We start from the raw sequence: 144,179 nt of genomic DNA, 5'->3' as shown, positions 1-144,179 counted from the left end.
TGTTCTTTACTTTTAAGTAGATGTAGACACAATCACTAAAATCTAACATAAACTCTAACATGTGGTTGTAAACCTCAGTCATGGAATCTGAGCAAAGCACATATATCTGTAGTGTTTACTTGTCCAAAGCTCTAAGTGTAGTTTCTCTCCGGTGCTTCATTCCTCTGTCATCAGCATGAGATAAATTTGTGTCCGGGAGGGATCTCAGCACGGAGCTTGTCTATTCAGAATAAAGTTCTTTTGCTATGTGAAGGGGGGGGGTGTGCCTTTCCTCCAATCAGCTCTCACACACTGTAACTGCAGCCTTTCCACCCCTTCCTCTGTGCTGATGACAGATGAAGAAACATTTTAACACTTTTCTGCCCTTTTGAAGAGGTGTACAGAAGAGAAGACTGCAGATGAACAAGTAAAACCTATGTAGGAGGATTTGTTTCATCTCTGTGTATCATTGGAGGCTATTCACTTATCTGGGTTTACAATCACTTTTATATAGTATTTTTTTTTTTTTTTAATGATATTTTTCTTACATAGAAGAAAAAAAACATAATATAGTCCTTTTAATAGTCATCTTCAATAATATAAGTCCGCAGTTTTCATTTAAATATATATATGGCCACTGTGTTGTCACCCTGTCTAATGGAATTCTAATGGAGACTACAAATGACAAATTACACAGGTATGTCAAAACTGTTTTTATATGTCATCGATCCACAAGTAAGCCTAACTCAAAAGTAATTTTTTATCATGTATTATAAACATAAGATCTGGGAACACAGTCACAAATATAAAATACATTTTAAAATATTAGCATAAAGCCATAAACATACACATTAAATACTCTGGGGGCCCAGTAATATATTAGAACATTTAGAAATCAATAATAGCAATATACAATATAAAAAAAAAGTATTTTGTTATACTCCTTTTTTAGCATTAAATTACACATAGGACATATGGTAGTCTGTCATAATATAGACAATATAGTTTTTATCATTCAAAATAGTCCATAATCAAATAAATCCCAATAAAGGGTCCCCATTACCCCACACTCTGCCCCCCCCCGCATCCCCCATTAATACATTCTGAACCCCTATTACTTAACACTCTGTACTTTCTGTATCCCCTATTACTCAACATTTTGTACCCCCTGTAGTCCCTGCATCCTCTGCTACTCCACATTCTATTCCCCCTATTACTCCATATTCTGAAACACAGGTACCCCCAATGTTCTTCACTCTGCATCCCCTTCCCCTACCACGCATTACTTCACATTCTGCACCCCTTCATCCCTAATATTCTGCATTACTGCATTTATTAATACACCTAACTTTCTCCCCCACTGCATCTCCCTGACACACCATGCTCCCTGCCTCTCATATCTGACCTCTTTCCATCTCCAGGAATTGGAGTGAAGCTTCACCTGGAGAGGGGGCACCCACTGGCCCCAGGCCTCTTTTATAACAGCTGTCATGGCGGGCACCCTCTGCATGGTTCACAGCTAATCCCTACACAGTAAATTCTGCTTGGCTACACCCACTTCCTACTGGGCAAAGGGTATCATGGAAGTTGTAGTCAGGGATAAGAAGGAGAAGTCCTTTTAAAAGAAAGTAATATTTAAAAAAAGAGACACGTTATACTTACTGGTATTGCGTTACGCATTATAATGTTATACTTATAGTATTGCACAGAGCGGCCTTGAGCCTCCTCTTCTGGGATCACCCACTGGTGCTCTTGGCTCCTTATCTCTATGCACCACTATGGGAAGCTGCCTCCTATGGGGGCACACAGTCATGCTCACTCCCAAACTGGGCTGTGTGCGTCTATAGACACGCACAGCATGGCTAGGCCCTGCCCCCAGCTCTCAGCTAACTGGATTTAAGAACATGAGACAATGGCCCCCATTAATGCAGAGAAAGAGCTGCTAGAGATGGGCACAGCGCTGGATTGTGGGAGGACTGAGATAAGTATTTAGGGTGGGGGTGGCCATACAAATACTGGGACATTTTTCATCTTAATGCAGGGAAAAATATCATGTGTTTGAACCACTTTAAAGAAAGAAAGAAAGGTTAGAAGAGCTTCTACCTTCAACTTGTTCAGTTAAGCTTTCAAAATGAAAGCGAGAAGCTGAGTGGTTTCTATGCACATCTGCTCCAGATTCTGGCTGTTCCAGTTTTGATAAATTCCCCCTTAATGTATTTGTCATACAGCTTTTGGATTTTCTTTTATATCACAACTTTTTTTTTTTTTTTTAATAGGGACACCTACCTCAAGATACATGGAGCAGTAATGGGCACATGTGCTTAATTACACTTGAACCTAGGTGGAAAGGAATTGGACCTCTTTGGAAGATCCTCTCTATGTACCTGTGCCACATTCTCATAGAACATGTCCTTGTTTTCTCGACAGCCTCTGCAGACTTGTTTGAATAGCTTGTTTGCTACTTGAACCATAACTCTCTTTGTTTAAAATGTACATTAATATACAGTCCCACAGACTGCCTTTCCTTGACTATTTCTATGCAAAGATAGTAAAAAAAAGGAATATTTACTACATTATTCAGAATAGGAATTACAGGTAACATCATTTTAGAAGCAGCAAGTTGTCACTAAGCCCCTTTGGGTATATAGAAATTGGAAAGGAGTTTCAAATTTTGTGAATAAAGCAAAAAAATTGAGAATAATTTTTTGGGGAGAGCATATAAGTTTGTGAAGGCAAGTGATAAAGTATATAAAACATCCAAAGACAAACAGCATGAAAAAAAGAATAAAGAAACAATGTTATTTTAAAAATTTTTTCAACAACGTTCCCAAGTACATAATATTAGAAAAAAATAAATGGTGGCAACTTTTAAATAATGAAAGTAAACTTACTAAATCTATTCTAAATAAACCACCCATCATTTTTAGAAAAGCACCTTAACTGGGAGTGTCATGTGACTCATTAGTGTTACAAGGTCTCAGGTGTGAATGGGGAGCAGGTGTGTTAAATTTGGTGTTATCGCTCTCACTCTCTCATACTGGTCACTGGAAGTTCAACATGGCACCTCATTGCAAAGAACTCTCTGAGGAGAGGATCTGAAAAAAATAATTGTTGCTCCACATAAAGATGGCCTAGGCTATAAGAAGATTGCCAAGACCCTGAAACTGAGCTGCAGCATGGTGGCCAAGACCATACAGCGGTTTAATAGGACAGGTTCCACTCAGAACAGGCCTCACCATGGTCGACCAAAGAAGTTGAGTGCACATGCTTAGCGTCATATCCAGAGGTTGTTTTGGGGAAATAGACGTATGGGTACTGCCAGCATTGCTGCAGAGGTTGAAGGGGCGGGGGGGTCAGCCTGTGAGTGCTCAGACCATACGCCGCACACTGCATTAAATTGGTCTGCATGGCTGTCGCCTCTTCTAAAGATGATGCACAAGAAAGTCAGCAAACAGTTTGCTGAAGATAAGCAGACTAAGAACATGGATTACTTGAGCCATGTCCTGTGGTCTGATGAGACCAAGATAAACTTGTTTGATTCAGATGGTGTCAAGCGTGTGTGGCGGCAACCAGGTGAGGAGTACAAAGACAAGTGTTTCTTGCCTACAGTCAAGCATGGTAGTGGGAGTGTCAAGGTCTGGGGCTGCATGAGTGCTGCCGGCACTGGAGAGCTACAGTTCATTGAGGGAACCATGAATGCCAACATGTACTGTGACATACTGAAGCAGAGCATGAGCCCCTACCTTCGGAGACTGGGCTGCAGGGCAATATTCCAACATGATAACGACCCCAAACACACCTCCAAGATGACCACTGCCTTGCTAAAGAAACTGAGGGTAAAGGTGATGGACTGGCCAAGCATGTCTCCAGACCTAAACCCTATTGAGCATTTGTGGGGCATCCTTAAATGGAAGGTGGAGGAGCGCAAGGTCTCTAACATTCACCAGCTCTGTGATTTTGTCATGGAGGAGTGGGAGAGGACTCCAGTGGCAACCTGTGAATCTCTGGTGAACTCCATGCCCAAGAGGGTTAAAGCAGTGCTGGAAAATAATGGTTGCCACACAAAATATTGACACTTTGGGCCCAATTTGGACATTTTCACTTAGGGATATACTCACTTTTGTTGCCAGTGGTTTAGACATTAATGGCTGTGTGTTGAGTTATTTTGAGGGGACAGCAAATTTACACTGTTATACAAGCTGTACACTCACTACTTTACATTGTAGCAAAGTGTCATTTCTTCAGTGTTGTCACATGAAAAGATAGAATAAAATATTTACAAAAATGTGAGGGGTGTACTCATTTTGGGAGATACTGTATACATGGACATGTTATCTCTTCAAAGTAAGCTGTTGGCTTTCTAGTAGGAGTTATTCAGGAGATTGTAAAGCCACCCTATCACTTATACATGTTGCTGAAGGTGCCACAAACACTTTAAAAGGTCTGTGATACAAGTTTATTTCTTCATACAGAATAAAACCTATATAGATGCTGATGAGCTTTTGCCAATCCTAGCCTTTGTCATAGCAAAGTATGGATGGATCCCCCTATCCATGTATACCCACCTACCCCAACAAGGTAAGCAAGGTATGCATTATGGTAATCATTAAACCAGATTACCCACAGGGTCCAAAAATCATGCATACCTAAATACAACAGGTATAAAAATGCTTACCAGACACAATATACTGACAAGGTTGCCCATCAACAAAGGGTAAAGAAAAACAGCTTGAGAAAATAGCAACATTAAATGTGGAGGTCGATGTCTCACATAGCGTTAACACTTGGGGCATTCTGATTTTATGCTAAAAAAAAAAGATCTACCCCATGTATAGAATCATCAACACACTAAATAGCACAAAAGGAAAAATGATTATTATAAGTATGATGTGCATAGTTACACATTATGGCAATATGCCCCTATGAGTCCAAAATGTTTAATTTTTTTTTGACAGTTTATCTCCACTTTAACTATGCAAAAGGGCGAAGCAAGTTTATGCAGGAGATCAAACTTTGTTTTACCATCATTTTTTGAACTGTTGTATCTTATTGTGGAAAGTATTCAAGTGTCAGAGATTTATGTGCATTCAGCCTGGTGGATTTACTGATTTGCCATGAACTATATTTAACCTTGGGATTTACGTGCAAGCACAGAATCATTGCACATGCGCTTGATTTTTGCAACCTGTGAGTGATTTACCTAGGTCCTAGGAGATGAAAGTGTGAAGCGTAATTGACAATATGGAAAATTGTGTATTTTACATTGTGCATTCAAGCTGCTGATTTTGAGACCTACTTGTTATGTTAATATTGATATTCCATGCTTGTCAAGTATACCAGAAAACACCACAACTGAAACATATTTGCCAGCATTTTGGATTCATAATTGGTCCTGTGTTGAGGTTCTCTTGAGGAGCCTACATTGTGAATTTTTTCATTAAAAAGTGTGGCTCTGATTTATGGACTAGGTTTGAATGTGAAGGCTTTATTGTCTAAAATATGGTAGATTCTGTCTCATATGTCCTTGTGGAATTTATTATTAAAGTGGTTGTAAAGTCAATTTTTTTTTAATTTATACCCACAGTTAGGCCTAGACTAAGACTTAACTGTAGGTACAGTAAATATCTCCTAAACGTGCACCATTTAGGAGATATTTACTTTAATAGTAGCCGGCCATGTAATGGGTGCATAGGCACTGCGCTCCCAATGGACAGCATGTTGTCCACTGAGAGAGCTTTGCCCCAGCCGTGATTCCTGCATGCTCGGCCACTCGAATAGCTGGAGCCCACAATCCAGAATGAAGACAAGATCAAGATGGAAGCCCTGTCAGCAGTGACAGTGCACTGCTTCAGGACTTTGTTTTCAGGGAAGTCTTTTATAATTTGTACATTATGTCCTTATCTTGCAGGGGGAGGAATTTTTTTGTGGTTTACTACTGCTTAAAAAAGTAATGTGACGAGGATTTGTTTTTGAGAATTTGTTGGTATTGATTTCTAATATATTGGCCCAAGAGTATTTTTTGTATGCTTTTGCTATATGATAATCTGTTATAAAATATACATTTTATTAATGTACTGTATAATATTTGTGACTGTTTTCGAGATGTCATGTTTACAATGCCTAATATTTATACAGATGTAGTCTTCTGTAGTCACCGTCACATGTGCATGACGAAAAATTTTAGAATCGTTAATCTAGTTATTCAGTTTTGTTAAATTCAGTTGATTCATTCAATTCGTATTTGGGATTCATATTCTGAATTTCTTTTATGTCTTTTTCTAATTTTCTTAGAATTTAACGTTTTTTTTTCTATTCGAAATGTTAGAATTAATAGATTTTGAAACAGTCGCATCGACAACTTTAGATTTTTTATTTTTTTTTTCAAATCGATTGTTGCAAAGTGAACAAATAAAAGAAAAATCTTCATCAGATGATTCCACTGACTCTTTTAATCATCTTTGGCTTAACAAAAACAGCAATATTTCAAAATTATGCTTTGATTTCCAAAATATGTTTACAGTTCGAATTCAACTGTAATTCGATGTAAAATTCTATTAAAATTTCAATTAGAATTTCCAAAATTCTGACAAATTTAGTTTCACTATTCTGTGAATTCAGTAAACTTTGTTTATACTGCAATTCGGGTATTCGGATATATCTGAATCTTCGAATAATGAAAAATTTGTCTAAATATTTATTCGGTAAGAAATTAATTGCACATGTCTACACAACAGCTACCCTGAGAAATGCTATGGAAGTTTATGCCTCGACACTACAGGAGATCAGTAGCACTGAGATGCAAGAAAGGATAAAATAATGTAAAAATGAGTGTCCCTGTATACGTATTGTTCTTTTGTGTTGCAACACTGTCACATGCCTCTGCTTTATATAGACTGCAGATGACCTTTCCAACACTTGTTACACAGGCATGGTCCACTACTGTCATCATCAGGAAATCTACCCTGAGAATGTCAGGCAGCCAAAATTGGAGTGCATTTAGAGAGGAATTGGTTCCTGTTAACTGCTGTGGGATTTTGGAACATAACATGGTTGAACTGCAAATTTCCATCTCTTATGCAAATTTACTGTCAGGGCCTGAAATAAAACCTGGGACCTCTGCTGTGTCTGGCAATGACTGTTTTTGCTGAGCCACCTGGAATGCTGAACAGTTCCCCACACAATTCTTTGATTGATCCTGCCTTGAACCTTTGAACTCTTTGCTCCTCCTATGTACTTCCTGATTTAAGCCATGTGTCTACATTTCCTGTTTGCCAAAATATTGTGCTCTTTCCAACCAATATCTCCCTTTTGTCTCTCCTGCTACCATCTGTATCTTCACTACCATTTGTTACTGACCTTTGGCTTGTTCCTCGACATTGCTTCTGCTTAATTCCAACCTGCAACCATTTGTTATTGACTTTTGGCTTATTTACTGACTACGCGGAACAAGACAAAAGAAAAAAAGAGAGTGCACAGTAAGGTGAGAGAGATTTAATGATGAAAACCAATAAAATATTACACTTACAAACAAATAGGTGGGGGGGGGGGTGCAGGCTGGGGAGAAGCGATGGCTGCTGCTGGAGATACTGATGCTGCAGAAGGAGATGACAGGAGCCCCTGGGGTTCAGGAACCATCCAAGAAAACCACCTGCGGTGCATCGCAATGCTCCCCTGGTAACAGAAATGCATTTCAAAGCAATTCAGCTTCTTTATCAAGCTTGAGGTTACTCCATTTTGAGATGTGCGCTTTTTCTTTTGTCTTGTGCACATAGATTGCAGCGTTTCCCCACGCAGCCCTACAGCAGCAGCACTCCCAGTGTTCAGTTTCCATAGGACTGCTTTTGAACAAGCTGACAGCAGGCTTCAGAACTTCTTGAAGCTTGTTGAAAGCCAGCTAGCAGCTTACTGAAAGTGGCAATCAACACTCTCATTAGGATCTGTGTTCAGCATTTACAGACTGAAGCTCATTGGTCCTCTAAAAACTTCAACAAAGTTTGCTGAAAGTTCTGAAAAATGCTTTGTCAAAGCTTGCTGTTCACATTGCTCTTATACAAGCTGAAGCACATGTGAGACAGGCCCAAGACTTTATATTGTAAGTCTCAAATTGTTCCATTGGTTATTAAACACTTCCTTACCACTGGACATCCTATGACGTCCAGGGCTTTGAGTGGGGATATCTGAATGATGCCTGTAGCTGCAGCCATCATTAACATATAATTTTTTTCAGCCGGTGATTCCCTGCACCATAAGAACAATCATAGCGGCTGTTCAGCTGCTTGATCGCTCTTACAGACGGCGGGAGGAGACATTCCCCCCCCCCCCCCGCCTGCGGCCCTCCGGTGCTTCTACTGGCCCGCCCGTGCGATCGGCAAGCCGGAGAAGGAATCCGCCGCTGGCGGAAATGTCACCATAGAGACTGCATGGACCGGATGGTCTCTATGACTCTCGGAGATGCGGGCGTGACGTGATGAAGTCACACCCGGCCTGGCAGTTTTTAATACTGCACTGATCTCTCTGATTTTTTTTTTTTATATCAGGCTTTCTAGCCCGTAGGAGAGATCTGAGGTCTTATTGAGCCGATCTCCCCAACAGTATCTCGGACCTGCCTGGTGTGTTCCTTGTTCTTCATGATGCTCTCTGCGCTTTAAACGGACCTCTGAGACTATCACAGTGCAGGTGCATTTATACGGAGACTTGATTACACACAGGTTGATTCTATTTATCATCATTAGTCATTTAGGTCAACATTGGATCATTCAGAGATCCTCACTGAACTTCTGGAGAAAGTTTGCTGCACTGAAAGTAAAGGGGCTGAATAATTTTACACGCCCAATTTTTCAGTTTTTTATTTGTTAAAAAAGTTTGAAATATCCAATAAATTTCGTTCCACTTCATGATTGTGTCCCACTTGTTGTTGATTCTTCACAAAAAATTACAGTTTTATATCTTTATGTTTGAAGCCTGAAATGTGGCAAAAGGTCGAAAAGTTCGAAAAAAAAAAAAAAATCATATCTGAGAACTGGTAAGCTGCAATATAATAAATGTTTGCCTTTGGGTTTAATAGCACTTTAATCACTTGCTACCCGCCCGCCGACAAATGATGGGGGAGTGGTGTAGCTATTGTTCTGGGAGGCCATCATATGACGGTGCACCAGAACAGCCTCTCTCGGCGATCGTGACTGGGCCGTGTTGCTAGGATATGACTCTTTACCCATGTGATCGGCTGTGTCCAATCACAGTCTGTCACATGTAAATGAGGAAGTGCCGTTATTCGGCTCTCTTCGCCTCACACTGTCAGTGTGTGAGGCGAGGAGAGCTGATCAGCGGCTCCTCCTCATAGGGGAGACAAGTACAAGTAATTACACAAAATGTAAATAAAGTGCCAATTACTGCCCACCATCAGTGCCCACAGTGTCCGCCATCAGTGCCCATAGTGCTGCCAGTCAGTGCCCATCAGTACCTGCTCATCTAGGCACTGATGGGCACTGACTGGCAGCACTATGGGCACTGATGGTGCTGCCCATTAGTGCCGCCCATCAGTGCTCATCAGTGCCACCTGTCAATGCCCACCAGTGCCCCCCGTCAGGGTCCATCAGTGCCACCTGTCAGTGCTGCCTCTTAGTGCCCATCATTGCAACCTCTCAGTGCCCATCAGTGCCACCTCTCAGTGCCCATCAGTGCCGCCTATCAGTGCCCATCAGAGCGGCATATTAGTACCTCCTCATCAGTGCCACCTCATCAGTGCCCATAAGTGCCACCTCATCAGTGCCCATCAGTGCAGCCTATCAGTGCCCATCAGTGCCGCCTCATCAGCGCACATCAGTGAAGGAGAAAAATTATTTATTTTCAAAATTTACTCACAGAAAATAAAAACTTTTTTTTTTCAAAATTTTTTTTCTTTTTTTTTTTGTAAGAAATAAAAAACCCAGAGATGATTAAATACCACCAAAATAAAGCTCTATTTGTGTGAAAAAAAATGCTAAATATTTCATATGGGTACAGTGTAGCATGACCGCGCAATTGTCATTCAAAGTGTGAGAGTGCTGAAAGCTGAAAATTGGCCTGGGCAGGAAGGGGGTGAAAGTGCACTGTAGGCAAGTGGTTAAGAAACACAGACAAAATATATTTTGATTTTGTAAAGCTGATGGCTTTATTCTCTCCAAATAGCCATCCACTAGTTTAAGAATTTACATCGTCAGAAGTCTCAATTTGTTCAATTCGTTATTAAGACCATACTTTAATAAATAATTACCAATTTTTTAATGCATAAAATGCTTTTTTTTTTAAAAATGAAAAAATGGAGCATTTTAGAGCGTGCATTTTATTATCATAGTAGTATTTATTTTTATGTGACCTTGACACTTTTAACTGACTGGTCTGCCATATTTTTCTTACTACATTAAAACCTTCCCACCCGGACTATAGCAAAGTTCCTAATCACTGCCACACCCATTATATAACGCTCTACTACACCGATGACAGTATGTAAAAAAAAAAAAAAAAATTGTGAAAAAAATGTATTCTTAACCACTTGCCGACCGCTTACTATATATATATATATATATATATATATATATATATATATATATATATATATATATATATATATATACGGCGGCAGGGTGGTTTGTACAGGCAAAACAACGTATGGATACGTTGTTTGCTTGGTGGCAGCTAGGGCGGGGGCATGCGCGCGCTACCAGCGGCGTGCTCCCGTCCCCGATCATCAGCGGGGAAGCCAATGCGGGTGTCAGGCGGCTCTGATTGCAGCCTGACACCCGCGATCACTCCCCGCAGAGAGAGAAGGACGGTCGGCTGTTGTAAACCGTTCTTCTCCCTGGAATGGTCATAGACCCCATGTGATCCTTCTATATAGGATCACATGTCTCTATGGTCATTTTTACAAGCCACGACCCCCCCCCCCACAGTTAGTATCACTCCCCTACGCTCACATTTAACCCCTTGATCACCCACAGGGTTAACCCCTTCCATGCCAGTGTCATTATTACAGTCACAGTGCATATTTTTAGCACTGACTACTGTAGTAATGTCACTGGTACCCCCAAAAGTGTAAAAAATGTCAGTTAGGGGTCCGATCTGTCTGCCGCAATGTCGCAGTCCCGCAAAAAACTGCAGATTGCTGACATTTACTAGTAAAAAAGAAAAAAATGACATAAATCTTTCCCATAGCTAGTAGACGCCATAACTTTTGCGCAAACCAATCAAATTACACTTATTGCATTTTTTTTTACCAAAAATATGTAGCAGAAAAGAAATTGGCCTAAAAAAAAAATTTTGATTTTTACATTTTTTTTTGAGACTGTCATATGGCAGAATGTGAAAAATATTGTTTTTTTTTTTTTTTTTTTTTTCAAAATTGTTGCTATTTTTTTGTTTATAGTGCAAAAAATAAAAATCGCACAGGTGATCAAATATCACCAAAAGAAAGCTCTATTTGTGGGGAAAAAAGGACATCAATTTTATTTGAGTACTGCGTCGCATGACCACGTAATTGTCCGTTAAAATAACGCAGTGCCAAATCAGAAAATAGGGCCTTGTCATTTGGGGGGCAGATCCTTCGGTCTTAAAGTGGTTAATTACTCCATTTTCCGAAATATTGTCACAAAATATTACAAACTCGCCATGCTTCTTACTAAATATCTTGGCTTTCTTGGCCAAATTATTTTCCAAAAAGGGGTCATTTCGAAGTATTTGTACAGTCCTGGCATTTTGGGTTTCATGAAATGACATCATCAGTATATCAGAATTGATCTATTTTCAGATATATATATACCATAGTGTAGGGACTCTATAACTTTCCTACAAAATAAATAATAAACACTAATTTGGGGTATTTTTATCGAAGAAATGTAGCAGAATACATTTTGACTTAAATATATGAAGAAAGATCTTATTTTTTTTTTTTTGCAAAAATTTTAAACAGAAACGAAGAAAAACACTGGCATTTTTCGTTTAATTTAGCAAAAAAATAAAAAACCCAGTGCTGTTTAACCTCCCTGGCGGTATGATTCTTTTGGATTTTAGGTGCTGAAAGCGGTACCATTATTTTGCATGTAATTCTTGTGAATGAGCAGCCCAAACCAACTGTATACATTTATTATATATATATATATATATATATATATGTATGTATACATATATTATATATATATATATATATATATATATATATATATATATATATATATATATACGCATATATATATATATATATATACGCATATATATATATATATATATATACGCATATATATATATATATATATATATATATATATATATATATATATATATATATAATGTATACAGTTGGTTTGGGCTGCTCATTCACAAGAATTACGTATATATATATATATATATATATATACGTGTGTGTATATATATATATATATATATATATATATACATACATATATATATATATATATATATATGTGTGTATATATATATATATATATATATATATATATACACGTATATATATATATATATATATATATATACTGTATATATATATGTATATATATATATATATACACATATATTTACATAAAAAGTACAGTAAAACTGCAGGAAAGGGCACTGGGGGGCAATGTAATGTGATTTTATTTTATTTTGAACGGTATCAGTGTGTTTGGTGCATTTTACATTTGAATTTGCCGCCGGTTCCACCCCCCGGCGGACGTCACGTCGCCGGAGACGGAAGCCGGGGCTCGCAGACGATCGGGAGAGAGCTCCGCCGCCGCATACCGCTCGCAGTCTTCGCTGGATCCCGGAGAAAAGGTAAGTAAAACCTCCTCCAGCATCCAGCGATCTTCCTAGCGCTACCCCGAGTGTGACTCGGGGTTACCGCTTTTGGCACTAAAATCTTACCCCGAGTCACACTCGGGAATACCGCTAGGAAGGTTAAATACCACCAAAAGAAAGCTAAATTTTTGTGAAAAAGATGATAAAAATTTCTTATGGGTATGACCTCGCAATTGGCCTGGGCAGGAAGGAAGTAAAAGTGCCCTGTATTGAAGTGGTAAAATATAAAGATATGTAGTTTAGCTAATATAGGCTAAATATATCCTTGTACTTGACTTAGCTTTTTTGAACCTCTCTGCTTAAAGCAACACTGTCATTAAGAAAAAAAAAAAAAAGAAAGCAGGCATACCTGGAGAAGAAAAATGTAAATACTCGCTCTATCTAGAAGCTCTGTTCATGAGAAAAAAACCTTCACTGAAGTCTGTGGGAAAATCAAGATGTCTGGGATTGGCTATCCATGTGGTCCCCTGTAGAGCTCTGTTGTTCTTTCCACCAATCACCACATCACCACTATGTCCTGTAGAAACATGGAAATTAGATGGAGGAACCAGTGAGGGCTTTGAGGTTCCTGGAGTTCAGCTCTCCTGGAGGAGTAGGTCTCTCAACAAATTTCATTGGAAGTTTTCCAATGAGTGGAGTGATGTTATGGAGGTGAGAACATTATGAAACTAGGTATTTACTGTACATATGTCTTTTGCAGGCATGTTTTCAGTTTGTATTCTTAATGTAAGAGTTGCTTTAAAAAGGAGAAAATCTAGTGAATATTCACTTCTGAATCCTGTAACACGGTATTCCCAATCATGTGCAAGGGAAAAACCCAATCTTGTGCAAGGGAACTGTAAAAAACAGATAGAAAATATGTAATGCATGGGTGTCCAACCTTTTGGCTTCCCTGGGCCACACTGAATGTAGATAAATTTTCTCGGGCCGCATATAAAATATATACTATAGTTAAGGTATATAAGTAATAAAATGCAGCCCTCTCATGCTGCCGCCCCCCCCCCAGCACTAATTTAACACAACTAGTGGATGATCCCCTCCGAGGCAGCCTCTGTGGTAATGCCCCCGACCCGACTTCCTTCCTTCCCAGAAAAAAAAAAAAAAATTGTCAGGGGGCAGTGGGCCGCATTGCCTGTGGTTCCGGGCCGCATTCTGCCCCTGGGCCGCAGGTTGGACATGCCTGATGTAATGTACAAAAATAGAATCTTTGCTGCCATGCAAATGGAATGTTGAAACAAACACATCTTCGTCTTTTTTTCCATTAAGCTTTGCTAAGTAAACAGTCGTTATGTACTAAATCAACAACCTAGATATAGATTGTGGGAAAGAACAGTAAAGCACAATTATTGTGTTGCACTGCATAGGGGGAAGCAGTGCATGATTATTTAGAGGGCAAACAGGGCCTGCACTGTGTGTGTGTGTGTGTCTTGAAAAAGTATTCATACCCCTTGTAGTTTTCCACATTTTGTCACCTTACAACCAAAAATGTAAATGTATTTTATTTGGGTTTTATCTGATAGACCAACACAAAGTGGCACATAATTGTGAAGTGGAAGGAAAATGAAAAATGGTTTTAATTTTTTTTTTTTTTACAAAGACATATCATGTATTTGTATTCAGCCCCTCTGAGTCAATACTTTGTAGAACCGCCTTTCGCTGCAATTACAGCTGCAAGTCTTTTTGGGGATGTCTCTACCAACTTTGCACATCTAGAGAGTGACATTTTTGCCCATTCCTCTTGCTCAAGCTCTGTCAGATTGGATGGAGAACATCTGTGAACAGCAATTTTCAAGTGTTGCCACAGATTCTCAATTGGATCTAGGTCTGGACTTTGACTGGGCCATTCTAACACATGAATATGCTTTGATCTAAACCATTCCTATGTAGCTCTGGCTGTATGTTTGGGGTTGTTGTCCTGCTGAAAGGTGAACATCCGCCCCAGTCTCAAGTCTTTTGCAGACTCTTAACAGGTTTTCTTCTAAGATTGCCCTGTATTTGGCCCATCGATCTTCCCATCAACTCTGACGAGCTTCCCTGTCCCTGCTGAAGAAAAGCATCCCCAGAACATGATGTTGCCACCACCATGTTTAATGGTGGGGATGGTGTGTTCAGGGTGATGTGCGGTGTTTGTTTTCCATCACACATAGCGTTTTTCTTTTAGGACAAAAAGTTAAATTTTGGTCTCATCTGACCAGAGCACCATCTTCCACATGTTTGCTCTGTCCCCCACATGGCTTCTCGCAAACTGCAAACGGGACTTCTGATGGCTTTCTTTCAACAATGGCTTTCTTCTCGCCACTCTTCCATTAAGGCCAGATTTGTGGAGTGCACGACTAATAGTTGTCCTGTGGACAGATTCTCACACCTGAGTTGTGGATCTCTGCAGTTCCTCCAGAGTTACCATTGGCCTCTTCGCTGCTTCTCTGATTAATGCTCTCCTTGCCCAGCCTGTCAGTTTAGGTGGACGGCCATGTTTGGTAGGCTTGCAGTTGTGCCATACTCTTGCCATTTTGGATGATGGATTAAACAGTTTTCTGTGAGATGTTCAAAGCTTGGGATATTTTTTTTTATAACCTAACCCAGTTTTGTCTAGTGTATTACTTCGTCTTCATGATGCTGTTTGGTCACTTAGGCTGGCCATACATGTTCAAACGTCTTGTACAATTTTCCTTTAGATTTACCTTGAACTATGTAGTGGAAGGGCCTGCCTAATTGGATACAATTGAAAGCTGTTTAGTTTTGACCTCATATTATATGGTTTTTGGTAAACCTAAAAGAAAAACTATACAAGCAATTAAACATGTATGGCCAGCCTAAGGTTCTCTAACAAACCACTGAGGGCTTCACAAAACACCTGTATTTATACAGAGATTAAATTACACACAGGTGGATTCTATTTACTAATTAGGTGACTTCTGAAGGCAATTGGTTCCACTTGATTTTAGTTAGGGGTAGCAGAGTAAAGGGGCTAAATACAAATGCATGCCACACTTTTTAAATTTGTAAAAACTTTTGAAAACCATTTATCATTTTCCTTCTACTTCACAATTATGTACCACTTTGTGTTGGTCTATTACATAAAATGCATTTACGTTTTGGGTTGTAACATGAAAAATGTGGAAAATGTCAAGGGGTATGAATACTTTTTCAAGGGTGTGTGTGTGTGTGTGTGTGTGTATTAATACATACACACACACTATATTGTCAAAAGTATTAGGACACCTGCCTTTACAAGCACATGAACTTTAATGGTATCCCAGTCTTCGTTCGTGGGGTTAATATAGCCAATATTAAATTGGCCTACCCTTTGCACCTATACCAGCTTCAACTCTTCTGGGAAGGCTGTCGACAAGGTTTAGGAGTTTGTGCAGACCAGTCAAGTTCCTCCACCACAAACTTGCTCATCCATGTCTTTATGGACCTTGCTTTGTGCACTGATCCAAATCATATGGTGGAGGGGGGATTATGGTGTGGGGTTGTCTTTCAGGGGTTGGGTTTGGCCCTTAGTTCCAATGAAGGGAACTCTTAAGGCGTCAGCATACCAAGACATTTTAAAAAACTTCATGCTCCCAACTTTGTGGGAACAGTTTGGGGATGGCATCTTCCTGTTCCAACATGACTGCACACCAGTGCACAAAGCAAGGTCAAAAAGGCATACTGTAGAAGAGCAAGTTTGTGATGGAGGAACTTGACTGGCCTGCACAGAGTCCTGACCTCAACCTGATAGAACACCTTTGGGATGAATTAGAGACTGCGAATCTGGCCTTCTCGTTCAACATCAGTGCCTGACCTCACAAATGCACTTCGGGAAGAATGGTCAAACATTCCCATAGACACACTCCTAAACCTTGTGGACAGCCTTCCCAGAAGAGTTGAAGCTTTTATAGCTTCAAAGGGTGGCTAACTCAATATTGAACCCCATGGAGTAAGGCCTCATGCACAATGGACGTTTTAACAGCTGCTTCTAGTGGTGTCTGATGTTTTTTTTTCCCTGCCTCTAAATGCCCCTCCATGTTAGCCTATGTGTCCATGCTTTTAGCAGCATTTAGTGGCAGGAGTTTTTAGAGGCAGGAAAAACCCCACTGCCAGTGCGTTCAGGAGCAGCAGAGTTTGGGCAGAAGAAATGCTTGAAGTTGCTAACAGCTTCTAAAAGCTGCTACACTTTCGTGCTTGAACATTAATTTATTATGGCCAATGGAATTAATGCTGAAGAGCTTGATGCCTGTAAAAGCTCCTAAAAGCTTGTAAAAACTTAAAACACTTTTACATGCCCCAGGCTTTTTTTCTGCAAAAACGCTGCTGGCTTCTAGGAGAGTTAACCCCTTGGAGCCTAAGCCTTTTTCTGACATATGTTTCTTACAAGTTAAAAAAAAGTATTTTTTGCAGGAAAATTACTTAGAACCACCAAACATTACATATATTTTTTTTAGCAGAGACCCTAGAGAATAAAATGGCAACCATTGCAATATGTTATGTCACAAAGTATTTGTGCAGCAATCTTTCAAATGCAATTTTTTGGGAAGAAATACACTTTCATGAATTCCACAAAAAACAAAACAGTAAAGTTAGCCCAATTTTTTGGGCCAACTGTTTAGAGTTGCAGAGGAGGTCTTGTGCTAGAATTATTGCTCTCACTTAAACGATCGCGGCGATACCTCACATGTGTGGTTTGAATACCATTTACATATGCGGGTACGACTTGCGTATGCGTTTGCTTCTGCGCGCGAGCACGGAGGGACTGGACGCTTTACATTTTTTTTATTTCTTAATTATTTTATTTTTTTTTTTTCATTTTACACTGTCCATTTAAAAAAATTTTTTTTTTGATTACTTTTATTGCTGTCAGCACAGGAACTCTTTATGGAGGGATCTGGGGTCTAAAAGACCCCTAACCCCTCCACTGCACTTCAAAGCATTCAAAATGCCAAGTTTGGCTGTTTTAAATGCTGTCATTTTTTTTTTTAAATCTGGCGCCTTTAAGGCTCCAGTACGGGGAAGTGACTGAGAACATTCTGTAGAACAGAAGAAGTGCTGAATCCTCAACTTATAGTCCAGAAGATCCAAGACTGAGAACTGTAGAAGTCCTGACACTTGTACTATGAAAGTCACTGAATACTTTCCCCCCGCCTGGCACAGCTTGAGGTAGTATATAGAACTCTGTATAGCTGTCACTTTAACTGGCACGCTCTATGCCATTCAGGGCCCAAACTACAGGTGCCCCCTTTGACCTTGAACTCTTCAGGGTCCACTGATTATGTACCCCCTCTGTAGCTTCAGGGTCCTCAACCTAGGTACCCCTTTTACAGCTAGCTGACACTGGATCCCAGAACCTTCTCCGGAGTGGTCCCCTCTAACATCAGGCAGACCCCCAGGGGCAATCCTCAGTACTCACAACCTGTGTAGGCTTTCCTAGGACTGGAACCCTCTCTCTCTCCGCAAGCTCATGGCACACCGGATCCCCTCAGCTCAACTCAGCACTCTCTGGACACTCAGGTGACACCCTGAGACATTCGCCCTCTCCTTCCTGGGAATCTGCTCCCGCCAAAGACACCGTGCTACGCACTTCCCCCCAAACTTATACCCACTCCCAGAATCCTTTGCAGCATAATCTGCCTTCTGGGGTAGTTACAAGCCGGGATGTGTCCCTGATTGGGCTTCCCACACTGCCCTATGAGAAGCCTCTCACAGGAGCCAGTGGGGATACTTCTCCCCTCAGTAGGCACATCTGGAAGTCCTGGCACCCTATCTAAACAAATCACAGCCCTGCTGTTAGGCAGACAAGGCCAACTATACATTTACCTAGCACCTACCTGTAGGGTGCTACACCATTTAAGTTCATGTATGTGTAGAGGCAGGTGTCCCAATACTTTTGACTCTCTCTCTCGCTATATATATATATATATATATATATATATATATATATATACATACACACACACACACACACACACACACACACATGTACACAGTATTTACAATGCATATATATCAAAAGCAAAATGACAAAGACTATACTTCTGCTTTAAAATCTAACTCCAGCTAGAACATTTCCTAATCAAATATTTTATAAAATCATATCACAAAAGCCATCAATATAACATAACAGCTATCATAAATAAAGAATGCTTCCACGCAGGGAGTGGTACATTATCTAGTGCCATTACCATGTCAAAACAAATGACAACTGAACACAATAGGCCAATCGACTTGCAAACAAAGATAATCCATTAAATGATGGCTGTTAGCAACCTGATAGCTAGACTAGAGGTAGAAAGAGATAAAGAGCTAACGTTCAGATGGCCCACCCCAGCCATGGCTCGGGAAACTAGGACCAAGGAAAGTTGGCAAATTATCCAGCCCCAGCTATAACATTTATTGGACTTGAGAGGAGAAAGGTTAGACTTAAAACATCTGCCATTTTACTGCTGTTCATGACTTCACTGGGAATATTTTCCCTAACTCTCCAGGACAAGTATTTAGAGGGACAGGGCACCGCCTGTATTGAAAAGTACAGATCTAAAAAAAAATACGTTTCTAAATATATCTATAGCCAATTCCACTCCATTGCTCTGCACTCTTAAATGAGTAATAAAGACCAACGAGGGTTCATGCATCTCCCTCTGGTCTCAATGCAGCCCTATACGCATTTACGAATACAATCTGATCTGCCTGCAATGGATTTTAGGTAAGCTTAGTGCACTTTTTGATAAGCGCAGTTACAATTTATACTAGCATCATTTCAATGATTATTTTAAATGAAATCTCTTCTAATGTCCAATGAAAACAGTTAAGAAAAAGCCAGTTCCCCATAACGCACAGATGAAAATGATACTGTGGAGCAGGAAGTGGCAATGCTGAGAGGTACAGCAGATAACCCAAACGTGGTACATTTTATAGCTAGAATTATCAGTAGTTAGGGCTCTTTCACACGGGCGCTTCGTATGTCCGTATTTCATCCCATTTTTTGCGGATGAAAAACGGACATAATGCATGTCAATAGGGTTGCGGATGTCAGCGGATGACCAGCTGACATCCGATTTTCGTCCTTTCAGTTCTGTTCCATTTTTTGGAACGGAACAGAACCCTATTTTTCTTCCGTTTAACAAACGGAACGGATGCAAAATCGGATGTCAGCGGTGTCATCCGCTGACATCCATAATCCCCATAGACATACAGTGGGTACGGAAAGTATTCAGACCCCCTTAAATTTTTCACTCTTTGTTATATTGCAGCCATTTGCTAAAATCATTTAAGTTCATTCTTCTTCCTCATGAATGTACACATAGCACCCCATACTGACAGAAAAACATAGAATTGTTGACATTGTTGCAGATTTATTAAAAAAGAAAAACTGAAATATCACATGGTCCTAAGTATTCAGACCCTTTGCTCAGTATTTAGTAGAAGCCCCCTTTTGATCTAATACAGCCAGGAGTCTTTTTGGGAAAGATGCAACAAGTCTTTCACACCTGGATTTGGGGATCCTCTGCCATTCCTCCTTGCAGATCCTCTCCAGTTCTGTCAGGTTGGATGGTAAACGTTGGTGGACAGCCATTTTTAGGTCTCTCCAGAGATGCTCAATTGGGTTTAAGTCAGGGCTCTGGCTGGGCCATTCAAGAACAGTCACGGAGTTGTTGTGAAGCCACTCCTTCGTTATTTTAGCTGTGTGCTTAGGGTCATTGTCTTGTTGGAAGGTAAACCTTCGGCCCAGTCTGAGGTCCAGAGCACTCTGGAGAAGGTTTTTGTCCAGGATATCCCTGTACTTGACCGCATTCATCTTTCCCTCGATTGCAACCAGTCGTCCTGTCCCTGCAGCTGAAAAACACCCCCACAGCATGATGCTGCCACCACCATGCTTCACTGTTGGGACTGTATTGGACAGGTGATGAGCAGTGCCTGGTTTTCTCCACACATACTGCTTAGAATTAAGGCCAAAAAGATCTATTTTGGTCTCATCAGACCAGAGAATGTTATTTCTCACCATCTTGGAGTCCTTCAGGTGTTTTTTAGCAAACTCCATGCGGGCTTTCATGTGTCTTACACTGAGGAGAGGCTTCCGTCGGGTCACTCTGCCATAAAGCCCCGACTGGTGGAGGGCTGCAGTGATGGTTGACTTTCTACAACTTTCTCCCATCTCCTGACTGCATCTCTGGAGCTCAGCCACAGTGATCTTTGGGTTCTTCTTTACCTCTCTCACCAAGGCTCTTCTCCCCCGATAGCTCAGTTTGGCCGGTCGGCCAGCTCTAGGAAGGGTTCTGGTCGTCCCAAACGTCTTCCATTTGAGGATTATGGAGGCCACTGTGCTCTTAGGAACCTTAAGTGCAGCAGAAATCTTTTTGTAACCTTGGCCAGATCTGTGCCTTGCCACAATTCTGTCTCTGAGCTCTTCAGGCAGTTCCTTTTGACCTCATGATTCTCATTTGCTCTGACATGCATTGTGATCTGGAAGGTCTTTTATAGACAGGTGTGTGGCTTTCCTAATCAAGTCCAATCAGTATAATCAAACATAGCTGGACTCAAATGAAGGTGTAGAACCATCTCAAGGATGATCAGAAGAAATGGAAAGCACCTGAGTTAAATATATGAGTGTCACAGCAAAGGGTCTGAATACTTAGGACCATGTGATATTTCAGTTTTTCTTTTTTAATAAATCTGCAACAATGTCAACAATTCTGTGTTTTTCTGTCAGTATGGGGTGCTATGTGTACATTCATGAGGAAGAAGAATGAACCTAAATGATTTTAGCAAATGGCTGCAATATAACAAAGAGTGAAAAATTTAAGGGGGTCTGAATACTTTCCGTACCCACTGTACATTATGTCCGTATATCATACCGCAAACGGATGGGATGATATGCGGACATACGGAGCAGATGACACTTGTGTCACCCGTGTCCGTGAAAAAAAAAAGTCCCGCAGCGGAATAAAAAAATCGGAGCGGCCGTGTGAAAGAGCCCTAAGGTTGATCTGTTTTAGCTAGGACAAAGGTCTTCTTTCAGTGCTTTTTTAATTTTTTTTTTTTTTTTTTTACTGTTTAGTGCTGTGTTTAATGTATTAACTGTCTAAAAGCTAGGGCTGCGCATCTTCACTTACCTCACGATTCGATTTGATTATTAGGGCAACGATTTGATACGATTCGATTCCGCGATGCATCACGATTACATGGCGGTGTATGGGGGTCTCCTCAGGGATATCCGGGATGTGATATATACATGGCGGTGTATGGGGGTCTCCTCAGGGATATCCGGGATGTGATATATACATGGCGGTGTGTATGGGGGTCTCCTCAGGGATGTGATATATACATGGCGGTGTATGGGGGTCTCCTCAGGGATATCCAGGATGTGATATATACATGGCGGTGTGTATGGGGGGTCTCCTCAGGGATGTGATATGTACATGGCGGTGTATGGGGGTCTCCTCAGGGATGTGATATATACATGGCGGTGTGTATGGGGGTCTCCTCAGGGATGTGATGTATACATGGCGGTGTGTATGGGACCTGAGGAGACCCCCATACACACCGCCATGTATACATCACATCCCTGAGGAGACCCCCACACACCGCCATGTATATATCACATCCCGGATATCCCTGAGGAGACTTTGACGATTATATTCCGCAGGCCTAATATATATATATATATAAAATCACACAATAAACAGTCCAAATGTTGATCCCATGTGCAAATAAGAATAGCAGCCAATAGGTGTGACTTCAAGATGTGCATACAGTGATGGTGGCACCCTCCAAACACCGCAGTTGGTCTCACAGGATATAAAGAGGGAACTCCTCATTGTGTGGTAGGTTTCAAAAATCCAAATTCATTAAAGAGATTACAAATATTGCAAATACAAAAAACATTCAAGTGGACAGACCTGCTATGCTTCCTGTAATCAGCCGGGCTCCCCTGCGGTCAACTCAGGCTGTCTGCCGAGAACCACGCCGCTACCAGAAGTGTACCGAGCGGCGTGCATTGCCATGAACTCTTTTGGGCTCTCCAGCTGGGAAGGCCGCGACTTCGGGCGGCCGGCTGTTAGAGCAGGTGGTCGGGCAGCAGCGTGTTAAGTGGGCGTGTGTATCCCGGGGCCAGAGAGAGCACTGATAGCTCAGCTCTCCTCCTCTACTCTCCTGCGAGGAGGAGCTCCATGTTCCACAAGCCCGGCCGCCGCCATCAACTCATTAAGCCCCAGTACCACCATGACACTTCTTTCCCCGCCCCCAGAACTGACATCATTAGCTAATCGATTTTTCAGTTACCCCGAATCGAAGGGTCGCATCGCGATGCATCGATTCGGCAAATATATTCCGCAGGCCTACTAAAAGCAGTATTAAGCTTAAAAGAAAACTTGTATTGCATTACAGCTTACCAATTATTAGTTGTGATGGCTACATTAGTTTTATTTTTTAGGCTTTCATTCTTCTATTTTTATTTGATGATCCAGCCAGTAAGTCTGTTTTTTTTTTTTAAAAAAAAGAACAAGCTCTCTTCCAGGTGTATCAGTTTACAGGGATGAGACAAACCATTTAACATTGACGAGTGGTCACAATGATTAGCTTTTATTAAAAAAAAACCTTTATCACAAAAAAAAAAAAGTTGCTCTAACTGCTTATCATGTGTGAGCTGGAATTTGGCTTCAAATTGTTTGCATATTTAAATTTGCTAGTCCATCTAACGTTCCCACGAGATGGGCGATGCTACTGTCTGCTGTGCCCCTTCCTCCAGAGTGGCACTCTAATACAGGAGGTGTGTTACTGGCCAGATCACCGAGTGAAAACAGAGGGGGAAGAAAAGCCTAAAGAAAACAAATGCATCTAATGATTGGTAAGCTGCAGTTGATTACATTTTTGGTTTTGGGTTTAATACTGCTTGAACTTTCATTTTCCATTGTAAACCATCCCAATAAATACATCCAAGAAATAGCCAAAATTTTCTGTGTGCATGGGAAGGAAGGAAGATGAACCATATTTTATTACTTTTTTTGTTAACCACTTAAGCCCCGGAAGAATTTACCCCCTTCCTGACCAGGCCCTATTTTGCGATTCGGGACTGCGTGACTTTAACGGACAATTGCGCGGTTGTCCGACGCTGTACCCAAATGAAATTGACGTCCTTTTTTCCCCACAAATAGAGCTTTCTTTTGGGGTTATTTGATCACCTGTGCGATTTTTACTTTTTGCGCTATAAACAAAAAAAGAAAAAATAACAATATTTTTCACATTTTTTTATATGAAATTCTCCCCAAAAAATGTAAAAATTAAAATTTTTTAACATTTTTGGCCAATTTGTTTTCTGCTACATATGTTTGGTTAAAAAAAAAAAAAAAATCACAATAAGCGTATTTTGATTGGTTTGCGCAAAAGTTATTGCGTTTACTAAGGGAAAGATTTCTGTCATTTTTGGTGTTTTTTTTTTTAACGAGTAATGTCGGCGATCTGTAATTTTTTTTGCGGGACTGCGACATTGCAGCGGACAGATCGGACCCTTGACTGACATTTTTGACACTTTTGGGGTTACCAGTGACATTACTACAGTAATTACTGTAAAAATGACACTGGCAGGGAAGGGGTTAACTTTATTGGTGATCAAGGGGTTAAGTGTGTCACTAGGGGCGTGGCTAGTGGTGTAACAACAGAGACATACGATCCTACATAGCAAGACCGTATGATCATTGTTCTTTCACCAGGGAGAATGACAGGTGGCTGTGTTTACATTAGCCGCCTGCCTTTCTCCCTCTCCGCGGGGAGATCGCGAGTGACCGGCGGACATCGGGTCCGCCGGTCACTCGCGCGGACTGCTTAGGGAACGAGCGGGGCGGGAGCTCGCCCCCTAGAGCCTCACAGGCGAGCGACGTAGTACTATGTCATTTTGCCTGTGAGGGGCTGACCGCCAATATAAATAGTCGTGCGGCGGTCGGCAAGCGGTTATTGTACTGTACTTTTCTAAGATAATCTGAGGTATAAAGTATCACAGGAGAACGCTTAGGCCCCTTTCACACTTGTGCAACTTGACTAGGAACTGCAAAGTCGCACTTCATGATTTCCAATAAGTACAGTTCATATCTGTGCGCCTTCAAAGTGTTCACTGCACTACTTTGCTCTGACTTTGATGCATTTTGATGTCCATAGACCTCAAGATTAGGGATGATCGAACGGTTCGGGTCGACCATCGGTTCGGCCCGAACATTGGGTGTTCGAGGTTCGGCCGAATTTAGAACTTTTTGCCCAAAAAGTTTGGAATTCGGCAACCAGAACCGCCCAAAATGCAATGCTTCAGGAAATGGGCTTTAAAAGCCCGTGATTGGACCAGAACCATTAGCAAAAGCCAATTGAGGGGGCAGGAATGCTAGGAATGTGATTGGAGTGACTAGGGGGTCCCTAGACCAATCATTAGTGAATACGCCCCCCAGTATATAAGATCGCCCCCGCCATATTCCTAGCATTGTTATACTGGACATGGAAGAGGGTGGAATGCTGTTCTGTTAATTTTACTTTAAAAGTCTCATTTAGCTATTTTTAGTGTGAGGAAAGGGATATCTAGTGTAGTTAGAGTGCTCCTTAACACTTTCCCTACAGAAACTCAATTTTTCAAGCTAACTTAAGTGTAAAGTGTAAGGGGACCGTAGTGTAGTGTAGGGTTAACTGGCAGTGACTGCTATGGAAGGGTGACAAAACCCTTCCATAGCAGGGTGACCGCTATAGAGAAATGATCTTTTCTCTGAATAGCTTCGGCACACCCATATGGCTTCTCACCAGCCAAGCATTTTTTTATGCTGCAGGGGCTGCCACTGCCAGTGCTTTTTTGAGGACATGTTTGATGTCAGACATGACATCTGAACATGTGCATAGGGGGTATATATAGACATATATGTCTGAATATATACCCCTAGACATATATAGGTGTGATAGTAGCAGAAATAAATGCTTGCGCTAATGAAATCATTTACAGTAATATATTTCTGCTACTATCACACCTATATATGTCTAGGGGTATATATTCAGACATATATGTGTATATATACCCCCTATACACATGTTCAGATGTTTTGCCTGCCTCAAAAGAACCCAAAAAAATGGCCAAAAAATGCTAGCGTCAAAAAAAAAAAAAATGCCCAGGTGTGTTTTTGCTGGCATTTTTTGGGGGGTTTTGGAGGCAGGCAAAACATCTGAACTTGTGCACAGTACCACTATACACAAGTTCAGATGTTTTTCCTGACTGCAAAGAACTAAAAAAAATGCCTGCTTTGAAACCGGCAAGGTGTGGAGAGAAGCTAACCCCTGAGCTGAAAGTTTTCTAATACATACAATCCTTTTTTTTTTTCTGGTTCTGGACATGCTACAGAGCTGAAACTTCACAGGTACACCTTTTAGACCCCCCAGACACAAAATCACACAAAAAAGTTCTTAAAAATTGTCATTTTTGATAAAAAAAAGCCAATTATTGAAAAAAATAAAAAACAAAAAAGAGATTTTTTGATTTTTACTTTGGATTTCAGATCTGGAGGGTCTAAATAGTGTACATGTGAAGTTTCAGCTCTGTAGCATGTCCAGAACCATAAAAAAAAGATCATTTGTATTAGAAAACTTTCTGACAGGGGGTTGGCTTCGCTGCTGTAACACCTTGCCGGTTTAATAGAAGGCATTTTTTTGAGTTCTTTGCAGTCAGGAAAAACATCTGAACTTGTGTATAGTGGTACTGTGCACAAGTTCTGATGTTTTGCCTGCCTCCAAAACCCCCCAAAAAATGCCAGCAAAAACACACCTGGGCATTTTTTTTTGATGCTAGCGTTTTTTTGGGCATTTTTTGGGGTTCTTTTGAGGCAGGCAAAACATCTGAACTTGTGTATAGTGGTATATATACACACATACATATATTTATATACACACCTAGACATATATAGGTGTGATAGTAGCAGAAATATATTACTGTAAATGATTTCATTAGCGCAAGCATATATTTCTGCTACTATCACACCTATATATGTCTAGGTGTGTATATAAATATATGGATGTGTGTATATACACCACTATACACAAGTTCAGATGTTTTGCCTGCCTCAAAAGAACCCCAAAAAATGCCAAAAAAACCGCTAGCGTCAAAAGAAAAAAAATGCCAGGGTGTGTTTTTGCTGGCATTTTTTGGGGGTTTTTGGAGGCAGGCAAAACATCAGAACTTGTGCACAGTACCACTATACACAAGTTCAGATGTTTTTCCTGACTGCAAAGAACCCAAAAAAATGCCTTCTACTAAACCGGCAAGGTGTTACAGCAGCGGAGCCAACCTCCTGTGCTGAAAGTTTTCTAATACAAACAATCTTTTTTTTCATGGTTCTGGACATGCTACAGAGCTGAAACTTCACATGTTCACTTAGACCCCCCAGATACTAAATCCAAAGTAAAAATAAAAAAAATCTTTCTTTTTTTTTTAATTTTTCAATAATTGGCTTTTTTTATCAAAAATGACAATTTTTAAGAACTTTTTTTGTGTGATTTTGTGTCTGGGGGGTCTAAAAGGTGTACCTGTGAAGTTTCAGCTCGGTAGCATGTCCAGAACCAGAAAAAAAGATCATATAGGTGTTAAAGTTAAAAGGAGGGTCCCGACCCACATCCCTGTTCTACTGAAAACTTATCTTTTTTTTTTTTCATGGTTCTGGACATGCTACAGAGCTGAAACTTTTTTTTTTTTTTTTAATTTTTTCAATAATTGGCTTTTTTATCAAAAATTACAATTTTTAAGAACTTTTTTTGTGTGATTAATAGTTAATGGGGCATGACCCAGAACCCTAGGCACTTTTTAGGAGCATTTATTGGGTTTTAGGGCTTAAAAATGGTGTTTTTTGATTACCGAAGTTCGGGTCCCATTGATTTCAATGGGGTTCTGAAATCCGAACCGAACTTTTGGGAAATTCGGGTGTTCTGGTCGAACCGAACTTTTCAAAAGTTTGATCATCCTTACTCAAGATTACAGTCATTGCTTCAAATCCATTTCAAAATCGTGGCAAAATCACGTGACTTTTAGGTCGCACAAGTCTGAAAGGGGCCTTACACTGACTTTGCATGCTTTACAACATTATTACAAATGTAAAGTTTCTCCCCTACCCTATGGAGAAGAGAAACCTATTTCCACATTACAGTAGGCCATCTATAAAGTATATCATTTACATAAGCAAATTCTTTAGACTTTTACATTTCTGCTATTTCTAAAAGGAATAATAAAAAGCCTATGCAAATCGCAATGTTTTTTTCATTAGCAGTACTAAAATGCAGAAGAAATCATCAGCATCAGAAAGAATTTTCATGTGTACTTCACATGTAATTATATACAGTTGTGTTAAAAAATAATAGTAGTGCTATAAAAAAAGTAAGTAAAGCTCAAAATCCTTATAATAGCTTTTATTTCCATACATGCATATTAATTGGGAACACTGCCCAGTCTATTCCTAATCAAAACATGAAGAAAAATGTTTCAAATTTGTTATTACTTTACAGAAAGTAAAGAAAAAGGAATTACCGCCGGTTCACACTGGTGTGATGCGGGAACCCTCCGAATGGAATTCACACTGCCATATGCAAGCTGCTTGGGGTGTCAATACAAAGTTAATGACACCCCCAGATCAGTTTGCATATCGCAGTGCGAACTGTCAATTCAAACATGAATCGGATCGCATAGGTGTGAACACCCATGCAATCCGATTCTGGTGCAGACCAAAAGGGTCCTGTGCGACTTTGGTCCGAATGTGATGCAAATTCAGCCATACAATCTGTATGGCTAAATTCGCATTGCACAGACATCGCATTTGCGTTGCAGAGCAGTGCGGTGCAAATCACATGCGATGTCTGACAAGTGACATCGCTATAGTGTGAGCTGGCACTCAGGCTTTTCAAAAAAAAAAAAAACAAAAAAAAAAAACATAGCAGTGTCTGCATTTTTCTTTACAAATTCAAACATTTACTGTATAAACTGAAAAATGCTTGAAGATTTAGCTTTCCTATTTAGTTGCATAAGCACCGTTTCTGAAAACTGCTCCACATCCGTGTTGCATGGAGTCAACCAACTTCCAGCACCTCTGAACAGGTATTCCAGCCCAAGACGATTGCACATTCATCTGCATTTCTTGGTTTTACCTCACAAACAGCATTTTTGATGTCACTCCACAAGTTTAATATTAGGTCCGGGGATTGGGCTAGCCACTCCATTACGTTTATCTTACTGGTCTTCAACCAAGATGCTTCTTGCTTACTGGTGTATTTGGGGTTGTGGTCTTGTTGAAACACCCATTTCAAGGACATTTCCTTTTTGGAATAAGGTGACATGACCTCTTCAAGTATTTTGATGTATTCAAACTAATCCATGATCCCTCATTTGTGATTAATAGGCCCAACACTATAGTATGAGACAACCCCCCCCCCCCCCATCATGATGCTTGTGCAACCATGCTTCACTGTCTTCACAGTGTACCGTGGCTTGAACTTAGTGTTGTGCCATTTCTCTTTAGGCCAGTCAATGTACTCTTTGTCGAATTGTAACTTGTTCAGCACATGTTGTTTTTTCAACAATGGGACTTTGTATAAGTACAAATCGCTGTATGACCAGCTATGAAAAAACAGGTTGTTGCTCTTCAGGCTCCAGTGATAGAAATCCAACCCTCCTCCCCTTTCTACACATTGCACTACGCAAGGCATGTTAAAGGCTTCTTGCTACACGCAGCAGTAGTCAAAAAAAGCGATGGAATAGCAGAGTAACTGCAAAGAAAACAATTTAGCAGGTACGCAATTTGATTTTCCGCAGACTGAAACTATGCTATAATCAAGTAATACTAAATATTTAGTTTTACTGAACACTGTCCAAAAATAGGGTTTTTGTACTTACCGTAAAATCCATTTCTCTGAGTTCATCGAAAGACACAGCGCTCCATATTCTGAACCATAGGGTTATATTGCCCCCTATAGGAGTAGGATATTAGGCAGAAAGAAGATGACTTGGCTACGCCTATGGGCAGTCCTAGCTGGTATACATCCCCTCTTTGCTATAGGCCTTCAGTTTAGTAACAGGCAATGTCACAAGCATTAAAGCTGCATAGAGGGGTGGGTCTCCATAGAGCTATGTCCATCAATGAACTCAGAGAAATGAATTTTACATACATATTTTAAGTACAAAAATCCAATTTTCGTTTTCGTTCATTAAAGAACACAGCGCTCCATATTCAGAACCATAGGGCCATCCCCAAGCAGTGCCAAACATGAGGGGTGGGACAAAAAAAAAAAAATAGACCACAACACATGTCTATGCACCACTGCTGAAACAGATAGCCTAGAAATCAAAGGAGCTGCACCCAAAGAGGCAAACAGCAGCCCCTGGAGCCACTGGTCCGCCAACTCAGCAAAGGCAGGGGGAATCTGCTCACCCTCTAGATCATGGTGCAAAAGTTTAGCCCACTCAGTTAGTGTTTGCGACATCAGGCAATGGCCAGGACTGCCCTCAGCGCTGAACCAGCAATAGAGAACATATTGTGGGCCAGAGACTCTGCCTTTCAGTCAGCTGGATCCTTAAAAGCCTGAGATTCTTCTACCGAAATCAAGGTTGCCTTTTTCAACTTGGGAGACAGGAGGGTCCACCACTGGTGGGACAGTCCACTTCTTGAGAAGAGATTCTTCAAAGGGTTACCTCACCGCAAAGCGTTTAGGAACTACAAAGGGACGTTTTGGATGCTCCCAATCTTTATAGACAAAATAGGAGGGATAAGGGAACCCTTGGATGGCGTGTGGGTGGCAAAGGGGACGGCCACCTTAGCAGCAGCCTCAGCTGCATCCTCCATTTTGAAATTCTCCCAGATGGATGTAATTAGTGCATCAACCTTCTCGTACGCAGCTAATCATTCTCACTATCAGATAGCGTAGCTACAACCCCGCAGGGTGGGCCATGCCCACGGCGACAGAGCCATATTCAGGATCTGACCAGACAGATGAGGAAAGGGGAGGGTGGAGGACACTTTTTGCTAGTCCGCCGCCCAAAGGCCACCTCCACCCGAAAAACAAAGGACTTCAGGACCGCTGTCTGTGTATCAATGGAGGGCTAGGACCCCAAGGGACTCGCCGACCGCACCTGTATGTGGTACAGGGGAACCTGAAGCAGAGCACATCACAACCTGCAGCAGAGAGAGGGAACTCACCACCCCACCAGAGTAGCGTCAGTCTGCACCAGAGATAGCCAGTATCCACTTGCAGCATCCAGGGGAAAAGGAAACCCAGGAGTCAATACCAGGGAAAAAAAGAGGAGCCCCCACAGCTAAAATCGCTGCCCAGAGGCTCCACTGTCATGGCCGCCGCTACTTATGCACGCCGGACCAACCAAACATGGCCACTGGACTACACAAACATGTCTGCAGGCATAGAGAGTCACACAGACCCCAAAGTAATGGCGCTGACCACGGCAAAATTGCAGCCACACGCAACATTTTTTTGTTTAATATATTTTTGATTGAAAATATAACAATAAAAACAAAAAGGATTAGTACAAGGCGTACAAAAGATCAAATAACCTTATGAACGGTAGTGCTATGTAGTAGTGTACGAAAAAGCACATAAAACTGCAATAAGAGCATATGGATGTGTAGAGAGCAAAGGAAAGGAGAAAGAGAAGGGGGGGAGCAAGAAAAGAGAAGCCACACGCGACATCCACAGGGCTCCCAGGGAACTAGAGCCCAGGCTACAGCCAAAATGGAAGGGGGGCACAGGACCATCAAAGGTGGCCAGGGCCCACCCCTGCCGAGAAATCCATCTGCCCGCAGCATACCCACCCATCCGCCCCCCCCCCCCACCGTTACAGTGCACCATACAATCCCCCACCATCTGCCAACCCACCGCGCTACCACGGAGGGGGTTACCAAGATGGCCCACAGGGACCACCAAAAGGCGGGTCTGGGGGGGGGGGGGTGAGGAGCGAAACCTATAGGTCTGACCATCCAAGGGAGGAACCTGCGTCCACCCCAAACCACATCCAGGGGGAGCTGGGGAACAGCTAGTCACCATACCAGGAACCAGGCGGGCACCACTTCAGACTGAGCCTCCTCACCATCGAAATATTTGGCAGTCAGCCAGGAGGAATGATGCAACTAAGGCCAGCCCTCGTCCAGTGGAGCTATGTCACAGCCGACCTAGCGCGGAGCTCTGGTTTGCGCGTGCTTTCCAGACTGGGGGGACCACTGGATCTAGCTATCCAGCCCAGCAGTTGATTGTAGATCTCACAGGAAATTAACCTGAACAAAAGTGCAAGGACCAGAGATCCCGGCAGGGAACTAGGTCTTTACTCCTGAATAGGCATAAAAAAAGCTAGGGGTCTATAGCAGAGAGGGGGATTTATACCAGTTAGGACTGCCCATAGGCATAGCTAAGTATTTTTTCTGCCCAGTGTTCTACTCCTGTAGGGGGCGATATAACCCTATGGTTCTGAATATGGAGCGCTGTGTCCATCAATGAAAGTAAGTGAAATGTAATTTGGATGTGCGGAGATGTTTAAATAAAGCCCAAAACACAGTACTGCTGATAAGTTAATGCTTAATTATTTTGATCAAAATCCTAAAAGTGATTCTTCAGATATTGTAGGGGTGTGTAATCTATTATATTATAGTGTAATTGATGCTCTCTACAGGACAAAGGTCACATATCAAAGTTTTGTAGCTGCAGAGACAGTATCATTATTATACAGGATTTATATGGCGCCAACCGTTTGCACAGCACCTTACAATCTAAAGGAGAACAGTACAGTTACAATACAATACAAGAGTGTTAAGAGAGCCCTGCTCATAAGAGCTTACAATCTAATGGGGTGGGCAAGTGGTACAAAAGGTTATAAAACTTTGGGTGATGAACTGATGGAAGAGATAAAAGTTCAGTTAATTGGAGATGTGAGAGACTTCCCTGAAGAGATGAGTTTTCAGGAATTGCCTAAAGGCAGTGAGTGTAGGAGATAGCCAGACAGTCCTGGAGAGGAGTATGGGAGGAGGACACAAAAGACCTTGAGAGCAGGAGTTCTTGAAAGGAGTGGAAAGGATGGTTTGAGTGATATTTGGAGATAAGATTGGTGATGTAATTTGTCAGACTTGTGGATGGTACCAAGCATGGAATAAAATGAGATGGGGGAGGGGGAAGCAACATTTCTAGCTTCTAGCAATGACTTAAAATAATTTCCCAAAACTCAGTACACTGAACTCTACCACCCCATTTTTGTGTTGCCTGTGTTGAAGGGCCCCATATTCAGCTTGATCCACCACCAATTGCCTGGAAGGTCCACAAGAGCATTCCATCTTTTGGGTATGGTATGGTATGGTATCCCTCTCAACAACATTTTGCAGCTGTGGCAGCAGTTGTTATGACTGCTATGTGAAAGCTGCAAAATGTACGTAAAGGATCAGGGCTGGTTCCTTTAAGTGCCTACTGTGATACTGCTGAGCTGGTGCTTTAAAACCAAACATGCTACCTGCCACTGCTGGGAGGAATAGGTATTGGCCTCCAGAATGCTGCTGGTCCTTTATGCTAATACAACAGTCAATATACACACTTGAAAAAAAAAAAAAAAAACAATGGCAATACAAAAAATGGGATTTTTGACTTACCGTAAAATCCATTTCTCTGATGTTCATTGATGGACACAACTCCTGATCTTCTTAACCATTGGGTCATACTGCCCCCTACAGGAGTAGGACACTAGGCAGAAAGAAAGACTGAGTACACCTATGGGCAGTCCCAGGGGTATACTCCCCCTCTCTGCTATAGGTACTTAGTTTTGTTACAAGCAGTGTCAGGAGAATTAAAACTCCACAGAGGGGTGGGTGCTGTGTCTGTCAATGAACATCAGAGAAATTAATTGTACAGTAAGATAAAAATCCAATTTTCTTTTTCCTTCATTGATGGACCCAGCTCCTGATCTTAATAACCATTGGGGAGGTCCCAAAGCAGTGTTAAACATGAGGAGTGGGAACAGCAAACAAATTCCCAAGGCTAAAACAGTAGCCAACCAGGCAACAGGAGCTCAACCAATACAATTGAGAATAGAGAATCAGATCCTCTAAACAGCAGCCTGCAAAACCTTGAGGCCAAAAGAAGCATCCTGCAGATGCCAACACATCCACTTTCTAAAATTTTGTTAAAGTGTGCACTGACGACTGGGTGGCCGCCATGCAAACCTGCGTCACTGATGTCTGATCACAGAAGGCCTAGGAGGCACTGAGCGCCCAAGTAGAGTGCGCCTTGACAGGGAAAGGAGGAACTTGACCCTTGATTGAATAGGCCTGAGTCACAGTCTGATCCATCTGGAAATCGTCGCAGAGGAAGCAGACCGTCCTTTCCGAGGCCCTTCTGTGAGCACAAATAGGGAGTCTGACTTCCTAGAAGACTCTGTAGCTGCCAGGTACACCCAAATTGCCCAAACCACATCCAGGGCATACAAAGCAATTTCCTTAGGATGTTTCGGCCTGGGACACCGGGAAGGCAACACAATGTCTTCCTTTAAATGGAAATCAGAGACAACCTTTGAAAGGAACAACGGACAGGAGCGAAGCACCACCTTATCTCTGTGAACCACCAAGTAAGGTGAACGACAAGATAATGAATAAATATCAAATAGTACTGCGCCGGAAAAGACAGCAAAAAGTGCTAATAATTCAACAAAAATCGCATCAAATATTAATAAATAATGTGAAGAAATAGTCCATAAAGTGTAAAAAGTGCTAGCAATATCAATACTAATCAATAATGTAAAGAAATAGTCCATGAAGTGCAAAAAAGTGGAAGGTGTAAGCAATAAAGATATTAATAAATACCATGAAAAATATTACAATATTGTGCAAAAATAGTCCATGAAATCTCAGTGCGTGATACTCCAGTGCAAAAATCAATAAAGTGCAAAGTGCTCTGTGCTTCTCCACCACCCCTATGGATGAGCCTCTCACCTTACTATCTGACCCCTGTTTCACCAGCATGTCCGATAAAGCAGTTCCCAATGTGGGGATATATCCAATCAGGTGTAGATCTCTGATTAAAAACCTTCAGATCCCTCTCAAGGAAAATGATCCATATATAAGGCAGAAATGAAGAAATCTAGTGCTCTCTGTCATTTACAGTAGGAATCACCATGCAGGTTATTAAAAGCTATGTATACTCACAAAATAGTCACAAGCAGCTGTGCGGGCTTTACAGACATTCAATGGCTACCATGGCCACAGCTTGAAAGTAGACAAACAGGCTCCGCCCCCTATATGCGTTACGTCGGTATTGACTTCTACGCTGGACTGCGCTGGATGACTTGTGGGTGCTAAATGGAACTGGTGCCTCCGTTGCACCTTCAGATGCGTGCTCTATCTTTAAAGTCTTACGCAGAAACACAATCGGTGCATCCACCAGAGCCTTTTAATGCACAGCTACAGGCGTAGAGGAATCATCCTCACTACCTGAGAATTCAGGGTGCATGGTCGCAGACCCAGCAGGGTGAGCCACGTCTGCGGTGGCCGAATCAGATTCAGGCTCTGAGGAGACCGATGAGGCAGGGGAAGTTGGGGAGCACTTTTTGCTAGCCCGCTGCCCAAAAACCACCTCCACTAGGGACACAAAGGACTCCAGGACCGCCGTTAGTGCATCAATGGATGGTTGGGACCCGGAGGGCCCCGCAGCCTCTTAGAGGGGGGTCAGGTGAGGAAAGGTGCTCCAAAGACTCCATGAGTCACAATGGGGACCCCCACAAAAAAAGTTCAAACACTGCTAAGGGACACCCCCACTGCTCTGGCAGCACCACCCGGTTGCCAGTAACAGAGCACCAATCAATCCTGCATCAGAGCGGGAGAGGACCCCACCAGACTCACCACCCCACAGAACAAGCAACAGGGGCACCAGGATAATCTGCACTCCACGTGCGGCGTCTAGGGAATGAAAAGACCCAGGAGTCAGCACCAGGGGATGAGGAGAGGCTCCCACAGCTGAAATAGACGCCCAGAAATGCGCCACTGTCATGGCTGCCGTTATTTCCAATGCCGGAATACCGCAAAATAGCCACTGGACTACACAAATATGGCCGCAGTGCATTACAGCACACAGGCTACATAAAAATGGTGGCACCACAAGTCTCCCAGGGACTCAGGAGGGTTCCCTAGGCCTCAGAAACAGGCAAAAGCATAAAAGGGGTGGCCCTGGCAGGATCCTCCACCAGGTACAGCCCCCCACAGCAAATTCCCCGGTCGCTGGCGACGCACCTCCCCTGCCCCCATCACCAGTACAGTACTTAGCCCAGTAGGTAATCCAGACCACCCCACAACCCCAGCACAGGTGGGGGGGCAGATGGGGGGGCTAGATGGCCCACAGGGACCACCAGACACAGATGAGGGGGTTGGCTAAAGGGAAGGAGGGGAACCCGGGGGTCCGATTGTCCCATAGAGGGGCCCCTGTCCACCCTAAGACCCTCCAGGGGGAAAGGGGGACAACTACATACCATACCAGGAACCAGGCAGGTGCTCGACAGAACCTCCTCTCCATAGAAATGGGGGGCTGACAGGCAGGAGGAATGCTGCGACACAGGCCAAAACCCATTCGTATGCGATCTCGCAAGGCATTTACCTCACAGGCCAGCCCCTGTTTGGCTGACCTAGCACAGAGCTGAGGTCTGCATGTGCTCACTGCCCAGAATGGGGTGACCACTGGATCTAGATTATTCAGCCCGTCGCCCAGTCCGACAGTTGATTGTAGATCTCGTAGGGAAAAAATAGAAAAAAAATCTATCTAAAAAGGAAAAAATTGGCAACACCAAAGATCCCAGCAAGAAACTAGATCCTTACTCCTGACTAGGCAGAAAACACAAAGTACCTATAGCAAAAAGGGGGTGGGGTATACCTTCTGGGACTGCCCATAGGCATAGTCAGTCTTTTTTTCTGCCTAGTGTCCTACTCCTGTAGGGGGCAGTAGAACCCATTGGTTAAGAAGATCAGGACCTGTGTCTGTCGATGAACGAAAGAAAAAATATGATTTGTTGCTTCAATTATGTAAGCTGTTGTAAAGAAGTTTAGTTTTAATAAAAACATTATGTTTTCCTATTTTGTAGGTACAGTTAAAACCCGCTGATCTAGTTTTGATGTCTGGAACTCTCCATTTAGTGGACAAGGAAAACATATGACAAAAGGAAGTTTACATAGGTTAGATTGTTTTGTATGGTGCAGTAGTAGGAATGTTAACTGACATAACTCTTTAGTGGGGAAAATACATATTTATAACTTCTGTCATTTTCTAATCATGATTACATCATACTTTTTTCTATACTTGTTTTCTTTGGTTCACATTTTTTTTTTTTTTGCAAATATCTTTATTAATTGCCAGAGTGGGAAGAGCCAGAACACCACAATGACAGCATGTACACTTGCACTGAGTGTTTCAAACATAAAACCCATAATACATACGATATTAAACCACTTGCCGACCGCCGCACGACTATTTACTGCGGCAATCAGCCCCCTACAGGCAAAGCATCGTAGCCCTACGTCGCTCGCCCCCGCCGCTCTGGGGTGCGCTTCCACACGCCACTGGCCCCGCTGATTATCTGATAGGGTTCAGAACCGATCAGTCATCAGGTCCAGGCCAATGATTTATGGCCTGGACCTGTTGATCGGTCCTGCCCAATCAGATACTGTCTGTGCCTGTGTAATGTAAACACAGGCACAGAAAAGACCAGCTCTCTCCTCCCCAAATCCTTTATGGATTCATCGAGAGGAGAGAGCGGATCTGAACTGTGAGTACTGCACCAAACACCCACTTACACACCTAAGCTAGGCACATTTAACCCCCGATTACTCCCCAGTTAACCCCTACACCCCCTGTCACAACACACACTGTATACAGTATATAGCATTTTCCTGTATACCCGTATAAGTGTGACTTGGGACCAGGTTTAGTGCTTGCGGCCCTTCCTTTTATACTTAGGATACCACCACCCCAATAAAGATTTAACCCTCTGATCACCCCCAGTTAACCCCTTCCCCCCGGTCACATTGCACACTAATATACAGGTAATATAGTGTTTTACTGTATTTTGTATTAGTGGGATTGTGACTGGAGTTAGCGCTAGCGAGTTTGTCCGAAGGAGGTTTAGGGTCCCCGCCACCCCCCATAAAGATTTAACCCCCTGATCACCTCCAGTTAACCCTTACACCCCCTGTCACAATACACACTGCATACAGTATATAGCAGTTTCCTATATACCTGTATCAGTGTGACTTGTGACCAGGTTTAGCGATTGCGGCCATTCTTTTTAGGGTTAGGATACCCGCCACCCCCCAATAAAGATTTAACCCCCTGATCACCCCCAGTTAACCCCTTCCCCCCCTGTCACATTGCACACTATACACAGGTAATATAGTGTTTTTTGTATATCTGTGATAGTGTGATTGTGACTTCGGTTAGCGCTAGCGAGTAAATTTCTGTCCCAAGTAGGTTTAGGGTCCCCCCCCAAATAAAGATAAACCCCCTGATCACCCCCAGTTAACCCCTTCATTGCCCTGTCACAGTGTCAATTTTACAATGTACAGTTTTTTTTCTAGTCACGATTATTAGTGACACAGGTGACATTAGTCAGTGTTAGCATCAGTCTAAGATAGCGTAGATACCCGGCGCATAGTTAGAAATAACCCCACACTTCCATTCTAGTATAGTGTTTGAACAGATCAATATCTGATCTGATCAGAACTATACTAGCATCCCCATAGTTTAGGGTTTCCAAAACGCAGTGTTTGCACGATCAGCACTGATTCTTGCCAGCACCTGTGTTTAACCCCTCCGCCCAGTTCACCCCACCCCACCAAGGCAAGTGTAGTAATCAATAGAAAACTGCTGTGTTAGCAGAGTCAGGCCTGATCCCTGCTAGCATTAGCAGTTTTTTTTTGGTAGTGGTTGAAATAGTCCTTGACAAGCAGGTGCTTTTTTTACCTGTGAGTCACACTACTGTACCGGTAAATTTAGTTGCTAAAATGACCAAACGATGGTACAGTAGTGCAGAGGCTTACAGTATACTGACCATGTCAGATGAGACAATGGGGAAGCCTCACTGGCAGAATCAGTATACGAACCTGAAGAGAGCAGCGGCTCCCTGACAGATAGCCCTGACGACGGATGGGTCCAGGCGTACCCGACCCCATTCTGGAGTTGCTGAGGTGCAGAGATCCCAGCGTGCTTGTATGGAACAGAGTGTCGGTACTAGTACCGCTCAGCCTTCTGGTGACCTGGCAAGCACCAGCAGCCTAGTACACCCTGGACCCAGTACAACCAGCACTGCAGTAACAGTTGATGTGGCAAGTCCCATAAGTGCAGTTGAAGCTGGTGCGGTGGCTAGCACAAGTAGTGGCCCGCAGCCACCATGTATTCGAAGACAGGCCCGTAGAGCCCATAGTGCCCTCCCTGATGTGCTGGCATATCCTGATTGGCAACCCACTGATACTACAGCGCCCGTACTTCCCCCCATTCACTGGCCAACCTGGAATCCACGTGAAAACAGCCAATTTTACTACCCTGAATTTTTATGAGCTGTTTTTCACGGAAGATCTTTTCAGATCTATTGTGGACCAAACAAATTTATACGCTGGTCAACTCATCGCCGCCAACCCAAATTCGCCCCTTGCCAGACAGTTCGGCTGGAAACCTGCAACGGTTTCCGAGTTTAAGATGTTTCTGGGCCTTTCCCTCAACATGGGCATAACCAAAAAGAGTGAATTGCGGCTATATTGGTCCACTAGCCCAATTCACCATATGCGCGTGTACTCTGCCTCCATGTCCAGGGCGAGATACGAGCAAATTCTGCGTTTTATGCATTTCAATGACAATTAAATCTGTCGTCCTCGGAGAGACCCGGAATATGATCGGCTTCACACAATTCGGCCCCTCATAGACCACTTCAATCTGCAGTTTGCAGCCTTGTTTACCCCCCAACAAGTTGTCTGCGTTGACAGGTCCCTGATTAAGTTTACTGGCCGCCTTGCTATGAAACAGTATCTCCCCAGCAAGCGTGCCAGATACGGGGTCAAAAACTGTATAAGCTGTGTGACAGGGCCACAGGCTATACAGTTAGTTTCCGGGTCTATGAGGGAAAAGATAGCACTGTGGAGCCCTCCAACTGCCCAAACTACATAGGGAGCAGCGGCAAGATAGTTTGGGACTTGGTGTCACCCTTATCCGGAAAGGGGTACCAATTGCACGTGGACAATTTTTAAACAAGCGTGCCACTATTTAGTCACCTGCGCGAATTACAAATTGGCGCATGTGGCACCGTGTGACCTAATCGCCGGGGTCTCCCCCAACGGCTTGTACAGTAAATTCCTGTCTTAGTCGGGGGGAGAGAGCCTGCACGGAATGTTTTCGTTCTGTCCTCCCTTCACGCAGACACGACGGACCAGGTGTTCCTGGCCAACTTCCCCTTCCAAATGCAGTGAGCCGGCTGCATGAGAGGCATTTTTCACATGTCCTCCCGAGTACCCCTACCCAAAGACACCCCCAAAGAAGATGTTGTGTCTGTAGCAGGCGCGGATTTAGGCGTGACACCCCTTAATTATTGTCCCACCTGTCCTGACCAACCTGGCCTCTGCACCGGGGACTGTTTAGAGAACTACCACACACTAGTGGAGTATTAGTGTAGGGTACAGCACAAAATAGTGTAGGGCACATCAACACAGGGTCTCGAAGGATGTTCAATTGCTAGCGACATTTTGAGAGGCCCTAAGCTGGAAAGTTGCAGTTCAGAAAAAAAAAAAGTGTAAACCCCCCCCCCCCAAAAATATAAAATTTTACAAAAAAACCCTCAAAAATATATAAAATAAAAAAGCCAAAAAAACAGTTGTCGTCTCAGTTATTTTTATGTTCTTCTACTTTTCCTACTGTACTTTGTTTTTCATTCTTTTGTTAACCTGTTTGCCTTGCAGGTACTCATCGGCTGCCACACTGATTTTATATATTCTGACACAAACAGCGTTTGAGCTCAGCATATATGGATACCTCTGATGGCAGCGCTGTGGTAGATTGATTTCACCACTGCAGTTAAAATACCTTTAGGTATTCGTGGAATATTGTCATGTATACCCGCCATTAAGAAGTGGGTTTGGATGTTTGGGCGCGGTTAATGGTGTGTATACTACACAATTTTCCTGCGGAAATTTCTGTTAGGTTCTCTTTTTTTCGTTCAGCCCACAGGCTGCATGGAAAAAAAAAAAACCCTACACTATATGCCAAACAAGGACCAGCAATGTACTGGTACGTTGCTGGATACGAGTGGTTATACCAGGATGATGCCTGCAGATTTAGGCATCATCTTGGTATCATTTTTTACAGCCAGCGGTAGGCTTACATGTAAAAGCAATCCTAGCGGATAATTGGTTGCTAGACTGCTTTTACAAGCAGTGGGAGGGGACACCCCCCCCCCCTGCAATGGGTATATGTGGAAAAATGTCAGTTAAGGGTAGAATCTATCCACCGCAATGTCACAGTCCCGCTAAAAATTGCGGATCGCCGCCATTACTAGTAGGAAAAAATAAAAATGACATAAATCTTTCCCGTAGTTAGTAGACGCGATAACTTTTGTGCAAACCAATCAAAATACGCTTATTGCGATTTTTTTTTTTACCAAAAATATGTAGCAGAAAACAAATTGTTTTCTGCTACAAATAAATTATAGCAGAAAGTAAAAAATATTGTTTTTTTATTCAAAATTGTCTGTCTTTTTTATTTATAGCGCAAAAAAAAAAAAACACAGAGGTGATCAAATACCACCAAAAGAAAGCTCTATTTGTGGGGAAAAAGGATATCAGTTAAAGTAAAGTGCTGTATTGCATGGAGGTGTCTTGTACCGCATGGAGCTGTCTAGGTGGGATTAGAAAATAGTCAATTCTGGAGTAGACTTTGTGAGGGGGGGGGAAGTAAGTGTAGTCTCTCTGTCCCGAGTGCTGCAGCCGCCAAACGTCTACAAGCTGGGCCTTATAAGGTGTCTGTACTATCCGTTTGTTAGAGCCAGGAGAGACAGAGGACATCCCTGAGTAAGTGTCGGTCGAGGGAATCAGGGGGACATTAAAGTCTCCGCCCAGTATCAGATGACCTCCGCCATCTTGAGATCAGGGGAGGCCGTCCAAGAGCTTGGGAAAAAAAACTATGAATTTCCCCTGAATTTCCCCGTTTGGTTTGGACCCACGGGTCGTCCTTGCGGTGCTCTTTGCCTTCCTCCTCTTTGCTGAGATCATAACGTCAACAAGCGAGCAGAATAGGCTAGGTTAGTCAGGAAGCGGCCAGGAGCTCCGAGCAAGTGCGACAACTCAGCCATGCCCAAGCCACGCCCCCTTTGGTTCACATTTACCTATCCCTTTACATTGTGACTAAAGACCAGTAGTTTGAAGAATTGTTGGTTTTTACAGGTAACACCTATAATCACTACCAAAAACAGCCCCAACTCTTTGTCTAGAGTAGGATCCAGGTTTTGTTTTTGTTGTTTACTTTGATGAACAGAAAACCATCAGAATCATGTGTTCTCTGTGCCTATTGTAAATGAATATCATTGGAAGGCAGTAGGAGTCTTGCATGGTCCACTATTTACAGCCACAATAGGCTAAAGAGGAGGAGAAACTACACACATCTTCTAACAGTTTTAATTTTAACTTTCATGGGTTAACCAGTTCTTGACCAGAATGCTTTGCCCCCGCGTTACTTTAACGGAGCTTTTTATTTAATCACCTCTGGGATTTTTATTTTTTGTGCTATAAACAAAAAGCGACAATTCTGAAAAAAAATATATATTTTATATATTTTTCAGATTTGGTTATATAACATTTAAAAAATCAATTTTTTTTCTTCATTTTAGGCCAGTTTGTATTCTGCTACATATTTTTGGTAACCCCCCCCCCTCCCGAAATAAGCGTATTTTGATTGGTTTGTGCATATGTTATCGCGTCTACAAACTAGAGGAAAGATTTATGCAATTTTTATATTTTTTTTTTTTTACTAGTAATGGCAGCGATCTGCAATTTTTAGCGGGACTGCGACATTGCGGCGGACAGATCGGACCCCTAAATTACCTTTTTGACACTTTTGGGGGGACCAGTGAAATTACTACAGTAATCAGTGCTAAAAAAATATACACGGTTACTGTAATAATGGCATTGGCTGGGAAAGGGTTAACCTAGTGGATGATCAAGGGGTTAAATGTAAGCCTAGGGGAGTGTTTACTAACTGTGGGGGGATGGGCTTTTGAAATGACCATAGAGACCTGTGACTGTGATCCTATATAGAAGGATCACAGGCGCTCTGTGATCATTTCAGGGAGAAGAACGGTCAGCTGTGTTTACAACAGCTGCCTGTCCTCTCTCTGTGGGGAACATTTGCGGGTGGCCGGCGGCAATCGTGGCCACCGGCCCGTTACATCGGCATCCCCACTGCCTAGTGTAGTACTACCTCGGTTCGCGAAGCCGAGCCATCCTGCCACAGTAAAAATGCAGCGGGCGGTCAGCAAGTGGTTAATGAAGAAAAAATCCCAGCAGGAAAATTGTCCTTTTTATATGGCTCTGAGGCTAATCTAGAAAATACAATTGTTTTAGGTGGAACTTCACTCTTACAATCAACATTGATTATTTTTATTCCTCATTATTTTTTTACAGTTCTTCAGTTTCTTTCTGTTTTTTTGCCTGGGCATTTATGTCATACATCCCAGGAATCTAAAAGAGGGGAGGATGGGTATTCTCAGCTAAGCACACTATCTGGCATGCATGCTTGAGCCAACAGCAGATGGCTTCCTGGAAGGAAATGCTACATGAATCATTTGCCCTTACTCAAGATGGCCACAGCCACAAATGCTAGAGGATGTTTTTCAAAGTAATTTCTCAACAAACTAAAGCATGGAGACATTGGTTGGATGGATGAGGGAGTTTGCTTAAAACTATAAAATTAATTAAATAGTGTTTTTGGTTTGTGGTGTTCAGATGCAGTGAAGATACTCTTTGAGGCTCCATACAAACGAAGCAGCAGAAAAAAAATGCCAGAGCTACTGGCAGAAAAATAAAACCAGCATAATTTAGGAGCATTTGCGTTTAGAAGAGTTTTTCCCCAAAACACTAAAAAAAAAAAAAAGTACACTTGTACATGTAAAAATGTACTAAAATTCATGACGCGCCTAAACACCACATTTAGGAGCATCAAGCATAATTTTTTTCTGCCCATCAAAAATTTACTTGTGATGGGTTTTATTTTTTTTTAGCTTGTAAATGCCCCTTTACAAACATGCCTATAAATAGCCAAATGTGTACTGACACATAGGCTAACAGAGGTGCTTCTACAGGCTGATAGACAAAACGCCTGTATAAGCAGCATTTTTTTATATGTCCAGTGTGCATGAGGCCAAAAAGGTTCACCTTTTTGGAAAAAGATTGATTTTTGTAAGAAATTACCATAAAATCCTGGTCTCTGAAGTTCGACAGATGCAGCTCAATCTAGTCAGAGACTATAGAGTCATGCACCTCCTATCAGGAATAGGCACTAGGCAGGGAAAAAGCTTAACCCCACCAATGGGGGCTGTCCCTGTGGGCATACCCCCACATACCCTGCTATCATCAGTTTAGTTGCAAGCCGTATTTCGAATAGAAAAAAAACAATTCACTCAGAAGTAGAGGGGCGGGTGCTGCGTCTTGTCGATGAACTGAGAAAAAGATTTTAGTTCTTATAAAAATCCAGTTTTCTCTATCGTTTATCGACAGAGGCAGTACCATCTAGTCAGAGACTATAGGGATGTCCCAAAGCAGTATATTCATGAGGGGTGGGAAGACAATGCAAACTGAAACGTAACTGCCCAAAGGCTAAACTTAGCCAACCAGGTAACATAGAGCTCAACCAGGAACAACTGGATCTCACCCTGAAAACAATACACCCACAAAAAAAAAAAAAAAAAACTAGTTCTCTCTAAACAGTAGCCTGCAAAACCTTGCGGCCAAAGGAAGCATTGGAAGGTGCCAACACATCTACTTTGTAGAATTTTGTAAACATATGCACAGACGACCAAGTTGCCGCCTTGCAGCACAGACACCTGATGGCGAAAAGCGCTCTCGTAGAATGCGCCTTCACCGGGAAAGAAGGAACCTGACCCTTCAGTAAATAAGCCTGAACTACCGTCTGCCTAATCCATCTGGATATGGTCGCTGCAGATGCAGCGAGTTCCCTTACAAGATCATTCGGTAAGAATAAAAAGAGGGTCTAAATTTTCAAAAAGACTCAGTGGTCTCCAGATATACCCTGATCGCCCGAACCACATCCAAAGAGTGCAACGCAAATTCTTTGAGTGAAGGCAACACAATGTCTTCATTCAGATGAAAATAAGAAACAACCTTAGGAAGAAACGACTGATTAGGTCGAAGTACCATTTTATCGCTGTATATCACCAGATAAGGTGAGCGGCAGGACAACGCCGGCAGTTTAGATACTCTGCGAGCAGAAGTGATAGCCACCAAGAAGGCAATCTTCTGGGACAACGAGAGCAGAGAAATCTCCCGAATGTTCTCAAAAGAAGGCTTTTGAAAAACAGGTAATACCAGATTGAGGTCCTACGGAGGTAGCGGGGACCTTCTCGCAGGAGCAATATGGCGCATTCCCTGTATAAAAGTACGAATCAAAGCATGCGTAGCTAACGTGCATTGGAAATATATAGCCAGAGCCAACACTTGGCCTTTGATAGTGCCCAAAGCCAACTGCTAATCAACTCCTTTCTACAGAAAGACCAAGACCCTAGCTATCGAAAACAAGCGAGGGTGCACCTTCAGTAATTCACACCATGAAATATGAAATTTCCACGTACGATGAGGAAGACTCCAAGGAGCATCGGCGACCAACCTTACTAGGTCTGTGTACCAAGACTGGCGAGGCCAGTCCAGAGCCACCAGAATGACCGGAATCCCTTCCACCTCTATCCTGCGCAGAAGCTGCGGCAGGAGTTTCAAGGGAGGAAAGGCATAAACTAGCCGATACTGACCCCAAGAGTGTCTGTGGCATCGGCCAGAGGATCTCTGAACCTTCTTGTTGAGGCGAGAAGCAAACAGATCGACCTCGGGAGTCACCCACCGAACACACAGGAGATGAAACCCCTCCAGGTGCAGGGACCATTCGCCTTGATCCAACACCTGACGACTCAGGCAATCCGCTTGCCAGTTCTCCACACCTGGAATGTGTACAGCAGAGAGGGCTCTTGGTGCCCCCCTATTGATTGATGTAAGCCACAGGCGTGGCATTGTCTGATTGAATTTGAACCTGACAATCTTGCAGATGAGTCGTCCAATGGCTCAGACAAATGTTTTGGAGCTCAGAGCAATAAAGCTTTATCGGTAGTTTTGACTCTTCCACCGTCCAGGTACCTTGGGCACAGAGTTTCCCAAGCACCCCGCCACAGCCTGATATGCTGGCGTCCGTGGTCACCACCGTCCAAAACAACGGGAGGAAGGACTTGCCCTGGCATAGTGCTGGAGACTGAATCCACCACAACAGAGCAGACTTTGGACTCTTGATTCGGTTAAGCCACAACACAAGGACTTTGGATCCTTGTTCCATTTGACAAGAATCTCCCTTTGCAAAGGTCTGGTATGGAACTGAACAAACGGAACCGCCTCGAAGATTGATACCATCAGACCCAAGGCCTGCATGCAAACTCAAAGAGAGGACAGATTGTTCGCCAACAACAACCGTATCGCCTCCTGCAACTTTTGCAGTTGTCCGGGGAGATCGTCTAGGTACCCCAGTACCGCAATCCCCCGCTGGCACAGCAATGCTAATACCGGTGCTAAGAGCTTGGTAAACACTCTGGGAGCTGAGGAAAGACTAAAAAGGTAACCCCACAAATTGATAATGCTCCTCTACGACCGTAAAGCGAAAAAAACGCTGGTGTCCAGCGTAAATAGGGATGTGTAGATATGCGTCCTTGACATCTATGCAGGTTAACAAATATCCCTGGTGTAGTGACGCCACTACTGTGCGGATGAATTCCATCCAAAACTTTTGTACCCGCAAGAAGCGGTTCAGGGCCTTGAGATCCAGGATGGGACGCACCTTGCCTTCCTTCCTGAGCAAGGTGAAGAGGTTTGAATAAAACCCTTAAAAATGTTCCTGAAAAAAGGAACCGGTACAATCACTCCTTGCGACAGCAAATCGTGTACTGCCCCTCGCAAGTCCCTTAACCGGACTGAGGATAGTCGAAGATTGGACAGGAAGATCCTGTCTGACAGGCGAGACTGGAATTTGATCTTGTACTCAGATCGGATCAGTTTGTGAACCCATTTGTCCTGAACCAAGCAGGTCCAGGGTTCCAGAAGGAAACAAAGACATCCCACCACGTCATCAGGAGTAGCCTGATCCTGATGACGTCAAAGTGACGAAACGCGTAGAGCGTCACACACCATTTCCGCTTTTCGATTAACAAGCACTTCCGGTCGCTGGAACGCACCGCGTTCCGGAAGTGAGCCGCAATAGAGAACTGCGGCAGACTGCAGATTTAATACCTACGCTTGTTTTTTCTTACACACTGCGAGTACCTCTCTATTATTTAATAAAAGATATACGTTTACAATACTTCACTATGTGAGGCTTCTGTTTTCCTCTACACGGACCGGATCTCTCTACCACTGCCAATATTCCCCTATCTGATGCCTTTGTGAACGGGTACCTCTTATCGGAGAGTATTACCCCATACCCCAAAAGGTGGACCCGGCTAGGAATCCATTGATGGCCGCTAAGCCCTGATGTGATTTACCCCCTGAGCAATACGCCCATCACCCCTGCAGGGGTACTGTAATCTGGTGAGTGCAATCATTATTGGGAAGGTAGCACCAAGGCTATCTTACCGGCACCATCACCTGTGGACCAACTTGAGATTCTCCAGTTTTTTGGATCCTGAATTCACTTTATGGACTAAAATTATTTTTAATGAACTTGGTCACCTAAGCAATAGTCACCTTATTTGTTGAATAATATATTCTTTCCCAGCACTTACCACCATTCCCCTGACCCAGGAACATCTTCCTGGGGGGATTCACTTAGTTATTATTTCTATAATTCACCCATATTAATTTACTCTTAAACATATACTATTGGTCCCTTGCACTATTAGGTATTTCCTTGATCACCATTTCACCTTGGCACTATTACACCATTGGATACAGGGATTGAATATTTCCTTCTTTCACCGATATTATATATCCATATATCATAGTTCACGTCTGCCTTTACTTGGTCGTGATATTGCTCCTTTTTTGCATACACAGAAATTGTTCTGTTACAAATTAAAGCACATTTACATCACTTATTGCACTTTATTATTGCTGATTATTTCTTGCACTTTATATTTGATAATATATATCTGTTATATGTTAGGAGGTGTTTTTTCATCTAAAGACTATTGTATAGTTTTGATGTTATTTTATTCTGTGCATACCTTACTTTGAACCATATCGCTTGGAATACTATTTATCTGCTTATATTTGTATATTCATATGGTATAATTGGTGATCAATTCTTTGCCACTAATTTGGTCATTGATCCTTTTTCCATTACTGACTTGAGGTAGCACCATCATTTCTCATTCCCCCCCTACATTGATATACTCTTATAGTCATTGGAATTAATTTACGCACCTTTTTATTTGGTGGGATTTTTTCATATATCACCTGTGCAATATTATTTATTTAGCACATTGCACTTTAGTTGGTATATCACGTCCATTAGGCGATATCAAGACTACACACATTGCACGAGAGCACATACCACTTTATTTGGGATTACCCACTGTCCATTTTGCACACTAATTTAATTTTATTAAGATATTCTTACATTGTTTATATTCTACTAGATTTCTTACTGTGTAATATATTTGCATGTTTGATATTCCCTCATACAATGTGCACAATTATTCAGATCATAGGCTACTTCGGTAGCGATACTACCATACGCTTTCTTTATATTCAACTTAGACTCCATCACACCTTGTGTATATTGATTTAGACCACTTCTTTATCCAGGCAGCGCCAATACCTTCTCCCTTTCATATCATCATATCTACATATACCCAGTATAGGGTTATATTTAAGAGGTAGGCTGCAGCCTTTAATATCCTAAGCGCAGATTTCCCCCCCCGTTTTTTCACTCTTCCATCAGTACCAGAGTCGCTTTATTCAACCTGGACACCGGGGGATCCACTTTTGGTGGTACAGTCCACCTAGTGGACACTGTCTCCGCAAAGGAGTAACGGTGTGCAAAACGCTTAGGCACCACCAACACGTGCTTAATGTACCACCATTGTTCATCCAAAATAGTATGAAACAATTCAGGGCAAGGGAACACCTTGCCCGATTTACGGAGACAAAAGACACCTGCGTACCCGGCCCTGTGGGTTCATCAGCCAATTTTAAAGTTTCCTGCACTGAAACTTTCAGAGCTTCAACCAAAACACGTTTCCGCGCGTCTCTTTATGTCCGCCAAAAACGCAGTCCCACAGCTATAAGTGCGGGCTCACAATTCCTGGTTATTATAAAATAATAGCAGAGTGAATGAAGAAAACCCCACAGGGAACCCCAGGAAATCGTTACCAGACCACAGAGGAGACTTCCAGCACGGTCTGTGCAAAACAAACGGACATTGACTGTACAGGAAGAGGAAGAGAAAACTCAGCCTCTATATTTTAACAAACTATGCCGCCTGCCTGTCCAGCCTATGGACCTCAGGAAAATGGCCACTCATGCATTCTCAATGGGGAATTACAGAAAATGGCGGCCCTCCCACGGGGGGAACCATGCGATTTCCAGGACCCCCAAAAGGGGGCCCAGAACCATAGGCATCGGAAGGTCCCTGACCAGGGGCCCACACAGGACAAGTCAACCCCCTCAAATAAGCACCACAACGGCTGCATTATTACCGCCCCCCATTGTAAAAACCTGCTTGGGGTGGGGAATGCCGAGGGGTACACAGGACTAGTCCTCCGAGGTGTCAGGGGAACCGAGGGAGCCCCTACGGTCCAACTACTTTTTGGGGGGACAATTTACTCACTACACCACGGTACCAGGTGGGCGCTTTTCCGAAACAGATCACTTCCCACCCGGGATGGGGGTGCTGTCAGCCAAGGGGAAGCTGCGACTCGAGCATTCCAGATTGTGTGTGTCCCAGCAAGATGGTCCACTCGCAGGCTCGTCCCCATCCCTCAGGGCACTGTTGTGGCGAGGCCTAGTTCTGGACTATAACCTGCTCACGCTCGCTGGCCAGGCTGGGGGACCTTAAGGATCTCGATTATCCAGTGCAAAACCTCAGCTGGCTGTTGCTTGTAGTTCCTCTTGATCTTGGCCCTCAGGAACTAACTAGTGAAAAAAAAAAAAAAAAACAAATCACAAGCTAACAAAATTTCCCATAATAGCTAAGACCAAAGTCCCAGCAGGAAGCTAGGTCCCATTCCTTAAACTAGGCAGAAACAAACTGTTTTATGATCGCTAGGTGTGTGGGGTCATGCCTTCAGGGACAGCCCCCATAGGTGTGGTTAAGTTTTTTTCCTGCCCAGTGCCTAATCCTGATAGGAGGAGTATAACCCTATAGTTTCTGACTAGATGGAGCTGGGTCTGGTAATGAATGATAGAGAAAAAAATAAATGCACGACTATGCCAGAAAAAAAAAAAATGCATTTATTATTATTTTTATTTTATTTATTTTACAGGGGCCTTTAAAGCAATGTACCCTCAAATCAATGGATCATGGATGCAATGTCAGGTTCCTGCAGATTCTTCCTCTAGCTCTCTAAAATTATGTAGGGCGAGCGTGGGGCTGCTCCGGGAGCCGTTCACGGGAAGAGAGCGAGGAAGAGGAAAGCTGGTCGATAATGACAGAGCGCGGATCATCCCACTGCAACAGCTTTAATTGTAATTGCCGGGCGCTCGCCGACACACACAGTCCCGCCTCCTAGCCCAGCTTCTTTGATAGATAGAACACCTGGCCAACCAGGACGTGTGACGGGCCGCCCCGGGTGCCGCGCACTGGGGGGTGTCAAGCCGATACTTGCGCCGATCATCTCCTCCCTCGGTCTGTGCTTCGCTGCTCGCGGGGGCGGTAAGAAGGTGAGTGCCCAAGGATTGAGCAGCCTCCCTGTGTGACTGGATAGGAGGAGCAGCTGCATATAGAGGAAATGATCTTTCCATATTCCTCCTGCAGCCGCTGGATGCCTGATTCTCCTCTCTGCAGGCATTCAGTGGTTGCAGGAGGAATATGGAAAGATCAATTCCACTATATGCAGCCGCCCCATCCCCCTCCTATCCAACTTCTTTTTTTTCTTTTGCTGGCTCCCAGTGCTGTACAGCCCCCCCCCTCCAGCCCCTTAGTGCTCTTCAGCACCCCCCCTCCCAGTGCTCTTCAGCCCCCCCCCCTCCAGCCCCTCCCAGTGCTCTTCAGCCCCCCGTGCTCTTCAGCATCCCCCCTCCAGCCCCTTAGTGCTCTTCAGCCCCCCCCTCCAGACCCTTGATGGGCACTAAAAACGTTATTAATTTTTATTTTTGTAACTTCTGCATTAATGCAAAAACATTTAACAGTATAATTTTATGAGATAATTTATGAGGGCGTGTTTAGGGGCGGAATTAGGGGCGGGGCAGGGTAGGAGTTGGGTGGGGCAACTGGTGGCGAGTAACCCTTAAGGCTTGGCTAGTAGCTCAGGACTTTAAATTTTGAGCCCTGATAAAAGGTATCTCTAAATAAATAGGCGCAGAGCAGAAATACAAAAATTGTCCTACTCCATAAGGAGTGTAGAGATGCGAGAGCTTGAGGGAAGCCATAGATGTAACATGCGCAAATAGCAATACAATTAAATGTGTTGTGTGTTTTGAGAAGAAGTTAGTGTTGTGAAATCTGTCTGGAACCACACCTTGTACCCCCTCACCCCACATTGACTGTGTATTGATGAAAGTTGCATAAATGGTCAGATGTGGTTATCACCTAGTCTGGTACTACAGTATAGGACCAATTAAGCCTTTCTGCCTCAGAATATGTATTTTCTCATGGATACTTTAATAGCAGCAATAGGTCTACAACACAAAGAGCATTTAAACACACATTTTAATGCATCGAAGCAGCCCATTTATTTTCTTTTTAACGCAGCAGAATATAACAGCACACCTTTCTCAAGAACAGCAGCCTTATAGCAGCACAATTTAGTCTCAATTTCTTCTAGGTCTGGGTGTAAGTGGGTTAAGCAAGCGATACACACACCAAAATTGCAATTAAACTTTAAAATTACCTTAAATGAGCATTAAAATGTTTCGTTTAGTGCAGTTGTCATTGCAAACAAAGCAAGTAACGCCAGGTACTGAGCAGGATATGGATGTTTGATTTAATTAATGGAAATTAAATAAAGAAAAAAATAAAAAAAAGACCTTGTCTGCTAGTCTGAATCATCCCTACTAGCCCTTCGCAGAACAAAGCTGTAAACATAAAGACGTTAAAACAGGAAAAACACTTCCATAAATTTGTGGTCCCAAAACACAGATCAGACCAAGGTCAAAACGCAAATCTTTCTTAGTATGGCTGAAGTTTAGGACTGTAAGAAGCATACATTAAAGAGCAGTCAATAGTAGTCACTGTTTAACCAGCGCTCACATGACTACAAAATAAAACTGGATGTGTATGAACTCTAAGGTTTATCTATAGGCAACACATTTTTTTATCATTTTGGATAAAGTAGAAAGTTAAAATTGCTGTAATTTATTTATTTTTTTTCGCCATAAAGGCCCCTTTCACACATGCAGATCGTTCGTTGACAAATGAAAAACAGACATCGATACATTCCTATGAAAAAACATGTGTAAATGGATAATCATCCATTTAGATCCGTTTTCATCTGCTACCGTGAACATCCCTTTTTTTTTTTTAATGGATGAAAGCCCAAATTTTCATCAGTTAAAAAAAAAAATGGATCAGACGAAAAACGGATGTAAACAGACGAACGGTCCGTTTTTGCATGAAAAAAATGGCTCTGGGACACAAGTGGTTAAAAGGACTCTAGGCTGGCAGTTGTAAAAAAAAAAAAAAAAAAAAAAAAAAAAAAAAACCACACACACACACACACACACATATGAAAAACTGATGATCAGTTTTGTCTTTGGAAAAAAAAAAAAAGACTGAACTGATTAAACAAAACGGTCCCCATGTGTGTGAAAGGGACCTTAGGAAGATTTTCCTTCACTTTCCCTCGTGTCACAGGAACAAGCGTTCCCAGCATTAAACGATTCCACTCTCTGTTCTGTGGCAAATCCAAATTCTGTACCTACCCTTACTTAAGACATTGGAGATCCTGATAATATGAGAGAGCACCCCGCAACAGTTAAGGAGATAGCAATAAACAGTGGTTCCAACCCCACAACACTAAAAAAGGGGTTTTGCCTTTTGGTATACTTTAGGTATATATAAAAGGAGAATTTTACAAAAGATTTGCACATTAAAGTGATTTTAAAGGCGTTTTTTTTTTTTTTTTTCAAATTACAAACATGTCATACTTACCTGCTCTGTGCAACGGTTTGGCACAAAGCAGCCCCGATCCCCTTCTTCTCAGGTCCCACCGCCAGAACTCCTGGCTCCTCCTCCTTGACCAGTGCCCCCAATAGCAAGCCAATTGCTATGGGGGCACTGATGTGCATGCTCACTTCAGAGGCCTGCTCTATACGTCAATAAAACACAGAGCCATTGCTGAGGCCCCACACCCCGCCCTCTCCTCATTGGCTCACTGGCTGTGATTGATGGCAGTAGGAGACTGGGACAGCCTAGACTCACGTGCACATCAAAAGGGAGCTCAGGTGAGTATTAGGAGCAGCACACAGGTGTTTTTTACCTTTGTGCATAGAACGCATTATAGAAAAAAACCTTCAGTCTTTACAACCTCTAAGGATTTTAGTATGCAGTCTGGCATTGCCGACCTCCACGCTGATTGGCACACTTGCAAGTTAGCGATTTAACAGGCCATTGGAACAAAATGACAGCCAGGCAACTAGAATTTTTAAAAGAAAAAGCACACTCAATGCAGCCTTCACACTTTTCTCATCACAAAAGTTCAACTTGGAACTCTAGTTGCAGTCTTTCACCAAATAAGCCTGATACATTTTCTATCTTTTTTTCACATTACCACACATCAAAATGTTGGCTAGAGTTGCAATTTAATCAATAACAAAACAAATATTGGTTTTACAAATTGTGAACAAGTAATCAATTTAAAAAAATATCCACCATTTTTACTAAAGAAACCTCAATAGCCAAATCACTGTTATAAATATTTATTTTTATCTATTGAACAATAGGCAATCAACATGAAGTGCAAGCTGCATGTATTGCAAATTCTGCTGTCCTGCTAACTGGGAACCTTATTACCCTATCTGGCATAGTCCAACAGTCTGCAGTGTTACTGTGATGGAAGCCATAAAAATTCAGTGAAGATAAAATTAAGAAGAAAGACAAAAAGGTGCATGCAGTTTTCACAAACAATAACCTAGACAAAAAAAACAGACCGACACATGAAACCTCATGTAGATTCTAGTACTGCAAAAACAGCAAAGAGCTGTGCTTGGGAAGGAGGCCGCCAAGCAGATATGGAATAATTAGGTTATTTGGTCAGTGTGAATAAAGAACACATCACATGTGAATGCCACAATAGAAGGAATACCTAGAAAGTGTGTTTTAGCAAGGAGTGTTTCATTAAAAGGGCCAGTAAAGCTAAAATACAATCAGGGAAATTTCCCAAAACTGGAGCAGTTGTGCATGGCAACCAATCCGACTCTACATTTCATTTTCAAAACTTAAAATGAAAAAACTGAAGCTAGGAGCTGGTTGGTTACTATGTATAGCTGTTTCAGATTCTCTCTGCTCCAGTTTTAGTTAATTTCCCCCAGTGTGTTTAAAGGTATATAGAGATTAGCAACATGTATGGCTGTATGCAAAAATCATAATGTTCTAGAACTAAAGATAGATGACAAAAATAAAACTGAATGAATTTTTCGACATATCACTGGCAGACTTCCAGTGGTTCTATTAAATGAGATAATACAAGAAAACTCCCAAACCTAATAAAAGAACTCCCAAACCTCTCTATGACATCTATGGCCCCCATCAATGCTTACCATCCTCTAGCTTGAAATTATTTTTGGATGCTGGCTGCACTTAAACAGTAACTCACCATAGACACGAATGGGGACTTGTACTAGCATCTCTGGTGTATTGCCCCATTCAAGTTTAAAGAGGAAGTAAACCCTCCTCTGACACTTTTACCTATAGGTAAGCCTATGATAAGGCTTACCTATAGGTACTGTAAATATCTCCTAAACATGTACCGTTTAGGAGATATTTACCTTACATGCAGCCAGTGACGTCACTGGCGCATGAGCTCTGAAGGAACGGCCGCTCGTGCCGTTCCTTCAGAGCCCCGTGCCCGTCGGCTCCCGCAAGCATGCGCGGGAGTGACGTCACCGCGGCTCTGGCCAATCAGATGGCCGGATGCCGCGATCCCGGAAGACGGCAGACTGGACATGTCGCCCGTCATAGAGGTAAGCGAGCGGCACGGCGGGGGCTCGTTCTAAGGTATTTGATAATGAGCTAGTATGCGATGCATACTAGCTCATTAAGTCTCTCCCTTTCAGGATGGAAAGAAAAAAAAAAACATTTTCGGTTTACAACCTCTTTAAGAGAACCTACTGTGCAGGGTGGGCCTGAGAATGGAAACACTGGAGAAGGCTGCTGCTATCATGGAGAGGCAAGTAAGCACCTGGAAGGGAGGGTTCAGGGTTATATTAAAGGGCTAGCGAGATTGGGCTTTCAGTTTTCTAAAAGGAAACTCGTGAGCAAAATCGCTCACGAACAATTACATACGAGTGGTTGGGATAAGCTGCGAAGCCGGAAGCCTTCCATTGCATCAATGTGGCTTCCTCCTGTAGCCGATAGCCAGGAACCCCCACTGGGGATCTTGCATGTAAACAGTTACTGGCCCATTCGCATGTGTAAATGTGGCCTAAGCCTGAAGATATGGAAAAGGCTGCACTCATCTATACTACAAATGTAAATACAATTCAATAAATGTATTTTAGATTAACTGGCCTTTTAGCATTGGTATTGGTCCAAAAGTTAGGTAAACTAAGAAAAATAAACGTGAGAGGCTGTAAATCCACCAGTTCCACTCTTTGGTCATGGTAATCAAACATATAATTTGGTATAATGCACACCAAACACCTTTTACATAGAAGATGTGGTGTATGGAATGAATACAAAAAATAAGTTATAGCACTTTACAGCCTGAAGTACACAGTGAAATCACTGGAGTGGTTAGCGGTTTCATACACAGCCAAGACACATTATAGGTAAAATTTGTAATTGCAACATACTATACACCTGAGCCGCAGGCAGCCATGACATTTTAATATCAATATTGAGAACGGATATAAACATTCAAGAAAAGAAAAATACTAAAAATAAAGCATTTGAACATGGCTATTAAAGGAGGAGCAGTTTAGGTTACTGTGCTATAAAAAAGTGATATTTCTAGACTCTAGGGATTCATGCTGGGCTCTTTTTTGTAATAAAAATATATTTTTTCCTGAGCATTGCAGAGAACACTCTGTAGAAAATGGCATTTTATGACATTCATCAGCAAAATTTCTGCCTAAAGCATGTGCATACAGACAGAATATTTATACAGATGGAAGTTTTATGAAGGAAAGCTAGTCACTGCAGATTTCTACACGTTAACATTGTACAATTGATATAAAAGGACAAAAGAGGTTATGACCATGATGTTCAATTTGTTTAACTTTCATGGAAGTTGTTAGTGACGGCACCAAAAAAAGCTGCAGGAATCATCTAATTTCCAGCTTTGGGGCTGATTCACTGCAACGGAAGAAAACAAAAACATGAATGGCTGCAGCAACCAGTCAGGTTTTGACTTTCTGATCAAATGACTGAATGGTTACAAATGCAATTCCACCTTTTTTTCTCATTTTCTTCTCCAGTTGTAATGAATTAGACCACCATACCCCAAATGAAATGTGACCACATCCATATACTCCATATTTTAGGGCTGGTAATATTTTCGGTTTAATATTAAACGCATTTAATTAAAATAAAAAACTACGCCAATTTAATTACATACAGAAGGTATACATTAAAGATTATTTTCCTCTTTTGATGACTTACTAGATCATTAAAGATGTACAACCTTTACTAAAAAAAAAATGAATAATAATAAAGGAACAGGCTATTTATTAACAGTTTCCAGGAGAACCATTTAATAAATAAGTCATCTGAAAGTGGAAAACTCAAAATGTGAATCAACAATCCAAATTTTCCAAGGAATCCAATCCATTGATCCATTGTGGTCTATATATAAATGTTTTACCCAGATTCACACATTTTTTTATTGGAACCCAGTTCAAAAAACAAAAAGTGTGAATCTTTAGGTAAAAGTTTTGTGAATCCTGTATAAAACATATAAAGACCCCAATGTGTTCAAAGAGAATATTTTGCCAATTCAAATTAAAGTTTTGGATAGAGTGAGAAGGAATTAGAATAGGTCAGGTATTTAGAGCTATCCAGAACTCTTAAACTTTACCAGAAAGGAAGTCTGGAAGAAGAAGAAGAACTCTCCATCAGCAACACAAGCAGAAATAAAACCATTTTCTATAGTAAACCCTGAAAAAAAAGAAAAATTATGCCAAACGATTTTATTCCCTGTTGTAGATTTTTACTTGCTTCCTTTCTGGAAATGAGGGGAAACCTTCCTGGATATCAGTAAAAACCTGAGATTATTTATTTCTCTACTCTATCCAAAACTAAAACAGTTTTTCAAGCTTTAAAGTATTAGGCGAGTACAATTTTTTTTTTCTGGAAGTGCATATATAATTTAGCAGTGCATTTAAGTTCCTATCTACCTCTCTAGCCATTGAGAGATGAAAGCAAGGGCAACGAAACTCACTGTAGACAACTGTATTACGTGTATACTTACACTAGAAAAGGCTTCTGACGTATGCATTTTCCCCAGAGGGAAAGGTTTACATTTACTGTAAAATGCTGTGTCTACATATTCAGAGGTAACCGAAGATCATTTTACAGTTGTCTATCATTGAAATGAAAAAAAAAAAAAAAAAAAATTTCAATGCCTGCATACCCATGAATGAGCATGATTTGTAATGCATATAATTTGCAAACCCATTTGTTTCATTGCCTTTTCTTCTTCCAATACCATATTGATCAGCTGGAAATATTCTATACCAAAGGATATCTATTCCCTGCAGCCTTCTTAGTGCGTCATGGCCATAGAGCGAATACAACGAAAGGACCTGCAGCGATTTTAACATTTTTGACATTTTGTACTGGGTTATATATAATTCGTCATACTACAAATTAATGCACACAATGTCAGATTCTGATATTGATGCCATTCTGTAAAACTGCTCTGTAAACTTCAAACATCTGTTTTTTTTTTTACAAATTTAAGACATCCAAAATTTGGAAAACAAATTGTCACAGTCACAGTATCTGACTTGGCAAAACATTTATAGAAATCTTGACCCTCTTCGTAGCATTCTCTTTTAAACTGCTTGCTTGGAATTTTCAGGTAAAAGTCAAGATTATGAAAATGACCATAACTATTATTTTATGTATGTAGAAGCTTTTATAAGTCAACTTAGGTCATATTTCAAATCTAAAGATAAAGGGGGACACACCTGAGATGCAACTAAATGGGTCTTATTTTTGTGTATTATTTCTTAAACTTATTACAGAAAAGTCCAGATCTCTTTCAATTAAAGCAAAAGAACTTAGTTCCACCATCAGATATGAACAAGGAAGACTAGTTTTGAAATACAATGTAGAAGTGCACATTTATACATACACGTGTGCATGTATGGGTAGATAACACACCTGTGTTTTGTGCATGTACCCAAATATAATTACATTTAGAGGTTAGTTAAAAATAATGAAATATGGCTCTATATGAGGGCTTGGATTTATAGACAACAGGCCTTGAATTAAAAAAAAAAAAAAAAAAAACTCTGGTTTTCATTTCAAAAAAGGAAAATAATGAAGAAATGTACAAACTTAGAACATATTTCAGAACTGCTAAGTAAAACGGAGCTCATCACTCTCATTCAGGTAGCCAAGGTTTGGCAGAGCTGGTGCTTTAAGGTTCTAGGTCTGTGATAACAGGAATTCAAATACAGGCACAGTCCAGTTTGATGGAGCAAGTTACTCCATTAAGGCAAGGTCCCTCACAGAAGAACACATCGAAAGAAACTGCTCTTCTTCTGTTGTTCTGGGGTTATTTTCACTCCTTGATTACTGCCCTGGGAACTGTTTCCCTCCTGGAAAAAATATAAAATGTGTTAGACTTATCACAATCTTTCTGGTAGTCCCCCGATTTACAATCATGTGCTTTGTTAACCGCATGCTGACCGCCTCCTGTAACTTTACTGCTACAGGGCGGCTTAGATGGGCAGAATCATGTAATTGATTTGCCTGCCCAGGCAGTGCTGTCATTCACTACAGCATAAGCTAAACAGCGGGTTCCCGGCTAATGTTTTATGGCTGGAACCTGCTGATTGGTTGAACGAATGACAGGAGAGAGCCCTGTGTTGGTAAACAACACAGAGCTCTCTACAGACAGCAGACAATTGCCCCTAAATGTTACCCCTTCACAGCCAGTGTCATCAGTGCAGTGACAGTAAAAATTATTAGCACTGAGCACTGTATTAGTGTCAATGGTAATGTCAGAGTCAGTCTCCCCCCCCCACCCCCGCGTCAGTGTCAGATTGCCCACAATACTATCACAGTCCCATTAGAAGTCGTTGATCACTGCCATTACTAGTATAGAAAATGTATGTATGTATGTATGTATGTATGTATGTATGTATGTATGTATGTATGTATGCACACAATATTTGTAGATGCTAAAACTTTCACGCAAACCAAATAATATATACTTATTAGGATCTTTTTTAACCAAAGCTATGTAGCAGAATATGGTTTGGCCTAAATGTTTGAAGAAATTTGATTTTCAAAAAAAAAAAAAAAACATTTTATTGGATATATTTTATATTTGAAAAAGTAACAAAACAGGATTTTTCTAAGAACTTACCGTAAAATCCTTTTCTCTGAAGTTCGACAGACGCAGCTCTCCTTAATCATAGACTCATAGGGTTATGCTTCTCCTTCTACGGATAGACTCTAGGCCGAAAAAAAATAACTTGTCCACACCTCTGCTATTCTCAAACAGTTGTGTTGCAAACAGCGTCATAACTCAAAAGTAGAGGGGCTGGTGCTGAGTCTGTCGAACTTCAGAGAAAAGGATTTTACAGTAAGTTCTTACAAAAATCTATTTTCTCTATCGTTCATCGACAGACGCAGCTCTCCTTAATAGACTCATAGGGATGTCCCAAAGCAGTAAAAACATGAGGGGTGGGAACAAGACAAGAACAAAACCTGAATACTCCAATGGCCAAACTTAGCCAACCAGGAAAAAAAGAGCTCAACCAGGAACAACTGGAGCTCCCTCAAACAATGAACCCTCAAAAGAGAAACAAAAAAGAGTTCTCTCAAACTGCAACTTGCAAAACCTTGCGGCCAAAAGCATCCGTAAAATTCAACCAAACTCTTGCAGATTTCCGACAGTGACCTCCAGATTTTCCAACAGGACCGAATGAGAATCCACTCTCAATAGGAGATTGTCCAGGTAACCCAGTACTGCAATCCCCCTCCAGTGCAACAGTGCTAACACCGGAGCCAGAACACCTTGGTAAACACCCTGGGAGCAGAGGTGAGACCAAAGGGTAATGCCACAAATTGATCATGCTGCTCCGCTACCACAAATCGAAGAAACCACTGGTGTCCAGCATAGATAGGGATGTGTAGATATGCATCCTTGATATCTATGGAGGCCAAAAAATCTCCCTGATGTAGAGACGCCACTACCGTGTGGATGGACTCCATCCGAAACCTCTACCCGCACAAAGAGTTGCAGAGCCTTGGGATCTTGCTTTCTTTTCTGGGTACGGTGAACAGATTTGAATAAAATCCTTGAAAGCGTTCCCGAGCTGAAACTGGCACAATCAACCCTTGCAACAGCAAGTCGTGTACCTCCCCTCACAATTCCCTTAACCTGGCTGGGGACAAGTGAAGATTGGACGGGACGAACCTGTCCCGTGGATGAGACCGGAATTCAATTCGGGGCACTGTCGTCGCGAGGCCTAGTTCTGGACTATAACCTGCTCTCGCTCGCTGGCCATGCTAGGAGACCTTAAGGATCTAGATTATCCAGTGCGAATACCAGCCAGTTGTTGGTTGTAGTTCCTCTGGATCTTGGTTCTCAGGAACTAACTAAAAAATAAAAAAAATAAATCACAAACTTTCCCCGTTACAGCTAAGACCGAAGTCCCATCAGGGAGCTAGGTCCTATCCCTGACACTAGGCAGAACAAACTGTTTGAGAATTGCAGAGCCTGAGGGGTTATGCCTGCAGAGACAGCCCCCATAGGCGGGGACAAGTTTTTTTTCTGCCTAGTGTCCATCCCTAGAAGGAGGAGCATAACCCTATGAGTTTATGATTAAGGAGAGCTGCGTCTGTTGAACGATAGAGAAATATAGTTTTTTTTTTTCCTAAAATTTTCAGTCTTTTTTTGTTTATAGAATAAAAAAACCCAGTGGTGATCAAATACCACCAAAAGAAAAAAAATTTGTGGGAAAAAAATTATATAAATTGAAATTGGAGTACAGCACTGCAGGAGCATGCAATTACCAGTTAAGGTAGCGAAGTGCTGAACAGCAAATAAATTACATAGTCATGAAGGGGCTAAAACCTTCCAGTACTGAAGTGGTTAAGTGAACAACCTTTAGTAAATCAACCACAAAAGATAACATTGGGCATAAAATATGTTGCATCAGGTTACCTCCATTGAGGTGCAATAACCTCCTTATGTTGCGTAATAAATGTGGTGGTTGAGCGTATTTTGAATGCGGTCATCGGAGATTTAACAATTAAAGCAATGCTCTCCAGAAAAAGTGTCAGTAAGTCAAAAATCCTATTTTCTTCATACTTCAAAATACACAAGATGAGTATTCAGATACATAGAGACGACCAAAAGCAGTCCAAGGAGTGGGCAACACAGCAAGCAACAAGCTAAGAGGCCCATGATAACCAACAGATAACAGAGAGCTCAACATATTCTACAGAACATCCTGAAGAACCTTATGCCTAGAGCTGGCATCAGCTGAGGTTTGGATGTCTACCTGGTAAAAAACGTAAAGCGGTATTAAACCGGAAACAAAAAATGTATTCTTTTGCAGCTTAGCAATCATGAGATGTGGTGGCTGGATTAGTTTTCTTTTTTGGGCTTTTTTTACCTGGTGTTCTGGCTGGTAACACTCCTACTGTATTAGAGTGCCCCCAGTCTGGATGAAGGAGCAACAGGGACACCTTTGGACAGTAGTTTATCTGGGGTAGTGTTAGATGTACTAAACAGCAGCTTACAGTGCAGATGCACAAGCAGTTACCGCAAACGTTTTTTTCCTTTAGGGATAAAGGTTTTACGTAAATAAATGAAAGCTGGTCATTTTCAGCACACCAGTCAGTGGTAAATGGTTTATCTCAACACTAACTGCTACATTTGCAGGACAGCTTGTTCTGTTGGAAAACAGATTTACTGACCAGATCGCCAGGTTAAAATATAAGGCAAGAAATCCAAAGAAAACAAACGCAGCCATCATATTTAAGAACTGGTACGTTGCAATATAATGTTTGGTTTTGGGATTAATACCGCTTCAACGAACATGTAAATATGAGAAACAACTGTCTTATGTTGAAAAGAATAACTTCTTAGGCAACTGGCCAAGTGAAGTATGCTCTGCAACCAGAAGTGATGGCAAAATGTAGGCAACCTTGCAAGTAAGGGTGAACAGTCAAAGGTATATATGCGTGTGTGTTTGTATAGATACAACGGGTAGTTTTTGAATAAGCAGCAGAACCAAGCCAAGATCCCATGGAGTCACTGGGGAACTAATGTGTGCGACACCCTGCACAAGAGCCAAGGAGTACCCAAGGAGTACTTTAGAGGATGACATTTCCTGGGTTTGCACCAAGAGATATATACCTTTCAGGTACAAAAGGTAAACTTTGCAGGAAGTCCATTTCCTAGCTTTCAGAAGTGTAGGGGTAACCAAATCAGACAGACAGTCTCCTGTGCCTTAGAACCTGGGCTTCAGCAGCCAGGGCTTTAAAGTCATTGGCTGAAAAGCAGGGCAGCAATCAGTCCATAAAACAATCTCTAAGGCCCATTGAGAGTCTGCCAGAAGCCCGACAAGGTCCCATGTCCTCCTAGGCCAGGTAGGTGCAATGAGAATCACCAGAAAGCCTTCCATCTCAATCCTGCAGATTTAATGAGGAAGCAATTGTAGAGGAGGAAGGTGTAGATCAGGTTGGACGGATCCAACAGTCATCAGAGCATCCACTGTGAAGGCTAAAGGATCCCTGGACTTGGGAGATGAACGTGATCAGTTTGCTGCTGAACCTGGAAGCCAGGAGGTCTATACGAGTTCCCCCACCTATGAAAGGTCTTGAAACACCTTTGGGTGAAGAGACCACTCTTTTCTTTGGATTCCAAATGTTGACAACTAAGGAAGTCCGCCTAAAAACGTTCCATATCTGGAATATTCACTGCAGACAAGCCTGAACATGACGTTTCACCCAAGAGAGAATATGGTTGGCTTCTAAGAGCTGCAACACTCCTGGTTCCTCCTTCAGGTAGAATGTATACCACTGTCAGCATTGTCCAACTGAATTGAATTGCTCTAAGCTCCAGAATATTGATGGGGATACAAGTTTCCTCCGGCCACCAAGTTCCCTGTACAGGACTACAGGGTATCCAGGACTCGTCTACAGAGCAGGTTGGTATCCATTAGGAGAACCTTCCAGACCAAAAGGGAGAAGGATGTTCCCAACTCCAGCAGTAGACTTGTGACCCACCATGCCAAGCCTGGTTAGAAGATTCAGGCCTATATAACAGTCGAGGGACTGAACTCTACTGTCCCACACAGTCAGACTGTTGAGTTGCAAAGGTCTGCAGTAAAATTAGACATCCAGAACAGCCCTGAAGAAGGCTGCCATTAAGCCTAGAACCCCCATGCAAAAGCAAAAGGTTGGTTGCTCCTGGATGGACTGCAGGACCTAGGCAGAAGGTTTGGAGTTTATGCTGAGGAGCAAAAACTTTAGACAGGGCCTTATAAGTTTGGATGAGATGGTTCTATCTTGACTGTCCTCATAACATACTACAGAGATGTCCTGGGAGAAAAGCAAGAAAAGAACAGGGACTAGCACCATGGTAAAAATCTAAAGTGCAAAGGGCCAGCTTTATACAAGTACATAGGAGGGAGTAGGCAGAGACACTCAGCTGTCGTTCTTGTAATCCAGCTCCGGGAGGGGATGGTGTAAACGCACCAATTTCACTTTAGGCCCTATTCACACCTAGCTTAGTGGAAGTACACTTTTTTGGCTTGTTTTTCCTGTGAAACGCACAGGAAAGCCTATTAATTTTAATGGTCTGCCTTATGAGTGACAAAACGCAACCATGTAGTTAATGGAGCATTTTGGTATGTTCCACTTTGCACGTTTTATTATGCGCATTTTGTGTTTTTGTGTGTTTGGGTGCAGTGTTGCACCCTTTTCAAAGTGCCACAGCGCTGAAAGGTAAAAACTGGCCTGGACAGGAAGGGGATAAAAGAGCCCAGTAGGCAAGTGTTTAAATAGTAACTCCACTTTTGTTGAGAAAAAAAAAACATTACTCTCTGGGTGATCTATGTACACGGCAGATATTTTAAACTTTATTGCAGAGTCCTACTTTTTGTTATTTTTGAAGTAATAGCTGTTTGTATGTGTCCATGTGCTAAGTGAATCTGTATGGGAGTGGTTTTATAGTCCTCAGTCAGCTGCTGCACCTGCAGGGCTCTAATGAGGAAATTGTCAAGGTCTGCATCCCTTTAGATGCAATTTCCCTTTGAGAGTATCTCCAAAAATGACATTTTTGTTGCAGGGGATCCAAAATCTTAATTGTATCTTGGAACAGACTACAAAAGGCTCTGCTGTCCTGTAATTTTCTTGGAACAGATTACAGGAAGCCATGGAGGAGTTTTCTATTCAAGAAACTGGAGGCTGAGGTAAAGCCTGCTACAGAACATAGGGACAGCTTTATTATTGCGGCAATAGAGGAACATTACTGCTATATTGGTACAGCGTTGCATAAATGAATATTTGTAAAGCATCATAGCATTCAAACCGGAAAAATTACCTGGTAATGAAAGTGTACTACAGGGTATTACAGGCTAGTACTCGAGTGTTTAAAAGGGACTTGGAAAACAAAATTTTGCTTACCATTTTTTTGTCCATTTTTGCTTTGATGTCTCGCGCCAACGTAAAAAAAGCCTATGAAATAATCATCATTATTATTATTATTATTATTAGGTATTAAAGCATGTGTATGTCTCATGTGTCGTCTCAATAAAAAAAGAAAAGGAGAAAAAAAAAAAAAAAAAGCCTCAAATTTACAAAACTTACACTAAACCAAAAATAAAAATTATAAACACTGTAGACCAGGGATCCTCAAACTATGGCCCTCCGGCTGTTGCAGAACTACAAATCCCATGAGGCATTGTAAAACGCAGACATGACTAGGCATGATAGGAATTGTAGTTCCTGAACAACTGGAAGGACATAGTTTGAAGACCCCTGCTGTAGACAGATCAAAAAATCGAGCCTAGTGAGTAAATGTATAGTACTACCAACATATCAAATACATAACGTTTATCCAAGAATTGAACACAACATTTTGAATAAGCTTTTTTTCAGAAATTCCACCAAGTGTCCTCTTTCAAGGGGCCAAATCATCAAAAAGTAGAATGTATCATATATATATATATATATATATATATATATATATATATATATATACATATACACACACACACACACAATATATATATATATATATATATATATATATATATATATATATATATATATATATATATATATATATATATATATATATATATATATATATATATATATACATACACACACATACCATACATACACACATACACACATATACACACACACACACACACACACACACACACACACACACACACACACTTGAGAAAGTATTCATACCCCTTGAAATTTTCCACCTTTTGTCATGTTACAACCAAAAATGTAAACGTATTTATAAAGTGGCACAAAACTATACAGTGCAAGGAAAATGTTAAATATTTTTAAACATTTTTACAAAAAAAAAAATGTGAAAAGTGTGGCGTGCATTTGTATTCAGCCCCAGAGTCAATACTTTGTAGAACCACCTTTTCGCTGCAATTACAGCTGCAAGTCTTTTTGGGTATGGCTCTATACATCTACAGAGTGACATTTTTGCCCATTCTTCTTTCCAAAATAGCATAAGCTCTGTCAGATTGGATGGAGAGTGTCTGTGAACAGTAATTTTCAGATTCTCAATTGGATTTAGGCCTGGACTCTAAATATGCTTTGATCTAAACCGTTCCATTGTAGACCTAGTTGTATGTTTAAAGAGGAAGTAAACTTCCCTTTAAGTTTTACCTATAGGTAATCCTATATAAGGGCTAACATGTGTTGGTATGCGATGCATAATAGAACATTAAGGCCCCTTTCACACATGCGGACCGTTCAGATCCGACTGTCAGTTTTTCGGGCGGATCAGAACGGTTCCCCAATGCAACTCTATGGAGCATCGGATATCAGCGGAGACATGTCCGCTGACATCCGATCCGATCCTGTCCATCCGTCCGTCAAATCCGGACGGATAGAAACCCTATTTTCCATCCGTCTGGCGGATCGGAAGAGAACAGAAAGGCGGTCCGTTCTCATCTGATTCCCCCATAGAGAAGAGCTGGGACCTGACAGCTCTGTCTCCGCACACAGCGTGGAGACAGAGCTGCCATCCGCCTTCTCAGCGTGGGATCGGCGGCCCGCTGAGAAAAACAGAGTCCGCCGACGGAGCGGATAGTGTGAAAGGGGCCTAAGCCTTTGCCTTGCAGGTAAGAAAAAAAAAAAAAAGGTGCAGCGGTTTACAACCACTTTAAGGTTGTTTTCCTGCTGGAAGGTGAACCTCCACCCCAGTTTCAAGTCTTTTGCAGACTAACAGGTTTTCTTCTAGGACTGCCCTGTATTTGGCTCCATCCATCTTCCCATCAACTTTTACCAGCTTCCCTGTCCCTGCTGAAGAAAAGCAACCCCACAACATGATGCTGCCACCACCATGTTTCACGGTGGGGATTGTGTGTTCCACCACACATAGCGTTTTGCTTTTAGGCCAAAAAAGTAAAAAATTTTGGTCTCATCTGACCAGAACACCTTCTTCCACATTTTCTGTGTCCCCCACATGGCTTCTCACAAAAACGGCTTCTTATGGCTTTCTTTCAACAGTGCCTCTCCAATTAAGGCCAGATTTGAGGAGTGCACGACTAATAGTTGTCCTGTGGATTCTCCCACCTAAGCTGTGGATCTCTGCAGCTCCTCCGGAGTTACCATGGGCCTCTTGGCTGCTTCTTTGATTAATGCTCTCCTTGCCTGGCCTTTCAGTTTAGGTGGATGGCCATGTCTTGCTAGATTTGCAGTTGTGCCATACTTTTTCCATTTTCGGATGATGGATTAACAGTGCTCCGTGAGATGTTCAAAGCTTGGGATATTTTTTTTCTTTTTTTTAATTACCTAACTTCTTTAAACTTCTCCACAACTTTAACCCTGACCTGTCGAGTGTGTTCCCTGGCTTTCATGATGCTGTTTGTTCACTAGGTGCTCTAATTATATATATATTTATATTAACAACTATACGGCTAATGTGTAAGGTAATGTCTATTATAGCTTTTCATGTGGGACGTACTTGGAAATTCCAACATGACACTGATCCTAAACACAAGGCCAAGTTGACCTGTCATTGGCTACAGAAGAATAAGGTTCCTGAGTGGCCATCTAAGTCTCCTGACCTCAATAGCATTGAGCCACTCTGGGGAGATCTCAAACGTGCAGTTCATGCAAGACAGCCCAAGAATTTATAGGAACTGGAGGCTTTTTTGCCAGGAAGAATGGGCAGCTTTACCATCCGAGAAGATAAAGAGCCTTGTCCACAAAAGACTTCAAGCTGTCATTGATGTTAAAAGGGGGCAATACATGGTATTAAGAACTGGGGTATGTAAACTTTTGAAGCTGATGTGCAAAATGAAGGAAACATGACATCTAAAAATCAAGTGCATTTGTAATTGTAGCATATCTGTGCATAGCTGGAATTGCTGGAGCTTAAAGTAATCACGAGCAAGCTCAAAGCCTTAAAACGGTCGATCAGTGCTCCCTAGTGGAGAATTCATGCAATCAATTACATTTTACACAGAACTCCAAGCTGATAGAAAAGCTATATTAAAGTACAGTATTGATTAGTAAACTGGTCAATTTGTTTTTTCTTTTTTATGCAAGTATATGTTTTATGATTTAGACTTGGTATTAGCCCCTTGTGTATCAGAAAGAAATTTAACATGATAGCAAGGAAACTAGCATCTGCAGAGTGAAAAAGTGAGCTGAGCCCTCTCAGGAAATATTTGTTTTTTTTGTCAACACCGGCATTGTTTGCAGCACTACTCCTGGGATTTTATAGTGTCATACATGTCTGGCACATTCTAACACTTTGTTAAAGCAGAACTAGAGGAATTATTTGTATTGCACACTTACATTGGTCCAGCTTGGCACAATGTAAGAATGCAGGTCTCATACCTGATGGATGGAGTCCACACTACTACAGTACTACCACGATCTACCAGTTCCTGCTCAGTTTCTATTCAAGTGGCTTCCCCCACTGCACACAAAGGGTCAGTTGCTCATCACCACCACTATTCATGGAAGCCTTGTATTTTTTTCACTGAATTCAAGATGTTCATTGATTGGACAAAATGGTCAAGATGGAGAGGAGGAATGGTGATGCCACGATCCCAAATCAATCAGAGAAGAACCCCTTTGGAAAACAAGACATTCTATGAATGGCAGAAGTTCAGTGTTAGTGAGGCCCTGTGGTCACTATGCAGCGGGGCAGCCATTCCTATAGAACCTGAGCAAGGCCCACAAGGTCACAAATAACACTGTAGGCCAGCTACTGCAGTGAATTTCAGCTTCCCCAGCAGCCCATTAAGTATGGGATATGCACACTTGCATTGTGCCAAGCTGGGCTAATGTAGGTATGCAATACAGATCATATCAGAGTTCAGCTGCAAAGCCTAATTTCAACCAATGCTTAGATTTAGGGACAGTGAGAATGGATTATACGTGTCAGGTTTTTACTGCTTCTTATGACTTCAATAGTGAGATTTTCCTTTGACACCAGGACAAGAAATGCAGAGAATGGGAGTCATCAGGAAAGGATAGCAATGACCGTTTGCTACTTTGATTGTTCCACTTTACTAAAGAAAAAGGAAAAGTGTATTTTGCCCCCATTGGAGAGATTTCCCATCATTTCCAGTCCACCTAAATCCCTTCCAACAAGGCAGAAAACAAGGCAAAATCTTCCCAATGGAGATACAGCAATAAAAAGCGTATAGAAAAAAAAAAAAAAAAAAAAAAGAAGAATCACTTTACTTACATTTTCCACATTAATATTGGCCTTTGCACTAGTCTCCATAAATTTAATTCCATATTCAGATGCCAGCTGAAAAAAAAATGAACAGTGTTCGATAACTAGAACAGAGCCCTTGTCTTTATAACAGAAAATGTCCATAGGATGTTGCAGTTGATTTACAATCAATTTAGCTATCTAGGCACCCAACTGATTGAACTTAAAAGTAGGCCTTGAACTGGCTTGTCACACTATAGAGGCGGTTACGGATTTCCAGTTCAATATTGGCAAAACATTTTTTTTCTTTTCTTCTAAGAGAAGAATGGAACAGTACCGTTGCAGGGCATATTTAGAAGATGTAAAAATAAATCTAGTTGATGGCAGGAACATCAACAAAAAGCAGCCTTAAAGTGACACTAAACTAAAAAAAAAAAAAAAAAAAAAACACTGAATTTTTGTAAAATCTTACCGTAAAATTCCTTTCTCTGAGTCCTCCGACAGTCGCCGCCCCTTCCCAAGTCTTCACCAATGGTATTGACCTTTGCTCCGCAGGAGTAGCTAGGCAACAAGATTTGTTAATAACAAAAGCTTTTAGCATAGACACACCCCTAGGGGCTGTCCCCTTAGTCAATACCTCCCTGCACCAGCATTCCCAACTCAGTTTGGTAGCATAACAGTAAAAGTACACAAAAACCCCAAAAAGAGGGGCGGGGGGCGGCGACTGTCGGAGGACTCAGAGAAAGGAATTTTACGGTAAGATTTTACAAAAATTCAGTTTTTCTCTTACGTCCTCCGACAGTCGCCGCCCCTTCCCAAGTCTTCACCAATGGGACATCCCAAAGCAGTGTAGATCTGAGGGGTGGGAGACGCAGCCGCAGAAAAGCAACGCAGTACCCACATCAGAGAAAGGAACCTTACACACAGTAAGAGAACCAACTGGGCAACAGGAAAACGTGCTCAACAGGAGCAACAACCCAGGAAAAAACAAGTAACCCAGGGGTAAAACACCCCAACAGCCAAAGACCCAAAAACAGGGGTCCCTAAGGCACTGCCGCACTGAGAACTTTACGGCCAAAGGAGGCATCAGCCGATGCCTGAACATCCACCTTATAGAACTTTGAGAAGGTGCGAACGGACGACCAAGTCGCCACCTTACACACCTGGGCCACAGAAGCCTGATGCCAGAAAGCCCAAGACGTACTCAAAGACCTGGTAGAGTGCGCTTTCACAGGGAAGGGAGGGACCTTCCCCTTCAAGGCATAGGCCTGCACAATGGTTTGTCTAATCCATTTGGCGATAGTCGCAGCCGACGCCGCCATGCCCTTCCGAGGTCCCTCAGGAAGGACAAAGAGGGAATCCGCCTTGCGAAAAGGCTTAGTGGACGACAGGTAAACCCTGATCGCCCGGACCACATCCAATGAATGTAAGGCAACCTCCTTAGGATGCTTTGGCTTCGCGCAGAGCGAGGGTAAGACAATTTCCTCATTAAGGTGAAAATCCGAGATCACTTTCGGCAGAAAGGACGGGATAGGTCGCAGGACCACCTTATCCTTGTGGATCACCAAGTAGGGAGAGCTGCAGGACAAAGCCGCCAGCTCCGACACCCTGCGAGCCGAAGTGATCGCCACCAAAAAGGCCACCTTTTTGGACAACAGAGGCAACGAGATCTCCCCGATCTTTTCAAAGGGAGCATGTTGCAACGCGGACAGAACCAGGTTCAAGTCCCATGGAGGCAAAGGCTCCCTCCGCGGAGGGGCCAAATGGCGCACCCCTTGAACAAAAGTGCGGATCAATGAGTTTGACGCCACCGGGCGCTGAAAAAGGACGGCCAGTGCAGAAATCTGGCCTTTAATCGTGGCCAACGCCAAACGCTGGTCCACTCCAGTTTGGAGGAAAGCCAACACTCTGGACACCGAGTACGAGCGAGGGGAAAACCCCCTGGACTCACACCAGGCAAAGTATGCTTTCCAAGTACGGTAGTAAATCTTTCCCGAAGAGGCTTTCCTAGCCTTAATCAAAGTGGGAATGACCTCAGGGGAGAGACCTCTGTCCTTCAGGACCTGGCTTTCAACAGCCAGGCCGTTAAAGCCAGCGACTGTAAAGCAGGATGGAATATCGGCCCTTGAGACAGAAGGTCTTCTCGAAGTGGCAGGCGCCACGGAGCGTCGACTGCCAGATTTACGAGGTCTGCGTACCAAGACCGGCGAGGCCAGTCCGGTGCCACCAGAATCCCCGTGTGCGGTTCCGAGGCTAACCTGCGAAGGAGCCTGGACAGCAGCTGAATCGGTGGAAAGGCATACATCAGACGATACTGATGCCAGGGCGCCACTAACGCGTCTGAGGCGTCTGCCTGAGGATCGCGCATCCTTGCCACGAACCTTTCCACCTTGTTGTTTAGACGAGACGCGAACAGGTCCACATCTGGGGAACCCCACTTCGCGCACAACATCCGGAAGACATCCGGGTGAAGGGACCATTCTCCCTAGTCCAGGGTCTGGCGACTCAGATAATCCGCCTGCCAGTTCTCCACCCCCGGGATGTGAACTGCCGTTATCGCCGGGACGTGCGTCTCGGCCCAAGACAGAATGTCGGCTACTTCCCAAGCCGCTCGGGCACTCCTGGTGCCCCCTTGGTGGTTGATGTAGGCCACCGCGGTGGCATTGTCCGTCTGAACCCGAACCGGACGGCCCTGAAGCCGCTCCGACCATTGCAGAAGGCAAAGCTTTATCGCTCGCAATTCCAGAATGTTGATCGGAAGGGAGGACTCCTCCTCCGACCATGTCCCCTGGGCGGACAGAGCGCCCAGGACACCACCCCAGCCCGTCAGGCTGGCATCCGTGGTGACCACCGTCCACAGTAAAGGACGAAAAGACTTGCCACCCGACACTGCCGGGGACTGGAGCCACCACAGAAGACTCTGTCTGGTGCGGTGGCTCAACGAGATCCGCAGATCCAAGGACTGTGGACGCCCGTCCCACTTCGCCAGAATCTCCGCCTGGAGACCCAGCGTGTGAAACTGGGCAAAGGGGATCGCCTCGAAGGCTGAGACCATCAACCCCAGACATCTCATGCATGTCCGGAGGGACGAGCTGTGGTTGGCCCTGAGGGCCCCAACCTCGTCCTGAAGCGTCCGGAGTTTGTCCTCCGGAAGGAAAACCTTCGCCTGTTCAGAGTCCAGAACCATCCCTAAATAGGGAAGGCGAACCGAAGGACACAGAGTCGACTTCGGAAAGTTTATGGTCCAACCGAACTCTTGCAGCGTCTGCACCGTGGTGGACAGGTCGGCCATCAGGCTCTGGCTGGCAGTTGACCGTATGAGGAGATCGTCCAGATACCCCAAGACCGCAATACCCTGTGCCCGCAACAGGGCCAGGACCGGCGCCAGCACCTTGGTAAAAACCCGCGGAGCCGAAGCGAGACCGAAAGGCAACGCCACGAAATGGTAGTGTTCCTCCGCAATGGCGAATCGAAGGTACCGTTGATGACCCTCGAAGATGGGGATGTGTAGGTACGCATCCTTCAGATCGATGGAGGCCATGAACTCCCCCGGACTCAGGGCAGCCACCACCGAGCGCAGGGATTCCATGCGGAACTTGCGCACCCGCACAAAGCGGTTCAGAGCTTTCAAATCCAGAATCGGACGCACCTTGCCCTCCTTTCTGGGCACAGTGAACAGATTGGAGTAAAACCCCTGAAATCTGTCCCCATGAGGCACCGGGACCACCACTCCTTGGGTCCGCACCGCCAGGTGCAGATCCTGCAAACGCTCCGGAGACAGCTGAAGATTTGAGGGAAAAAATCTGCCCGCCGGCCGAGAGAGAAATTCGATCTAACGATTTCCTGAACCAATCTGTCCTGAAAGCGGATCAGCCAAGGTTGGAGGAAACCGCACAGAAGTCCCACCACCCCAGAAACGGGTGAGGGCGTCCCTTCAGGCGGAACTAGCGTGGGTAGTGGAACCGGACTGACCGGATTTTTGCTTACCCACCCACGGCTTCTTCTGGGAGCCCTGGCCCTTGAAGGGCTTACCCTTGGATTGTGACCGAAAGGCACGAAAGGACCCCTGGGAGGGCCGAAACGAGGAATTCCGTTTGCCACGGAAAGATTTGTGCTTGGGATTCTGGGGTAAGAGAGTACTCTTGCCCCCAGTAACACCCTTAATCAGAGTATCCAAAGCCTCGCCAAAGAGGCGAGATCCCACGTAGGGAAAATCCGCCAACGTCTTGCGAGAAGACTGGTCCACAGACCAATTCTTCAGCCATATTAGGCGACGGTTGAGCACCGCCACGCCAGACAGGCGTGCAGCCAAAGGAGCCAAATTCAAGTACATGACGCCTTGATGGATTTGATCCACCATGGCCAATGTGGTAGGCGGAGCCGAAGCAGCCACCAGGGTGCGCCTGAGCACCTTCGTCCAATCGGCAACCGCCTGGGCCGCCATAACCGAAGCAAAAATAGGTTTTAGCATAGAACCAGCAACCATATAGGCATGACGGGCAAGAGACTCCAATCTCCTGTCCGTAGGGTCCCGGAAAACCGGGGTATCCTCAGTAGGAATCGCAGTAGCTTTGTTTAAAACGGCTACCGCGTGATCCACCTGAGGCGCCACACACCAACGCTCGTCGGTGGATGGCGCAAATGGATAAAGCAGTTTAAACTTATTCGCCACTGTAAAGGGCTTCTTTAAATTGCGCCACTGTTCATTAACCGTATGGTGAAATTCAGCAGGGCAGGGAAAAACCTGCGCAGATTTGCGGGTCCTTTGCGTCCCAAAGGAGGACACCCTAGTAGGAGGAGCTGGCTCATCCTCCAGGTGCAAAGTATCCTTAATGGAGGCGATCAGCTCATCCATGAGTGCAAGCTCTTCAGGCGAGCCAGGGGGAGAAGTATCAACCCCTTCCACCTCCGCCTCCCCCTCAGACCCCACGAAGTCCAGAGATGAGCGAGACCCTGAGAAGAGCACGCCAGCCCCAGCAGCCACATCTCCCTCTGAATCAGAGGAAATGGATAACCTGGCCCTTTTTGCGGATCATTCAGCCATCAGCATCTGCACCTGAGACACTAAGGATGCCACTACAGTGGCCAGATCAGCCCCCTCGAGGGGTGCAGCAGCCCCCTGGTCCCCCACCAGGGCGGGGGGAAACTTGCTATCCTGAGAATCCATGCCCACAGTAATAAAAGCAAAAAAGGGTACTGTCCCATTAACACCACGGCGAGCGCAGCCCACCGCACACTGCATGCACCGATCCCACAGGGATAGAGAACACTGAGCAAGGAATAACAGGACAAAGAAGGAAAAAACCTGGAGAGAGCACAAACAGGCTGCTGCCACCGATCGCTGTCCCAGAGAAAGAGGAAGTGATGCAATAACCGGCTGACTTATATAGCCTATGAAGGCTCCGCAAAAATGGCCGCTCAGGCTGAGGGATCGAGGCTACAAGAAAATGGCGCCGACATGTGCTCGAGCGAGCGCGACCTGCCAAAATGGCGGCAATCGGCGCCAAAACACAGCGCCGTACAGCAGTGGTCCTCAATTCCGGTCCTCGGGACCCACTAACAGGCCAGATTTTAAGTATTACCTTGGGGGATGCAGACTAGAATACTGCAATCACTGAGCAGCAAATGAGATCACCTGTGATGTAATTTAGTCATCTTGCAAACCTGGCCTGTTGGTGGGTCCCGAGGACCGGAGTTGAGAACCACTGCCGTACAGGACAGGGCCATCCATAGCATTTTCTGCAAAAAGAAATGGCGGGCCGCATAGCGGTCGCCGCTCAGGCATGTCTGTCTATTCAGCTCCACAGAACTCACAGCAGAGCGGGAGGGCCCCCCCCCTAGCAGCCCACAAAGGCATGCATCCATACAGGGATCTGACAGGGAGCCCGCATAGCACACAGACATGAGGGTACACACAGCCACAGACTGACACCCACACAGATGGTCCCCACATAGAAGGTGCTTACCGTACCGGATGGCGTGGGGAGCCTTCTCAAGCGACAAACCGCTATCAGGATGACAGGGAGTGCCGCAGCCAGGACGCAGTGGACCGCAGCACAAGACCGCGGAATGGCATCCAGTGAGGTAGCCACCTCACAGGCAGCATCCCTGCAGGCGAACAGGGATGGGTCGTTCATAGCGCCAGGGTGAACCGTAGCTGAACGCTCTATGGCAGGCTGGGGATCCATCTGGCCCTCAGCCCTGGGATCCAGGGCGGCCAGTCCGAGACCCAGCTCCGCATGATCATCTTCATCCGAAGATCCCTAAACTAAAGCTGACAAAATAACAGCTAGTAAAGAAAAGAAAAATACTTGAAATAAAATCAAAAAAGGGTAGAAGGCTGAGACTGAAGCCCCAGCACAGGAAAGCCTGCTACTCCTAAGCTAGGCAAGATCAAACTGAGTTGGGAATGCTGGTGCAGGGAGGTATTGACTAAGGGGACAGCCCCTAGGGGTGTGTCTATGCTAAAAGCTTTTGTTATTAACAAATCTTGTTGCCTAGCTACTCCTGCGGAGCAAAGGTCAATACCATTGTTGAAGACTTGGGAAGGGGCGGCGACTGTCGGAGGACGTAAGAGAAAAAAAATTCTATACTCCCATTTATTACAGGTAATTTTATAGCGCTATCAATTTACACTATATATATATATATATATATATATATATATATATATATATATATATATATATATATATATATATATATATATATATATATATATATCTTTACTATACAGTCCCTGCACTCAAGGAGCTTTATTCTAGTATGTATTCTTAACTCAAAAAAGTACCTTCTATTGATTGCAGCCTTTTCCAAATTTGCCAATTCAGTTTTTATTTATTTTTTGCTGCTGTGATCTGACTTCCTTTTAGAGGGTGGCTATGTTCATTCTCCAAGGTCCCACTGGGACGTAGCAACCTTTATTTGCTCGCTCCTGAAATGGACTAGGGACTATAGACTATGGGATTTGTAGTGTGCATAGAGCACTGCATGTGACTGCAACTAACAGCACTGCATGTGACTGCAACTAACATGTATTGCTCATTCTAAACAAATGGAAGTGAGGAGGAAAAGATGTGGTTCATGAGCTCATAAGGAGGTAGAAAAACACAGTAAGAAACAATTTCATAACAATCATTACAGGGTCATGAAGAAGTGGATGTGTATGAATACATTTTGTAGAACAGAGATATTGCTTAGTGTCATTTTGAAGTGAACCACTTAGGGCAAAGAAAACCGGTCCACTTTACTGGCTGAGCCTGTAGGTGTTTGGGCTGCCCCTAGCAAACATTCAGCTTCTGAGTCTCACCTACCCAGAGAAGGTACAGAAAAAAAAAAAAATCTGGTGGCTGTAATTAAAGTGATTTTAAAAGTTTCGTTTTTTATTTAACCACTTGCTGCCCGCCACAGTTTTACTGCGGCAGGCTGGCTCGGCTGCAGGAATCGACGTAGGAGTAGGTCAGTTCGCTGGAGTGGTGCTGGGGGGCGAGCGCACCCTCCCGCCCCCACTAGGCAGCGGGGATGCTGGCCCATTGGACCGGCGTCAGCAATTGCCGCTGGGCACCCGCAATCGCTCCCCGCTGAGAGAGAAGGACGGTGAGTTGTTGAAAACACAGCTGACCGTTCTCTCTGAAATGATAACAGATCGCCTGTGATCCTTCTATATAGGATCACAGGTCTCTAGGATCATTTCACAAGCCCCTCCCCCCATACAATTAGAAAACACTCCCCTAGGGTCACAATTAACCCTTTGATCACCCCTAGGTTAACCCCTTCTCTGCCAGTGTCAGTACAGTAACAGTGCATAATTTTAGCACTGATTACTGTAGTAATGTCCCTGGTCCCCCAAAAGTGTCAAAAATGTCCGCCGCAATGTCGCAGTCCCGCTAAAAATCACAGCCATTACTAGTAAAAAATAAAAAAAATTGGATTTTTGTAAGAACTTACCGTAAAATCCTTTTCTCTGTCGCTCATTGACAGACGCAGTCCTCTTTGATTAATATCAGTAGGGTTATACTGCCCCCTACAGGAGTAGGACACTAGGCAGGAAAAACGTTCTGGCCACACCTTAGGGGCAGTCCCAGAGGGTATATCCTCTCTCTCCCTGCTACAGGATGTCAGTTATGTCACAAAGCAGTTTCAGAGAATTTAACCCAACCCAACTCAAATAGAGGGGCGGGTACTGCGTCTGTCAATGAGCTTAAGAGTAAAGGATTTTACGGTAAGTTCTTGCAAAAATCCAATTTTCTCTGTCGCTCATTGACAGACGCAGTCCTCTTTGATTAATATCAGTAGGGACGTCCCAAAGCAGTGCCACAAATGAGGGGTGGGATAACGGAAATAAAATTCCAATCCAGAAGGCCCAACCGGTGCCAACCAGAAGTCTTAAGGCTCAGACAAAAAGGAGACTCAACTGAAAACCCAACAGAAAAAAACCCTCGAGGTAGACCACCGGTCTCCTCAAACAGCGGCCTGCAGAACCTTGCGGCCAAAAGAGGCGATGCCAGCACATCAACTTTGTAAAATTTTGTAAAGGTATGAACCGACGACCAGGTAGCCGCCTTGCAAACCTGAACCACTGACGCCTGATGGCGGAAGGCCCAGGAAGCACTAAGCGCCCGAGTGGAGTGCGCCTTAACAGGGAACGGAGGGATCCGACCCTTAATAGAATAAGCCTGGACCACCGTCTGTCTGATCCATCTAGAGATAGTCGCGGCAGACACAGGCAACCCCTTTCTAGGGCCATCCGTGATCACAAAAAGTGAATCCGTCTCACGGAAAGATTCCGTAGTAGTCAAGTACACCCTGATCCAAGGAGTGTAACGCAAACTCCCGAGGATGACTGGGCTTAGGACACAGGGAAGGTAACACAATATCTTCATTTAGATGGAAATCTGAAACCACCTTAGGAAGGAAGGATGGATTCGGACTAAGAACCACCTTATCCCTATGAACCACCAGATATGGGGAACGACAGGACAATGCAGCCAGTTCTGACACCCTGCGTGCAGAAGTGATAGCCACCAAAAAGGCCACCTTCTGGGATAAAGTAAGCAAGGGAATCTCCCTAATATTTTCAAAGGGAGGTTTCTGAAGAACCGACAACACCAAATTAAGATCCCAGGGCGGTAAGGGCGCGCGCACCAGCGGAGCCAGGTGCCGCACCCCCTGGATGAAACTCCGCACCAAGGAATGAGTAGCCAGAGGCCTCTGAAAGAAGATTGCTAACGCTGAAACCTGACCCTTGAGAGTGCTCAAGGACAGTTTCTGCTCAACCCCCTTTTGCAGAAAAGACAATATACGGGCCACCGAGTAGGAACGTGGAGGAAACCCAAGGGATTCACACCACGCGATATAGGACTTCCATGTGCGATGATAGACTTTTCTGGAAGTCGTTTTCCTTGCTTTAATTAGAGTAGGAATAACTGAAGCTGACAACCCCTTGTCCTTCAGCACCTGGGTCTCAACAGCCAGGCCGTTCAAGCCAGCGATCGTAAAGCAGGATGGAAGATCGGTCCCTGAGACAGCAGATCCTCCCTGAGAGGAAGTCGCCAAGGAACGTCTGCGACCAGCCTGACCAGGTCGGCGTACCAGGCCCGACGAGGCCAGTCCGGAGCTACCAGGATAACTGGAATTCCCTCCACCTCTATCCTGCGAAGAAGTTTCGGCAGCAATTTGAGAGGAGGAAAGGCATACAGTAGCTGGTACTGCCCCCACGGGGCGACCAGCGCGTCTGCGGCGTCCGCTAGAGGATCGCGGGAGCGAGCTACAAACCTCCGCACCTTCCTGTTGAGCCGAGATGCCAACAGATCCACATCCGGGGTGCCCCAACGAAGACACAGTTGGTGAAATACCTCTGGATGAAGAGACCATTCCCCTTGATCCAGAATCTGGCGGCTGAGGAAATCTGCCTGCCAATTCTCCACCCCCGGAATGAATACCGCGGAGAGGGCTGGAACAAATCGTTCTGCCCAACGAAAGATGCTGGCCACTTCCATGGCCGCCAGGACACTCTTGGTGCCCCCCTGGTGATTGACGTAAGCCACGGCCGTGGCATTGTCCGACTGGATCCACACCGGGCTGCCCCGGAGCTGCTCGGTCCAGTGAATCAGACAAAGTCTGATCGCTCTCAGTTCCAATACATTTATCGGTAACCTGGATTCTTCCAGGGACCAGAGCCCCTGAGCAGATCGTCTGCCGAGAACCCCACCCCACCCCGATAGACTGGCATCCGTGGTGACAATCGTCCAATAGATTGGAAGAAATGACTTCCCCTGACTGAGCATTGGTGATCGAAGCCACCAAACCAGAGATTCCCTGGTCCGTTCGCTCAGCCGGATCCGATTGTCCAGGGAATCGGGATTCCGGTTCCATTTGAGAAGAATCTCCTTTTGGAGAATCCGGGTATGAGACTGGGCAAACGGTACTGCCTCGAAGGAGGCCACCATCAGTCCCAGAACCCTCATGCAAGTCCGCAGAGAAGGCCAGTTGACGGTCAATAATAACTGAGTCGCCGACTGAATCTTCCTGAGTTTCTCCACCGGGAGAAACACTTTTGCTAAGGATGTATCCAAAGTTAGGCCCAGATAGTTCAGTCTCCTGGTAGGGACCAGGGATGATTTCTGCCGGTTCACCAGCCACCCGAACTCTTCCAAAGAGATCATCGTGATCTCCAAGTTTAGTAACAGAGCCTGCGGAGACTCCGCATGGAGTAGAAGGTCGTCTAGGTAGCCTAGAACCGATATGCCCCGCTGTCGCAACAGTGCCAAAACTGGGGCCAAGACCTTTGTGAAGACCCGGGGAGCAGAGGCGAGACCAAAGGGTAACGCCGCAAACTGATAATGGTTCTCTCCCACGGAAAAGCGAAGAAAACGCTGATGTCCTGCATAAATGGGAATGTGAAGATAGGCATCCTTGATGTCTATGGACGCCAGAAAATCCCCCTGATGCAGGGAGGCCACTACTGTGCGAATGGACTCAATCTTGAATTTTTGTACCTGGACAAAAAGATTGAGTGCTCTCAAGTCCAGAATTGGACGCACCTTGCCCTCTTTTCTGGGTATTGTGAATAGGTTTGAATAGAACCCCTGAAAACGTTCTGTCCAAGGAACGTGGACCACCTTGTTGCATTAAATCCGTCACTGCCCCTCGTAAAGCTTCTAAGCGGTCCGGGGATAGTCGGATATTGGAAGGGAAGAACCGCACCGGTGGAAGTGATCGAAACTCGATCTTGTATCCCGACCGTATGACCTCTTGAACCCATTTGTCTGGAATCCTGGAGAGCCATGGGTCCGGAAACCGGTGAAGACGTCCCCCCACCACAGATATGGGTGGGGGCGCACCTTCAGGCTGTATTGGTCTTATCTTCAGGTCTGGCAGGGCCAGACCTTTGTTTACTCGACCAGCGCCCTTTGAATCCCCCTGGGGGGGCTTTGGAGGACTTCGCCTTATCGCCCGCCCCAGAGGAGCGAAAAAACTTCTTATGAGCGGAAAAGGAAGGTCCCCGTCTGCGACGTGGTGCTTTCCCCTTAGTAGTCTGTGGTAAAAAGGTGCTCTTGCCACCAGTGATACCCTTGATGATCTCATCCAAGGTGGCACCAAACAGGCGATCCCCTTGAAAGGGGAGATTAGTCAAAGCTTTTTTGGAAGCTTGATCCGCCGACCAGCATTTTAACCACAGCATACGCCGGAGGACCACCGCCGAGATTGATACGCGCCCCATTAATGGAGTGGCGTCACAGACAAACTGTAGCGCTTGTACCATCTGCTCCAGCAAGTCCGATACTGCCGGGGGGAGACTTCTCCCCTCCAGATCTCGGCGTAACAACTTGGTCCACTCTGTCAATGTTTGTGCAACCAGAGCAATGGTGAACACTGGCCTTAAGGCTGACCCTATCAGGGAAAATATCGAGCGGGATATAGATTCAGCTTTACGGTCCACTGGATCCTGAAAGGACGGAGCGTAGCTTTGTTTAATCTGGAAATCGGTGAATCCACCGACGGTGGAACCGTCCATTTATTAAGGAGAGATTCTTCAAATGGATAGCGTCTAGCAATCCGTTTGGAAATACCAGGGGCTCGTTTTGGACGGACCCATTCTTCCTTAATTATATCTTGAAAACATTTGGGCAAAGGAAACACCTTTGCCATCTTGGTAGGCTTGCGAGTACCAAAAGCAATTTCAGTATCAACTGCTTCCGTAGGTATAAGCTCAAGTCTTAAAGTTTCCCGCACAGACACAATAAGTGCATCTACCAATGCTTCATCCTGCGCTATAGCGGAGGGAGAAATGTCTTCCTCACTATCCGAGTAGACGGGATATGAGACACTAGCCCCAGAAGAGGGACCTGCAGCTGCTGCGACAGGCTCAGAATCTGTATCTGAAGTGTCAGATGAAATAGGGGTAGGCGGGGGTCGCTTCTTTGCGCCCCGTCCCTGACAGGCCACCTCCACCCGGGATACAAAAGACTCCAAAACCGCTGACAATGCATCAATAGTAAGTGGGGAACTGGAGGGTCCTGCGGCCACCTCGAGGGGATCAGGTGGGGATACATGTGTAGCAGGTTCCATGATAAATCCAGGATCACTTGCCAGCAACCAAGGATTGCAAAAAAAACCTTTTTTTTTGTGTAATCCCCCAGCGCAACAGCGCCCCTCAGTGACACCTGCTTCGGACCCCCACAGAGAGAGAGAGAGACCCCAAGGGCTCACCACCTGATGCACAGAAGCTTCTACCGAACTGCTCTCAGCGCGGTCCTTACAGAACAGGAAGTCTTGTGAATCGATTTACCCGGGTAAAGGAGGCGGCTCTGCCCCTTTACACGTCTTCCGGCACTCCCACTGCTACTCAACGAGGTAGCTGGGTGTCTCCAAGATGGCCGCCCCCATGTAGGAGACATTAGGCTACGCCAAAATGGCGCCCCCGCGCGGCCTGCGGAAGGATGGCAGTCCGTGCGGCCTGCGGAAGGATGGCGGCTTGCAGAAGAATCGTGCGGCCTGCGGAAGAATAGCGGCCCATGCGGCCAGCGGAAGGATGGCGGTCCGTGCGGCCTGCATCGCTATTCAATAGGTAGGTGCTTGACCGTATCACCCCTCTGCATGGCTATTTTCAAACAGTGACGCCAGCGGCGCCCTGTCCATCCCTGACTGAGCTCAGTCATGGCTCCTTCCTTTTATAATGCAGGCTCCTTGCAGTGACTTATGTAGATAGTCAGCTCCCAAACCAAGCCGCCTGGAGTGGAATACCTGCAAGTAGGGAGATATGTGGAGTGTGTCACAAGATAGAGGGGACCCGGGATCATGAGGGTCCGACCATCCACAGAAGGGCCCGCATCTATTCCCAAAACCCGACAGGGGGGAGGGGGAACATTCTACTCACCATACCGGAACAGGCGGGCACCCACTCCTAACAGAACCCCTCTCCACCGAGGTGGGGGGGCTGTCGACCAATACGGACGCCGCGACTCAGTTGCTGACTGGTCGTAGGCGACCTGACGAGACGTTTAACTCGCAGGGCCAGTCCCTGTCCAGTGGGACTATGTCGCGGCCGACCCAGCGTGGAGCTAGGGCCTGCACGCGCTCGTAGGCCGGCTGGGGTGACCACTGGATCTCAACATCCAGCCCGTCGCCCAGCTCCAGCATAATTGCTTGAAGATCTCACAGGAACAAAAACTGGAGAGAAGAAAAGCTAACTAAAAAAGATCTAAAAAAGCTTGCCAGGACCAGAGATCCCAGCAAGGAACTTAGGTCCTTACTCCTGACTAGGCAGAAAAAAAAAAAACTGACATCCTGTAGCAGGGAGAGAGAGGATATACCCTCTGGGACTGCCCCTAAGGTGTGGCCAGAACGTTTTTCCTGCCTAGTGTCCTACTCCTGTAGGGGGCAGTATAACCCTACTGATATTAATCAAAGAGGACTGCGTCTGTCAATGAGCGACAGAGAAAATAAAAATTACAAATCTTTCCGCTAGTTTGTAGATGTGATAACTTTTGCGTAAAATCAAAATATGCCTATTGCGATTTTTTTTTTTACCAAAAATATGTAGCAGAATACAAATTAGCCTACAAGGATGAAACATTTTGATTTTCAAAATTTTTTTTTGGGAATGTTATATAGCAGAATGTAAAAATTATTATTTTTTTTTTTCTTGTTGCTCTTTTTTTGTTTATAGCGGGAAAAAAAAAAAAAAAAGAAAAATCGCAGGAGATGATCAATTACCACCAAAAGAAAGCTCTATTTGTGGGGAAAAAAGGACATCAATTTCATTTTGGTACAGTGTCGCACGTGCAATCTTCTGTTAAAGTAACGCGGTGCCGAATCGAAAAAAATTGTCTGGTCATTAAGGGGGCAAATCCTTCAGGTCCAGAACTGGTTAAACAACAAGCAGGTTATACTTACAAATGGATTTCTAAACCAGGCTCTCCTACCTTTTCCCCCTTCTCCTTAGAAACTTGCCGTTTTTCATTCACGTCACATTTGTTTCCAAGGATCATTTTTTCAACATCGGCAGACGCATGCTGCAAAACATACAAAGCAATCGTCATACTCCCATCCTATAAAAAAAAAAGCCAGCACCTGAAGGCAAACCTCACTTCTTCCATTAGCGAAGACTGGCCACACATTTTACAATTTTCTTGTACAATTATTCTTTAGGATTTACCAAAACCATATAATATAAAAAGATCAAATCTAAACATTTTCAATCAGGCAGGCACACTTGCACTACAAGGGTGAAGGTAAATGTAAATTAAATAAGAAAACTGTATAATGTATAGCCAGCTTTAGGGAAAGCTTAAGACAACATTCCAAATAAACTTTACATATAGGACCCAATTTACTAAATTGTATGTTCGCAGAATTTACTATACTCCATATGTGAGTGAACGCATTTGCACAGCCTATAGCTTTTAAATATGGAATTTAAAAAGAAGTGTGGTTTACTAAACGATGTACACATCAAGATATGTGAACCACACAGGAAAAGCCTACAGAGACTGGGAAATACCAAAGGTTGTACCATGGCTCTGAAATGTATTTATTTATTTCAGGTACTTATATTGGGAAGTATCTGAGAGCCCATTCACATTAGCGCGACTTGTCAGCCTGACAAGTCTCGGTATGTCGTGGTCCATTGAGTAGTACAGGACCCGTTCTAATAGGAGCGACACAAGTCGCTCCAACTTAGAAAAAGGGTCCTGTACTACTTTGGGGCGACCTCTGAGAGACTTGCATAGACTTCCATTATGTGAAGTCTCTGCAAGTCGCGCCGAAGTCGCGGTGCACGCGACTTCACAGGTCGCCCCCCAAAGTCGTATCACGCTAGTCTGAATGGGCTCTGAGAGTAACAGTATACAAGTGTCTGGAAAGCACCACAATACAGAACATAGTGCTTGAAGGTCAAATAAACATTCCTATTTATCTTCCATCCATTGGTTTACTCACAGAGTCAGTCTTCAGACACTGGGACATACCAGAGGCTGAGCCATGGCACTGGACCTAGAAAGGGGTCTGCAGCGAAGTAACACAGTATACGGAGGTATGGAAAGCACCACAGGCAGAACCTTGTGCCCAAAGGGCACTTTCCCGGCAGGCCGCTCAATCTTCGGTCAAGCAGGGTATTAGTACAACCTCCAAACCCTGATTCAGATACCTGCTGTCTATACACCAGCTCGAGCACTGGGAGAAATGTCTAGAGTAAAGATAGAAAGCATCCAGGAAATACTGATAATGTTGATAAAAGAGGAAAATAGTAAAAATAAAAAGAGTTTTCCTCAGAGTTAAGGAAAAAACACCTAACCTCCTAGGCCACTTGCAATAAACAGAATCATGACTGTTATGGGCGGGGTACATGAACTGGTCTTTTTTTTTTTTTTTTTCTGTCTGCCTCCTGAAGGCAGGTGCCTATAACCCAATTGTCAAGAACTACCATCCGGGTCCCAAACCATACTGCAATATTGTTTACATAGCTCCAGGCTTCACTTAAGCAAAAGTCCACTTTAAAAGTATTGCCATTAGGAAGACTTCCCTTAAAGCTGTATTGAGCCCAAAACTGTAATATACTGCAGTTTACCAAGCATTAGATGTGGTGGCTGCATTCATTTTATTTTTTAGGCCAGTTTTCCCTCTGGCCAGTAACACGCCTCCTGTATTAGAATGGATAAAGGAGCACAGGGGACACATTTGGACAGAATCATGGTCAGTCTGGGGGGGGGGGGGGGGAATGTTACAAGTACTAACAGATTTAGATAGAACTAACAAATTGAAGCATAACTCCAGCTAATACTTTATAAGCAGCTACAGCAACAGTTTTTCCTTTTGGTATATAGGTTTTACATAACACACTGCTCAAATAAATCAAAGGAACACTTAAAACACATCAGATCTCAATGGGGAAAAATATCTTGCTGGATATCTATAATGATATGGACTGGGTAATGTGTTAGGAACGAAAGAATGTCACATCACTTGATGGAAATTAAAATGATCAATCTACAGAGGGCTGAATTCAAAGACACCCCAAAAATCAAAGTGAAAAAAATAATGCAGCAGGCTAGTCCACGTTGCTGAAAATGCCATAGCAGCAACTCAAAATGGTACTCCTAATAAGATGACAGATGGTGTCCTGGGGTATTTCCTCCCAGATCTGGACCAGGGCATCACTTAGCTCCTGAACAGACTAAGGTGCAACCTGGCGGCGGCATTGGATTGAACAAAACAATGTCCCAGAGATGTTCTATTGGATTTAGGTCAGACGAGCGTGGGGGCCATTCAATTGGAATAAATTCCTTCATCCTCCAGGAACTGGCTGCATACTCTCGCCACTTGAGGCCAGGCATTGTCGTGCACCAGGAGGAACTCCAGATCCACTGCACCAGTGTAGGGTCTGACAATGGGTCCAAGGATTTCATCCTGATACCTAATGGCAGTCAGGGTGCCATTGTCTAGCCTGTAGAGGTCTGTGCGTCCCTACATGGATATGCCTCCCCAGACCATCACTGACCCACCACCAAACTGGTCATTCTGAATGATGTTACAGGTAGCAAAACGTACTCCACGGCTTCTCCAGACCCTTTCATGTCTGTCACATGCAGGGTGAGCCTGCTCTCATCTGTGAAAAGCACAGGGCACCAGTGGCGGACCTGCCAATTCTGGTGTTCAATGGCAAATGCCAATCAAGCTCCATGGTGCCGGGCAGTGAACACAGGACCCACTAGAGGACATTGGGCCCTCAGGCCGCCCTCATTAAGTCTGTTTCTGATTTTTTTGGTCAGAGGCATTCACACCAGTGGCCTGCTGGAGGTCATTTTGTAGGGCTCTAGAAGTGCTTATTCTGTTCATCCTTGCACAAAGGAGCAGATACTGATCCTGCTGATGGGTTAAGAACCTTCCACGGCCCTGTCCAGCTCTCCTAGAGTAACTGCCTGTCTCCTGGAATCTCCTTCATGCTCTTGAGACTGTGCTGCGAGACACAGCAAACCTTCTGGCAATGGCACGTAAGGATGTGCCATCTTGGAGGAGTTGGACAGCCTGTGCAATTTCTATAGGGTCCAGGTATCGCCTCATGCTACCAGTAGTGACACTGACCCTAGCCAAATGCAAAACTACTAAAAATCAGTCAGAAAAGATGGAGTAGGGAAAAAAATGTCAGTGGCCTCCACCTGGTAAACCATTTCTGTTTTGGAGTTCATCTCATTGTTGCCCATCTAGTGCACCTGTTAATTTCATTAATACTAAAGCAGCTGAAACTGATTAACAACCCCCAAAAATTATAAACCAAAAGATGATCTCGGATCACCGCCAATAACCAACCAGTCACCGTCTGGTAACCCAGATATTACGGTGCGGTCCGTGACCAGACAAAGTATATAAAGGATTCTACCAAGAAGGTCCCAATGGTCACATCAGTTGATGAAGAAAGTAGATTTGGTTCCTGTAGTGGAACCTCCAGAAGGGAGGAGTGAGGAATCAGTAGAGCTGCCCCAAGCTCTGACTGTTAAGCATACCAAAATAAATATTTATTAGGTGTAGCACATTTTTGTCAGTGCTGCTGGAATGGCATCAGGTGGTTTGCATGAACAATATGTGACACAGTCTAATTTTCCATTGTCACCCACACAATAGGATCCGGAACAGAATAAAACAATGGTAATTCAGGATTATTCCATAAAAGGCGATCAGGTAGCTTTTAAAATTCCCATAACATAAGTGTATCTACAGGCTCTAATCATAGTGCACACTGTTGCATGGGGCCATTCATGTCTATAAGGAGGAGGTGTTGTAAGGCTTCAAAAGAACCCAACTGTGCGATCTCTAAGGCTAAGTTCACATGTAGGTGTTTTGGGGCGTTTTTGGGGAGTTTTTCTGCTCTAGGATCAGCTCAAAAAATGCCCAACAAGAAAAATCCTATTTATTTCATTGGCCCCTGTTCACATCTGAGCGTTTTGACGTTTTAAGCAAAACGCCCAAAAAAGTACATGAGCTTCTTTTTGGGCAGATTACAGGCGTTTTTATTTTTTTCCATTGGTTACTAGTCAACCTAAAAACGCCTGTAAAACGCCTGAAAAAACGCCAATAAAAACGCCCATAAAATGTAGCTGTTCTGTCCTTTAATGTACTACGAGCCAGAGATGTGCCTTGTAAATGCATTACTTAGAGCTTTGAACAAGTTCTGGGGTTACCCCACACTGATAGCACAATCTATACGGACTGTGAATATTCCTATTTGGAAGATTGCCCTTGTTATATGTTCATTTAGGTTTAAGAATGTTTGGACTTTTTACCCATTCAGTACGTATTTGATATGGCAGGCGATACGCATTCTTTGTCAAAACATTTGTATTCTTTCTTGTGAAATACTTAAATAAAAATAGAAACAGAAAAAATATAGGAAGACCGACAGCATTTTTACTTTAATAATAACCTTCCTTATAAAAGGGAGAGTGGCACATTACTTCATATATGTATACCAGTAATGGTTGAAGATTTAAGGTCATGTGATCGGGAATTATGGCAGTGAATCTGACACACAAGTATTTAAAGGGGTAACACCCTGAAACAGCACAGATGGATCCAACAGTGCTTCTGCATCAAAATGCATAAATCGGAATTGGTCCAATCACCTTTGAAGGATAAGTTCACCTTTTCAAAACATGTTACACCTGTATTCAGGGTGTAAGATGCAACAAGTTGCTGTTGCAGCAGCCCCCACCCCTCTCCCGATCCCCCGCTACGTCAGCAAGCGGATCTTCCCCGCACCCACGGTCACAAATTTAGTAAAAACGACGGCAGCGTCATTCATTCACAGAGTTCTTTGTGGCGGTCGGATTGTAGTTCTCAATGAACTATCTCGGCGATGTTGAGCGCTCTACTCTGGTAATTCATTGATGCTTCCTGTCAGTGTGTAACTGCCTGCCTGTACGAGCAGACAGCTTACACTGACAGTCTGCAATAGCTCTGCATTGCACCCACGATCTGATCTTGGTGCAATGCTTTGCAGGCTCTTCATAAAAAAAAAAAAAAAAAAAAAAAAAAAGAAGAAGTGGAAGAAGGAGTGTGCACATTTTCACCTGCAAAAAGATGAGCATTTTTTTTTAATTCTTTTTTTCTAAGGTGACTTATTATCTTTTAAGACCCGAACAAATAGCATATTAATCCAGGATATGTAGGGCACTATCAGAGTTGGTCCAGGATCTCACAGAAATCAAAGAAGTCCACATGCAGCATATGCCCCTCTTCAATACCACGGAACTGCAGCCCTCACATTTCGGGAGAGTTGATCGTAGCTTAGTCAGTCTATGTGCCATCAAAGGTGCAAAGATCCCTGGAGCAAAAGGAAACCCCTGCCTATTCCCTTCGAGAAGCCCTAAAGGGTAAAGAGAGATGGCCCCCAATCTTTGTACAAACTAGATTAACATTTTTAACTGCCATTTCATACATACCTCTTCAATATTTCGTATCCAGTTTTTTATATTGTCGAATGACTTTTCATTGGTAATATCATATACCAGCATTATACCCTAAAATAAATAAAAAATAAAATTAAGAAATGTTACAACAGTTAAAAAAAAATAAAATAAATTATAATATTATATATTCTGGGGATCTTAGCTTAGAAAAAAAGCTGTTCATTCGAAGGGATTGCACGAGGACAAGAGGGCATACAATGCGATTAGAGGAGAAGCGTTTAACCTCAGGCAACGTGGGGGGTTTTTTACTGTTAGGGCTACAAGATTGTGGAATTCTCTACCACAAGAGGTGGTTTCTGCGGGTAGTATGGTGGCTTTCAAAAGACTCTTAGACTTGCATCTCAAGGATCAGGACATTAAGGGGTATGAGAGAGGATTACGGCCACACACACCTACACAGGTTGAACTGGATGGACTATTGTCTTTATTCAACCTCACCTACTATGTAATATATATATATATATATATATATATATATATAAAAATAAATAAAATAAATAAACACACACACATTATCTCACAAAAGGGAGTATACCTCTCACATTTTGGAAATATTATATTATATATATATATTTTTTTTTTTAATATCTTTTCATGTGACAACATTGACGAAATGACACTTTGCTACAATGTGAAGTAGGGAGTGTACATTTGCTGTCCCCTTAATTAACACAACACAGCCATTAATGTCTAAACCGCTGGCAACAAGAGTGAGTACACCCCTAAGTGAAAATGTCCAAATTGGGCTCAATTAGCCATTTTTCCCTCCCCAGTGTCATGTGACTCGTTAGTGTTACCAGATCTCAGGTGTGAATGGGGAGAAGGTGTGTTAATTTTGGTGTTATTGCTCTCACTCTCGCATACTGGTCGCTGGAAGTTCAACGTGGCACCTCATGGCAAAGAACTCTGAGGATCTGAAAAAAATAATTGTTGCTCTAAATAAAGATGGCCTAGGCTATAAGAAGATAGCCAAGACCCTGAAACTGAGCTGCAGCACGGTGGCCAAGACCAGTGGTTTAACAGGACAGGTTCCACTCAGAACAAGTCTTGCCATGGTGGACCAAAGAAGTTGAGTGCACGTGCCCAGTGTCATATCCAGAGGTTGTCTTTGGGAAATAGACAAATGAGTGCTGCCAGCATTGCTGCAGAGGTTGAAGGGGTGGGGAATCAGCCTGTCAGTGCTCAGACCATACACCGCACACTGCATCAACTTGGTCTGCATGGCTGTCGTCCCAGAAGGAAGTCTCTTCTAAAGATAATGCACAAGAAAGCTCGCAAACAGTTGAGAACAAGCAGACTAAGGACATGGATTACTGGAACCATGTCCTGTGGTCTGATTAGACCAAGATTAACTTATTTGGTTCAGATGGTGTCAAACGTGTGTGGCAGCAACCAGGTGAGGATTACAAAGACAAGTGTGTCTTGCCTACAGTCAAGCATGGTGGTGGGAGTGTCATGGTCTGGGGCTGCATGAGTGCTGCCGGCACTGGGGAGCTACAGTTCCATTGAGGGAACCAAGAATGCCAACATACAGTGGCATACTGAGTAGAGCATGATCCCCTCCCTTCGGAGACTGGGTCGCAGGGCAGTATTCCAACATAACGACCCCAAACACCTCCAAGACAACCACTGCCTTGCTAAGGAAGCGGAGGGAAAAGGGGATTGCCTGGCCAAGCATGTCTCCAGACCTAAACCCTATTGAGCATCTGTGAGGCATCCCCACAAAAAAAAAAAAGGAAAGGAACGCAAGGTCTCCAACATCAACCAGCTCCGTGATGTTGTCATGGAGGAGTGGAAGAGGACTCCAGTGGCAACCTATGAAGCTCTAGGTGAAGGCCCCTTTCACACATGGGAGTCCGTCGGCGGACTCAGTTTTTCTCAGCTGGGGATCGATCCGCCGATCCCCCGCTGAGCAGGCGGATGGCAGCTCTGTCTCCACGCTGTGTGCCGAGACAGAGCTGTCAGGTCCCCCCTGTTCTCTATGGGGGAATCGGATCCTATCCGATCTGATCCGGTGGACGGATGGAATATAGGGTTTCCATCTGTCCAGATTTGACGGACCGGACCAGATCAGATGTCAGCGGACATGTCTCCGCTGACATCCGATGCCCCATAGAGATGCATGGGGCATCCGTTCAGAATCCGCCTGAAAAACTGACAGGCGGATCTAAACAGTCCGCTAATGTGAAAGGGGCCTTAGGCAGTGCTGGAAAAGAACGGTGGCAACACAAACTATTGACACTTTGGGCCCAATTTGGACATTTCCACTTATGTTGCCAGCGGTTTAGACATTATTGGCTCTGTGTTGAGTTATTTTGAGGGGGACAGCAAATTTACACTGTTATACAAGCTGTACACTCACTACTTTACATTGTAGCAAAGTGTTATTTCTTCATTTTTGTTACATGAAAAGATAATAAAAAAATTTTACAAATATGTGAGGGGTGTATGCACTTTTGTGAGATCGATATATATATATATATATATATATATATATATATATATATATATATATATATATATATATATATATATATATATATATATAATATGGATAATTCATATACATACATAAATACAGACACACACACACACACACACACACACACACACACATATACATACATAAATACAGACACACACTCACACACACACCCACACACAGTGGATCAATAAAATGCACACAGATTATATGCCAGTATGTCTTAACTTTCTGAACTGCTTGGTTTTCTTTTTTTTTTAACACAAAAGAAACAGATAAAGAAGGAAGTCGATTACAGCATAATTCGAAAATAGTACAGTGCCAATATGAAATACTGCTTATGAAGTATTACCAGAAGATGATGAGGATTGTTACCCTCCCTCTCCCAGGGAATCCAGTGGGCATGGTCCTATTCAAATCTGTGCATGGGTTTTCATATAATATTTTATTGCCCTCAGTGCTGGCTGTAGTTCCACCCCTTGCTGAAGCACAAAATATGAAGATTCCTATAGTGGAGTTACAACCAGCACTGAGCCTGCACCCCTTTCATTCTGCAGCCCCTCCTTATCTCTCCTCTGTACCTTTCTTTGAAGTAACAAGATGGAGCTCCATATAACATGCAAGCACTGCAAAATGCCCCACAAATACCATCCATCTAGCGCAAATACTTTTAGATTTCTCTTGATGCATCCACCCAGTGTCTATAGCAATCCCTTTAGTCATGGTTTCAAAGGTCAACTTCTAAACAATTTCTCTGCAGCAATGGATATTTAGGTTTGAGATCATATTCAGGTAAGAGCGATTCAGGCTGCTGTAGATATTTTTACATGGCTCTGAAAGTACAGCTCTCCCACTACCTCCCCCCCCCCCCCCCTATCAAAAGCTCTACTCCCTTCTAAAGACATTTCAAAATGATAAGTTGAGGGGAAAGGAAGACCCCTCTTTTTGCACCATGAAGGAAAGATATTCCATACCACAGGGTAAATTCTTTTTGTGACCATCTTTCTACTACTGCTGCTGAAAGATGGTTCCACTAACTGTCTAAACTTCCCTTTTTCTTCAGGATTTTCCTTTAAGATCAAAAAAAAAAAAAAAAAATACACGGATGGCATTCCCTACCTGTGGGCTACCATACAAAAAAAAAAAGTCCTCATTCAGTTCCTAGTTGCACACACACCTATAAAAAGTCTATGAACAATGAAATAAACCATACAATGAGAAATATAACCCCTTGTTGATAGCTGCATGATTAATTGTTAAAAGATCGCGATCTCGATTCAACCTCCCAAACGATCTTAATCCAGTATTTTCATGATTCCTGTAACTAGTGCAGAGCATTTCCCTGCTCACAGCTGTCAAAAAAAAAAAAAACAACTGGCAATGCTTAACAACATTTCTCAGCACTGAAAGAGGGATAAAAAGAAACATTGTATCTTTCTGTTAATTTACAGATCAAAAGGGATGAATTTTGGTCTGCAGATGAAGCCAGTTTAAAGCAACCTTGTCGAATAAAATAAAAAAACTTTTTTTTTTGTTTTTTTAATAAATTGATCCTCTGTTTAACCCTTTATTAACCCATTCATTTACCCCGATCAGCCTTATTAACTCCTTATTCTCCTCCTCCATTTATTTATGATTTTCCTGCTATTTTTCTTATTATTTTATAAACTATTAACAATTAAAACCTTGTTTGCTTTGTTCATTATTATTTTTACACATTTAACATATATTTACACGTTTCACATTGAAAAAAGCACAACATTAAAAAAAAAAAAAAAAAGTATTGCCTTTGTAAAATAACTTTTCAATGCTTTGTACCATTGCTGACAGCTGAAGTGTAAACAAAAAAGTTGCAGTAGGTATTGGTAATTGGTATTAGTGAGTACTTAAAATAAAAAAAGACCCTAATATAATAATGGTAAGTTTGTTTTATCTCTTTACCCATTACATTATTTTTCAATACAATTCTTTAAATTTGATTGAAGCAGAGTATTAGGTCTTATTTTATTGCCATCTCTTAGACTGTAAGCTCTAATGAGCAGGGTCCTCTGATTCCTACTGTATTAAAGTATAGTGTATTTGTACTATCTACCCTCAAGTTGTAAAGCGCTGCGTAAACTGTCGGCGCTAGATAAATCTTATTTATATAATAATAATCTTGTTTGATAACCTAATGTTCAGGTGTTGTAAATCTAAAATAAAAAAGTTCTTTGGAATCATGACAGAATCGTAATCTTTATTCTAAGCAAAAAAATTGTGATTTATAAACTGAACAAAAAAAACGCAACACTTTTGTTTTTGCCCCCCCCTTTTTATTTTTATAAATATTTCTATCAAATATTGTTCACAAATCTGTCTAAGTGTCCATTCACACTGGTACGACTTGTCAGGCGACTTGGTCAGCCTGACAAGTCGTGCACCGTCGCTCCCACTGTGTAGTACGGGAGCCGTTCTAATAGGAGCGACACAAGACAAAGGGTCCTGTACTACTTCGAGGCGACCATTATGTGAAGTCTGTGCAAGTCGCGCTGCACGTGACTTCACAGGTCGCCCCCTAAGTTGGAGCAACCTAATGTGAACGGGGACTAAATCTGTGTTAGTGAGCACTTCTCCTTTGCCAAGATAATCCATCCACCTCACATCACTTTGTAGATCACACTTGGACTCTTTGCCACAACTAGTGGGACTGCAAGGTACTGTCCTAGTTTTTTTTTTCCCCTTATGTTGGGTCTTCTTCCCCCCTCCCCCCCCCCCCCCTTTAGCTTCTTGTAACCTTATTGGGCCTAACTTATAGCAGGTTTTGTCCTATCACCTTTTTAGAGCTGTTGCACTACTTTACTTCCTTGACTTATCGTACTTTGGCACATTCTCTATCTACATTCCCTTCTCTGCTTCGTGATTCCACCAGTATTCTTAGGCACTACATTATGCAAGCAGCACCATGCACTTTATTAAAAGTACACATTATCTATATATTCTTTATAGGAAAGTTTTGAAGCTGCTGTACACACCACTGTCAATCACAACTTGAACACCCATCTTCTCCAGAGTATGTTATGTGTGTGCCTTGGTTGCCCAAAGCTTACGCTCCCACAGCTCCTTTCAACGCAACATTTTTAAGATCTGAGCTGAATTGTAAGTTGTTAAGGGTGGGTTTTTCCTCCCCCTTTCTCCCCCCCCCCCTTTCATTTATCAGACCATATTGGTAAATTTTATATACATGTATTTCTTGTAAATACTGATCATATGCCTGCTCCTGAGGAAGTGGAACACAGACCACGAAACGCGTAGAGCCTGTTTGATGCAGTTATCATACGTTTACAATCAGATCATTTTATGGAATTTTGTGCAATATTAGTTTTAATATAACCTGTATTCGGGCAATGTATATCAGCTTACATTTACAGTTTTCAATTCTGTAACCAGTTATGTTTTTTATGTGTACCCTTATGAAACAATAAATGTGTCATTGTGTATCACGCCTCATTTAAAGTCCCAACCTTCCTTTTTACCTCTTTTAAAAAGGGAACCTGTAAATTGATAAATGTTCGCCATACTGAACTTTTTCTATTCCACAAAATGGTTAAAAAAAACTTCCTCAAGCTGGGTTTCCCTATTTCTGGGCAAAGAACACATGGGAATAAAACCTTTAAAAAGTTGAACTTCTGAAACCGTAACCAGCACATTCTGCAGGGCAAACATCTGAATGCAGTGCCTCAAGGCAGCCAAATTACATGGATCTCTTAGAGGCCTGGTCAGAAAACATGTTTGAGGGCAAGGAGCTAAAATTTGAGGCAATAACCTTTTATAAGCTCTAGAATAAGCTCTAGAAATCTCTTCCCAAGGAGGATAAGTTGGGACATCCTCTCCCCACGGTATCTCTGGCATCACTTGGATTCCTTCCTGGCAGATTCAGAAGTAAAGAGAAGTCCACTCCCCTCAATTCTTTTAATAAATAGCTACTATTTTGGCTCCTGCCTTTTGCCTGCTTGATGTTCGGGAACTGGATTTTGAAGATAAATCACCATTCCAAGATTTCAGCCATATGGCTCTCCTGGCCTAGTTAGGCAAAGCTAATGACCTATTTGAAGCTTTCACTGTTTCCGGTACTGACAAAGAATCTAAAAACAGCTCGTTTGTGGTCTCTTGGGTTACATGCTGAGATATGCTTTCAAGTTAGCAGTCAACATTCCTGGCCAAGCAAGTAGAGGTGAAGACTGGGAACCACAGCAGAAGAACTAACATCCCAAGTTCACCTCAAAGGCTTTAGGCTTCCTGTCCATCTGGTCTTTATTTTTGTTCAAACAGGCAACATTAAACCCACTGCACTGGCGAAAAAAGTCAAGACCCGGGTAGGTCAAAGAAATGTGGCTGCTGACTTTTTCTCCAGTGGATTTCATTGGAATTGTATAAGAAATCTCATAGTCTGAGCACCGGGTTTGGAGCCATGAATTGGGAAGGTGGCAGTGCTAATACACCGGTTTCCAGGCAGCATTAAAGACCTGGAATCAAGTCGCATCCAATCTCTCCTGATCATCATTACTGTAAGAAAACCTCCTCTTCTAGGATCTGACATTAACTACCTTCTTTTCTAGATCATTTCATACCCTTCATACTACAGAAGTGTGGGAAAAAACAACCAATCCTAATTACCTAGGTGGATGGAGTATTGGGCTGATACTGCATCTGTCTCCCACCTCCCCTATAGGACCATACACATTATAAGAAAATCTGAAGTAAAAATGTCATACAACGAACAATCTGACAATTTTCTGATTGTTAGTATAGTGCTTTCGACAGCCGATTATGACTTTTTGGATGACAAAAACTGAAGGTGCAGTCCATAAAATCTTTTTATCGTACCTGAACATAACATTTCAGATGGCCGGATGCCGCGATCCCGGAAGACGGGTGACTGGACATGTCGCCCATCATAGAGGTAAGCGAGCGGCACGGCGGGGGCTCGTTCTAAGGTAAGTATTTCATAATGAGCAAATATGCTAGTAGCTCATTATGTGTTTCTCTTTCAGGTTAAAAAAAAAAAAAAGTTTGGGTTTACAACCTCTTTAAATCACTTCTGAAGTTATATTCTGTCGTATGAAAATTTTCGTAGGTTGAGCAACCTCTTCACTTTTGATATGAGAATAGCATGCAACAAAAAACGGACGAATATTCTGACTTAAAAAAGAGGGTGGGTGGGTCAGGCTGGCTGGGGCTCTCAGTCCAGCCCTAAGAGGCTGGGCCAGCTGCTGCTCAGGTATCTGGGTGGATCCAGACATTAAAGTAGAAGTTCAGCCTAAAACTAACTAACTCTAAATCTACTGGCAGCCATTTTAAGACTAATCTATGTAACCCTGTAAAGCAAAAATCGCTTGACATACCTTTTCTGCAGCCGGTCCGGTTCCACACTGAGTTGTCAGCAGGGGGTTCTCTGTGTAGGCGTGTGCAGGGGAGGTAGCCAACAATGGAAGCCTCATAGTAACTCTATGGGTGACATCACATTACAGCCATTGTCGGCTGTCTCTTCCACACAGCATCTTCCACTTGAGACTAGACCGGCTCCAGAAAAGGTATGCTCAGCAACCCCAGCAAAAAAAAAAAAAAAGAGACCAAGTGCCGTATTCACTGGATTCCATGCGAGGCTTAGCAACCATTTTTGTCTGCTGGGGATACTACTTCTTTAAGTGTGCACCACTTTTAAGTGGGAAAGTCTACAATAGGTATTTACAATAGGTGTCTAATTCTAGTGGTTAATCACTTGAAAAAATGTCCTATAAAATGTATTTTGTGAATTAATGTTAAGCCAAACTATAGGGCCTTTTTCACATTTCTGCATCGACGCGTTTCAATCGTGCATTTTAACATGCATTTTTGTGTACTGATGCCCATTTACATTATTTGTTGATGCACATTTTTCAATTGCATTTATGTATAGGTTCTTTTAAAGCTTGGAATGGTTTCCTCAACTAAGTATTGAAAAGTGCATTACTAAGCATGAAAATAGATGTAGTAATATTTTTACATTTATTCCTATAGGCCCTGTAATGTAAGTTAGTGCACTAAAATGGTGCTTTAACCCAGCTCAGCATAAACAAATCATAATAGTTAAAGAGTTTTGGTACCCACCATTGCTCCTCTGTAATATGCGGTTGTGATTGTACGAAACCTCTCTTGTCCAGCAGTATCCCTTGAATAAAAGGAACACAGTAAATATGAAAAAGCAAATAATTTATATGACAATATCATTTAATATTTCACTGCAAAATAGTCAGTGGTTAGTAGTTGGAATGAAATACTAAAAAACAGAAAGAGAGGTCAATAACCTACTTTAAATATAAATCGGATATTGGCTGATTAGCGTTAAAGCAGTATACAGATGACTGGCATGACCGAGATACCACCACTGTTCATGTCCAGTTTTATTAGCAAGTAATAACAGTTTTAAAATATATATCAAAGTCAGAGCAGACTGCTTCATGTGAAGGAGGAGAAAGCTCTTAGAAAAAGGTGCCCAGGGGAAATTACTGCACCCGATTTTACAGAAACAAGATTTGTGCTATGCATAATAACCTAGAATTGGCATTTGTAAGAGTCTGAAACTCCAACCTTGTTATAACAGTGTAGCTTTGTTTTTTAGTGATAGGTGTGTTTAATTAACTGCCTTCTCCTCCCATCAGAAAAGAACTGTCATCCTAGTGTCAGACTGTAAGACTCCCATGGACACATCTCCTGCTTGGGTTCAGTACCAACAGTGTACCGAACACTCTAAAGCCGGTCGGTTCAGCAGAGAACGGATACATTTTGATCTATGTATGAGCAGGTAGGTTATACAGAAGTTGTTTTACCAATCAAATCCTGTACAACCACCCTGTCGGATTTTTATTCCCATTATTCTCATGCTTTTTATTCTCATTTTAGCCTCATAGCTGTATATATGCAGTGTGAGATCTAAGGCGCTGCTGCCTCTGACTGCTAGTCTCAGGGGATTATAGGTGATATTACTAATATTCTGTTTTTCTTGCTAGAGGCTCTGATGCGAGGAAGCAAAACCTGCTTCTACCAATATGGCTGCCTCCATACAGCGACAGCGCTGAACAAGGCACTAGGTAAGTGAGTAATAGGAAGAGACTACAGGCAATACCGGTGACTAGTCCTTTTTCCTCTGCTTTTTGTTTTTTTTGCACAGCTTCCAGACTTCAGTTACCGTCTCAAAGTCAACAAAAGCACCACGTGAACATTTTCAGTATTCTCATATACTGATTTGTGCATATTGTAAAGAAACTCATCTAAATGAATTAAATCCAATAAAACATAATATACATTATGTGGACATTATCAGTAGTTCAACTACAGGATGTTCATTTTATACCACTTAAGTTTGAGGGGGAAAAAAAAGACAGACATTTACAATACCACGAAGCATTAATCAGTTACAGCACTTCCTGATGTTGCTGAATTTAAAACCACTATGACTTCACACTGTTGTATAGTAGAAGTAATCTGATAAGCCACTTGAAATTTAAACCTGTATGCAAAGGGTTTTACGTCTGTCTTGTAGTATTGACTGCACAACGTACAGTTGTTTAAGAAAAACACACTTACCTTGTAAAAAAAAAACAGATTAAAAAGGTAAAACAAATGGGTGTGAGATATACAAGTATACATCTCATAAAATTAAAATATCATCAAAAGGTTAATTTATTTCAGTAATTCAATTTAAAAAGTGAAACTTTTGGTCTAAAACAAAAAAAAAAAAAAAAAAAGATTTTTAATACAGAAATGCTCCCCAAATCATCACAGACTGTTGAAAAATTTGCATTTCATTTGGAAATCAAGGTCCCAGAGTCTGGAGGAAGAGTGAATGAAGAGGCACAGAATCCAAGGTCCAGTTTGAAGTTTCCACAGTCAGTGATGATTGGGGGAGCCATGTCATCTGCTGGCGTTGGTCCACTGTGTTTTATTAAGTCCAAAGTCAGCGCAGCCCTCTACCGGGAAATTCTAGAGCACTTCAAGCTTCCCTCTGCTGACCAGCTTTATGGAGATTTGGATTTCATTTTCCAGCAGGACTTGGCACCTGCAGTCACTGCCAAAATTACCAATACCTGGTTTAATGATCATGGTATCACTGTGCTTGACTGGCCAGAAAACTCACCTAACTTAAAAACTTTTACCATACTTTTCAGTAAGACAATATTTCTGTATTAAAAATCTTAATCTTTAGGACCAATAAAATTTTTTTTTTTTTTTCTTAGACTCATTTCACACAAATTAGTTTTTAATGCTTTTTTGCAGGAATGCATTTAATTTTTTTTTTTAACATTAATGCAATTTTTTGTCCCTTCATTTTTGGAAAGGGTGGGGGACGTTTTTTTTCCTGCAAAATGCAGCTTTTTGCATGTAATAAACGTCAATGGGCCTGTATCCAAAATGTAAATACTGCGTTTTTGCCGCAATTTGCGTTTTTCGATTTGTGTGTTTATTTTTGGCTTTACATTCACTGTACATAGCTGGTTGCTAAGGAGCAGGCCAGGAAGCTGGCCGCCGCATCCCTAACAGCCAACGCTGACACAGCTGCATGTTAAAAAAAAAAAAAAAAAATATGGCGTGGGGTCCCCTCCAAAATCCATACCAGACCCTTATCCGAGCATGCAGCCAGGCAGGTCCGGAAAGGGAGGGGACAAGCGAGTGCCCCCTCCTCCTTAGGCATACCAGGCCACAACATGGGGAGGGGGGGTGCGGGGCTTTCGGGCAGGAGGGCATGTGGATGGGGACAAGGGCCTCTTCCCAGACATCCCTGGCCGGGGGTTGTCGGGGTCTGCGGACAGGGGGCTTATTGGAATCTGGAAGCCAACTTTAACAAGGAGGCCCTCCGATCCCAGCCCCCCATGTGAATGAGTATGGGGTACATGGTACCCCAACCTATTCACCCAAAAAGTAGTGTAGTGTGACAAAAGACAATAGGCAGTTTTTGACAAGTCATTTATTGAAAATGTCACCTTCTTTCTCTGGTCTTCTTCCTCCGCCGTTGCTCTTGCCACAGACCCAAAAAAAAAAAAAAAAAAAAAAAGACCCTCCTTCGACGCTGCGCCTTGCCGGTCTGTCCGCATTAATGTCACACATTTCATATAGAAAAAATGGGGCATGGCTATCGAATTTCGTCATCCAAGGACCCCGCCCCCTTTTAAGGCCACAGACCCATCATGCCCTGGGGCAGTGACGTTCACAAGAGGGCAGGGCTAACGAATGACATAATGCACAGCGTCGGAGGAGTTTCAGGGGTTTTTCTTTTTTGTTTTTTTCCGGCTACGGGAGCGGCAGAGGAGGAAGAAGACCAGAGGAAAAAGCAGAGGAAGACCCGAGGAAGAAAAAAGAAGACATTTTTAATAAAGGACTTGCCAGAAACGGTCTATTGTCTTTTGTAACACTACACTACTTTTTTGGTGAATGGGTAGGTGCACAATGTACCCCGTACTCATTCACATGGGGAGGCGGGGCAGGATCTGGGGGCCCTTTGTTAAAGGGGGCTTCCAGTTTCCAATATGCCCCCCACCCGCAGACCCCGACAACCAACATCCAGGGTTGTCGGGAAGAGGCCCTTGTCCCCATCAACATGGAGACAAGGTGCTTTGGGGTGCCCCCCACCCCATGTTGAGGGCATGTGGTCTGGTATAGTTTGGGGGGCGCACTTGCTTGTCTACCCTCCCTTTCCTGTCAGGCTGCATGCTCAGATAAGGGTCATGTATGGATTTTGGGGGGACCCAAAGCCATTTTTTTTTCCCTCTTTTAATGTTGGTGTGGTGTCCCCTCCAATTCTTTTTCTTACATTCAGCCCGTGAGGGATGTGGCGGCCAGCTTCCTGGCCTGCTTCTTAGCAACCGGATATATCGTGAATTAGGGATGCACCGAAATGAAAATTCTGGGCTGAAACCGAAAATGCAGGATGCCCTTAGCCGAAAACCGAAACCGAAAATGACTTTTTCCCCCAAATAATTTTAAAATAGATAGAACAGGGGCATACACCAAAAACAGGCAGCGACGTACACCTGTCGCTGCCACCCTGTCACAGTATATGTACTGTGACGGGTTGGCAAGTGGTTAATTTAATTACCAATGGTATTTGTATTATGCAGCATGAGGGGGTTAATGTATTGCCACTGCTGGTCACTGATGCATTAGTGACCAACCAGTGGTAGTTAATTAACCTCTTTGTGCTGCATTAGTGCAACCAGTATCAGTGTTAATTAACATTCCCACTTCCATTCCCCAGATTTGCATGCCCAACGGCCGTATCGGTGATGCTCCTAATGAAATTCTGGATTTTCATGACCTTTTACACTCAGTTATATATCACTACTGTGGACCTATTGTCCACATATTTGACTGGTGCTTCTCTTCCCTCAACTCCCAGGCGCAACTGTGCATTGGTTGATCCCAGTACTACTGATGAGATAGGAGTTAGGGATTTCCAGGATGCCCTCTCATAACATGCCTGGGTCTGATGGGTTCCTGGCCAAGTGGTATAGCAAGTTTAACCATTGGTTACGTCCCTATCTTTTGCGCACCTTTACTATGGTTTGGATGAGGGCTTTCTTCCCCCTTCTCCCCCTTCTATGCGAGAAGCTCGAATTGTCCTTATCTTAAAGTCACATAAAGACCCATTCAAATTGTAAATCTTGCAGACCTATTTTATTAATCAATGTAGATGTAAAGATTCTAGCAAAGTCCTCGCCAAGTGTTTAAACAAGATGGTCCCCAAGCTGGTGCAGTGATCAAAGAGGGGTTTATTTATAGCCGATCTACTAGAATGAATATACGTAGACTCTTTCAAAATTTGCAATACCCCCATGGACACTTCAATACTCGTGTTATAGTCTCCTTAGATACTTGTTGAACCCCTGGCTTTTCGCATTCAGTCCTCTTCTTTCATACAGGGCCTTCCTATCAGCACCAAATAAGAATGTATTTCATTATATGCTGATGATACGATCAAATATGAAATGGAAGACTCAGGCTTATTCACAGGTTTCTGAGTAAACTGGGCTAAATCCAGTCTCCCGAATTTAACCTTCCTCCCTCATTTTTATTCTATCATCATATGTGCCATGCCCTTAAGGGCACAATTTAGCCCAGGACTGCCCCTATTATCCCTAGATCCACTGGAGAGATTACTAAGGAGGTCAGACACCACTAAACTAATTTCCTAATACTAGTCTACTGTAATGGCTGATTCTAATCCTAGGTCTGCCGCTGCCCAAGTCCGCTGGACCACTTTGAATATACAACTTACAGATGAGGACTGGACAGAGTTCACCGACACCTATAAGAGCTCCAGGGATAAAATGAAACAACTGAAGATATTTCATCACAGTCAGATCTACTGCCCACATCTGAATACTTAGGGGGGTGCGGAAACGCTGCCGATTTCATATACCGTTTCTGGCCCTGCCTTGTAGTCCATGCGTTTTGGTTTGAGGTTGATTCTTTTATTTCCAGTGTAGGGTCTACCCAATATATTACATCCTAAAACATTTTTACTGGATATTTTAACCAAGCTTCCTGTCTCTGCACATGTCAAAAAACTTTTGTTATGTATATTATACTTTTTTTGCTAAAAAAGACCATACTCCTCTTCTAGAAAGAACAACCCTCCCTACTTTGACCACCTGGCCTAAAATTGATTAAGAACAGTCTTCCCCTGCATACACTTATTTTTGAACTCAGGAAGAGGCCAAACTTCTTCAATAAAATAAGGCATAAATGGGTATCTAGCCCCCTTGGTTATCTTTGGATCCAATATATTAGTATGTACCTTGTCTGATTACATTCTGTATTGCAGTATTGCCCTCTGACTTACATTCTTCCCCCCTTTCTGTATCCTTGAATTTTACTTGTACCACCAATTTCTTTACAAACATTGCACCTTAAAAAGGAACTCCAGGACCTACCAAAAATTAAAAGTCAGCAGCTACAAATACTGTAGCTGCTGACTTAACATTATGGCACTTATTTGTCCAGATATCCAGCGGTGTCCTTGCCCTGAGCCGAGACTTAAATTGGCTATCAGGTGCTGGCGCCACCATCCTGACTAAGGAAAACCGGCAGTGAAACCTTGCGGCCGCGACGAACTGAGCCGGAAAGAAGAGCGAGTACCTGTCAGAACCAGGTAACGCCCCCCCCCCAAAAAAAAGGTGCCAAATGTGGCAGCGGAGGCAGACGAGCGGAGCTTCCGCTTTTGGTGGCGCTCCGCTTTAGCGAGGCACGAGCGGCATAGTTTGGTTTTGTCTGTAAATGGTCTATTACTGTATTGTTTGTAGTTTTGTACAAAATTTATGAAAACCCAATTCAAGTATCTTTAAAAAGAAAAACAAATTCCAAATCGTACTGCAGTTGCACCTCATAATTGCACTAGAAATTGTATGAAATTGCAGTTGCATTAGTGTGAACCAGGCCTAAAATAGCTCACAGACCTCTTCTCCCACAATGCGGACAATAAATATCACATATATGGTGGAGAATAAATTCAGAGAGAAAACCAAGGCAGAACCTAACTGCAGGGAAAAGTCTAAGCCATATCAGAAAATAAGAACTCAAACATGAATGATTCCAAAATATCCATATCAGTTATAAAATAATAAATGTACTTTGTTTTACCTACAGAGTGCACATTTATTATTTATTTATTTTTTTAAAGTGAACTTTAAATGCACCATTTGGGCTCTTTCACACGGTCCGCCTCCGTAGGCGGATCCGTGCTGCTCAGCAGGGATCGATCTGCCGATCCCCGCTGAGCCGGCGGATGACAGCTCCGTCTCCGCTTGCAGTGCGGAGAGGGAGGTGTCACAGCCCCCGCTGCTCTCTATGGGGGATCGGATGAGAGCGGACCGCCTGTCCGCTCTCATCCGATCCGATCCCTGAACGGATGGAAAAATAGGGTTTCCATCCGTCAAGATTTCACGGACAGGATCGGATATGGATGGCAGCGGGTGTCAGCGGATGTGTCTCCGCTGACATCCGCTGCCCCATAGAGCTGCATGGAGGATCCGATCAGATCCGCCTAAAAAACTGACAGGCAGATCTGATCGGACCGCCCGTGTGAAAGAGCCCTTAGTCTGTGTGTCTGGGGGGGGGGGTCTTTGAAAACGCCCAGGAGGAGGGCGAAACTCGTGACGTAATTTCCGGTACGGACTAGACGCATCGTCACTTCCGGCAAGCACTTCCTGGTTGTACAGTGGAACGCACGCCAGATGCGGCATCCACTGTCGCTCTTACTAATTGCGATACCATTTTGCTTTGTTTGGGAGTATGTTTTAAACCTTTTTTGGCAATAAATTTTACAAATACATACTTCACTATGTGCGGTGCTTTTATCTTTTAACTTGTGTCTATGGAGGTAGACTTCACCTACTTCTAACCTAAGGAGACACAGGGATACCGAGTGATAGTCCATGAAAGGAGGCTCTGTGCAACACATATATTCAAGCTGTTTTAATCAGACATTGCGGTGAGTGGGGAACCAAGAGGGGTCACCATCACCTTGGAGCACCTTTAATATTTAAGATTTTGCACTGGAGCACTTTATTTGGATATTTCACCAATTTTAAAAGGACTATTTATTTATTTCACATTATTAGGATGTTAATTTCACATGGAATGATTTGATGGTTATATGCTAGCGCTGTTTTAATTTTGGTTGTACATTTGTTCCTAAGGCTTTCTTAGAGTCACAGCAGCTGCTTTTTACAAGTGCACATATTTTACACATACATATATTTATTCTTTTAAGAATTGTGTGTATATATATATATATATATATATATATATATATATATATATATATATATATATATATATATATATATATATATATATATCCATTGTTTTTGTACTATATATTTTATTGTACATTCTTTGCACTATTTAATACACTATTAGCGTGGGATTTAATTTACAGTTTATACAGCAAACTTCAGCTTACTTGTGTCCTGCTGTTGCCAAGGGCGCCTGTATCCGCCCAAGCTGCAGTTTGCATTAAAGAATCCAACATGCAGTATTAGCTCCTCTACCTGTAGTCATGACAACTATCACCGAAAGGAACCGCCATTAAGGCACCAGCCGGCCCTTCCTATACGCCAAGAACGATGCTTGGAACCAGAAACACCAGAAATGATCCTGAATCATGTGGTTGTCTCTGACTTGTCCACGCCCCTTACTGATTATTTAAACAGTAATGAGCATACAGTCCCTTACTTCTATTTAGTGTGGGAACCACATAATGCTGCCATCTGTGGTAAGCTCATCTCCATTGTTCCACAAGCAAAATTGAAGGACAAACTCTGCCTTCCTAGACAGCTGGTTTGATTAGATCAACTTCAGACTTGCAGAATTTACTGATGTATGAAGATCAGGCATTTTAGGCTGAAACAAAAACAAGAAAAAAAAAACGCAAGGATGGGCTGTATAGCACTTGCGTGTTATTTGCCGGTATGTGCACACACATGCTCATACATAAAGCCAACACCAAAAAAGACCTAGCATCATAACTATGATAATTTTCACTGTAACCTCCCTGTGTAAATTAACACTCCCTTGTAGCAGAAACACAGTACACAGAACGTGAAAGTTTTGGAAAAACGATGCAGCGTCTAACACTGCAGCAGAAAGCCTGACAACAATGTCTCCTACAATATCTACACATGTGAAGAATAAATATTTTAATATTTTGAAGTGAAGACATGTACAATAAAACTTACCATATCTGTAGCTTAATTCGTTTGCCGTCTAACTCTATAGTTCTGATTTTAAAGTCAATACCTGCAAGGAATAAAATATCATTATTAGAAAACTACAACCAAAATGGAATCTATAGTCTTAAAGTGAACTTGAAAATATAGGCAAAAAATTGTCTACAGCCTGAGATTGCATTCCCCAACACTTACACCTGATCTGGGGTATATGGATTTATTCTTATAGTTTCTATTCTGGTCCTCCGTAGGGCAGCTCAGGCTGCAGGAATTTACTAAAACTGGAGCAGACAAAATTTGGAGCAGCTGTGCAAGTTAACCAACCAATCAGCTACTAGCTTAGGCTTGTTCAGTTAAGCTGAAAAAGAAAGCTAGAAGCCAAATACCAATTTATTAAGTCTCGTTCACATCTGCTTGCAGCCGAAACAAGGGCAGAAAACGTGCGTTTCTGCCAACACGCCAAAACACGTGACGAACCTGCAGTGCTGCTAATTCCTAATGGCAGCCAAAACATGGGTAGCAGCAACGTGACAAAAAATGAGCTTGGTTAAGTGCCAAATTTGGAAAACCAAGCTTTTTTTGGTGCATTTTCGCTTGAAAAATTAACCAAAATGCAACACGTCGCCACACTCAGATGTGAAGCCTCAACAAAACATACAGAACATATTCAATGCTTTCTACATTTTGGACCTAGTTCCTAACTTCCTGAGAAATTTGTCAAGTCGTTGTTGGTGCCCTCTTAGCTGGTGCCTCTGACTAAAGTTGCCAATTTGTGGTGTCGTGAGGTACAGTATCAAAAGGTTATGAGAGCATATACAGTTTCCAGGAAAACGTTGTCAAGTATAAGCACGGGTTGAAATGGTCAACTGACCGAAAGAGACAAAAAAGGACATTGCGTAGGAATGCGACCCAGATTTTTGCATAAAGTGTAGTATGAGATTCTCTTATCTACCATCCAAGACTTATTCCCAGGAGAATCAAGTCCGTCTTGGATGCCAAAAGCAGTCCAACCCATATATAGACCACATTACTAAAAATATTGGGACAACTGCCTTTACATGCACACAAACTTTAATGGCATCCCAGTCTTAGTTTATAGGGTTCAATATTGAGTTGGCCCACCCTTTGCAGATTTACCTGCTGCAGCTCTTCTGGGAAGGGTGTCCACAAGGTTTAGGAGTGTGCCAATGGGAATGTTTGACCATTCTTCCAAAAGCATATTTGTGAGGTCAGGCACTGATGTTGGATAAGAAGGCCTGGATCGAAGTCTCCGCTCTATTTCATCCCAAAGGTTTTCTATCGGGTTTACGTCAGAACTCTGTACAGGCAAGTCAAGTTCCTCCACCCTAAACTTGCTCACCCATGTCTTTCAGCACCTTGCTGGGTGCACTGGTCAAAATCATTTGGTAGAGGGGAGATTATGGTGTGGGGTTGTTTTTCAGGGGTTGGCCTTGGCCCCCTAGTTCCAGTCAAGGGAACTCTTAAGGGCCTCCGCATACCAAGACATTTTGGACAATTTCATGCTCCCAACTTTGTGGGAACAGTTTGGGGATGGACTGTTCCATTATGACTGCGCACCAGTGCACAAAGCAAGGTCCATACAGAAAAGGATGAGCGAGTCTGGGGTGGAGGAATTTGACTGGCCTGCACAGAGTCCTGACCTCAACCCAATAGGACACATTTGGGATGAATAAGAGCAGAGACTTCAAGTCAGGCCATCTCATCCAATATCAGTGCCTGAGCTCACAAATGCGCTTCTGGAAGAATGGTCAAAACATTCCCATAGACACACTCCTAAACTTTGTGGACAGCCTTCCCAGAAGATTTGAAGCCGTTATAGCGGCAAAGTTTGGGCCAACTCATTATTGAACCCTACGGACTAAGGCCCCTTTCACACAGGCGGACCATTCAGATCCGCCTGTCTGTTTTTTTGGCGGATCTGAATGGTCCCCCCATGCATCTCTAAGGGGGATCGGATGTCATCTGGACGGATGGAAACCCTATTTTCCATCCGTCCAGCGGATCGGATGAGAACGGACCGACGGTCCGTTCCCATCCGATTTCCCCCATAGAGATGCATGGGGAACTGACAGCTGTGTCTCCGCACACAGCACGGAGACACAGCTGACATCCTCCTGCTCAGCGGGGGATATATATACATATACATACACATACACACACATACATACATACATACACACTTTTTTTAATAATTTTTTATTTATTTTTTTTTTAAATAATAAACACCAATTTTATTAGCAACTCTAATGTAGCTTCTAGATTGTTTTACAAAAAAAATGAACAATAAGGCTTCATGCACATGGATGTTTATTAGCTGAAAATGGCTCAAAAAGGTAAAATCCCTAGTGCTTTCCCACGCCCAGGGAGTCACAGTTGCTGTGTATAGCTACAATACAAGTACATGGCTGTAATCAGCAGTAATTGTGTAAATGCTGATCACTTCTAAATCTGTGTTTACTTGCACATTTGAGCAAGGTGTATTTCCCTTAAAACGGGAAAACTGTGTTTATGCGACTACAGCCACTGCTTTGTACCTGTGATTCCACAAGCATGGGAAAGTGTTGCGATTTTATGCTTGAGGAGGTTTTAGCCAATAAACGTCTATGGCAAATGCCATCTGCTATAATATTCACACCAATAAAGCTAAAATTGTGCTTTAGTATTTCCCAATGACTTAATGCATGGGCTTCACACTCACTGAATACAAAAATTAAACTCTGACACAACGTAAGTAAAAGAATTGTAACCAAGAGACAGGAAAAGCTTCCTAAAGCCCAACTCCATGCAATTAAAAAATGACCCCTTGTGGTGGGGCTGCATTTGCCCCTCCATTCTTTCCTGGCTGCTAGACAGGTTCCTTGCACTCCTGTGGTCTAAGATCCTAACATGAAGATTTATGCAGGGTCCCTAGCACAAAATTGGCCGGGTTGATGCGAAGAAACAGTCTACCACCATCAGAGAGTAGGGGAGCACCATCTATCGAGGGAGCAGGGGATCTGGTAAGTAAAAGTGTTTCTTCTCTCCCGGAGACAAAACAACTAACCATTACAGGGCAGGTGCAGCCCCACTGCAAGGGATACATTTTAAAAGAGTTGTAAAGTCAGAAGTTTTTTTTTTATCCTAATGCATGAAGATAAAAAAAACATTCTGGGTGTAGCAGCCTCCCCAGCACCCCCTATTATTTACCTGAGGTAAATACCAATCGATGGGCACAAGTCCCACGGCCGTCGGACTCTCTCTCCAGATTGGCTGAGACATAGCCACGGTGTCATTGGCTCCCGTGGTTGCCAAAGTCAGTTAGCCAATCAGAAGAGAGAGGGGTGGGGCCGAATGGTAGCTCTGTGTCTGAATGGACACAGGGAGCTGCAGCTCAGCTCAGGTGGCCCCATAGCAAGCTGCTTGCTGTGGGGGCACTTGACAGGATGGAAGAGTCAGGAGCAGCAACGAGGGAACTAAGAAGAGGAGGATCCAGGCTGCTCTGTTCAAAACCAAATGCACAGTCAGGTAAGTAGAACATATTTGTTACAAACACACACACACACACACACACACAAAATCACTTTAAGTTGGAAAAAAAAAAAAAAAAAAAAAAACCTTGCCAAGCTGTCAAAGCCAGGGACTGTAAAAATCGGTCCTTGGCACAGCAGATCCTGCCTGAGAGGAAGCTGCCAAGGAACGTCGGCGACCAGCCACACCAGATCAGCGTACCAAGCCCGGTGAGACCAGTCTGGAGCCACTAAGATGACCGGAATCCCTTCTGCCTTGATCCTGCATAGAAATTTTGGCAGAAGTTTGAGAGAAGGGAAGACGAAAATCAGACGATACTGACCCCACGGGGCCACCAGCATGTCTGTTGCGTCCGCTAGAGCAGTGGTCCTCAACTCCGGTCCTCAGGGCCCACTAACAGGCCATGTTTGCAAGATAACTAAATGACATCACAGGTGATCTCATTTGCTGCTCAGTGTTTGCAGTATTCTAGTCTGCATTTCCCCAAGGTAATACTTAAAATCTGACCTGTTAGTGGGTGCCCCACCGGAGACACAGCTGATGAAACGCCTCCGGATGAAGGGAATTCTCCCAGTGGTCCAACGCCTGTCAACTGAGGTAATCCACCAGCCAATCTTCCACCCCGGGAATGTGTACTGTGGAGAGGGCTGGAACTAACCGTTCTGTCCACCTTAGAATGCCGGCTACCTCCAGAGCCGCGAGGAAATATTGTGCCTCCTTGGTGACTGACATAAGCCACGGCCGTGGCATTGTCCGAATGAATGCACACTAGACAACCCTGAAGAAGATCCTTCCAATGATTCAGACACAGTCTGATCGTTCGGAGTTCCAAGACATTGATCGGGAGTCTGGACTCGTCCAGCGTCCAGATTCCCTGAGCAGAATGCTTGCCAAGGACGCCTCCCCAGCCAGGCAGGCTTGCATTCGTGGTGACCACTGTCCAATAAAAGGGGAGGAAGGAATTTCATAACCGAAGTGCCGGAGAACGAAGCCACCATATCAGGGACTCCTTTATTCCCCAAATCAGCCAGATCTGATTGTCCAGAGGCTGCGGAGTCTTGTCCCGTTTGGTCAGAATTTCCCTTGCAGAGACCTTGTATGGAACTGTGCAAAACGGAACCCCCTCGAAGGTAGACACCATCAGGCCCAGCACCCGCAAGCAAGTCCGGAGGGACGACCATTTTTTGGACAGCAGGAGGCGAATTGCAGCCTGCAATTTCTGGAGTCCGAGTCCAGAGTCAGGCCCAGATAGTCAAGCTTTGTGGACGGAACCAGAGCAGGCTTCTGAAAAATTAGATTTTTGTCTTACCATAAAATACTTTTCTCTGATGTTCATTGACGGACACAGCTCAAGAAACTTCTTGACCATTGGGTTATGCTGCCTCCTACAGGAATAAGACACTAGGCAGGAAAAAGCTTTACCTCACCTATGGGGCAGTCCCAGGGGGTATACTCCCACTTCCTGCTTCAGGCATTCAGTTTAGTTGCAAGCAGTGTCAGAAGAAAAATAACCCAACTTAAAATCGAGGGGATGGGTGCTGTGTCAGTCAATGAACATCAAAGAAAATGATTTTAGGGTAAGACAAAAATCCAATTTTCTTTCCCTTATTGGCGGACACAGCTCCAGAATCTTCTTGACCATTATGACGTCCCAATGCAGCGTCAAACATGAAAAAACACAGCAGGAAAAAAATTCCCTAAAGGCTAAACCTAGTCAACCAGGTAAAACTGGAGCTCACCTGAAAAATAACATACACCCTCAAAGCAAGACTAATCCTCTCAAACACCAGCCTTCAAAACGTTGCGGCCAAAAACAGCATCCGCAGATGCCAACACGTCTATTGTAGAAAATTTTGAGAAAGTGTGCACAGACGACCAGGTGGCCGCCTTGCCAACCTGCCCCACTGACGCCTGATGGTGGAAGGTCCAGGAGGCACTAAGCTCCCGTGTAGAATGCGCCTTAACAGGGAATGGAGGAACCTGACCTTTGATGGAATAGGCCTGCAGCTCCGTCCGTTTTATCCATCTGGAAATGGTCGCAGCAGGCGCGACCAACCCTTTGCGTGATCCATCCATTAGGACAAATAGTAAGGCTGATTTCCTAAATGGCTCAGTTGCACAAGGTACACCCTGATCGCCCAACCCACATCCAGAGAGTGCAAGGCAATCTCCTTAGGATGTTCAGGCTTAGAACACAGGGAAGGCAACACAATGTCCTCATTCAGATGGAAATCAGAAACAACCTTAGGAAGGAACAACTGACAAGGGTGAAGCACCACTTTAGCTCTGAACTACCAGGTACGGTGAGCGACAAGACAACACCGCCAGCTCTGATACCCTGTGTGCAGAAGTAATAGCCACCAAGAAGGCACCTGCAGCCACCAGGAGAATCTGCACTGTATGTGCGGCGATAAAGAAGTAAAATGATCCAGAAGCCAGCACCAGGGGCTCCCACCGCCTAAATCGCCACCCATAGGGCTCCACTGTCATACCCGACGCTATTGCCAATGGAAAACCACAAGAAAATGGCTGCCAGACTACCCAAACATGGCCGCCATGAATAGACACACACAGGCTACAACAAAATTGCGGCCCCATGCGGCTCCACGAGGCTCACAGGGACCCAGGAGGAAAACCAGGCCTCAAGGACAGATCCAGGCAGGACAGGTGGCCCTGGCAGGAGCCCCCACCAGGTACAACCCCCCCCTTCCGCACAATTGATTGTCCGGTCGCCGACGGTGCACCCCCCCTGGCCCCATCGACAGGTAGCGCCCTGCCCCCATTCCAGGAAAGTGGCCAGACCAACAAATAGCCCCAGTGTGGAGGTGGGCAGGATGAGGGACTTGGCAAGGTGGGGGGTGCCTGCGGGAAGGAAGGGAACCCGGGGGTCCGACCGTCCCAAGGAAGGGCCCACGTCCACCCCAAAACCTTCCAGGAGGGGGGGTGTGGACAGCTACTCACCATACCAGGAACCAGGCGGGCACCGCTCCAGACAGAACCTTTCTTAATTTAAATGGGGGGCTGTTAGCCAGGAAGAACACTGCGACTCGGACCGAGACCTGTGGTCATAAGCGACCTCGCGTGGCATTTAACTCGCAGGCCAGCCCCTTTTTCTATCTAAAAAAATTTTGTAAGGGTCAAAGATCCCAGCAAGGAAATAGGTCCTTACTCCTGACTAGGCAGAAAATAAAAAAAAAAATAAAAAAAGTGTGGCTATAGCAGAGAGAGGGAGTATACCCCCTGGGACTGCCCATGGGTGTAGCCAGAATTATTTTCTGCCTAGGAGGAAATATAACCAATGGTAATGAATATCAGAAGCTGTTTCCGTCAATGAAGGAAAGAGAAACAGGTTTTTAAAATGCAAAAGCACAAATGGGCCTTTATCTTTATTAAACAGTGCCAGCTTGCTGTAGCTGGTGTATATAGCTATATTTTACTTTTAGAAAAGCTTTCAATGCAGGCAAAATATATGAATCATTAAATACACTCATTCCATGCTGTATTCCTTGCCTCACAGCCTTTTATGCTGAGGCAGAAAACATGGACAAGTAGATGCTTGCTACTCACTTTACACGTTGCAGTTTCAGCTAGCTATGCATTTCCTGCTGACAATGCAGCTAAGGAGGAAGTGACCAGACCCATCCAAACCCTTTTGTATCTGCTTTCATGGCAACAACCCCATAGACAGTATGCGTGTATATAATAAATCAGAAAAATACTAAAATAACCTGATAAAATACATTTGCATTATTTTATGTGGACAATTAACTGGATTTGTATAACATGAACTATGCACCACCAAATATTACAAGCAAGTTTGCTTGTAAAAGTGATCAGCCACACCTGTATTATAACCTATGTAGTGGGGAAATGTTACCAGGAGTACCGCATACAGAGCACAGTGTGGGCACTACTTATTTTTAATTTGTATTTCTATATATCTTCTTTCCAAGAGAAACCAAAGTGCCTAAAAAGGAGATTGACCCTGTAAAAAAAAAATGTAAAAGCCAGCAGCTACAAAAACTGTAGCTGCCGATGTTTAAAAAAAAAAAAAAAAAAAAAACACACAAATTACCTGTCTCAGTATCCAGCGATGTCCTCATCCATCCTCATCCGACCTGGTTGGCTCTTTGCCGGTCTTTGGGTGCAGGCGTCTGCATCCTAACTGTGGGCAGCGAACTGTGCACGCGCGAGCCACACTGCGCCACGTGAATGACCCCGCAGACTCCTGGGACATGTCCCAAGAGGCTGCAGGGAAAAGGGGACGGACTTCCACTCAGATCGCCGTGGCGGTGTGGAAGGGGAATACAGTAGCGAGGGAGCGATTCAGGTTTTTTTTTTTACGATGTCTGTGTTAGGGAAAATTTCCCCTTACTTCTTGTCTCAGCCAGCAAGTGATCACATCAAAGTGGACACAATCAGGCATGAAAAACATTTTTCTTTAGTAGAATTTGAAGGACTACAACCTTTCCAAGGTCTCCACTAAGGAGATTTATCCTCCCTTCTAGATATACAGTGCCTTGAAAAAGTATTCATACCCCTTGACATTTTCCACATTTTGTCATGTTACAACCAAAAGTGTAAATATATATATAATTGGGATTTTATGTGGTAGATCAACACAAAGTGGCACATAATTGTGAAGTAGAAAGAAAATGATTTTAACATTTTTTTTTTACAAATAAATATTTGAAAAGTGTGGCGTGCTTATGTATTCTGTCCCCTTTACTCTGATACCCCTAACCAAAATCTAGTGGAACCAATTGCCTTCAGAAGTCACCTAATTAGTAAATAGAGTCCACTAGTGTGTAATTTAATCTCAGTATAAATAAAGCTGTTCTGTGAGACCCTCAGAGGTTTGTTAAAGCGGAGTTCCGGCCTCGGAAACTATTTTTCACTAAAAATACCCCCCGGGACAGTCAGGGCTAGTGCATTCCACAATGGATAGCCTCTGAACTGTCCCAGGTCGCACTTACCTTTTAGAAGAAATACTTACCTTGAAAATTTCTTCTTCAGCGCTCTTCTGCCATCTCAGGTGTGGGCAGCTGAAGCCAGTGCGTCCTCTTCTGCGTCCTCTTCCGTCCCACAATGCACTGCACCGCTCGTCACTTCCGGGGCAGGCGCGTCACCCCTGCACAGCTCCTGGGCATGCCCAGAAGCTGTTTAGCAGGGAATGAAGTGGAAGAAAGGTAAGTATATTTTCTGCAATAACAAGGTAAGTAAACAAAAAAAAAAAAAAAAAATCGGGACTATCCATTTCTTTTACAGGTGACACAGAGCAAGCGGATGGCCCAAAGTCGTTTTTGAGGTCGGAACTCCGCTTTAAAGAACCTTAGTGAACAAACAGCATCATGATGGCCAAGGAATACACCCGACAGTTCAGGGATAAAGTTGTGGAGAAGTTTAAAGCAGGGCTAGGTTAAAAAAAAAATCCCAAGCTTTGAACGTCTCACGGAACACTGTTCAATCCATCATCCAAAAATGAAAAGAGTATGGCACAACTACAAACCTACCAAGACATGGCCGTCCACCTAAACTGAAAGGCCGGGCAAGGAGAACATTAATCAGAGAAGCAGCCAAGAGGCCCATGGTAACTCTGGAGGCGGTACAGAGATCCACAGCTCAGGTGAGAGAATCTGTCTACAAGACAACTATTAGTAGTGCACTCCACAAATCTGGTCTTTATGAAAGAGTGGCAAGAAGAAAGCCATAAGAAGTCCCGTTTGCGGTTCGCGAGAAGCCATGTTGGGGACACAGCAAATGTGGAATAAAGTGCTCTGGTTTGAAAATGTAACTATTTGGCCTAAAAGTAAAAAAGCTATGTCTGGCAGAAAACAAAAACTGCACATCACCCTGAACACACCATCCCCACCTTTAAACATGGTGGTGGCAGCATCGTGTTGTGGGGATGCTTTTCCTCAGCAGGAACAGGGAAGATGGTCAGAGTTGATGGGAAGGTGGATGGAGCCAAATACAGGGCAATCTTAGAAGAAAACCTGTTAAGAGTCTGCAAAAGACTTGACTGGGGCGGAGCTTCACCTTCCAGCAGGACAACAACCTTTATTATACAGCCAGAGCTACAATGGAATGGTTTAGATCAAAGCCTATTCATTTGTTAGAACGGCCCAGTCAAAGCCCAGACCTAAATCCAATTGAGAATCTGCGGCAAGACTTGAAAATTGCTGTTCACAGACGCTCTCCATCTAATCTGACAGAGCTTGAACTATTTTGCAAAGCTGGTAGAGACATACCCAAAAAGACTTCCACTGTAATTGCAGAGAAAGGTGGTTCTACAAATTATTGACTCAGGGGGCGGAATACAAATGCACACCACAATTTTCACATATTTGTAAAAAAATTTAAAAACCCATTTATCATTTTCCTTCCACGTCACAATTATGTACCACTTTGTGTTGGTCTATCACATAAAATCCCAATAAAATACATTTACATTTTTGATTGGAACATGACAAAATGGAAAATTTCAAGGGAAATTAATACTTTTTCAAAAGGCACTGTACATTGGCCAGGAAGAGAGACAGCACAAAACCATTACTCGACTTCCAACCCAGCTATTCTTAGGTTACATTGAGTAGTGCATCCTGTTTGATGGTGCCTACATACTTCTTGAGCCAATGCCACTTGGCAGAGCCAAATTAATGACACTAAAGATATTTATAGCCATTTGTAAGGATGGTATTCTGACCACCATGTGGGTTGGAGGTGCATGCTTTAAAGTAAAGTTAGCCCAATTTTTTTTCTAGAATGTGAAAGAATGTTATGCCCAGTAAAAAGATGCCCAACATGTCATGCTTCAAAATCGCGCACGCTCATGGAATGGCGACAAACATTGGCACTTAAAAATGTCCATAGGCGACACTTTAAAAATTTCTAGTTTAGAGTTACAGAGGAGGTCTAGGGCTAGAATTATGCTCTCGCTCTAACTATCGTGGTGATACCTCACATGTGTGGTTTGAACACCGTTTACATAGGTGGGCTTGACTTGTGTATGCGTTCGCTTCTGGGCGCGAGCTCGGAGAGACGGGACTTTTGTTTTATTTTTACACTATTACACTATCACTTTTATTCCTATTACAAGGAATGTAAACATCACTTGTAATAGAAACAGGCAGGACAGGTCCTCTTTAATATGGGATCTGGGGGTCAAAAAGACCTCAGAATTCACATCTACATTAAAAAGGCAGAAAAAAAAAAGTCCTTTTAGGGGCCGTTGGGAGAAGCAAGGTATGACTTCGCTCCGGCCCTCCAGGGCCATAGATTTGAGTGGGGCCAGCTTGCCCTCACTCGACTTCCTGCCTAGGCGGGGAAAGGACCGGAACATTTTCCCCTCAAACTGTTGGCGCTATATAAATCCTATATACTAATAATAATAATAACCTATAACATCCAAGTTAGGCTCCTTTCACACGGCCGCTCCGTGTGAAAGGTCCGCTGCGGGACTTTTTTTTTTTTTTTTCCACGGAGCGGATGACATTTCTGTCATCCGCTCCGTGTGCCCGCATATCATCCCATCCGTTTGCGGATGATATGCGGACCCTAATGTAAGTCTATGGCACTGCGGATGTCAGTGGATGACACCGCTGACATCCGATTTTCCTTCCTTCCCGTTTTTTACACGGATGAAAAAATATGGTTCTGTTCCATTCCAAAAAACGGAACAGAACTGAAAGAAGGAAAATCGGATGTCAGCGGATGGTATTCCGCTGACATCCGCAGTGCCATTCACTTACATTATGTCCGCAAATCATCCGCAAACGGATTGGATGATTTGCGGACACACAGAGCGGCCGTGTGAAAGGACCCTAAAACATATAACACCAACATGTCAGAAGAAAAAAAATAAAAATAAAAAACACAACACAACAAAACAGAATCAATGATTTAGAATAGAGATCACCCGCCTAAAATGACTCAATCAGGTGTAGCTAATCACCCTCTCAATGGCACACAAAGCCATTTGACTTTAAACTATTATTAGCTGTGGTCATTTTGATTAGTTCAGCATGAAGAGAGCTTTCCACGAGTATTTCAGTCCCATGTAGTGCAAATGAAGCAAACAATCAACTATGGGTGGAAAGAGGCACTGTCAAAAAATCTCCATGATATAGTTTAGACAGGCACAAGTCACAAGTCTTTTGAAAAAGTCAAAGGCTTTATCAATGCCTAGAAGCACAGTGAAGTCTGTTATTAGGAAGAGATGGAAGGTATATGGTACCTCCCTGGATCAGGATGTCGTTCCAAACTGGATGAAAGAGCCAGGAGGAAACGGGTTAGAGAGGCTACCTAGAGGCCTATAGCAACTCTGAGCAGTTGCAGGAATTTATGACAAAGTGTGGTTGTTGTGTGCATGTGACAACAATAGCACTAGTCCTCCACAAATGTGCCTTGTATGAGAGGGTTGCAAGAAAAGCCACTCCTCAAGAAAGGCCACATGCAGTCATGACTGAGCTTTGCCAGAATCACACCTGGAAGATTTGGAGGCTACATGGGAAAAAAGGTGTTCTAGTCAGATGTAGCGGTGTGCATCTTCACTAGTCTCACGATTCGATGATTATGCGGTCAACGATACGATTAGATTCCGCGATCAATCACGGTTAATGTCCATGGTTTTCATCAAAAAATTCAAGCAGTCAGAAGAGCTCGACTTTTTTTTTTTTTTTTTTTTTTTTTTAAAGGGAAGAAGAAGAGGACACTCCCTGCATGTAGCAAAGTCTGAACACAGCAGACAACTAAAGAGGAGCTCCAGGTTCCCCCCAATAAACTACAAAAGGTGTTCAGAGACTGCAGACATGATACAAGAGAGATGGTCAGAGACTGCAGACATGATACAAGAGAGATGGTCAGAGACTGCAGACATGATACAAGAGAGATGGTCAGAGACTGCAGACATGATACAAGAGAGATGGTCAGAGACTGCAGACATGATAAAAGAGAGATGGTCAGAGACCGCAGACATGATACAAGAGATGGTCAGAGACTGCAGACATGATACAAGAGAGATGGTCAGAGACTGCAGACATGATACAAGAGAGATGGTCAGAGACTGCAGACATGATACAAGAGAGATGGTCAGAGACTGCAGACATGATACAAGAGAGATGGTCAGAGACTGCAGACATGATACAAGAGAGATGGTCAGAGACTGCAGACATGATACAAGAGAGATGGTCAGAGACTGCAGACATGATACAAGAGAGATGGTCAGAGACTGCAGACATGATACAAGAGAGATGGTCAGAGACTGCAGACATGATACAAGAGAGATGGTCAGAGACTGCAGACATGATACAAGAGAGATGGTCAGAGACCGCAGACATAATACAAGAGATGGTCAGAGACCGCAGACATGATACAAGAGGTGATCAAAGACCGCAGACATGATACAAGAGGTGATCAGAGACCGCAGACATGATACAAGAGGTGTTCAGGGACTGCAGACATACTACAGGAGATGGTCAGAGACTGCAGGCAGACATGATACACAGATGGTCAGGAAGTATTATATCTTTTTATTTTAAAGAAAAACGAATAATACCCTTTGATATTACTTTAACAAATCACTGATCAGTCTTTTGGCAGCAACTTGGATAGACAACAGGTCAACACCCACTTCCAAAAAAAAAAAAAAAAAAGGCATTTCAATCAGCAAATCAGAAAGAAGTATACTGCTTGCAAATTAGTGGATGTTTCCAGAGGGGGAAGATTATAGGGAAATCTCAGGAAGGAAGTAGACAGAAAAAAAGGAGTGCAGCCCCCAATGTGATAGGCACTCAGTACACACATACTGGATAGATGCAGCAGGTGGGGGGGCTGTGCCACTTCTATACACTCATCCCTCACTTAAGCCTTGTACACACGATCAGATTATCGGACTAATTTTCTAGTTTTTTTGTTGCATGCTAGTCTAATATGGAAAGTGAAGAGGTTACTTACATACAAAAATTCTCGTACGACAGAATTCAACTTCAGAAGTGATGTTATGTGTTGAATTGTTTTGTATGTATTCTTTAGTATCTGAGCATGCCTAGTCTTGCTCTTATGATTTTTTTCGGATGAAAACTGTACTAATTAAATGAAAATCGGACGTTGTGTTCACGGACGATAAAAAATTTATAGCCTGCAAATCCAGTTTTTGTCATCCGAAAATTCGTAATCCGCTGTCGAAAGCACTAACGATCTGAAAATCAGCAAATTGCTCGTCGGATGAAATTTTACTTATCGTGTGTATGGGCCTTTACATTAAGGATGACAGGGTGGTCTCTGGTCATGTAAACCTTTGGGAGCACTCCTACTGTCCCCTTCCCAGCTCATTGCTGAAGCAGACTCTGTGCCTTATCCCTGTGCTCTTCTATGTAACAGACGTGTCACAGTGGCGCTGCGCCTGCCCATTGGGGAGGCGACAGGTGTGCTGAGCTACAAATCCAGATTGGGGAGTGCGGTTGGGGGCGGCATGCTGACATATGTTGCTGTGCCCGCATTCTAGGGGGGGGAACCGGAATGATGTCATGCATAATTGCAATTCAGCTGAATTCTGCATCGGTGCAAATTCGTTAAAGGCTGAATCGCAATGCAACTATGTGCCAATCATTTTCAACACCCCCAGTCAGATGAGACAAAAACTGAATTATTTGGCCTCAACGCTAAACGATATGTCTGGCGGAAATCCAGTACAGTCGTGGCCAATAGTTTGAGATTGTGAGAATATTTTTGAAAATAATATTTGTCAAAGTCTGCTGCCTCATTTTTTAGGATGGCATATTGCATATGCTCCAGAATGTTATGAAGAGTGATGAGATGAATTGCAATTCATTGCAAAGTCGCTCTTTGCCATGAAAATAAACGTAAATCTAGAAAAAAAAAAAAACACCACACATTTCCTCTGCATTTTAACCCTGCCACAAAAGGACCAGCTGACATCAGGTCAGTGATTCTCTTGTTAACAAAAGGTGTCAGTGTTGACAAGGACAAGGCTGGAAATCACTCTGTAATGCTGATTGCGTTAGAATAAAAGGCTGGAAGCTTTAAAAGGAGGGCAGTGCTTAAAAAAAGTAGTTCTTCCACTGCTAACCATGGTTTCTTGCAAAGAAACACTTGCAGTCACATCATTGCTTTGCACAAAAAGGGATTCACAGGCAAGGAGTTTGCTGCTACTAAGATTGCACCCAAATCAACCATTTATAGGATCATCAATAACTTCAAGAAGAGAGACGCAACTGTTGTGAAGAAGGCTTCAGGATGCCCAAGAAAGTCCAGCAAGCGCCAGTACAGTCTCCTACAGTTGATTCAGCTGCAGGATTGGGGCACCACCAGTGCAGAGCTTGCTCAGGAATGGCAACAAGGAGGTGTGAGTGCATCTGCATGCACAGTGAGGAGAAGACTTTTAGAAGATGGCCTGCTGTCAAGAAGGGCAGCAAAGAAGCCACTTCTCTACATATTGATATTCTGCCAAAGGTACAGGGATTGGACTGCTGATGACTGGGGTAAAGTCATTTTCTCTGATGAATCCCCTTTTCTGATTGTTTGGGGCATCTGGAAAAACCTTGTCTGGAGAAGAAAAGGTAAGCGCTACCATCAGTTCTGTGTCATGAAAAACATTAAAGTATCCTGAGACCATTCAGATCACCAACTGAGTACCATTTTGAGTTGCTGAAATGAAATTCCAGCAAAATGGACTAGCCTACTGCATCAATTTTTTACTTTGATTTTCAGGGTGTCTGAGTTCAGCCCTTTGTAGGTTGATAATTTCCATCAAACGATGGGACATCCTTTCCTGATGCATTACACAGTCTATATCAGTATAGATAACCGGCATGAGATCTTTCCCCATTGAGATCTGAGGTGTTTAAAAATTGTTCCTTTAAATTTTTTTGAGCAGTGTAAATATATATATATATATTACACACACACTTATATTGTTACCAAAAAAAAACAAATTGTGTAGTGTAACAGATTGTATAAGTTGAGGTTCCTTTTCTGCATGAATTTGGCCAAATATTTGTCAGATAAGAACAAGGATTTGGTTTTCCGTTTTTAGCAAAACCAGGGAAACAATGTACTTTATATACATAAGAATTTCTTTAAGAATTAACAAAACATGTGTAAAAGGTTCTCTTAAGCAGTGGATGTCCAGACTCGCATGGAGAAACAGATACCTGCAGGGCTGTAGTTGAAAAGAAAAAAATTAGCCCAAAAAAAAAAAAAAAAAAGTCCTAATTTATCATGAATATTACGCAATGGTTTCATATCCAGTACTTTTTTTTTTTTTTTTTAATAAGGATTACAAAACAAAACCTAGGGTCCTACTGTAAGCTATGGAAATCACCATAAAGTATTAAAAAATTTTTCTTATCCAAACCCAAGAACAAAGTGTATAATGTTGCAACATACCAGTCCGTAGATATGGCGGCTATTTGCTTTTTTTTTTAGCTTGCAATTCTGCCAGCAACACACTTCCTAACAGGATGACAACGCCCAATTATTGTACTAGAGAAGCAGCGTTGTCACCCAAAGACAGGGTTAGAAACCTTTCCCCCTGTCCTCTGCTGCAGGACTACAGTAACTGGCCCCGTCTCCAGATCTCTAATAAACTCCCTTCTCCATAATATAGAAGGAAGGGGTTCTGTAGTCCCCAGGGTGACTGGTAAAGTAAACACTGGCAGAGAGCACAGGAAGATATCAGTTATCAGGATTTCTAAAAGGATCAACAGGGATTCTTTGGCACTTACGGAAGAGATATTGCATAACATTTCCAATGGTATCTTTGATGGACCAAATGAAAGATGTTCATTAACCACTTTACCACCAGAGGATTTTGCTGTCTTACGTCTGGGCCGCTTTTTACGATTCACTGTGCGACTTTAACTGACAATTGCGCGGTCATGCAATGCTGTACCCAAACAAAATTTACGTTCTTTTTTTCCCACAAACAGAGCTTTCTTTTGGTGGTATTTGATCACCTGTGCAATTTTTACTTTTTGCGCTATAAACAAAAAAATAAATGTAAAAATCAAAATTTTTTATCATTTTAGGCCAATTTGTTTTCTGCTACATATTTTTGGTAAGAAAAAAAAAAAAATCACAATAAGCGTATTTTGATTGGTTTGCGCAAAAGTTATTGTGTTTACTAACTAAGGGAAAGATTTCTTTTTTTTTTTTTTTTTTTTTTTTAACGAGTAATGGCGGCGATCTGCAATTTTTTTTTTGCGGGACTGCGACATTGCGGCGGACAGATCGGACCCTTGACTGACATTTTTGACACTTTTGGGGGTACCAGTGACATTACTACAGTAATCAGTGCTATATATATGCATTGTTACTGTAAAAATGACACTGGCAGGGAAGGGGTTAATTTTTATTGGTGATCAAGGGGTTAATGCATGCCTGGTGCTTACTAACGTGTGTGGGGGGGGAGGTGACTGAGTGACACAGGGACAGATCGCAGGCTTAGCTATGCTGTAAACAAAGCGGGCGGATCTCCACACTCGATTCCCCAACAATCGGGGAAGAGCGTCGGTGATCACCACCGCTCCTCCCCTGGCCTGACTCCCGCTGTGACTGAATACAGTGGGAGCGAGCCTACGGCAGCGCGCGCCCGCCGCAGAGAGAGGGGAATGTCTGGTGACGTAGGTCTACGTCGCCAGACGTTATCGAGCCACTTTGCCGCAGTAGAGCTCTAGTGAGCAGCGGTAAAGTGGTTAATATGCCCTTTACACAGCTGCTAGCAGGCTTAAGAACATCTTGAAGTTTGTTGAAAGCCTGCTGAAGCCCACTAACATTGCATATAGGAGAGCATGGTGGTGACAATTTAGGCCCGTTCACCCCAGCAGCCACTGGTGTGAGCTGTAAAGGGAGCGATGCCAATGTGTCACGGCACAGTTTGTTTTTTTCTCCTTTCTTTTTTCAACTTTATTTTAATGTCACGCTCATTCTTTGCAGAGTTTTGTGATGACCAGTGCACCAAATAAAAAAAAATATCTACCTTTTTTCAGCACACAACACTGCCGTGCCCTGAAAATATGGGGCTTAAGGCGTATTGCCTTGTGTATGCCTTGAGAATGTGTTAGGCAAGCCCAGCCCAAAGCATATGGTGAGAACGGACCCCTAGAGGGAGTCTCCAATGACCTTGATAGTATCTCTTACCTCTGCTTGAATGCTACAGATCATATATCTTACAGAAATGACATTGCTCTAATTCGCAATTTATGTGTATAGCCTTTCTCAACCTTTTCAACAGAGGAACCCTTGAAATAACTTTCAGGTCTCCCCGCTCAGGGAACCCCTGCTATAAATGACTACATTTTACAACTCAAGATACATTAGTGTGATGGTCAGTGGGATGAATGTTGCTTACATTTGTGGACATTAGGAAGAATTACCTTCTTCCAGGTAGCTAAAAAGATCACTGGTGTCATTGGGAACTTATCTGAGGCTCCATACACACCTGGGCGTTTTTGAGCGTTTTTCAGCTCCAAAAACGCTCAAAAAAAACGTTCCAAAACGCCCAACAAGTAAAACCCCATTCATTTAAATGGCCCCTGTTCACATCTGAGCGTTTTAACGCCTGAAGCAAAATGCACAACGCTCAAAAAAATACATGAGCTTCTTCTTGGGCTGATTACCAGCGGTTTTGTTAGATGTCAATGCCTGCCTCCAAAAACACCTGAAAAAAAAACGCCTGAAAAACGCGGTAAAAATCACGTTAAAACGCTACGCTCAGGTGTGAATGCAGCCTGAGAGGTAGAAATTGCTCAAGGAACCTCTAGCAACCTCTGGAGGAACCCTGGTTTGAGAACCACTGGTATACAGGGTGACTTACTACAAGATGACAATGCATACAGTAAACCCCCCTCCATTGCGGGGGTTACGTTCCGGACCCAGCCGCGAAAAGTGAAATTCCGGGAAATAGAAAAACCCTATTAAAATGCATTGTAGGCATGTTTTTTTACTGTCACTGTACGTGTAAAAGCATTTTAAGGTCTTTAAACACACTTTTAAAACAATAGAAACTCATTTAAACACATAAAAGATACTGAGAGACAGAGCAAGAGCTATGGAAAACACAAAAATATTTCATTTTTAATGATTTATATAGTAAAATAACATTACAAAAAAAAAAAACGCGAATTACCGGGACCGCAAAAACTGAACCGCGATGGAGCGGGGGATTACTGTAGTCCACAGAATTTTAGAAAGATTATGTAAAACTTTGGATTTACATACCCTGTGGTGAAAAGTAAAAAAAATGATTACAGGCTAATCTTCCTTGCTACCCAGCTACACACCAACCTGGTATTCTACTGGAAATGTTAGCCACAAAGAGGAATGGAAAGATAGAAAGGAAAGCAATACTCACCTGAGCAATAAGTACAGAGCAGGTGTGTCCGGACCTGCGGCCCAAGATGGCCATAAATGCAGCCCAACAAAACCGTAAACTTACTTAACAAGGTTACATTTTTTTTAAAAATGCGTTTACACTTAGCAAAACACATGCAGCAAAAGAAAGATTTGACAGAGTCTCTTTACTGGACTTAAAAGGTTCATTTTCCCAAAGAAATATCTCCCACTCTTCACAATCACGCCTTATTCATGTCATCAGTTTTCTGCAGCACCTATATTTGTGAGCAACCATTTTCAAGGGACAAAATTAGAACAAAAATATCTGATGAACACCTTGCTACTACATCCATTGAGATCAATGCATTCTTTATCATAAACAATGTCACATATTGCACTAATGGTGCCCGCTTTTATAAAAAAAAATATTGCAATATAACATAAAAAAAAAAAAAGTTTTATTACTTCTTATTACTAATTATTAGCTAGGTACATTATCTAGATCAGTGATCGTTAACTTGTGATCTGTCCTTCTTCCGATGTGGCCTAGGAAGGATAAAAGGTTGGACACCCCTGGTACAGAGAAACCGTGCAACTCTATGTGGCTGGAGAAGCATCTTCTATAGCAGGCATCACTAAATGACGGACTGCGGGCCAAATGCGGACTGCACCACTCTCCCTTTCGGACTGCCGCAGTCCCACCATTTAGGAGCCTTTTCTTCCCCTTACGGTAGCTTTAATCCTCACAGAGCCGACAGCGGAAGGCGGAACAGTTCTGGATGAAGGGAGGAGCTGGTCGGGGTTAAGAAGCAGGTGATTGGCTGCTAGGATGAAGGGCAGTCCTAGCAGCCAATTACTATCTTGCAACGCCCGACTCCATCCAGACAGCACAGCATGTGTCCCTCCGATCTGTCTGTGTAAGGTAGGACAGTGAGGGGGATGAAGATAAAAAGGGCTAAGGACTACTGCTGGCCATACACTAGCCGAAATATCGGACTAACTCATTTTCAAAAATTGAAAACTCAGCCGTGAGAGCAGACGATCGCATCATGTAATGACCGAATTTCAAAGATAAATGGTTCAACATTGGACATAAATTAATTCAGTTTGTCACATATATACCTAGTGCAAACAGATCAGCCGAGAAACACATTAACCTTTCAATTGATCGTTTGTTTATCGTTCGGCTGGCAGATTTTCAAAACTGTTCCTTCGATTTTTCGGCTCTGAAAAGTTGAAAACGATTTTCTATTTGTGCCCATTAACCGGACAAAAAAAAAAAATGGACGATCGGACCAAATGGCAGATTTTCAAACGATTTTTCGGCAGGTCTATGGCCAGCTTAAATATGGGGCGGTAGGGGGATGCCAAGGACTGCAGCGATGAGGCTGAGGGCATTAAAGTGTGGGGGGGAGTTTAGGACTGAGATTTGTGGGGGAAGCTGGGGACTGAGATTTGTAAGATTTGTGGGGGGAGCTGAGGATTGGAATGTGGGGGGAGGCTGAGGACTGGAATTGGGGGAGGGGGAGGCTGAGGACTAGAATGGGGGGGGGGGGAATGATGTAAATAGGGTCAGAAGACATTATTGTTAATGGGGGTTGATGTCAAGGAAGTGTGGGAACACTACTGTAAAAGGGGTGGAGGGGGATGATGTAAAGGGGGAGCTGAGGACACTGCTCAAGAGAGGATCTTGATGTGAAGGGGACTGATGTGCAGTGGGGACTGAGGATGCTGATGTAAGGATAGGTTAAGAACTGTGCATGTGCATTAGGTGCACACGTCATAGGCTGAACTACCCGCAAGAAACAAAGAAAAGTCCTTTACCTGTTTTTTTAAAAAATTGTGCTGCAGCAACATGCGGTTTGGCTCACGTGAAAATCTGCGACGGTACCAACATGATATTCGAACCTCTGCTGCTAGAAGACAATTTTAATTACTGGACCTCGGTGAATTGTAACTCAATACCCCTGTTCTATAGACTTGCCATAATTGGCTTGAATTTCAACTGATTTAACAGGAAATTTGAACTTTGCACGACCCTGAAAGAACTGGTGGAAAATTGTCAGCTGAATGACTGCATCCAACAAGATACAGTGAGGATGGGTTCACATATATGTAATGCAGGAACCAGCGTGATTCCTGTGCGGGTTCCCACATTGCATGTCTCTCACAGGCAGTTCACACTGCCATATGCGAACCACTGCGGGTGTCAATACAAAGTTAATGACACCCCCATATCGGTTTGCAGATTGCAGTGCAAACTGTAAAATTGTTTAGGAATCGAATCGTATGAGTGTGAACACCCATGTGATCCAATTCCAGTGCGGACCAAAAAAAAAGTTCTGCACCATTTTGGTCTGAATGCGATGCAAATTCAGCCATACAATCCTGTTGAGTGCTCCCACAGAAAGCAGCTTGCTATGGGGGCGCCTGACCCGAGCCACAGCTCCCTGTGTCCATTCAGACATGGAGCCGCGGCCCAGCCCTTTCCCTTCTAATTGGCTGAATGACTTTGACAGCAGCGGGAGCCAATGGCGCTGCGCTGCAGTCTCAACCAATGAGCAGGGGAGTCCGGGGCAGCCAAGACATTCCTGCAACATCGCTGGATCTAGAGGGACATCAGATAAGTATTAGGGGGGGGGGGGGGGGCTGCTGCAATGCATTAAGATAAACAACCTTCTGCCTTTACAATCAATTTTCTAATGAGAGGGATCCCTGTGTGCACGGCTAGCTGTAACCTATCATAAAAGGGGCAGGAAGAACGCCGAATGAGGATGCAAATTAGGGAGGAGCAATGGCAATGAAGGAAATGGGGGGGGGGGGGTCGAGGGCATAAAAGAGTTAGGCTGGTCATAGATGGTTCAACAGGAACCAGCCAGGATTTAAACCTTGTGTTGGCAGGCTTAGGACCTTTTCACACAGCCTTTCCGCCCAGCGGACTCCGTTTTGCTCAGCGGGGGATCGATCCACCGATCCCCTCTGAGCAGGCGAATGACCACTCCCGGATGACTGCTCCGTCTCCACTCTGTGTGCAGAGACGGACCTGTTAGATCCCTGCTCTCCTCTATAGGAGAACGGATGGAAACGGACCGCCTGTCCGTTAGGAGTAAGCACACAGTTATGTGAAATGCGTCAGCTACTCTGTATCCTTCATGGTATATGGTCTGTGCTTGATACTTGGTGGAATACATTATTGAACAGTGGTTTGCAGCCATTCATCATTTCCTTATCCCAGTGTACATGGTGGCAAGCACCTGCATTGGAGGGCTGTAGAAAGCAGCCTGCCTTCAAGGAGCTTTTAATTTAAGATACCTACCTAACATTCATTCTAGTCAATCTAGACAGGATCCAGTTGACCTTTCAGTGCGTCACTGGAATGTGGAAGGAAGCTCACACAAGCACAGGGAGAACATGCAAACTTTACGCAGGTAGTGTCCTCATCTGAACTCAGGACCCCAGTATTCCAAGACATAGTACTAATCACTGAGCCATTGTGCTGCCCTGTTCTCTTTTAAAGTAACTAACATAACAATAAGTAAATAAATGCCCCTTTGCAAAGGAAACCTAGAATGTGTATCTCTACTGCACCACTTGTGATCTCAGCAGTAAAAGATCGCTGACTAAAGGTTGTTCAGGATTGTTTTCTTAGTGCCACTGTTGTACACGATGGTATCCTCTTGGTGCAAGAAACATTCTGGTTGGCTAATTAAAAAGACCTTTATTGTAGCATTATTCAGAAAAGAAACTCCACAATACAAAAATGATGAAACAGCGTAACCATCTAACGTATTTCGGTGCTTAATCAAAGCTTAAAAAGTTATATCATGTATATCATATATATATATATATATATATATATATATATATATATATATATATACATATACATATACACATACACATACACACATATACTGTGCAAATGAGCAAATATAAGTGCTCATTTAAATGAAAATAAACCTGAGCAAGACAATTAGCACACATGGTATCCCCTTACAGCTCCTATGTCACTACTGTATCCTGTAGATAACAGGAGGGCTCAGAAGAAGGGACATCAGAGCAGCTGGGGACTAGGGATGCACCGATCCGATATTCGGATTGGATATCGGCGCCGATATGGCCATTTTAAATGGATCAGGGGGATCGGTAACATTGACCGATCCACTGGCCGATCCGGTTTTTGCTTGGTAACGGCTCAGCCATCCCTTACTAGGTGCAGTAGTATGGGATGGGAGCCGCTACTTCCTGTATAGGTCCGGCTCACAGGCGGAGTGATATCAGATGCACTCTGCCTGTGAATGGAGGAGCCATACACATGAAGCAGCGGCTTTGCTCTATACTGCAGCCGCTTGCTTTGTGTGTAGCTCCGGATCGGTTCCGGTATCGGTGATTTCACAACACCAGATATCGGTATCGGATCCAAAAAAGTCAGATCGGTGCATCCCTACAGCGGACCATAAACTTGACACTCCCAAAGTGTTAGATCCTGCATAATTTTCATTACTACAGAAATCAGAGATGCAGGCGGCAGGGGAGGTGAGTAATGGATACCTCTGAGAAAAAAAACCCTTACAATCAATGGTGAGGTCTGCTGTGTCAATTGCAATAAATGGCGCAATGCTGCTTTTTCCCCACCAATGATCTCACTGCCTGCCAAACAGCTCAGCCTTTCTGGGCCAATGAAACTGCAAACGCACCTGCTGCATGGTTCAGTTAGCCACCAACAAAGCAGCAACCTCCAGTGCTAGTAGTAAGATACAAAGGATGTGCCACATGTCCAGGATCTGAACGTAAAAGCAGCTTTTTAAAGTACTTATACTGGCTAAACTACCAGTGACACAAGGCAGGTATGCAGGCAGGGCTAGGAGTCAGGCTGCAAGGACTAAAAGGCCTCATGCAGAGGACGTCTGTTTAGCCCCATAGAACACCAGAACTCCCGGCAGGAGAAAAGCTCAGCTGCTTAAAACGTTAAAAGCCATGGTCTGCACACACATTTAAGCACTTCAAGCGTTTTTGCATTAATGTATTCCATTGGTCAGAATATTAATGTATCCTGGCCACTGGAATGTAGTAATGCTCAAACAATAGACGTGCCTAGTGTTCAGGTGCGTTGAGATGCATTCAGCGGTTTTTCTGCTCTTTGGTGGGTTTTTTTTCTCCTGCCTGTAAATGCCCCTCTTCTAATACGCCTGTAAACACCTACGTGTGCATGGACACATAGGCTTATGTAGAGATAATCAGGGGAGAGAAAGCATTCTAGGGAGGTTAAATCAGAGAAGAGCTTGCTCCTGTAATAGTGAAGGTGAACAGTAAGCTAGATGTGTCTGAGCAACATCCTTAGTAATGTCCTAGGAGTTTTCCCATAAACATTCATGAGGTACATAAATGACCTACACCTATAATTACATTTTCCAACTTTCCTCAAAGCTGCATAGTTTTTTCTTACCCACACAGGCAGGTTTTTGGTAGAGGTAAACAGACCCTTTAGTAGGCAGTAAGCAGTGGTCTGCAAACTGTGGCCCACAGGATAGATGCAGCCCTTTGCTATCCTTTATCCAGCCCTTGGGCACTATTCCTCCCGCCGACACCAAGGGTGGAGCACTATTCCTGCCGCCGACACCAAGGGTGGGGCACTATTCCTGCCGCAGACACCAAGGGTGGGGCACTATTCCTCCCACCGACACCAACGGTGGGGCACTATTCCTCCCACCGACACCAACGGTGGGGCACTATTCCTCCCACCGACACCAACGGTGGGGCACTATTCCTCCCGCCGACACCAACGGTGGGGCACTATTCCTCCCGCCGACACCAAGGGTGGGGCACTATTCCTCCCGCCGACACCAAGGGTGGGGCACTATTCCTCCCGCCGACACCAAGGGTGGGGCACTATTCCTCCCGCCAACACCAAGGGTGGGGCACTATTCCTCCCGCCGACACCAAGGGTGGGGCACTATTCCTCCCGCCGACACCAAGGGTGGGGCACTATTCCTCCCACCGACACCAAGGGTGGGGCACTATTCCTCCCACCGACACCAAGGGTGGGGCACTATTCCTCCCACCGACACCAAGGGTGGGGCACTATTCCTCCCACCGACACCAAGGGTGGGGCACTATTCCTCCCACCAACACCAAGGGTGGGGCACTATTCCTCCCACCAACACCAAGGGTGGGGCACTATTCCTCCCACCAACACCAAGGGTGGGGCACTATTCCTCCCACCGACACCAAGGGTGGGGCACTATTCCTCCCACCAACACCAAGGGTGGGGCACTATTCCTCCCACCAACACCAAGGGTGGGGCACTATTCCTCCCACCAACACCAAGGGTGGGGCACTATTCCTTCCACCGACACCAAGGATTGGGGCACTATTCCTGCCTGCTGACACCAACGATGGGGCACTATTCCTCCCACTGATACTAAAGATGAGATATTGTTTACTTCGAATGATGCTAGAAAATTTTCTACTCCAACTGTCCACACTTCAGCCTGCCAATGTCTGAAGGAAAGAAGGACTTGGCCCTTTGTTTGGAAGGTTTGGAGACCCCTGCTTTAAACGAATCATCTCTATGAAAATAATGAACTATGCCTTTAAAATCCAAACTGAAGAAATAACAGACTTGTGACTAAACAGACCCTGTGGGAAGGACATGAGATTATTACCTTCACAGAGGAAGGAGGTGGATTAATAGTTCAGTGTTCTGGACAAAGTGCTGCAAAACAAATAGACATTCCCTACAGGGCTTTACATTGTGAATAATGAGTGAGTAGCACCTTGCCTAGGACAACAAAAAAGGAGAAAGAAGCATCAAAAGGACACCATTTAGAATGTATTTATCCCTTCTATTTCTGCGCTGCCCAGGCACATTGCCTGTTAAAATTGTTAAAGGAGAAGTGTGGGAAATAAAAAAATATAAACACATACTCGCCTATATGGCTGTAGCATTGATCCAATGCGGCAGCTGTCCCCCACTGACTCTAAGCCCGAGAACTGGGCGATCAAAGACAACAGATCACTCAGACATCTCTGCACAGAGCAGACCTGAGAACTAACAGTCAGTTCCCAGCTCTCTGCTCTGCCCCTTCAGCACTCATTAGGGCATGGGGCTGTGGAGAGCATGGTAGCGGCCGGCTCAGGCTCTCAGCGGCGCACTGAGACTGGACCAGTTGCCTGTCAGACATCTGGGTTGATCCCGATATTAAAGTTTGGATCTTGCAGTGCCTGGAGCGGCTCTGTGACATTGGCTGACAAAGGGCTTTAGCCCACAGAATAAATCTGGGTCATAGAGTTGCAGAAATAAGTGCACTCCCATGACCCAGAATAGAAGTATGGACGAAAAAGTTTTGGCCATGCTTCTCTTTTAAAGAGAGAGGAAAATCTACTGACACATGCTTCTATGTAGTTCTAATATATAGCTATCACTTCATGCTTGATAGGTTATCTGTTACAGACATCAAACTCCCTAATCCATTATAGTTGGTTGGGTGGTTGGAAAAACCAGGGTTTAGCAAATGCAAAAAAAGGGGAGATTTCACCTCGCTTCCTGTCCTGAGGCAGCAGAACAAGAAATTAAGGGAACAGTACGGGGATGAAAAGATACACTATATTATCAATATTATCAAAAGTATTGGGACGCCTGCCTGCACATGAATGGTAATGACATCCTAGTCATAGTTCATAGGGTTCAATATTGAGTTGGCTCACCCTTTGCAGCTATACCAGCTTTAACTCCTCTGGGAAGGTCCACAAGCTTTAAGAGTGTGCCTTTGGGAATGTTTGACCATTTTTTCCGGAATCGCATTTGTGAGGTCAGGCACTGATGTTGGACAAGAAGGCCTGGCTTGCAGTCTTTGCTCTAATTCATCCCAAAGCTGTTCTATCAGATTGAGGTCAGGACTCTGTGCAGGCCAGTGAAGATCTTCCACCCCAAACTCGCTCATCCATGTCTTTATGCAGCTGTGCATGGTAGCCAATCAGCTTCTAACGTCAGCTTGTTCAATTAAGCCTTGACAAAAAAGTCAAAACTCTACCAGATTTTGCTTTCTCAGTTTCAGTAAATCAACTCCACTGTGTAAAATTTGCCGCACTGTACAGTGACCATGGCAATAGATACAAATTCCTGTGTTAAAGCGGAGTTCTGCCCAAAAGAGGAAGTAGGCTTCACTGCCAGTTTCACTTAGTGGAGATGGCGACAGCACTAAATAGCAGATATAAAAATTGCCTTGGGTAAGGACAGTAGCTGCGGACTTATTTTTTTCTGAAGGAGCCGGAAGCTCCTCTTTAACTTGCCCGTGGGAAGGTAACATGGATTAACCAGCTATCTGCTGCACCTGTGAACAAGGCACTAAAGCCACAAAGCCTTCCTACAGCCCACTTGTGTCAAATGTTTAATGACATGTTTTTAAATTACCCTACATGGTATTCCTTCCAGGGTTTTTTGCCAAGTACTCTGTCCATTTCTGTTTTCTGGTGACCATCCAACAAAAACGTTGGAGAGAGAACACTTTGGCATTTACCACCCATTCCCCTCCATGGTTGTACCTTGCTCAACCATCAGCCCAACAGTGCTGCAGGGGAATAATGATGAGGAGCGGGAGGAGATCAGCGAACAGTGGATCAGTGATCTCTAGTCTGAATGCACCAAGAAGAATTTAGCTCTTATGGGCTCAGAAGTCAAATCTCTGCTAAAACACTGGGTAAGCAGCAGATTAGGTACTCTGTGGGGGGGGGGGGAATCTGGAGCAGCTTTGCATAGTAACCAATCAGCTTCGAACTTCAGCTTCTTCAATTAAGTTTTGACAATGAAACATTGAAGCCGATTGGTTTCTATGCACAGCTACACCAGATTTTGCACGCTCTGGTTTTAGTAAATCAACCCGTTTCCCTGATCTGCACTGGCTGGGAAGAGGAGAAGGAGACTTTAAAGGTCCCCAGACCTTAAAAAATGGTTTTGTAACCGAAAATCTGGGTTTCCAAAACATTTCTTGGTGGACCTTTTTCACCATTGCCATCTTCTATGTTCTAGCAGCTATACAATATAATCGAAGCATAATAGAGAAATGAAAGTACTGATCTGCATACCAGTGGTAATGACTAGGAAATATACAACACAGCATCTGATATCCTCAATAAAACTAAGCAGTAAGTCCAAAGTTTAGCAAGTCATTCATACAATCAAAGCAACGCTGGCATTTTTTTATCTGCTCTAAAATGTCACCCATTAGAATAGATGCAATAAAATCGCCCTACACAAAAGTTTACCGTCTAAAAGGTTTATAAAGGAAAAGGACGTCCTAGAGCGATGGTGGTCTCCTTGCATGATAAACAGGGCTTTGGGTGAGGCCCTGGCATCATACAAGGGCCACATATAAAATTTAGCTGTTGGAAACCTGCAGACAAGCAATAGGATACGGTCAAAGAACACCTGCATACTACAAGAAATGGTCAAAGATTGCGAAGATACTATAGTAGTTGTTGGAGAGTGAGGGCATGCTTCATAAGACACAGTTCACAAAGCTAACACCACAATATGGCCCCCTTTACACATGCATTTAGCTGCATTCACTGGATTTCTGGCTGCATTTATGCTTGGGCACCCATTCCACACCAAAAGGTAAATGCTTGGTGTGCAGCTACTCGCAAACAGCGTCGGCTGCTTTCTGCCTGTCACTTTATACAGGATGAGTGGCCGCCGCTATTCAAATAGACCTGTCATTGCAGCCACAAGAATCCACTGATTCTTGCCACTAAAACTCAATTTATGCACCTTAACGCCTGTGTGAAGGCGGCCTAGGGATCCTTTTTATTTTTTATCGAGTCCAATGAGATTTGAAAATACCAATCACATGGCTAAAATAAAGCCTAGAGAATTAAAGTGGAGTTCCACCCATTTTTAATAGGTTGGATTACATAGATGTATGTAATCCCCTTTAAAACGACTTTTACCAATGGAAACTTTTTTTTTTGCTAGTAAATACCTTAATTTCTGCTTTATTCCTCCTCTCCTCACTTCCGGGTCCGATCGGCGATGACGTCATTCGGCGATTCGCAGGGTGTGCTGGGATGTATTCCATTCCAGAAATCTCGCAGTATTAGCCAGGAGCTGAGCTGTACTGTGTGTATTCAGGCCGTGACTTGCCCCGCCTCCTCTCAGTGAGTTGTATTGTTTGCATTGTATTCAGGCCGTTCTCTGCCCCGCCTCCTCTCAGTGAGCGAGGACTGAAAGCATTATATCCTCACTGAGCTCACTAAGAGGAGACGGGCAGAGCATGTCCTGAATACAATGCATACAATACAACTCACTGAGAGGAGGCGGGGCGGAGGCGGGGCAGGTCACGGCCTGAATACACACAGTGCAGCTCAGCTCCTGGGTAATACTGCGAGATTTCTGGAATGGAATACATCCCAGCACACACTGCGAATCGCAGAATGACGTCATTGCCGATCGGACCCGGAAGTGAGGAGAGGAGGAATAAAGCAGAAATTAAGGTATTTACTAGCAAAAAAAAAAAAAAGTTTCCATTGGTAAAAGTCGTTTTAAAGGGGATTACATACATCTAAAGTTACGAAAATGGGTGGAACTCCACTTTAAGGCTTGGGTCACACATATCCAGCTGCGGTTTGCACTCCGGTGCAGTTTGTTCACCGGGTTTAGGTGCAATTCAGGTACAAATTTTTACTTGAATTCGCACCTAAACTTGGCCACAAAAATCGCACAGGACCCTTTTTAAATTTGGACCGCAGCTGCCCCGCACATGTGTAAATTGGCTCCATTGAAAGCCGGTCTGATTCACGTTATGCGACTTGGATGCAGTTAAAAAACGCATCCAATTCACATATATGTGAACCCAGCCTAAGACATTTCATGAGAAACTGAAACCACAGAAACGGTCCACAGGGGCACTGAGGGCCGCACAGAAGGGAAAAACAGAAAATCTGTGTTCACCGTGGGGGCAGGGGGCAGGATCTGCCTGTGACCTAGCAACCAAGGATGGGAGGCAATGTCCGACATCACTGCCACAAATGTTACAGGTCTACAATGTATGGACAAGATTTTACGTTGGATCTTACCTCAAAGTGAAATCCTAGATAAAGTCCTATGGCCAGGTGCACAAGACCTTTTAGATTAGAATTGTGAGGAATTTTATTGCTGGCTGGGTCCTCAGAGAGATTCCCACTACTGGGACAAAATGCAATCTCTGTTAGATCTACTATCCAAGTATGCAGTACAAGGACCTGCCTGACGGAGTATAAAATGATTGGATATATTAGGTAGGTGCTCAAATAGATGGTTTTGTTAGATCTAGGGATGCCCCGATACCACTTTTTTTAGCAACGAGCATGAGTACCGATACTTTTTTTTAATGTACTTGCCGATACCAATTACCGATACCTATTTCCCAGGTCTCCACTGTGCCCCCCTGCAGCCCTGTTTCCCACTGTACCACCCTGAATGCCTGTCTTCCCCCTTCCAGCACACCTGTTCCTCACTGTCCCCCCCCCCCCCAACATACACCTGCTCCCCACTGTACCACCCTTAACCCCTCTTCCCCCACTATAAACCCCTCTCTCCTCACACTGCTGAAGATCGATGTGCGACATGCTGTCTGTTCTTCTCCCATTACCTGGGAGGAGGTGGCCTCAGCTGAAGAAGAGCAGTGCTGCTGTCTGCCCTCCTGCAATAGATCTAACAGTCTAGGTCAGTGATGGTGAACCTTGGCACCCCAGATGTTTTGGAACTACATTTCCCATGATGCTCATGCACTCTGCAGTGTAGTTGAGCATCATTGGAAATGTAGTTCCAAAACATCTGGGGTGCCAAGGTTCCCCATCACTGGTCTAGGAGGAGGTGGAGGATGGTGATATCAGGGCAAGCAGGAATTCCATGCAGGACATTGGTTGCACCCGCCTTGCGGTTCCCTTGCTCATGCTGCTCATCCGGATGCTGGCTTCTCTTTGTCTCATCTTTCCCCTGTCGTGCTGCACGGCAGGCTGGAGATGGAGTGGAGACCCAGCAGGAGAGCGCTCTGATCCTACAGAAAGCCCTGGTTTTAATCACATTTATCTGTCAGCGGGGAGGTCGGCTGACAGATGAAGGAGTCATCAGTTGTTAAAGACGCGGCAGCCCTGCTCCTTAACAACCGATGATTGCTGCATTCTTTTCTTTTGTGTACATTTCAGTTGGTAGCAGGAGAATCCCGCTGACAGCTGAAAGAACCGAGCCATTAGGTATCAGTTTTAATGCTTAGAATCGGCACCAATACTGGCATCGGTGCAACCCTAGTTAGAGCTAAAGTTCATTGTACAGAGATTGTAACTTGTGTGGTGAGCCTTAGGGTTTCTACGATCTCTGTTGGATATACCATCATAAAGGTAGTGCAAGGGCCTGCCTGACTGGGGATAAATTATTGGATAGAGTAGGTAGGTAGGTTATTGCTCAAATGACATAGCTTAGGTAGATCTAAATTGATTGTGTAGTAGATGGTGAGCTGCACAATCTGATCATACAATATCCTCAAGATCTGCCATCAACAATGTAGTGCAACGGCCTGCCTAACTGCATATGGAGTGAATGGATAGATAGGTGTGTCCCCATATTACATAGTTTTGGCAAATCTAAAAGGAGATTGAATAGAGAGGCTCACCATACACTTTACAAACTGACCATGCAATCTCTGTACAATCAATCTTAGATCTACCAAAACTATGCTAACAAGAGTACCCACCTTAAACGACCAATCAATCTGCATTTGATTAGGCAGGCCCTTGCCTACATTATTGTTGCTATATCCATCTATATCTTGGTATTGTTGGTAGATCTAAAAAGGAGATTGTAAAAACAGGCTGTAACGTGTGTAATGACCCTAAGGCCCCTTTCACACAGGGAGTCCGTTCAGATCCGCCTGTCAGTTTTTTCGCGGATCTGAACGGATGCCCCATGCATCTCTATGGGGCATCGGATGTCAGCGGAGACATGTCTGCTGACATCCGATCCGTCAAATCTGGACGGATGGAAACCCTATTTTCCATCTGTCCAGCGGATTGGATGGGATCGGATGAGAACGAACAGACAGTCTGTTCCCATCCGATTCCCCCATAGAGAACAGCGGGGACCTGACAGCTGTGTCTCCGCACACAGAGCCGTCATCCGCCTGCTCAGTGGGGGATCCGCAGATCGTTCCCACGCTGAGAAAAACGGAGTCCGCCGACGGACTCAACTGTGTGAAAGGGGCCTAGAGGCTCGTACACACTTGACGAAAATCGGACAAAATATCCTCCGATTTTTCTCTCTCATGCTCAGTGGTCATAACGGTTTTTAGTCTACAGTGCATATAATGTTCACGAAATTTCTCGTCCGATTTTTTTTTTTTTTTTGGGACATTTGTTCCTAGACTTCCGGGTCGTCAGCAACTTCAGATAATGCGTGGTTTTTCGTATCCAATTTTTTGTGGACTTACTGCATACACATTAATCGAAAATTGGTCGTCTGGGGAGGGACGATTAAAATTTTGGCGTTTGTCCCTCCGTTTTTTTTCGTTGAAAATGTCGGCATCGGCTGCTGAAAGTTGTGTACACACTAGCCGAAAATCTGATGATTTTTCCTCGGACGGGAATTTTCGGCAGATTTTCTACTAGTGTGTATCCCACTTAAGGCTCACCCTACAAGTTACAATCTGACATTACAATTTATGTACAACCAACTTTAGATTTATCAAAGCTATGCATCATGTAAACTTACCTAAACTATTCAATAATTCTGTATACAATCAGACAGGCCCTTACATTGCATAGTTGACAGATCTAATGGAGGCTTTATGATCCGACTGTACCATAAAGTGGAACAATACTCACCTTGGCTCCAGCGATGCAGCGCCCCTGAGCTCTCTGCTTGCCCACTGACATCTGGGTCTTGATCCACAGTCGCTGTCTTTGATCAGGTAGAGATGACGTCACTTTCGCGCAGGAGTTCAGTCAGATTTGGCATTGCCAAATTTGTACAGTGAGCAGCCATGTACGCGTACAGGCAGGTAAGTAGCTTAAAACAAAGAATGTCTTCTGCATTAAAAATTCAGCCTGTCTGAAAATTTTAATTCACTAGCCTAAAGTTCCACTGGAACACAGAAAAAGGACGACACATTTTCTGCTGACTACTGTCACGATAAAAAAAAAAAACAAAAAAAAAACAAACGTAAGTAATATTTCGTACCGCTGCCGATTTTCTCATAGTATAGTGCTTTCGACAGCCGATTCCAACTGTTCAGATGACAAAAACTGAAGGTGCAGGCTATAAAATTTTAATTGTACATAAACATAACGTCAGATTTTTGTTTAATTAGTACAGTTTTCGTCTGAAAAAAAAAACGTAAGACTACGCATGCTCAGAAACATAAGAATACAGCCAACACAATTCAACACATGACATCACTTCCGATGATATAACTTCTGTCGTACGAAAATTTTCATGTTATGTAACCGCTTAACTTTTGATATGAGACTGGCAGGCAACAAAAAAAATGGATGAATATTCGTCCAATAAATCGAATTGTGTACGAGGCTTTAGGCTCATCATATACATTGCAATCTGGCTATACAAGCAACTCTATATTGAAAATGATATTAAAAGGCAATTTTTTTTTTTTTTTTGTTAAATAACAAACAAGTTCTACTTCCCTGCTCTGTGCAGTGGATTTGAACAGAGCAGCCCCGTTCCTCCTCTTCTCGGGTCTCCCCGCCAGCACTCTTGGCCCTTCCCTCCTGCTGAATACCCCAGAGCAAGAAGCTTGCAATGGGGGCACCCAAGCAGGCACGCTCCCGAACCGCTGTTTGAGTGTCCATTACCGGAGCTGTGGCTCGCCCCGCCCCTCTCTTCTCATTGGCATACTGGTTGTCTGGTCCTCCATTAAGCAGACTCTCCCTCTCCATTTGTCCTGTTTACCATTATCATTGAAAGTGAAAGTAAATGGAAATCCCAAATTCTGTAATAGAAGGGAAATCTTCCAATGGGCACACTAGTTCTGGTGACCTGGGGGACCCCAAAGAATTTGCAGGGATATACTCTCACTTCCTGTTTGGCTATGTGACAGGCAGTGAGAGAAATCTCCCCAGTGGGACACATGGCAACTAAAAGAAAAAAAACTGACGGTTATAACTTTCCCTTACTCCCTTACTCCAGGGCTTGACAAATTTGCTTGAAATCTAGGAGCTAGCTTTTTTTCATGCATGCCAAATGGCCGGCTTCTGTCGGACCGGCTGCCATACACACGGGCCCAAAGGCGGCCAGTTCCTATTGAACCGGCTGATGTTGCCCAGCATTCGACCCATGTGTACTTTGTTTACTTCTTCTGAAAGATATTAAAGGAACCCCCCAACCACTTCAGTGATTTGAAGTTGTCATGGTGGTAGGAGTCATAAACACAGCACATACTGGGATATTTACAATAATGTGCTGGGGGTTAGTTGCACCCCTAGCACATGTGACTTACTGCTGGTGGAGATCATTGAGCAGCGCTGGAGCAAGCATTCAGAGCCAATGCTTCCTGTATCTCTCCTGTCACAGGTGGAGGGCATTTGATATCACTCCACCTGTGACGGGACAGAGCCAGAACTACACAGGAAGCATCGGTTCCGTTCTGTCACAGCTGACAGACACCGTTCTTTCGCCTGACATCCCATGTCTCCTACGAGGTGCGGGAGTCTCCCACATGTGGGCGTGGCACTTGCCAGTGTCAGGGAGCCCCAGCCCACATGCGGGAGACTCCTGCACCTCGCAGGAGACCTGGGATGCCTGGCGACAAGACCCCTCCGGCAGTGTAACCCAGGTGCCAGGCCGCTAATTCTAGTCGCCAATGCGACCTGGTGCCCGGGGTTTGTTGAGCCTTGCCTTACTCTATGCAAAAATAAAAAGTTTTGCCTTTAGTTCTAACATCAGTCCCCACAATGGGACATGGATGGCGAAATAAAAATCTGACAGGGGTTATATCTAGAGATGGGCTTGGGCATGTTCGAGTTCCCAGGTGCTTGATCCCTCCAGGAGGTTGACACTGCAGTCCGGTATAACAGGCACTGAGACATTTCCTGATCTGCAGCTGCACAGATTGGAAAATGACCCACTGGCTGTGATTAGCGGACTGCAGTGTCGGCTCCCTGGTGGGACTGGGCTCCTGCAAACTTGAACACGCCTGAGCCCATCTCTAGTTAGATCCTTCCATTGCTCTATCAAGCCATTAGTTTATACAAAAAAATAAAAAAAAAAATCACTTTAATGGTACCGCAAGCAGAACATGCAGATGTGAACGAAGCCTAAGGCCCCTTTCTCATGGTGCAGACCCTGCTAGCTTAGCGGGGATAGCTCCGTTGATCCCTGCTCAGCAAGCGAATGACAGGTCCGTGTCTATCTCTGCTCACTGTACAGAGACGCACTTGTCAGAGTCCTGCTCTCCTCCATGGGGAGATCGGATGAAAACAGACAGCATGTCAGTTTTCATCCGATCTGACCCACTGGATGGATGGTGAACGTATCGCCATCCGTCTGTTTTCAGCAGGTCTTGTCGGATCGGATGACAGACGGGTGCCACTGACAACCGTCTCCTCATAGAGGAGAATGGGTGGGCCGATCAAGGGCAGATGCGATCGGTCCGACTGTGTGAAAGGGGCCTAAGGGCTGCTGCAAACAGATATGTTTAATACACTTTCCTGGGGAGACGCATGTGCCCTGTACAACTGGCCATAGATGTTAATAGCTCTACGTAGCAGTACTATACTAGTGTAATGGCTGATGCCTGTGCATGCGCATGTAAACGCCAATAAAACATCTGATGTACCTTCCAAATGTGGAAGTTTTGCGTTGAGGAAAATACACTGGATGCAAAGAGCAAGAACAGTGCTACACAGCTGTTAAGTTGTATGGAAGGCTGCATACAGTAGCATGTGCGCAATGAAATTTATGCTAGTTCATAAAAAAACCTCTACATATGTATGAACCCATATAGAAACACTGTGACTTGAAAGGAAACCCTGAAAATGCTCCGTGCCATGCTCCATCTGTCACGTGGACAAGGATTGCCACCTCATCCCTTTAAACCCAAAAACACATTAATTAGGGCTCTTTCACACGGGCTTTGCGATCAGGTCCACCTGTCAGTTTTTCAGACGGTTCTGATTGGATGCTCCATGCACCGCTATGGAGCGGTAGATGTCAGCGGTGACATGTCCGCTGACACCCACTGATATGCGATCCGATCCTGTCTGTGAAATCAAGACGGATGGAAACCCTTTTTACCATCCGTCTGGAGGATCAGATTGGATGAAAACGGACAGGTGGTCCATTCTCATCCCATCTCCCAGTGCTCTGACAGCTCCGTCGCAGCACAGAGAGCAGAGACGGAGCTGTCAGATCGGCGGATCGATCCCAGCTGAGCAACACGGAGTCCGCCAGACGGAAAGCCTGTGTGAAAGGACCCTTACACAGGTTCTGTGGCTGATTAAGGTGGTAATTAAACTCACTTAGTGCCTGATCTACATTAAATTAACCCCAGAACCTGTTTTATTAATATGTGTCCTGGTTTAAAGAGATGAGGTGCTAACCCTAATGGGGCCCAGCAGGGATTGTGTCATTTGACACACCAGGAAGTGTCGGATTCAGCAGGAAGGAATGTGGGACTTACCACCCACTAAGGAAAACAAGTTGTTTTTTTTTTTTAGCAAATTTAGAATTTTTCTTTAAGCATTAGTGACTTTAACATGGATTCTCTGCTGATTCTATGTGACTGTGCCTCCCCAGAAGGCAGCCTGAACACGTAGCCTCCTGCCCTGACTTTCCTGAGTGTGCGGCTGGCCCCAGCACTGCCTCCCCTGTCAGTCCCCACCAGTTGCTCCCCGCTTCTCACCTATGGTGGAGATGAAGGTAGAGTTGAAGGCATCCTCTGAGAACCTGAACAGCACGCACGTCTTCCCGACCCCCGAGTCCCCGATCAGAAGCAGTTTAAACAAATAGTCGTAAGTCTTCGCCATATTAAAAACTACTATACAGGAAATACCAGCGCCTGGATCCTATTGGCCGCCGGGCTTATCAATCTAGCGCGGCGAAACACACGACTGGCTACTGTCCCTCTGACGTCACTCGAGGCCAACCCATCTCCGGGGACCCCCGGGGCCGATCCCAGCATAAAGTTTATCTGGCTAAGCGGACGAGTCAAACTGAGAAGGGCGAGCTGATTGGCTGCGCGCATGTCAGAGCGGCAGCTTGTGATTGGTTGAGAAACAGGTTGAGGTTGAAGTTTCTGTAATGTCATGGGGCTCTCGTTTAAAGGCGCAGTCCCTTGGTGAGGGCTTATGTTACACTGGGAGGGAGGAGATTCCAATTATGTGTACAGCTTTGTAGGAGGATGCACAGAACCAAACACACACTTTATTATTTATAGAGAACTTTATACAACTTCCATAGCTACCAACTGTCCCTGATTTCGAAGGACTGTCCCTGATTTGGAACAAAGTCTCTCTGTCTCTCATTCCTCCTCATTTGTTCCTCATTGTGGTCTTATCTATATAGTTGTATATAAAATGCACTTTTTATATTTCCAAGGCCCCTTTCACACAGGCTTTCTGCCCGGCGGACTCAA

At 43.6% G+C, this 144,179-nt stretch overlaps 1 protein-coding gene across 1 annotated transcript; it reads right to left on the bottom strand.

Moving 5' to 3' along the window:
• Positions 1-58,671: 58,671 nt before the first annotated feature.
• RAB8A (RAB8A, member RAS oncogene family) lies at positions 58,672-143,712 on the bottom strand. Its single transcript, XM_082270670.1, has 8 exons — positions 143,448-143,712; positions 106,687-106,747; positions 98,063-98,123; positions 89,428-89,505; positions 83,917-84,006; positions 69,521-69,586; positions 65,239-65,289; positions 58,672-59,186 (listed from the first exon to the last, which is right to left on the bottom strand). The coding sequence occupies exons 1-8, from the start codon at positions 143,569-143,571 to the stop codon at positions 59,094-59,096; spliced, it is 624 nt and encodes a 207-aa protein (XP_082126796.1). The 5' UTR covers positions 143,572-143,712; the 3' UTR covers positions 58,672-59,093.
• Positions 143,713-144,179: the final 467 nt, after the last annotated feature.

Source organism: Pelophylax lessonae, assembly GCF_965119305.1.
Source record: "Pelophylax lessonae genome assembly, chromosome: 1".
NCBI lineage: Eukaryota > Metazoa > Chordata > Amphibia > Anura > Ranidae > Pelophylax > Pelophylax lessonae.
The sequence above is the reverse complement of the archived record's forward strand: the minus strand, read 5'-3'. Positions and strand labels throughout refer to the sequence as shown.

Bases quoted from the DNA above. Each gene is read 5' to 3' on its own strand.
- RAB8A (XM_082270670.1), bottom strand. From the start codon at position 143,571: ATGGCGAAGACTTACGACTATTTGTTTAAACTGCTTCTGATCGGGGAC. The intron at 106,748-143,447 runs GTGAGAAGCGGG...TATTCCTTGCAG, and splicing joins TACCTTCATCTCCACCATAG to GTATTGACTTTAAAATCAGA. The intron at 59,187-65,238 runs GTAAGCAAAATT...TATTTTTTCCAG, and splicing joins CAAAAATGGACAAAAAAATG to GAGGGAAACAGTTCCCAGGG.